This window comes from Crassostrea angulata, chromosome 2 (assembly GCF_025612915.1).
Source record: "Crassostrea angulata isolate pt1a10 chromosome 2, ASM2561291v2, whole genome shotgun sequence".
NCBI lineage: Eukaryota > Metazoa > Mollusca > Bivalvia > Ostreida > Ostreidae > Magallana > Magallana angulata.
Genome location: NC_069112.1, coordinates 35,236,629 through 35,380,807, shown reverse-complemented (window position 1 = coordinate 35,380,807; position 144,179 = coordinate 35,236,629). Strand labels below are relative to the sequence as shown.

The window sequence follows — 144,179 nt, the reverse complement described above, 5'->3', positions numbered from 1 at the left end:
ATAAAATGTACTGTATGGAGAGTTTACTGGGGTATATCGATTTACACAAATTTCGAGTTGAAGGACACAGCAAGTTATTTCTTCTTCTCGTGTACAAATTCTGCTTCATGTGAATATAAAAATAGGTTTGCTAACAATGGGACGCAATTGGTACCCATGGCAATTCCAAAAAAAATTGTTGGAAGACCCGTTATCCAGATGAGATATTGTTGCACAAGATTTACTTAGCAAATTCCCACCTTTTAACTAAAGATTCTCATCCCGTTTTCAAATAATGATTCATTAGAAGCTAAATTGGAAGTCCCGTGACAATGCTGTAGCTTCATGTAGTTATCATAACGGAAATTGTATAGAAATTGCTTAAAGAACACGTTATATAGATAGCGTATAATTGTTTTTGCTTATTAAGAAATGTAAAATGAAGTGCTGTGATGAGTTTGTTGACGCTGGGTCATAAAATAAAAATAAACGTCTATCGCTGACTACGTTGTGTCAAATCATTAGTATGGACGCATTTACTTATTAGGATGCGAATGTCCGTGCGTATAAAATGGAGGTAAGGAAAACACAGCTCTCCAGTAGTCTTTCTGTCTCCTTTTTTATACAGGAAAGACCATTGCACTTGTGCGCATTCTCACAAGTAATGTTAAGAGATCCATGGGGTTCAACTAATATTTAATTTTCAGAGATTTTTGTATTGAATATTAATGTTGATAAACTAAATTGTAATTAATATGAATATCTATTGTTAAAATGTTGTATCTGAATAAAAGATACTCAAATGGAAGCTGTCTTTCTGCTTCCTCTTTCTATACAGATTAAGACATAGGCTACTCCCCATGTAGAGGAAGATACTTTTCAGTAACACCTTGGCAAGGACACCGCCAGGTGTGGGCAAATTGGAAATGAGATCTCGGGGATCTATTTCATAAATATTATAACACTCCATATGACACACTAGCGGACTATTATGATATGGTAGTAGAAGAGTTAATATATGGCTATCAAGAGTATGTAAAAGCAAGCAGACATGTTCATGAACCTATCCTAGGACCATGCTCTTAACAAACGTCAGTCTTAGTTTCAGATCAGTTTCTCTAATCTCTCCTAAATTCAGGAACCTGCATTTCGTCGTCCTAGCTTTAGATCAGCATTAGTTTAAATCACGATTTCTCGAACTATTTGGTGTTTTTTGATGTTATTTGTAAAGATCGGTAGAATAGGGTGATCAAATCTTTATTCTCAGCACCTTACAACCCTTTTATAGATACTTTTTAAAGTTATACAGCACATTAGCTTGTACGTATATTTTTCTATATATGAATATAACAAAAAAGTACATTGACAAAAATAACAAAACATGGAACACCAACCCCCTCCCCCCCCTCCTCTCCCCCGTTGCTACGTGCCTTACTGTGAGCTCATGAATTAATCAATTTGTTTTTTTTTTTTGTTTTTTCGGTTTTTTTTTATTTTTTGTTTTGTCTTTGTTTTTTTTACAAAATATTGTCTCTGTGTGGCGAAAATGAAAATTGTTCATCTATTTAATCATAACATTGATTTATATAAATTAAATTTATTGCTTTGCAAGTTGACCAATAAATTATGAAAATATTTTTTGCTAAAGAGTTAATTTACTTTAATTAGTATAAGACATGCAAGATAATTTTCACATTTTAAAAAATAATTGGAAAACACTTGCAGCTTTGTTTGATGAATTAAGTAAAAAAAATTGTGTTTTTCAGAAACAACGACAGAGTAAAAGATAGTGAGTGGTGGCACATTGGTAATGATGTTTGAGAAATTGTAAATCAATTCACTTACTTAGGAATACTTTTCAACTTTAACAACAATTTACTAAAGCTGAAAAACAATTATCTGAACAAGGTAGAAAAGCATCGTTTGCGCTTAGAAAAAATATACGGGGAATGTTTTATTGGCGGAATTGTTAATTATTGTTCAGAAATATGGGGAAATACTATTGGTTGCATTATTGAAAAACTTCATACAGAATTTCTGTAAACAAGTTCTCGGAGTTAAGAAAAATACAATAACTGCTTATCTATATGCTGGATTAGGCCATGTGCCCCTTGTACATTATAGAATGTTTAACATTATTACGTTTTGGAAAAATGTCTAATTAGTGACAATTGTATAATTAGACATTGCTACGAAGTTAATTATATTAATTGTGAAGAACACGGTTATAAAAACTTGGTTTTCGATGTTAAGAAAATTCTCATTGACCTCGGTTTCTTTTATATGTGGACTAACCAAAAAATAAACAATGGTATTTACTACTTGTAAAACAAAGAATTTTTGATCAGGCCAAACAAGATATTTTTGCAAATGTTGAAAATTCGAAAAAGTGTTCCTTTTACAAATATCTTATCGATGATATGCATTTTCAATACTATTTAGGAAAACCTATTCCCATTTTAAATAACAGATATATATATAATTCAATAACGACTATCGTCACATCGCCTGGCTATTGAAACTGGCAGATATGATAACACAAATAGAGAAAATAGATTTTGTCCACAGTGCAAAACTAGTGTTGAAGATTAATTCCATTTATTATTTCTTTGTCCTTTAAACAGAACATTGCGCATATTAAACATGAAAGAATATTATTATAAAAAAACATTCTATGTTTAAATTAATTCAACTTTTAATACTGAAATTGTTAAAGATCTTGGCAAATTCATCTCTAAAAGAATGCTATTTGTATTATATAATTGTTAGTCTTTTGTTTTGTATTCTCAACCGGTATATATAGTATAGTATATGTTATTATTTGTACGTGCACAAGTTCTCTTGTAAATACACTACCACCTCATGTTATACATATGTTATACTGATACTAGTAAGCTATAAAGATTAAAGAAATAAAGAATAGAAATTGAATTGTGTAATGTATTTTTGAGGTAGATTAATACCAATTTTTTTTATAATCATACTTGTAACTAACATTAATATTCTATTCATTGCAAATTTAAATTAGATTTTATTACCCCCCCCCCCATGAATTCTATGAAAAGGTGCCTTCTCGTGTATTACCCGTATGGTAAGAGTGTCTAATTTCAAGAAAATTTCTTGTTAAAATAATCATTGGATTGTATTATATTCTCATGTTTTACTAGCTACTAATTTCCTTGTAAATCTCAATAGATACCTTTATTTAAAAAATGTATACAAATTGAAATATACTGGTTTTTATCGTGTTAATTAATTTTTTTCTGTCAAAATTCATAGTGATTTTCTCCATAAAAGTCTCTTAAATTAAAGTACTGAATATAATATTTTAAAATAAATTTTTTTATAAGGTTTTTCTAGGATACCGTCGATCTACATCATAAGGTATGTCATAAGCTGATCTAAGGGTTTTTCTAACCTTTTACCTAAGTCATATGTGAGTAACACTCTTAAGTCACAACTTAGGAAAGTTTTGTGAACATGTCTGCTGGTTTATCTTTTGTCTACTTAAAAAATCATATTACAGAACAATATATTACAGAAAAAATTGAACTGTAATAATGAAGAATTTATTCAGGTGCAAAAATGTGCCTTCACCTTTTTGAATAAAACAAGTTCAAAAAATCCGTTGGTCATCGATTGAAATTTTTGAATGTATCAAGATCAGGAATTGGAACTCATTTCTGGTGTTGGAAAACTCAGTAGCAACAGACTGTAGTACAAAATCAGCTTGCTTAATTTCAAGACTCATCAAGTACTTCAATCAATAGCCACACCATATGACAGGATCAACTATCTGAAATAAAATAGGGTTTTTTAAAATTAAAATTAAAAAAAAAACCACAAATCAAAATGCAAGAAACGGGAAAAAATGTTTTTAAAAATATTTAATTTTCTACATACATGATTCCCGGTATAATATTCGTACGGTATAAAAATCGTACAAAATAATTTTAATTTCTTTATTTACCAATTAAAGCCCTCAAGGGGCAACATAAAGATTGTACATACAGCATCCAATGTACATAAAACATTCAATAAACATGTACAAGAGGGAAAGAGTTGGATGATTGAAAGAGCTAGGACAGACATGAACATTTAATTAGTATATATATATATGTATGGTTCTATACACTTAATACAATTTCCTCTGTATATTTATGTTTAACACCATACATAAATATGTCAAAATACAAATGTACATACAAACATGAAATAGTTTATCATATGATTAAAAAGTAAAAACTCAATATTTGACCAGGAAATACAAATTAAGGCAATGCCTTTTGTAAAAATTTACCAAGAGAGTGAAATATATCTAATTCTTCACAGTTTAAAATCCAAAATAATTTTTGCTTATCTTGCAAACTAGTAAAATGTTTTGCTTTAGATGAAATGAAATCAGTAGTTTCTCTCTTTCCTTTGTAACTTTGCTGCATTTGATAAGAAAATGGTCTTTATCTTCAATTCTATATTAAGTGTACACTTTTTACATATTTAGCTATGTGAAGCATGGTTCATACTTTTCTTATTCAAACCCAATATGGTTTTACAAAATTTGAGATGTAACGTTTCAGCTATTAAGTTGTTATAACACTGTTGTATCAATATATCATTAGACTGTTTTATTTTTATGTTATTGACATTAAAGATTCCTCATATTTCAGAGTCATAAAGTAAAATTGGCTTTATAGTGTGGTCAAAATACATTTAATCTAGTGGATATCCCGGGGTTTAGACTCAGGAAATCTTTCCGTAGTTTGAAATAAGCTTTCAATCCCTTTTTGTGTAATTCAACCTTAGCCAGTGAGAAAGCCCCTGAAGCTGTGAAATGAATGCCTATAAGTATTTGTAACTTGGTACACATTCAATATTGGAAATTTTGAAACAAAATTTATGTTTTATTGTTCTCCCGGCTTTGTTAAATATGATAACTTTGGTTTTATTGGAATTAACTTGCATACCCCAGTCATCACAATATTTCTCTTAAGCCATTATCCTTCTGGTGACTATGGTGGTTATGGTGATGATAAACATTTAGTGAATATTGGTTTTGTGACGGCTTTTAATGTATTTGAAGTTTCCTCGCTTTTTAAAAAAAAGGAATTTGGATATTTTACTTGCCATAATAAAGAAAACCCAGAAAAAGTATGTACATGCCACATTATTTTCACCGGCCAAAACACGTGTGCTAGGAATGGTGAAGGGAAGATAATTCCCGTGTTTTGCCACTTTGTTTACAAGTTATTTTTAGACTTCGGCATTCCATTTACAAGGACTGCAACTCGTTTGTTTACATTTTAAAAACAGGAATAAAGAACATGTACTATTCCTAGTTTCTGGTTAGATTTAGTGGATATCTATACTCCGATTATAAATAATCAAACTCCGATTTTAAATAATCAAAATTAAATCAGTTATACCGAATAAAAAAAAAACTTGATTTAAAATTTTCAGCAACACCCTGCTTCAACAACAAAAAGTAAAAAAAACCCAGAATATTTTTCTCCTCTCATTGAATGAACATTTTTAGTTTTTTCAAAAAATAACCTACGTTTTTGCGTATGAAAACTTATTCTGTTAAGAACGTCATTATATTTTTGTAAAAACTGTAAATAAAGAAAAAAAGTTACATTCACCTATGTTTTAATATTAATTGAAGATATTTCTTTTACAATAAATAACATAATAAACACGTCTTGTGAGAGTATATTTATCACAAAACAATCCATTTAATGTCTTTGATCATATTGATTTCACGCAAAATGCATGTATGGAATATTTTAAATGGTTCATATTCTTGAAAATTAGACGTGAAATATTAAAAGCTTAGGGTTTATATTTCATATATTTGGCAAATTAAGACGATAGATAAATGTATGCCAAATAAAGAAAAAATTAAACCGTTCTTTGACCCTTAAAGATAATTGTCACATGAAAATGATAATTTTCTGTACCCAGGACAGTGTTTTGCATTTATCGAATAATTCTCTTGCATCTGAAATACATTCTTGTATTCAAACAAAATTGCAAAATCAGAAAATATTGATCGGCAAAAATCCTATTTTAGATCTCTTGTGTTTTGTTATATGTATGACAACTTCAACTATTTCCATTCCAATATTATGGGTAAACAAAGTATGCTATTGACACACACATCATATTTTAAGATTAATTTAACGACGCAAATCGATGTCATTCACGGTTCACAATTTCTTATTTTAATAAAGTTTTTTTTACAGCAGATTCAAATGAGGAATAGTGGCGATAAAGAGAAAATCTAACCCAGAAAAATAACTGTTACTTTCTAGCGTGTAGTTCATGTGTAAACAAAGGAGGTATTACCTACCGAAAATACGAATAATATAGCTAAAAGCATGATCACAAGAATACAATCAATGAAGATACTTACGTTAACAACACCAATGAACAAAAAGTAACCTTAAAATACTCCATTGAACTCGCAAAATTCATGAAAACAATAAAAATTCTCCTGAAGCGAACTAGCCTAGTCCGCCATTGTTTTCAAGCTAAATAAACCGCCTGACGTCACAAAATGTATATACAGTTTGAATGCCGGTTTTAGAGCCTGTTAAAATAGAAATTCCGAAGTCTTTTAAACATTACTGAAAAAATCATTGTGATATCTTCAGGTTATATCAATTCTTTACTACTTTAACGTATGCACTCATTCTTTTATTCTTATATAGTTAGAATTATTAAAAGAAAGTCAAAAAACATGCGTGTCGACATTCTCACTATGATTATCAAGGTGGCGATATATACTTCCGAGGAGGGTACCCTCCTTCCAAAGATAAAAACACGAAAGCAGATAAGTTTAAAGAAACCAAATCAGAGTTTTATTTACAACTAAATGTCAATCTTTCGAATAATAACAAGAAAAACGACATCCAGTAAGCAGATCATACCAAACCAGAAGGGTGCGGAACAATGTCAACACCGATGTGTTGACATTCTTCCGGGTCGACATTGATGCTATGTTTATCCGACGCAGTGTTGACCTTATACAGGATCCTCGTATATATATATATATATATATATATATATATATATATATATATATATATATATATATATATAAGAAGCACTAGCAAACCAACAACACTCGTTATCTAAAGTGTCGGATCAAAAGATACAAGGTTATAAGATGAGATATAAGAAGGTAAGAACCAAACTAAAGAACCCTCTGCATAATGGTGGCTTTAGAACTTGTTCTGGCACCAGATGTCTGTTGTGCAAACACAGCTCTGATGCAGACGACTTCTCTAGCCCCATTACTGGCCGTACTTACAAAATTTTTGCAAATACTTCTTGTCGTACGAACAATTGTGTATATCTCATCAATTGTAAATTTTGTCAGAAACAATACGTAGGGGAAACAGGAGACCTCCGCAGGCGCATCAATAATAATCGTTCCACCATCAAAACTAAGAAAATGAAAGAACCCGTCGGGGAACATTTTAATTTAGATGGTCACAGATGGGAGGACATGATGGTTTTGGTCATTGATCACAACCCTAACTGGACAGATGCGGAGAGAAAAAATAAAGAAAAATTTTGGATGCAAAGACTGAAGTCATTCCGCCCTGTCCCGAAAATTTGACAATATTTTACTTTATTGTTCGTGTCGTTGGTTATTTTTAGTGCTTATATATATATATATATATATATATATATATATATATATATATATATATATATATATATATATATATATATATATATATATATATATATATATATACACCTGACTTATGCATTTGGTAGACCGATTGTATTATTTTATCTTTATTAGGGAGACCAGTGGATTAGGGAGACATATTTTGGTCTCCGTATTATTTTGACCTTGTCTAAAATGTAATTGGCTTATCTTTAAATGAATGAACGGTGTGTCTTTGCCAAAATGCATCAATGTGTCTATTATTTGACATCCAATAGTTGCCTTTTGTCTATATTTTTTCGTAAAAAGGAATTCAATCTGCCTCCATCGTATAGTTAGCAATGACTATTTTTCTGCATTTAGGAGACCAACGAAAACTTGCAATATTGCAAAAAATCTAACATATATAATTTGTTTAGCCTTTAATTATTCTAAATGAACTTGTTTACAAAATACTTTTTCACTTTTTATGTATAAAGCCTAACTAGAAAAGAAGTCGTTAATTTCTTGACCATGTTTGAACATTTGGCAAGTGCTCTCCGCCATTTGCACTCTCGGAACGTCTCGGGTTAAAACAATGGACCTTTTAACGCCAGTGTGTTGCCTTTTAGGAATCAAAGCCATTTTATGGTAAGTACTTTTTATAATCCTACTACAATTGAACAAAGTAATGTTTTTATGAAGTTTTTTTTTAAATATTCAAATAAAATAGGGCGATAATGTGTGCAACTTGACTATTTTACACCAATTGTTGATTAATCTTCGAGGACATTCGAAACGAAGTTAATAATAAAAGCATGATATTCATTTCCACTGTACGTTTGATGTAATATGTAATTCAAGGATTTATCAGTACCTTCTCCGGAGCAAAAGTCGTCCCCATTCCCAATTGGAAATAAGTTCACTTCAGCAGCTGTCCAAATTATGATCCCAATTAGTATAGCAGTATTTTTCCCCAACTGGTAAATAGTTCTTATGTTTATTTCTTATCAAAAAATACTTCGTAAAATAACCAGAATGTCCATAAATGTTCAGTATTAACAAATGATTAAACCCATTTAGCAAAACTGCAGTCATAAAAGTTTCAAAACACGCAGTAAACATCGCCAACTTTAAATCCGATTTTCCTCTGTTTTTCTAAAACATCGTTATTTTGTGGTATACAGTACAGTACTGTAAATGGGACATGCTTTTTTTTTACACACACTAGACTGATACAAAAGTAAAAGGTAAATGTTATGAAATATTTCAAACAGAAAAATACATTCTCAATTTAAAAGGGGATGTTGATAAATTCTTAATAATGTAATACTTTTATGACCAGTGTTGAAGGTGTTTATTTCAGGGAAAAAGACTTGTTCTAATAACTAAATACAGGAATATTATACATATATCTATATTGTGAAGTTAATTAGATTCTATTCAATTAAAGTCTAGCTCTTTGATTTTCCATTATGATAATAAATTCAGAAATCATGATGTATGCAACATATGATTTCTCCCAACTGCATGAAATTGTCGATCCAATTTTCCCAATTCCAAAAAAAATGGCATTTTCAAAATAAAAAAAGGCTGAAAAATCCCTGTAATTATATAGCTAGTTTATTGAAAATGGACAGAAAAGTTAACCGAAGAATGTCGCTTTATGTAAATAGATCGACATGAAGAATTTTCTATATTACAGTTATATGTACCAGTAATATTGTTTTAAATTAATTATGTACGTAATGTAGATATATGTACATGTACCCCTTGTTACCTAAATGAATTAAAAGCAAATTAAGATCAGTTGCTCTTTTTCACTTGTATAGTGGAAAGATAGCCGACTATTCTATGTACGAATTGACTTATTATAGGTAGGATAGTCAGGCCTCCATGTTTACAACCGGGGTGCTCACCCCACATTTACAATTGTGACCCACATTTACAAATGTGACATATCATAGTATCACTCTCGTTTTGCTTTTCGGATATTATCAGGTTTGTAAAATTTTTGGCTTTTGATGATTAATAATAATGTAAACAATGTGTCTGCAGATTCCCGTTGGGCTGAGTGTGATCTGTTGACCAGGCAAAACATGTATGTCTTGATTACACAGCGTTGTGCACAATGTGCTCTCAAGAACATTCAATCCAGAAGCATGACCAATGTAGCAACACTTTTAAAACTACTTTTTGATACTTGTATTAATTTTAATGTTTATGCGCACCCGGGGCGCCCTTCCCCCTGTCATTGTTGATTTATTAGAATAACATGACATGTTTCATACATGATATATGGAACGCCATGGCTGCCTTATGTTAGATGATTTTATTATATGCTGTGGGTCTATAATTATATGCTGTGGTTCTATAATTATATGCTGTGGGTCTATAATTATATGTTGTGGGTCTATTATTATATGCTGTGGGTCTATTATTTTATGCTGTGGTTCTATAATTATATGCTGTGGGTCTATTATTATATGCTGTGGTTTTATAATTATATGCTGTGGTTCTATAATTATATGCTGTGGGTCTATTATTATATGCTGTGGTTTTATAATTATATGCTGTGGTTCTATAATTATATGCTGTGGTTCTATTATTATATGCTGTGGTTCTATAATTATATGCTGTGGGTCTATTATTATATGCTGTGGATCTATTATTATATGCTGTGGGTTCAATTATATGCTGTGGGTTCATAATTATATGCTGTGGGTCTATTATTATATGTTGTGGGTCTATTATTATATGCTGTGGGTTCATAATTATATGCTGTGGTTTCATTATTATATGCTGTGGTTTCATAATTATATGCTGTGGGTTCATTATTATATGCTGTGGTTTCATTATTATATGCTGTGGGTTCATAATTATATGCTGTGGTTTCATTATTATATGCTGTGGGTTCATTATTATATGCTGTGGGTTCATAATTATATGCTGTGGGTTCATTATTATATGCTGTGGGTTCATAATTATATGCTGTGGGTTCATAATTATATATGCTGTCGTTTATTCGAAACTAGCTATTCGAATTCGGATTTCTCGTTTTGGAGTTTACATTTACAAGCACTTTCAGCTGACACCAAGGACAATGGTCGTGTGACCTTGACCGAGACCCATATGCTAAAAATTGCTTTTCAGAACTTTGTTGTCGCCGGGCGCATAGTGTTTCACAAACACATCTTGTTTCAATTTATCAATATTATACTTTCAGACAAAGCAGGAAATGTGTTTGTGTTTTAATTCTTTTATACAATAAAAAATGATTAAAATACTGAGTATGCAAAATTGATTTCTTGTTTTATTTACTATTATCAACTATAATAATTTAAGCTTTAATATTAATCGTTGATGTTTTAAAAGATTCTTTAAAGGGAGTGTGCTATTAAAAATCAAGTACAAGCTTCAGAATCTATACTGTCATTTGAGAGTACGTTACTGAAAGTCCAAGTAGCTCAAAAAATTCTATGTCTCGGCATCTCTCTTAGCGCAGCCGTACGTGTTTGCTCACGAATTCTATCAGGACACATTTTTATAGTGCGTTACCTTTTCTATACATGTACGCAATGTTGAAAACACTATCTTTTATTTGTCTGAGGAACTGAAGTAGAGATGTGCATTCAGCCTCGCCCAATGCCCGGAAATCCAAAACAGATTCAATTTTGCGGTATTTTATGCCACTGTAATCGAAGATTTGGGGGTACATAGTTTTTCACAAACACATCTTGTATTTATTTTGGTTAACTTGGCTTTTTTCCCTTTGAAAAACTACTCATAATTCATTAAATGACATGAATTTAAGATCAGAATATTCTCACTCTCTTAATAAATTTATGATGGCGGATCCATAAAAGAAATACAGTAACGGTGCATTTGGGGGGCAAACAAATTATCAAATTAAAATCAGATGCGTTTGTGAAACACTATGCGCCCGGCGGCAACAAATTTCAAAAAAGCATTTTTTTAGCATATAGGTCACAGTTAAGGTCACAAACTCATTATCCTAGGTGTCATTTAAAAGCACCTAATTAGTGAAGTATGCATACTAAATACGAAGTCTCTTTCTCCTATGGTTCAAAAGTTATGGCGAAGGTTAAAGTTGACAACAGACAGACAAACAGGACAAAAACAATATACGATTCGGACGCATAAAAATGTGTCCTGATAGAATTCGTGAGCAAACACGTACGGCTGCGCTAAGAGAGATGCCGAGACATAGAATTTTTTGAGCTACTTGGACTTTCAGTAACGTACTCTCAAATGACAGTATAGATTCTGAAGCTTGTACTTGATTTTTAATAGCACACTCCCTTTAAAGAATCTTTTAAAACATCAACGATTAATAGTAAAGCTTAAATTATTATAGTTGATAATAGTAAATAAAACAAGAAATCAATTTTGCATACTCAGTATTTTAATCATTTTTTATTGTATAAAAGATTTAAAACACAAACACATTTTCTGCTTTGTCTGAAAGTATAATATTGATAAATTGAAACAAGATGTGTTTGTGAAACACTATGCGCCCGGCGACAACAAAGTTCTGAAAAGCAATTTTTAGCATATGGGTCTCGGTCAAGGTCACACGACCATTGTCCTTGGTGTCAGCTGAAAGTGCTTGTAAATGTAAACTCCAAAACGAGAAATCCGAATTCGAATAGCTAGTTTCGAATAAACGACAGCATATATAATTATGAACCCACAGCATATAATTATGAACCCACAGCATATAATAATGAACCCACAGCATATAATTATGAACCCACAGCATATAATAATGAAACCACAGCATATAATAATGAAACCACAGCATATAATTATGAACCCACAGCATATAATAATGAAACCACAGCATATAATAATGAAACCACAGCATATAATAATGAACCCACAGCATATAATTATGAAACCACAGCATATAATAATAGACCCACAGCATATAATTATGAACCCACAGCATATAATAATAGACCCACAGCATATAATAATAGACCCACAGCATATAATTATGAACCCACAGCATATAATTGAACCCACAGCATATAATAATAGACCCACAGCATATAATTATAGAACCACAGCATATAATTATAGAACCACAGCATATAATTATAAAACCACAGCATATGATAATAGACCCACAGCATATAATTATAAAACCACAGCATATAATAATAGACCCACAGCATATAATTATAGAACCACAGCATATAATAATAGACCCACAGCATATAATAATAGACCCACAGCATATAATTATAGACCCACAGCATATAATTATAGAACCACAGCATATAATAATAGACCCACAGCATATAATAAAATCATCTAACATAAGGCAGCCATGGCGTTCCATAATGATAGCATTAGAAATGGTCGATGGTTGTAAATATTTTGTTGTTTACCAATTTAATGTATGTTCTCAATAGAACATGCACATATGATATATGGTAGACTATTATCACATTCAACTCTCTCTCTCTCTCTCTCTCTCTCTCTCTCTCTCTCTCTCTCTCTCTCTCTCTCTCTCCAGCAGCGATTCATCTAATGACCTTTAAAAATCATGCACCTGCACTCTTGCGAGTATACAAAATGTTGTAAAATGTTCGTACTATATATTGTTCGTGCATTGCACTGCGATGATTTAGATCGCATTCAGTCGCGTCTGAATAGTGTGCATGTCCACTGTTTTCAAGGAGACTTGATGCAAGCACTAAAACGCATGCAACAAATGCGAGACCTCATGCAATATATGAGAGAGCTCGTGCGAATCTAAAAAATTCCGATCGCAAAGAGTTGTAAAGTGCTCGTACGCCAATTGTGAATGGGGCTTAACGTAGATGTTTATGAATCCAAAAGTTTTCTTTGCATATAAACAATGCTTTCACACAGGTGCTTGTGGTTTTAATGTAGGTTTTGGAGTTATTAGCACAACCAGTCATGTTAGTGGAGATTTTCTCCTGCAGGATAACATTAAAGGGCAGGATGGGGAGGAGAGATTGAAGACAAGCACAGAAAACAAAATATTTATCTATAAATATAATGGAAAAGAACTTTGGTAATACGATTTATACATATTTACATGAAGCTGGAGGTATGTAGCTCCTGATGTGGAAAAAAAAATTGAAGCAACGTTTATCCAATTTTTTTTTCAGACCAGGAGATACAGACCTGCAGCTAAATGTAATATTTTAACATTTATGTATGGCAGTAATGTTTCTAGAAATAACTATAAACAATTCTAATTAAGTCAAGCAAAAATACCAGTAATTATATGCTTCTTATTTAAGGTTTGATTTCTTTTTATGTTCACTGTAGTATTGATGCTGTCAGGAGTGAACAACCATACATGTATCTGCCAGTTTGTAAATGATGGCAAGGACGATGCAAACTCCACCATAAACTCAGAGTGTTTAATGGAAGGGAATACCTATGATTGTTTGCTAAGAGAGACATTGTGGTTGGGGAAGAGATACTTCATGTATATGACTATGGTTGTGATGGGAAAAGCTTGCGGTGGCGCAGCAAGGTAGGAAAATGGTTGGATTAATTATACACAAAAAATAATTATTAAGAGAGAGTTTAGTGATTTACAATCAGGCTTTGGATATCTTGTTATCTGGCTTTGGTTTTGTTTTTGCATTTTTTTCGTACATTGATTTGTTTTAAACTAATCTAAAAAATAGGTTTTTCTCAAGAATTTAAAAAGTATCAGAATAGATAATTTATATGTTTTTATTGAAAAACAAGCCTAAAACTTCTGTTAGTGTTGTTAAATAGGTTAAAAATCGTGATCAATTAATCAGCAGAATTGGTTGTCTCTTGCCAACTGATGATCGGTCAATAATCGAATCGGTAACAAATTATATTAAATTCAATAATATGGGGCACTAAATTTTATGCTATGTATAATCTAAAATATATAAGTGCTACTTTCACTTCCTTTTAAAAGCTTATAAGACTTTTGCTGTATTTTTATTAGGTAGAATGTTACACATCTTTTGAGATTGAAGAAAACCCCCAGCTCACAACAGTTTTCATTTCATTCAATACAGATTAGAAAACAAAATGATAGGTATAATATTGATGTAATAAACCCAGACTGAGTATAATTGATTATAAAATCTAAAATCGATTATGATAAATCGACAACCTTTTCAACTGATCATTGATTGAAATTCAATCATCGTGACAGCACTAGCCCCTGTTCATGTACATGTTTTTACCGGTACTAGTTTTGATTGATTTCAGAAAAGGCTGTGATCCTTTTGATTTTGGTAATGGTTTTGTTAGGTTTTATTTCACTTTATTTTGTTTATAGTTGTTTGATTTTCTTTCAATTTTAACATTATATACGGTTCTTGTGCTGACCTGAATAGATTTTTATTGTTTTCATTATCAAGCACTATTAAACTAAAAGCTTGAAAGAGGTGTCCAGTTGTGCAGTGGACAATGCACCTGCTTATCACCACTGCGACCCAAGTTTAATCCCCATGATCGACAGTTGTTGCATACGATAGGGTACATTGGTCGCCTGCTTGGACACGTGGGTTTTCTCCAGTCACCCCAACTTCTTCCCACATCATGACCCACTCGCGCTAACACCCATGCCAACAAAAAGCTATTAATATAAGTTAGTGTGCATTGTGAATCTGTCACTAATGTGGAGAGTCTCCTTTGCAGAACAAAATTGTTTTTTGTTAGATAAATTACAAAATCTGTTTCTGTAGTAAATATGTATATTTTGCAAATTGTTTACAGAATGTACTTCTTGAAAAATATACATTTACATAGAATTATCAGATTTGGTAGGTTAGTTAATTTAAGCATCAATCTGAATTGGAATTTATTTTTCACTGAATATTGGTACAGTCTTGTTTTTGTACCATGGCTGAAAATTTTGATTTAGTCAGTGGTCTGTTGTCAGATTTATAAAAAAGAAACATCAATTACCAAATGTGGTAAACTAATAATTGATGAATGTTTATGAAAGAAAATTTTCTATATTGTTTTAATTTCTTTCAGTTCTCTCTGATGTGGATTCTGACCCATTTAGTGTATCAGACTACTCGCCAAGTTCTGATTCTGAATCAGATGAAAATAAGAAGGTTTTGGGTAATGTTATTATTTAAAGAATAATTTTGCATCTGCAATCCATTTTCACTTTGCAAAAAATACCTGAAAGAACAAGAGGCTGAGAGCCCAGTCATTTTAATTCAGACTAAAGTAAATCCATTTATATTAACTAGATATACTTTGAAATGTAGTTGTGTATAACAATCTACATGTTGATCTGGTCTCCCTAATGCTGTGATAATGCATTAGATTTACATGATATGAATGGAATGTCCTGGATGTAATATATTTGTAACAGTTATATTTATTCTGTTTAATCATTAGGAATAAAATTTGCAATGATTTAAAAAAGTAAACGTAGAAGCTTGTATTTACAATACAATATATTGGTATTTTTACAGAGTCCACCCCAAATTCATTGAGAGCTAGCCGCAACACAATGGAAAAACAGGGCATCTTGACCCTCAGAGAAAACAGTGAGCATTTTGAAGCAGGTAAATGAATTTAATTCAATGTTGCAATGTTATTATGTTTTTAAGCAAGAAACATTAATACAGTCAGTGGGGTAGCTAGACCTGAAACGAAGTGCATGCTTAAAATGGCAGGGGGTGTGGTGGCCACCATGAGGCCCCCAGTGGGTCCAGGACAAAGCCCAGGGGGCGAAAGCCCCCGGAAGCTCATGGATTCTGACGATTTTTAACACCAAAAATTAAAGCAGAAATCGAAAGGAATGCTTACTATTTAAGCCTATTTTTAGGCAGTTAAAATTGTTTTGGTTATAGTTTAGGCATAAAATAAAATCACAAAACTTATTAAAAGTTAAAAGAAGAATTTTTTTTTGACATTTGCCTTTGACCCACTCAAAGCTTTTATTCTTAAGTTCATTTTCACATAGTTTATGGTAATGAATATCTCAATAAAGCTGTGATATTCTATCGGGGAAATTTAAAATGTGTAAAACTAAGTTCAACTGCAAAATAAATATTTGCCTTTTTAGGTACATGCATTGTGTACTGTTTCTTTAATATGGTACTTTAAGACCATATTGCGTGGCTATATTTGGTGCTTAATTCGTCTTTGTTTAGCATTGATTTCGGATAAAGTAGGACTGACTAACGGAAACGGGTTGATGGAATAACTAAGTATGGACCTTAATACTTGAATTCTTTTTTTATATCTTTTTTTTCTTTATTTATTTTTTTACTGATTTTTCCCCCAAATGATGTGCATGCTCAGGCATATAAGCATACATGGTAGCTACGCCACTGACAGTGTACAATTTACTACTCAATTCTAAGATTGCTCGTGATCTTGGGGCTTGGTCTCCCTAATGCTGTGATAATGCATTTGATTTCCATAATATGAGTGGAATGTAATGGATGTAATATATTTGTTATACTTATAAGTAAATGTATAAGTCATTAGGAATAAGTTTTGCAAAGAGATAAAGAAGTAAACTTAGAGGCATGTATTTATGATACAATATATTGGTACTTTTTTACAGAGCCCACCCCAGTTTCATTGAGATCTAGCTGCAACACAATGGAAAAACAGGACAGCTTGACCCTAAGGTAAAGCAGTGAGCGGAGGTTGACAATGGTTTTCGAGGGGTGTCAATGTCAATAGATACCCTCCCGAACAGGCCCTATTCATTTTGTTTTACTGAATGAATTATTTCTAAAGAAAATTTTACTGCTTTTTTTTAGAAATGAAGTAAATTCTACGACAAACCGTAGGCTCATAATTTAAGCGCATGTAACAGTTCGTTGTGTTACCAATTGCCAAGTGTGTTGCTAACGCTGAGGGTAATAGAACGGATTACCAACTGCGTCTAAACCAATCAGATTTCAGTATTTAACATTTAACATGAAAGTATAATAAAATTGTTTGTCTGGTCTCCCTAATGCTGTGATAATGCATTAGATTTCCATGATATTAGTGGAATGTAATGGATGTAATATATTTGTTATATTTATTTTTATTAATCATTAGGAATAAACTTGGCAATGATATAAAGAAGTAAACTTAGAGACTTGAAATTGCAATACAATATATTGGTACTTTTTACAGAGTCCACCCCAAATTCATTGAGATCTAGCTGCAACACAATGGGAAAACGGGACATCTTGACCCGCAGAGAAAACACTGAGTATTTTGAACAAGGTAAATGAATTAAACTAAATGTTGCAATGTTATTATGTGATCCTGGGGCTTGGTCCCCTTAGTGCTGGAATAATGTATTTGATTTCCATGATATGAGTGGAATGTAATGGATGTACCGGTAATATATTTGTAATATTTATTTTGATTAGTCATAAGGAATAAAATTTGCAATGATTTAAAAAGTAAATGTTGAAGCTTGTATTTACAATACATTATATTAGTACTTTTATACAGAGTCCACCACAGATTTATTGAGAGCTAGCCGCAACGCAATGGAAAAACAGGACATCTTGAACCTCAGAGAAAACAGTGAGCATTTTGAACAAAGTAAATGAATTAGAATCAAAGTTGCAACGTTATTATGTATAACAATTAACATGTTTGTCTGGTCTCCCTAATGCAGTGATAATGCATTTGATTTCCATGATATGAATGGAATGTAATGGATGTAATAAATTCTCCTATATGTCATAATATTCCTAAATATAAATACACTGTGTTAGAGTAAAATCCCAAGAGATCCGAATATCAACATGGTGTGTAACTTTGAAGCGAGCAAAAAAGTGTTGAACCCTTCAATAATATGAATTAAATATTTAGATGAAAAGTATTTACAGCCTCAGAATGGTTTGTTATGAATAATTTGACTGTTATTTTCAATACAACTTCATTATTTTTCTCAAAAATCGATTCGGAGCGATTCTGCAATTTTCTGCTACATTACGGGTATATGGGAGGCATTCCTGTAAGATTATTATAACTAAGCAGAGTGTAGTGAAATTAATAGCATTATTGTAGGCTTATAGCTTGGTTATGTAATTGTAAACAATACGGTGCGTCGATGTAGTAAATGTCCGATATCATATGCAATGTCAACCCGTGCACGCACGGGTCAAAGTCTAGTAAGAATAATTAATTTTGACTTGTGAAAGAAAGTAATCATTTTAAGATTGATAAAGCCACAAAAGGGGCAACTGTTTCTCTAAAAGATTTCTTGTTTTAAACTTTATTTATGCAATAACGATTCTTTGATCTTTTGCAGTTCCATACCATTGTTTTCCCTCTCTCAGTTCCTGTGATGAAAGAAGTCAACTTGATAGGTTTGTTTCAATCTATTTTGTGAATGTTTTTCTTGTTTGATAATAGGTTAGTCATACATATGTAGCTACAACAATGTAGCCCTCTCCGATTTTTTTTATAACTGATGTTTACTCCCCCCCCCCCCAAAAAAAAAAAAAAAAAACAGGCGAGGGCTACATTATTGCAGCTAGGTGTTAGGCTTCAGGCTTTTGAATGACAATGTATAGATGGAGTTATTTCCTTGTGACTTGTGACAGAGGCTGTAGTGCACAATTCCATTTGACTTTCAAGAAATGTTCAGATAGTAATGAAAATGTAAAGTGTTTAATTACATTTGCTGAGTACCACTTTCAATACTGTAAAAGGGATTATTTACATGTAAGGAAAATTTACACTTAAGCTTAAAACTGGGTAAAATACCCCCACATTTGCATATGGACAGTGCTTTAGTGTGGTAAATCACTGTGTATGTATTTCTTTTTTTTTTCTTCATTAAATAAATTTTGTATTTGTATACATTTTTGAAATTTTATCTAAAAGGGTCAGTGTCGGAGTTTCATGTGCACAATCCTAAAGGTCCAAATACAGCACCTGAATCACATGTGACTGAAGAAGATTTGTTGTCCAAACCCTGCGAGAGTGGAAATGCAAATGCATCGGATGTTACACCACAAGGTGATCAGTCTTTTTTTTTTACTTGTGTGAATGTGTGTGTGGTAGTGGTGGGGGGGGGGGGGTAATAGAAGTCATATTATTGAAATGATAAAAACTTTTCTCAATAATTTTCTTTCTTTATTTAAGATGACAATGGTACATTGATTTGCATCGTTTAATAATTAAAACCCATCCATAATGTTTTCTCTTTTCATTACGTTTTATGCATGCCTGTCCTTAGTATTTGCAAAGTAAGATATTCATGATATTGTTATTACAGAGTGCTCCTTTGAGATCGAAGATGATAATGGAACTAAAATTCTTGCAAGCCCAGTTGCAGCCAAGAAGACTAAAGCAGCTCAGGTGATATATCTTTGTTGCTTGGTCTATCTATCCACAATTTGATGAATTAGCAATTTTTAGATCACCTGAGTTTATTGCTATCCGTTTTCGTCCGTTATCGTGCATCGTGCCTTAACAATTTTACATTTTTAACTTCTTCTTAAAAACTACAGGGCTGATTATTACCATTTTTGATGTGAGGCATCTCTATGGTGAGAGGAATCTAAATTGTAAAATTCATGGCTCTACTACCCCTGGGGCGCCACATGTGGGGCCAAATTTGCAAAAAAAGAGCCAAATTTTAAAAAATATTCTTCTCTACTCCCACACATGTTAGGAAAAAACTGGTTGCATAGTTATAATGTCCATGAAGCCCTCTACATTAATTGTGAAATTCATGGCCCCTGGGTCAGGGGTTCAGGCTCTAGAATGGGGCCAGTATGGCCATATAGTATATATGTATTTAATCTTAGAAAATCTTCTTCTCTACCCCATATATATTTGTTAAAACTAAATGCATGATTATGATGTCCATATTGTGAAATTCATGACCCCTGAGTCAGGGGTTCAGGCTCTAGGGTGGGGCCAATATGGCCATATAGTAAAATGTTTTAAATCTTAAAAAATATTGTTCTCTACTCCCACGCATGTGGGCAAAAAACTCAATACATGGTTACGATGTCCACTAACTCCTCTACCTAAATTGTAAAATTCATGGCCCCTGGGTCAGGGGTTCAGGACATGAGGGGGGAGGGAGGCAATATAGTGTTAATGCATATAATGTTATAACATTTTCTTCTCTATTCTCACACATCTGTATAAAAAACTGACCTATAATTATGTTTACCAGGAAGTCCTCTACTGAAATTTTAATTTTCATGTCCCCTGGAGAATGGGTTTTAACTCTAGGGCAGGGCCAAAATGGATGTATAGGTGTTATTGCATATAATGTTAAAAAATTATCCTTTTTATTCCCACACACCTGAAAGGAAACTGAATTCATGATTTTGTAGACCCGATCTTTTAAGTTTTTTGCCAAAATTGTAGGTTTCACAGTTCTTTTTGAAAGATTTCAGGCAGGGAGGTGGCCGTCATTACTAATTTATAATTTTTCTACTCCAGAATAAAACCTAATTAATTAAATGCATATATGAGACTCCTCGACAAGTTTGTGTATGGGTTCTATGCTACTCAGGTGACCGTTACAGGAATGGAAACAAATTTTTCATGGAGATTTATAATGTGAAATGTTTACATCTTTTCACCATTCGGAACCCACTTGAAATACCTCATATAATTTTTCAATTATGTCATCCAGGCTATTTCATGGCCGATGCAATGCAAAATCCCTATAGGCTTTCTATTTTGGGTTGTGTATTGAAGCCTAAAGCGGTAGAGGGGGCATTTCAAAACAGATAATCTTGACATATAAGTGGATGAATGTAGTTCGAGCATGAATGTATTTATGAAAATCAAAATATTCAGCAAGAAGTAGTGGAAGCAAAAACCATACAGAGTATGGTATGCCTTGAATCTATACATAGGTATTATCCTTTTTACATGAATATGTAACAATATAATAATTCTGATTGTTCATATTATTTTTAAAATCTTTTCAAGGTAAAAGAGAAATCCAGGAGTTTTTGGAAAAACATGAAATGTATTCATTGGAACGGCTTGATGAGAGGACCAAATTTTTGAAGATTAGATCTAAAATCTTCAACGAGAGAAAAACAACAAGACTGAGGACATTTAAAAAATGAAATGAAATCAATGAAAAAGCAAACATGAATCTCATCATTTTACATGTAATGTAACTGTAATGTAACAACAAGACGTAGGGCATGTATGATAATTTATTTTTAGCTCACCGAGACGAAGTTCGGGGGAACTTTTGCTATACTGCTGGCGTCGGCGTCCGGACCTGGTAAAAGTTTTTGTTGCAGGTCCTGTATCTTAGTTATTTCTTGTCCTATCTTCACCAAACTTGCATGGATGATGCATCTGGACCCTTTTATGAACTTGAAAAACTTGGATGCTGAATCTGGGCAATGAATTTTAGATGCTGGAGGTTAAGGTTTTTGGAACAGGTTAACGTTTTTGGTGCAGGTGGCCTTTGATAGCAATTTCTAAATTACTACTGATCCAAACTTGCATGGATGATGCATCTTAAGATACTGATGCACCTGAAAGGCTTGTATGCTGAATCTTAGCCATAGGTTTCGGATGCTGGATGAGGTTATGTTTTTTGGAACAGGTCATATATTAAATTTATTTAGTACTATTTCAAACTTGCATAGTTGATTTAACTATAATATAAATGAATTGCAAAGGTAGCTTCAGATGCAGAGCCTGATCTTCATAATCAAGGATGCTAAAAATTATATCTTAGTAATTACTGGTCCTAACTTAACCAAACTTGAATTGATGATGCGTCTTATGATACTGATGCATCTGGCAGGCTTGAATGCCGAATCTGAGTCATAGGTTTTGGATGCTGGATGAGGTTTAGTTATTTTGGAACAGGTCACATGATTTATAGACAATAGCTTGCATAGTTAATTTAACTATAATATAAATGAATCATAGAGGTAGCTTCAGTTTCAGATCCTGATCTCTATTATCAAAGATGTTTAAAAAGAATATCCTACCTCACTCTAACCTGATTGATAGATGTGTTTGGTGTTAAATGATATAACATGATTCATATGATATAGCATTGTCAGATTTGATACACTATTGTTTTATATGATACAATGATATATCATATATTATATTATAACAAGTTATTAGGATATTGTATCAATATTGTTGTGCATTATGATATGATATTGTATCATTATATTGTAATGTAAAGTATTTTTTATTATGATGCAATGTTGTATAAAATGATAATGTATTATTATAAACTATTTTATCACATGCTATTGTTTCATATTATATTGCCATATTTAATATGGTATAATATGATACAATATTGTATTGTAATATATAATATCTTATCACATGATATGATATTGTATTAAATGATATTGGTTTATATAATATATTATTTTATCACATGAAATAGTATTATTTGATATTGGAATATATAATATTGTAACATATGATGCGATATTGTATAAAGTGATATTGTATTATATAATATATTACTGTATCACATGATATTGTATCATATGATTTGATACAATGTTGGATCAAGTTATATTGTATCTTATGATACAATATCATATTATGTATCAGATATGATATAATATCATACAATATCATACCTAAGTATACAATATAATATAATGTGTTACAAAATTGTGATGTATTATGTGATATGACATTGTATCATATATTATGATATTGTATTATGTGATCAAATGCAATAATGTATTTAACATGACACTATGTCATATCATATGTTACAATATCATATTGCATCATTATTTATTACAGTATTTTATTTTTATTATTATATGTGTGTATCTTATATTAATATATGAAATGAACATATGATTATTATACAATTTTTTAACATATGATATAGTAATATGATATTGTTTCGAAACAGTATCCATAGATATCCAAGATCATTAACTATGATTTTCAGGTAATATGATAAAGGTGGTCTCATAAAGGTGATGCTTTATAAAGGTGATGCCTCGTCTCGGTGCTTTGTAATCTGTGATTACCTTTGTTTCTTATAAGGCAAGAAAGTGGCCCCTAAACGTGATATGTATTGCAGACGACATCCTAATGTCTTTATGTTTGAAAATTTTGAAATTTTTTTAGCTGCATAATCCTGTTCGTCCTTTAATATTTTTTATGCCATGCATTTGATCAGTCATTTTTGCTCCCAGAGTAACTTTTAAACTTTGTCAATTTCTTACATGTGTACTTATTATCAATGTTATTCATTAACATTTATGAATGAATGGTTCATTCAATACGTGATCTTTGATCACCTTTTTTTATTGTTATATATGAATTATGAAGAATATTAAGTAAATAAATTTTAAAAACTTTATTTTCTTGAAATGTATGAAATTTGAAATATGAAGATTGAAAATAGATTATGAATATTTTGATTTCATAAATTTACAGATCCTTACATACATGATTTTGTTGCACAGAAAAAAACGAAACTGTTGTAATTGAACTGCAAGTTCACCAAAATTATGGACATGTTATGTACACTGAATTTTGAATGCAAATGATTGCTCTATTAATAAATTTGAAATGATTAATTGTTTAAACTTTCAAAATTGAACTAATGTTTACACCCTGGTCCATAAATTATAAATGAAATCTATTTGAAATTAGTTTTGATGATTAGTAAAGTTTGTTCATGAACTTGAAATTTTTTTTTTTCATTTATTAATGTGAAATTCTAAAACACATTAGGATACATGTAGAATGGATTGAATTGAGAAGATAATCTTTAGTAGGGAAGCAAATTTAAAATGCTACATATTTTCCCCATTTTTGCAAATTTCGTGATATGCGATAAAAAAAAAAACCGGACAGTGAAAGGGCTTGCAAATCACGAATGTTATGGTAAAAAAAAGAATGGTCTACCTAAACCCTAATTAAGTAATATTAATAAAAATGTATTATCGGTATCCCATAGCCGCATAAGACAGTAGCAAAATATTAGAGGGACAATAGAGTATATTTTTAAGGGCTAGTAGTAATGAAAAATTAAAACAGATGTGAGATTATTGCCATTCCACAGACCTCTAAATGACCATCTATGAATATTAAAAGTCCATACCATCAACTATGTGAGATATTAACAAAGCTTACATATACATGCACATGTACACAGTAACCTTGCATTATATCTTAATTCTATGTTGCGTGGTGATAAAAAATGATAGAGCACTTGCAAATTATGAAAATTATGGGAAAAAAGAATGGTCTACTTAAGCCATAAAGAATATATATGAAAATATATGCACGGTCTCCTTAAGCCTTATGAGAGAGTAACAAAATATTAAGGAGACCATTTTTGCTGTATTTTTTTAAGGACAAGATATATTGAAAAATTAAAACACATGTAAAGTTATTTGAATCTTGAAGACCTCTAAATGACTATTTGCAATAAAAAATATGCACATATAAAAATTTTGTATATTGTCTCCCTAAACTACATTTTAGGGTATGGTCTCCTCAATGCCTAAATCAGATTTATATATATATAAATATATACATATACATATATATATATATATAGTGTGCGTGTCCATTGTCAGCGCTTTAGCAAAATTCCAAGAAAAACCTCCAATTAATATTCATCAAACTTTGTACACTTCTTGAGCATGGTAAAAAGCCAAACTCTATTGATTTTCAAGTCAATTGATTCAATATTTTTTGATTATCGTAAAAAAAGCGATGTTAAAACATGAATTTTATGTACAACTTGGCAATATATATTTCCTGTAATTTTATGTACGCGGGCATGTAAAGGCTTCTCGATTGATTTTACAGCGATTTGTAGAAAGTCACTTGTCTGATATGACATCTTAATTAACTTTGACCTCACGATCTGCATTCCTGTCGATAGTTCTCAGGGAATGTATCCTAACGTTAAAAGTTAATTATATTGAACTAGTATAAAACCACATATTTTCTTTAAATATAGATGCTGCCGTTAATGCTAGACGTACATAATTTTTTCATATTAAAAACCAGTATCAAATAATCGGCAGTTTTAAAGATTCGTTTTAAGTAAAAGACTATTAAAAAACTAGTCTCTCCCTGATACGTGTAAACAACTGAATGAAGAAATTTTAATGCATGTAAAAACCAGCTTGGCGCAGGTGAAAGATCAACATAATTTTAGAACATTTTACGTAAAATTGGTAGAGAATATAAGTACCAATGTAAATCGTGCTTAAGAAACCTACGGGTTTACCTCAATTTTTGTTAAATCGCTTTTGATTAGTAAAAATGTGCATTATTTTGATGATTTTGTGGAATGTTTCAACAATATCTTCGATAAACGAAATATCTTTTTCAAGCCCAACCAAGAACTTGAAAGTATTTCTTAAGAATATTTATGATTTAATGTCATTATTCACCTCCGCAGATGCGATCTAAATATAGATCATTAGCAATATTAGGATGCGCCCGTCACGCGATTTCAGAGTACATATGACATCACAAATTAAAAATGCATCAAATATTATGTTTAACTTTGCTGTCAATAAATCTAACATATATTTTTAGAAATACTCCAGGTCAAAGTATTTTTTCGACGATTCAAATAATACCGTTTTCCAGCCGTATTTTAGCAACGGGACGCCTTAACATTGTTGCGTGCGACTTTAATTAAAGCGCTACCGTGTGCAGTTCAAATCAACTTGATATTTTTTGGGATTTTAATCTAGTAAAGGTAAATATAAAGCAAACGTTTTGTAGTATTGGAGGGTTAGAAGATTGCCCATAGGTAAAAGTTGAGGCGGGCAAGAAATTAAAGTCATTCGATTGACATCGAAACAAGCAGTCGGATTTCGGAAAAGTTTTACCGTATTACATACCATAGAACTAGTCCAAAATTCAGAGGAGACTTCGACAGAGTTCGCACATTTATAACGCGAAGATCGTTTTATATCAATAATAACTGCATATCTACTACTATGGGTTGACATACCACAAACAACTAGAATTGTCCATCAGAGCAGACTACAGATCGCTAGATCTTCAGCTACGTTTTATAATATACATGTTTACGGATCGTTTAAGTATGCTTATATAAAAATGAATGTCACTTAATTAATCAAAATTATTTAACTTTAAAGCATATGTGTACATGTTTGAGTTTAGGTAGGAATAGGAAAACTGTGCAACCACGTACATGTACCCCCTCCCCCCTCAAATGTATGAAAAAAAAATTATGAATTCAAAGTGTTTTTTTTAGAAATACTTCTGTCATACTTACTTTGGTCTGATATATTTCACTAAATCTCCCTACAAGGAGTCATGTCGCGAGGGGATGCTCAGCTTTGCGGTGCCCTTGTTAGAATAATCTAACTGTGTCTCAAGACAGGCCTTCTGGGGAAAATTAATGAAGCTGCATTGAAAATAACAGTCAAATTATTCATAATAGAACCATTTTGAGGCTGTAAATACCTAATTTAATCTAAAATTTATTCATAATAATGAAAATTGCAACACTTTTTCACCATCGTTTTTTACTTGCTTCGAATTTACACACCATGTTGACGGGTTTTTTTTTCATACTAAATGAACTGATTTAGAGTTATCTCCCGTATTTCCTTTGATGAGCAGAATACATGACACATTTTCAAAGAAAATTCACACGTATTTATATTAAAGTTTCTGAGTTGATCCATGCAAATATGATATGGTAGAAACGTAAACGAAGGAGCCTCCCGTGATTTAGTGTGAATGGAATGCGGTTTCGCGACTATAAAATTAAAAAAAAATCCAGATGATTTCCGAATTTTTAAAAAGAATTAATAGTTGATAATTGATTAGCGAAGCTTGATTGAGAAAAAATAAAAACAAATTGGTAATCTTCAAGTATCGATGATGTTTAAAATATTTAAAACTGAAGACAGTACTCTTCCGATTTCTCGGTATAAAGTCCAAAAACTCGAGTCTATTATTTTAATATAGTAGTATAGATATGTATTAACTAGTCATCATCTACTTAACAGATATCCATGGCTTAAGATTAAACGCATTCAAAGTAATATAGAATACCTCTCAATAAAGGATTCGATTTTATACACGTATACAAATTATATAAATATTGAGATTTTTAATAGACAGGAATCTGATGTCCATATGAATCTTAAAAATTATTAACAAAAATCTATTGTCAAGAAAAAAAGGCTTTTTTCTCTGTTAATTTTTGTTTACATTATTTTTAAAACATTGCAATAAAATTATTTTTTAGCCTTGAGTGTAATTGAAGCAATGAATTAATAATAAAGGGTAGAAGGGAAGTTCAATATTTCGCGGCCATAGTATTTCATAACCCATTTCCCACAATCGTGTATCCGCGCCGGTACTGACATGTTTGGATAACGTAAAAATGGCGTATCCATTGCAAAAACAATGAGTGTTGTGTCCTTTTTTTCTTTCGACAACGAGGTAAATATGAATTAAAATATCGTATTAATCATTCATATTTTTCTGAAGGTTCTAGAGTTGAAAAAAGTGTGCCTTATTTTTGTTCAGCGTTAATAAAAACGACTTATTTATAGGAGAATCAATCGTTAACGTGTCATTTAAATGCCAAAGCTAAGAACTTTTTCTAGATTACGTAGATAATATAACACATACTAAAAATCTGAAGCAGCCAAAATTAATTTTAAACGTTACATTAACCAAATAAAATCAAACCAATGTCTTTTTATTACATTATTATGTATAAAAATAGCAATAACTTCATGCATCTGCTACAGAAGTAGTACGGTTTGGATATATAAATTATTCCGGTTTGGATGCTCAAACATAAATTGTGGAAATGGTACGGTTTGAATAATTTAAATTTATAGCATTTTTTTTTATATTTTAGACATAGAGCAGTTTGCTTTTCATCGGTGTGCAACCGAAGATACATCTTTTAAATAAAATAGTGGATCATTCAATTACACAGCATGCAAAAGATGTATTTAAAGCCAGGTAAAAAGAACTTAACATGCAGACGGTGAATTTTTCTTTCCTGTCCGACATTTTTATAAACGTGATGAAACCAAACGTAGGGGACTAAAACTGGATGACTAAGTTCATTTCTTTAGACAAGCATGTTTTTTTCCTCTGATAAAATGGTATATTTAGTATATAATTGATCAGAAATTGATTATTTAACGAATAAGGAATCATTCTTTGACCGAGTATCATGAGTTGATTATTTTGGTCGGGGCGTGGTCAAATCCAATAAAGCTCGAAACGAAATTATCACCTCATAATATCCAAAGAATGATTCCTTATTACTTATATTCATTTAATTCACAGCAATTGTACGCTTTGATATTTGAATATTAATAAGCAAACATCATTTGAATTTATTGGACTGAATATGAACAAATTGATACGTAGTGTTATCACATGAAAAAACACTGAACAATGTAAATATAGTTATATCAAGTTTTTTTTTACTAACATCTCAAAAGAATACCTTCTTTAATTTTAATTTATAAATAAAATATGAGTTAAAGCTCGAGGAACACAATGAAATGTTTTAAGAAAAAGTGTTTCACCTTTAACCTGAAAAGCAATACATCATATGAACACCTTAACAGACAACTATCTACTACTTTTATGACAATTGACAATATGATGTGATTTTTTTTAAGTTACTTCACGATATCGTGAAGTAAGTTGAACGGAGAAAGTGCTTGATAATAATACTATTAACATGAGCCTCGTTTATATTCAATACAAAGCCAGTACATTGCTAAACGAGGAAAATTATACGATTATTTCACTCCCATGATATAATACAAAAAAACATAGTTGTCTGCCAAGTCATATATTTACTCTGTTGTTAGAAATAGTTAGTCCAGAAAATTCAAGTGATGACGAGACCTAAATAAACATCGCCATTTTATATGTACATTTATTCAATCATAATTCTCATCAGACAATCAAAACGATGATACAGTGTATGTATCTATGTATATCAAGAAGTTTTGGTGACCCCTGCGGGAAATGAAAGTGGCGTTACTGCAGAAAAAGTACAAAACCCGCGTTAGTATATAATGATAACGATTTCATAGTTAAAAAATTGCTAAAGCGCAGTTGTTAGGCTGTTGTAAAACTAAAAAGTTGTTTAGGAACGTTTCAATTTTTAGTTTAAAAAAATAGACAAGTATGATGTTTGATAAGTTAAATACTCTGTATCAAAAAGTGATTTTTTTTTTCATTTTCATGAAACCCATAACGGGAGACCAATAATTAAGAATATCCACGTTATCACGGTTTGTTCTGTGTAGTGTACCTATATATGATATCGTTTCAATTTTAAAAGAGAAAAAAAAAACACATTTGTATCATTAGACGATTTTACAGACTTTAAACTTGTTAAATTTGGTATAATTCTGTATTTGACTGATCTCTTTTATTTTTTCACGTTAAAAGCCGATAACGTTATAGAATCATAACTTAATTGAAACTGTCGTAAACACTTGTTTTTTGTGTCGGTAAAGATTTTTGTAAGGCTGAATCTTTCGGAATAAATATCGATAGAATGATTATACAACAGAATTAACATATCTATAAAGCACTCTGTATGCAATTTTTATAAGCCAATTGCAAGTTATTTGAAGCTTGTTTAAAATTGAAATTCAAATTAGGGTATATTTAGTTTTGTTGACTTAAATGCATAAGTCTTTAACGTGTATCTTTATGTTTTTAAACAATGTGACTTCGTATGTCTATCATATGACGATATCCATGTTTATTGAAAGCATGCTTTGCAGTGAGGGCATGTATATCGCACAATAGCGATGCTATATTCTCTTCGTGAGGGGATAATTCAAAGAACTGTTTACACTCTTATATTAACCACATCCAAACCGTAGCAGATGCGTATCCAAAGCGTTCCTATTTTGAAAAACAAGGTCATTCAAACCTGTTCCGTTGTTCACAATTATCGACATAAACTGCTTGTTTACATAACTTTAACACAAACTTCATAGAACTTTAAAGATTTTATATGCTTTTAAATAGATCTAACGATCTTTTTAATGTAAAAATAGACAATGTAAGCCTTAAATAACACGAAAACTTATCAAGAAGCAAACGGAGCCTCCTTTTTCACTTTATCCAAACACGTCACTACCGGCGCGGATACACGACAGTGTTTCCAATACAAAAAAAAAAAAATGAGGTGGTTCAATATATTGCGGCTATAACATATTAAGCTCTTTCTCTAATGTAAATGAAAAATATGAGAGAAGTTCAATAGTATGCGAACATAATGTTTTGAATATTATATTTAAACAAACAATTACACAAGTCAAGTCCAAAATCTATAGTCCATAAAAATCAACGATATATGGTAAATATCTATTTTGTTTCATTTTAGGTGTTTTTTAAACATTAATAACAAATTCTAAGGCTTTTGCGACAAGAATTCCAGATTATAGATGAATACCTCTAAATGTGTTTTGTATTTAAAAATAGAATTAACGTCTTCGAATTTTACCATGATTTTGTATCAGTGATCACAATATTTCCCTTTGATGTATTATGAAATTTGCACAAAATAGCTTTAAAACTGAAAAATACAAGACGAAGATTTCTTACTGTATTTTGATGCACTAGTCCGATAGAAAAAAATGGTGTTCTTCCAATGCCATATTCATTTAAACTCAAAGTCCACCATAGAGCTAACACAAACTTTATCTGGGATAGAACTAGCTTGATAATGTGGTGTCTTTGTTGTGTATGAATTATTCTTCACGCACGAGAGAGCAATAATGTACCCCAAGTCTATTTACTTTTCTCACTTGACGACGAACTCTTATTTAAAAGTACAAACACGCACCCTAGCACAGCATGACTGCTAAATTCCTACGTGTTAAAACTGAAATAAATGATATTTGACCTTTAACAAAGCAGCCCTAAAATATGATTGTAAAGGTGCATTCATAATTTAACAGTTTTGGCTTTCATTTTTGAGGATGTGTAAATATTTGTCATATATAAATGATGCATTTAATTGTAGATTTATAAGTAATGAATGACTGACAAGAAGTAAACATGACATCGCCAATATAATCGTTCTATTTATATATTGAAAGGGGGATTAATTTTAAAGATATGTAAATTTGAACTGCATTTGAAATTTAAAACCTTTTTAGTGCCAATATTGAGACAGATAAGGTCTTTTTGGTAGAGTTATTGTTGTGAGCTAGACATAAAGACGCCAGGCAGGCGTTGAACAAAATATTTTACTTGATAACGACAAAATAAATAATACAAGTCTATTCACGCATTAAACAATATCTATTCAAAGTATAATCAAACTCAGTCAAAATTCTGGTCCCGTTCTAGAAAAGGTCGTAAGCCATATATTTGGTCGCAAGACCAATCCTACAGTTTAAGACCATTTTATAAAGATGTGGAACTTTCGGGTTACATCGAAATTCGACCATAACGTTACGACCAACGGAAAGCTACCATACGTCCTATGTTTATCCAAATTAGACAATATCGTTCTTGCTATGAATAATAAAAATATTAAACATGATGTTTTTGTTCATTTTTTGATGTATTAAACGAAAGAGAGAAAGAGAGAGAACTCAACGAGTTTTTCGAGATAGAAACAATCCTTTAGATAACCTTAACAATAGAAAGATAATCGTAAGTTATCGACTTCCAACGAAACCTAAACGAAGTTGCCGATCTCTTAACAGACGACATGGAGAGGCCTACCAACAAAAGCAAAGCCACCTCTGCTGTAATCCAAGTAGGTATCATTTAATAACACACCGCACACCATATGCCATCTTTAAATATCCACACCACGTTGCTTACGTCGCTTCCTAATTACATTGTCATAAAAACGGTGCTTGTGGATATATATAGGCATTGATCACACGGGCACGGATCAAATACGAAATAATTATAAACATGTAGTTGCCTAAACACACAGAATGGAAACAACTTGTATCCCTACATATATCAACCTTCAAAGTACAATTACATATCAAAGGTGTTCTTCGAATGACAGTTTGTAATGAAGTGCAGAATTCAGTGGCGTTGTTGAGACCCCCCCCCCCCCCTTTTAACCGATTTTTGTTAATAAGAGGCCCATGGTCCATATCTCGCAAACGCTGTACATATACTTTAAAACATATAAATGTATAAAATCCTAAATTATGACATTATAAGCAAGAGGCCAACATACATTAACTCAGTGACTCTCATTTATTCAATTACGTTTTATTCTGATGTATGAACATTTTTTTTTATTTAGAGGTACTGTTGTGAGCTAGACATACAGACGCCAGGCAGACATTGAACAAAGATACTTTACTCGATAACGACAACATGAATAATACAAGTCTATTCACGCATTAAACAATATCTATTAAAAGGAAAATAAAACTCAGTCAAAATTCTGGACCCGTTTTACAAAAGGTCGTAAGTTATAGATTTGGTTGCAAGACCAATCCTTTAGTTAAAGGCCATTTTATAAAGATGTGGAACTTGCGGGTTACAATGAAATTCGTCCGTAAGTTTACGACCAACGGAAAGCTACCATACGTCCTATGTTTATCCAAATTAGACAGTACCGTTGTTGCTATGAATAATAAAGATATTAAACATGATGTTTTTGTTCATTTTTTTATGTATTAAACGAAAGAGAGAAAGAGAGAAAGCCCAACGAGTTTTTCGAGATAGAAACAATCCTTTAGATAACCTTAACGATAGAAAGATAATCGTAAGTAATCGTTTGTTAATTTTATTAGAGACTCATGGTCCATATCACGCATACGCTGTACATATACTGTAAATCATATACATCAGTGACTCTCATTTATTCAATTACGTTTTATTCTGATGTATGAACATTTTTTTTTATTTAGAGGTACTGTTGTGAGCTAGACATACAGACGCCAGGCAGACATTGAACAAAGATACTTTACTCGATAACGACAACATGAATAATACAAGTCTATTTACGCATTAAACAATATCTATTAAAAGGAAAATAAAACTCAGTCAAAATTCTGGACCCGTTTTACAAAAGGTCGTAAGTTATAGATTTGGTTGCAAGACCAATCCTCTAGTTAAAGGCCATTTTATAAAGATGTGGAACTTGCGGGTTACAATGAAATTCGTCCGTAAGTTTACGACCAACGGAAAGCTACCATACGTCCTATGTTTATCCAAATTAGACAGTACCGTTGTTGCTATGAATAATAAAGATATTAAACATGATGTTTTTGTTCATTTTTTTATGTATTAAACGAAAGAGAGAAAGAGAGAAAGCCCAACGAGTTTTTCGAGATAGAAACAATCCTTTAGATAACCTTAACGATAGAAAGATAATCGTAAGTAATCGTTTGTTAATTTTATTAGAGACTCATGGTCCATATCACGCATACGCTGTACATATACTGTAAATCATATACATATAAATGTATAAAATCCTAAATCATGACATCATAAACAAGAAGCCAACATACATTAACTCAGGGAATCTCATATATTCAATTACGTTTTATTCTGATGTAAGAAAACTTTTTTTTTTAATTTTAAAAATTTGTTTAAATTTCAAGATAGGGTTAAACATGAAAATATATATGTTCGTAGTTATACTAAAAAGATGGCTAGTATACTTTTTTTTTTATTAAAAACAACCTCAGCTACTTTCCCAACGGGGCATTAAAATATAAATACACCACTCCTGCTGTTTCATACACGAGACGGGAATCTTTGTATTGGAAAGGAGATTATCTCGAGTACCCCGAGTTGTGATGGAAATGTACCTGCCTGTAGCGCTGTTTTAGTGCATGAGAACTGCTGGGTACCACCAGAGAGTGACAGGATTATAATAGGTCGGGTGCAGGTACCTAGAACTGGAACTTTACGTGTTTTAAACAGTTGTGATGATGAACTTCCAAGTGGCATCCTTGTTGGATCCTGTCTGGTTAATATGGAAAGCAGGGTTCCTGTACGGGTACTTAAGGATGGATTCTTTTCATATTTCTTATATTCAGAAAATGATGAAATTAAGCATGTAGAGACTTTAAGATATGCCCATTTCAATAAAACAAAAAAAAAGTTTAGGGTAATCTTGCTTGATTTGCCTTGAAGGTCATATGAAATGTCAATGCTTAAAATAGAGTTTTTTAGTGTAATAACACAGAAATTCCATGGTGGTATCTTAAATTGATTGTTCAAGAAAATAAAATATGATTAGATGTAAAAAAAAAAAAGCAACTTAAGTCTAAGGTTCTATGTTAAAGCATGGTATTAAGTAGTAAAAAAACGAACTTTTGTGGTTAAATCTCACAAAAAATGTATTCCGAATTTCCTCTGTACACTTAAAGAATTAATATTTTGGTGTTCGTTAATCCCCATCTAATGGATTTTTTTTCGATGTATTATATATTCAGAATTTTTTTGTTTTACATTCATAGTGAAGATAAGTAGTGAGCAAATCATTTACAGTGAAGTAATTGTTAGGTATTCATGCATATAAGATTTTCAGATTAGCTCGAATTTCCTCATCTTAAAATTTTTCAATAAAAACATGAAAATATTTTATTGTAATTTATAGAACAAAAATTAATAAGGCGATACAAGCAGTTGGATAATATATTCTTTATAAAATGTGATATTATGAATTAATGCTGTTATTATCATGTTTCAAGTCAATAAAAAGTACAATTTTCCGTCCGAATTTCCTCTGATACAATATTTATAAGATTAATTGATTTTAAAAAAGTTACATCTTTTCCCTGAATCTAATAATGTTACATTGAAAAACAAAGCCACAAAATGAAGCTGTATTATGAAATTTTTAAAAATGTATGTACATTTAAATAATATGAATTAATTATGATATACACTGTAATAATTGATAGTATAACTATAACATTGATCACAAATCTCAAAAATGTACCAAGAAAATTTTATCTTCCAGTTGGCTGATATGGTTGGCAGATATCAGTGTAAAAAACGCTAAAAATACAATTTATATATGGCATCTTAGCTGTACTTAAAATATATATTGATCACAAATCTCAAAATGTACAATGAATTAAATTATATCTACCTGTTTACAATGAAATTTGGGCTGATGTGATTAACAGATATCAGTGTAAAAAATGCTAAAAATACTAAATGTATTAATATATGGCATCTAGCTTAGCTGTACATATATACATGTATAACTATATATTGATCACAAATCTAAAGATGTTGAATGAAATTATATTTTCAAGTTACAAATGAAATTTGGCTGATTTGGTTATCAGTGTAAAACATGCTAAACAAATGCTACATGTAACTATACTATTAACCATGCAGTACATGTACACTCAAAACACTAGTCTAGAATCTTAACTTTCACAACTTGATGAAAAATATTTGTTTAAAGATGAACATATCTTTAAAGACTTTGTAACACGTGGAGCTTTTTTCACATTTTCAGAAAAGAGATTGTATATTCCATCTTTGCTATCTCTGTTATAAACAAGTTGTAAAAAACTAAAACAAAGTCACTCCCTGCAATCCTGTTAGCAATGTGTCTACTAACTATCTTTTCTGAAATCAAATGTTCTAAGGAGGGCAAGTTCTTGCGTACTTCTAAACTATAAGAGTGGCTATCAACTGCATTTGAAAATGTGAATGAAGAAGACAAATACTTTGGATCACTCAAATCCACACCTACAGAGGTCACTAGTTTTTGTAACGCTAAAACATCCTCTAGCGCATCATGAGCCTTGTAAGGTTCGCACACATAGCGTTTGTACAGATTTTATAAGGAAAATGATCCAACTTTTGAATCAAAAACTTTGAACAACTGTTTTGTGTCAACAAACCCTGCAACACAGTTACCAATTTTCTGTGTTTTAACCACAATTTTGTAGAGAGTTCAGAAAAATATGGCAGTCAAAAGACTTGACATTATGTCCAACTAAAACAACTTTTGACTAGAATTTTGTGAAGAAATTCAAAAGTGCATCAATAGCAGCCACCAAGTGTACAGCATCCACTTCTTTATCGTCATGAAACATTTTCCCATCCATAACTCTTAATCCAGTGACTTTAGTAGCTTTGTCTGTGATTGGGATCTTTGGTAAAATGTACTGGGAAAATATGTCTGATCCACACACAGCAGCAATTTGTGTGATGTGTGAGCTTCTGGCTGAAAAGTTTAAACAATGGCTACAGTTGACAAAGCATATCAGATTCATGATCTACCATTACATACATGTATGTATCTTATAAAATTGGATACACCAATAAGATCTTATATTGGACTGCATGTACTTTAAATTCTTGTGTACTTGTTTTTGTTTTTATGCAAACACGCAGTACAAACCTAGCCCTGTTGTTTCAAGGTCAAAGTAGACGTGCTGGTAAATGCCTAAATTTTCAATTGGCTGAAAGGACGGTTTACTCAAAGGTGGTGGCATATCACCAATACCAGTAGGGGTCTGCAAGGCAATTTCTGAGCAATAGGTAGGACCCTCTCTAATCTCCCTTGCTGCTGTCATTTGCTTTCTATATATGAATAAAAAAAATCTATACTGTATGTGAATTCAGGTATGATCAGATTATCACTTATCATTAAGAGTATACTGTATATGTAAACTGTTCATCATATAATTGTCAGCATAAAATATCATTTCACTGTCATCATATTAAGTTTCGACACTGGTTGGCATGCATGCATTAATTACGTATCTTTACGCAACCTCTATTTGTAAAAAAAAATCAATAACATTAACATTATGGTAATGGTAAGGTACTGTGGAATCATTAAATTTCGTGGGGGCCAATTTTCGTGGATGGCTTAAATTTTACATGTTCGTGGGGATGTAATTTCGTGTATTCTCATATATTACAAAAGGAAATATGACTTTATTACCCTAATTAAAAATTCGTGGAGGATGTTATTTCGTGTATGAGAGGTAACCACGAATTCCACGAAAATTGAGCCACCACGAAATCCAATGATTCCACAGTATATTTCATTCAAACCTCTCTGCTTTCAGGTGCAGTCTTTTTCTTTTTGCTTCTTTGGTGATCGACATGGATTTTTTCCGTCTATTTATTCTATCTTTGAGAGCAGCTAGCCTCCTTGTATAAGTTCCCGGGGAAATGCCAATCTTCTTGTTGACCTATTGATAAAAACAGGGACTTTATAAAGAATGAATTGCTAAATTCATAGTTACAATTCTTGCACTAGTATATACATATATACTCACACAGAAAGTAATCAAAGCCTAATTTTAAATATAATGGAAATTTTGCTTGCCTGCACCAGATAGCCTTGACCAATATTTTTTTGTGCCACACTTGCTGCTACCCTGTAGGTTATTGTTCTGCTGAAGAGGCGATTTTTTGGAGCTTTGGATGCCACAGTTTTATTAAAACTTTCGTTTGGTTGCGTGCTTCCAAGATTGGCTAATTTCTGTGAATGCTTCTTTAACTTGTTAAAAATGCCTTCCAGGTCTTGCTGCAGAGCTTTATTCTCCAATGGTCGACCATAAGGGAGGGATGTAAACTTTTTGGTTGGGTCTCTTTTATGGTGACACCAAAGTTGATCACATTCTTTGTGATTCTCAAAGGGATGAAAGGACAAAGCAGTGAGGCCTTTTTCAATTCCACTTGGGCTACCCTGGTTCTGAGAAACCATATAGTTGAAGCACTTCTGAATGTATCTTATGATTTTAGTGGAGAGACTTTTATGCGATTTTTGAAGATTGTACAGGGAATTTGCAATGTTCTTTTTTACATGGTTCTTGTCGGACTGTTTCTGGATATTTGCATCTAATTCTTTGTTGATTCGCGTGATAGCAGTTGTGTCGTCATCCCCAACCAGTCCTTCCATCCTTACTCCTTTTTCCAGTGTCCTTCCTACCATCTCCACTATCATATCAGGCTCCATGGACTTTGAGCTTCCTGTAAATATAACATTCATTTTTAATATCAAAAAAAATTTTTTCTTAAAAAGTATAATATATCTCTTTTCCCTTAGACTTTAGAATTAAGAGAATAGGATTTAAAAGTAAAGTATTTCACACTGCTTAAATTTTTCTGCAGGTATGCTTGTAAATATTTGCATGAATTAAATTATTTTGTTGAAGTTTTCTTAGTGACATTACCTGTCCAATTTCTTGTACATTCATGTGGAGCAGGTGGTGTATTTTTCCTTTCCGCATTCTCGCAAATCTTGCATGTTTTACTACGGACACTGTAATCAATGACTTTCCCTGTTTCTACACCCATCATTGAGCAATGGCCTAGACATGAATTAAGATGAAAATCAGTGTTCTTAAATTGTGGCTATAAAAATCATATTGCGTTTTAATAACATAGATAATTCACATCTACAAGGAATAACATAATTATTTAAACTGTAAAGTTCTTTATAGTACTTGTATGTATATAACATATATGAACTTATATATAAACTTTTAAATAAATAATAAAATATTTACATAATCAAGTATAATATATTTATCAAGAAATAAATTTAAAAAATTCATACTTTAATTTTGTATGAAAAAAGCGATAATCAATTACAAATACAGGTATGATATAAATAATACATTTGACCCAGTAATTATTTTTTTTTATTTGAATATCAAACCATATGATAATCGTTAAGACTCCATAATTGTATAATATTACCTGTAAGGCTATCATATGACCAGCCACTTCCGCGCTTTTGCCAAGCCCCATCTACACTGACACTTATGCTGGATGACTGTTTCTTTCTGTGGGAAGATATAATATATGTAATAAACATTTCTTAATAATTCAACAGCCATATATATATAATATCATTTTATGTTTTTGTGAGATGTATCTCTGTTAAAACTCAGAATTTATATCATGCTCTTGTAGTTTTAAAAGGGTACATGGGGGTGGGGTGGGGGGGGGGGCAATTCAGACTTATTTCAAATTACTTATGACCATATGCCTATATAATATCAATTTTAAGTGTATGAATTATAAAAATTTACATGTTTGTTGCCATAACTTCTTCTTCTAGAGCTTCTTGCATCGATAAGGAAGCAATACATTCTGTAGCTTTTCCAATCTCTACTTGTCTGCTGCTAAGTAGTGTTCTGCTGATGGGTGGCATGTTTAGCTCAGCCAGTATTCCACTTATCTGGTCAAAGCCTATCCCAGTGTGTTGTACAGCTGTCAGAACATGAAAAGAAAAATAATCCAATAATAAAATACATACCATCAATTATTTAATATAATATTCATTTGAATACGATTTTATTTATTTTAAACTTAGTTATCATTATTGTTTTGAATGTTTGTCAATTTTTATTCATCCAATGTACATTGAATATACTGACCTGCTGCTAACTTTGTATTGGCATCCCAAATTTTATTATGCCTTTTTCCAGTTGGAACATTGTCGATCATTTTGCAAGCAGAATTCATGCAAGGTATTTTGAGCATAGCTGAAAGACCAAAGTTGGTTATTCCTTGGCAGTGGGAAAGTTGTAAGGGTAAGCCACATTTCTTGCAGGCAGACAAGCCATCAGCAAGTACCCCAAGCTCAATCAACCTACGGCCACATCTCCAGTCCTTTTCAAGACGAGGGGAGTCTATTACCTTAATTGAAAAAAGAAAATTCTTGTTCTGAGATTTCTTTATGCAAAAACTCTGATCTTGGTTAAAATTCATTTTTTTCCATGTTGTATTTTGTCATTTTTTTTCCTTCGAATTCTTTAATTTTAATGAAATAATACTTATAGGTATAATGATATATATGAATTTTAAAAAATACAGACTTATGATATCCATCTTTATTTTGTATTAGTGAAGGTTTAAACTTTTAAAATCCATATTGCTATACCTTAAAAAATAAACTTATGCGACCTGACTTAAATTTGAAAAAAAAAAATGAAAAAGATTTTAAAGACAATTTTAATAGTAAATAAACAATTCAAATTTATCTAATTTTTTTTTACTTCATCTTAATACAGATCTCTTATTAACTTAAGGTAATTCTATATAAAAAAGGTTCTACTGTGCTTGTTAAAGTTTTGTGACCATAAAATTTGAAAAAGGGGGTTATAACAAACAAGGAATAAATTTATAAAGAGTTAAATTAAATATTTTAATATTACTAATCTCATCATAAAAATTGTAAATGATTTTTTTTGTATCTCTGTGACTTTGAAATATACACCTAAGACGTTTAATAGATACAAAGTATTGTATGATTTATGGGGGGGGGGGGGGGGTTATAATGCCATATTTTTTATCCGTATGAGCCGCCATATTTCATGATTGAGTGTAAACAGTGGGAAATTATTCTCTGATTGTTTTCTCTTGGAATAATTTGGATAACTATTACCTTTTTACAAATTTAACAGAGAGAAATAAACATGGTATGTGTTACATATTGCAATCTATTTAGAGAACAACAAAAATGACGCTATCTCTGTCGTCTGCCTGTGCAGTGGCGATATACCGGTATACAACAAATACAGTATGAGCGATGTTAGAGTTTGCAATGTGTATGTTATGATACTATTGAACATAGAATGCGTAAATATCATTTTTCTCATATATATTTAATATATAAGCAGTTAGAACTTACATTTTCAGTGTAAACAATCTCAACCTCTTCGAGATCTACTGGAACATTGTCAACGGAGTGACAGTCGTCTGACTCAATTGTTTCATTGGTGGAAGCGATTTTTGAATAGCTATGTGTCTCGGCTATTTTTGTGTTCTCCCATCTCTGTCGAATCCCCCTTTTTATGGAGTCGTATTTGCGTTCCCGTCGTTTTGACACAAAACGACCCTTCAATCTCGGCCTCCCCCTCTCCATTTGTTTTTGTTGTTATTCGCGCCGACTACGGCATGTCGTAAACGACATAATTTTTACTTTTTCCTTGGTCTCAACACATTTAATAAGTTATTATTTTGTGAAATGAAATATATTCATAATTATTAATGTTGTTTCATTGTGAATTGCAACAGTTTGAATTTTACGACATGTTCATATATGGAGACCCACTTGAGGTAAAAAATGATGAAAAGAATCCATCCTTAATATCATTGTATTATTCATTTAGTTTCGATGTCAAATTAATGCTTTTTATACAAAATCCTAATTAATATATTGTAGTGACAAATGTAGGAACAACAAGCACGGAGTAATTGATTTGACAAACAGTACTCTTAGATACAGTGAGTATATTAAGATCGTTGATTAGTTGGAGAAAAGCAGCGAGTAAAAATATATGAAATTACTCGAATCTATAAGTATATGATACATTTTTTCTCTTTTTTTTGGTAGCCTCTTCAAACACAATGCTGAATTTATCCACATTTGATAAAAATAAGGAAACTGAAGATCACGAAGATTTATCCGAATTGATAAACACACCACATAGTAAACTTCAAAATCAGCCGGATATGTTGAGAGAGAATGAAAAATTAACATGTAGCGATGTTGATATGAATGGGTATATCATAATGCACGAAAACCAATTGGATCGAAAAGAAACTACTTTAGAAAACAGATTAGAAAAAATGATTAAAGAAAAATCGGAAAACGAAGACGATGGTTTTAAAAAAGAATATCATGTATGTAAAATGTATACAATTACTGTGTATTTCTCTTTTATATTTTTGCTACCTAGAACATTTTGAATAATGCATGAAACAAGATATATAAATATTAGATGAAGGAAATATAATTAATAGGTTATATAAACGTAGGCAGGAATTTGCCAGCCTATTTTTGGAAATGCTACTTTAGGGGCAAAGGGGATGGTGTTGTCATTAATTCGATGATATTTGGGAAAATAAATGTTGCATACACATGTACATCATGATTAAGATTATATTCGACATAGACTTCTGAATTAGGAAAACAAAACAACAAGACTTTTACATATGATCTAGCTTTATCATACATATCATTTATGAATAATATAAAGTAGTGGTATATATGAAAACAAGAGACATAACAGAAAATAGTGTGTATAATAATTAAATCATGTTAAATCATTTGTGATTAGTTAAAAATATTTGCTACTAATTGGTTACAATTTACAATAGACCTTGTTGTGCGGACCAAGATATCCGTGTGAGATAGGAAAACGCCCGGAAAATATCAAGAAGAACAGATTCAAATCCACTGTTGCTTGTATGTATAAAATTCACAAACAACTTATATCATGAAGAAAACAAATTTCAATTACACAGATACCTTGGTTGTTTTCTCATTTCATAAAAAATACAAAGCAATTTTCATTTGATTGATAAATGTATATTATGAGTTACTGAACCATTAAATATGGATGAACTAATGTTTAAAGTACCATATATGAAAATGCAACTTGTTGGATGTTATTTTCATTACATGATTTTTTTTAGATGATCACTCAAGAGTTATACTGGTTGCCAAATGTCCAGACTACATTAACGCTAATTATATTGATGTGAGTATAGTACTCCAAAGCACATAAGTCGAAAAAAAATATATTAATATTAATAAAACACGCATTTCAAATCAAATTGTATTTGATTTGTTTTCTTCATTTCAAAGGGAGTTAGACAAGAGAATGTGTACATCGCAACGCAAGGTAACATGTTTTAAGATGGTTGGATTGTCAACAAATTGCATGTATCCATCAATTGTACCTAAGTTTTATAAAAAAATGATTTGTTAAGCTAAAACTTTTATTTAGTGAAGGAAAATGCGATAAATTTTAGAGTTTAAAGATGAGCATTTTCCAACACATTCATACAATGCTCCTCTACTAAAGGAGAACAATAAAGTCTAGATATGTCCACAGACCCTACGTATAGTTTTATTGCAACATTTTTGCTTTTTCCACAAACCTGTAAATTAAAGAAACAAAATTAGTTTTCTTTTTTTCATTTTTAAGGCCCTCGAAAAAACACAGTATCAGACTTTTGGTCCATGGTTTGGCAAGAAAGGGTGAAGCAGGTCGTTATGTTAACCAATCTCATGGAAGGAGCTAAGGTGTTTTATATATGTTGTTTCACTTGACTTACTTACCTGTACATTTTCTCCAGTTTTCAATCATACTTTTGTCGTAGGAAAAGTGTTTTCAGTATTGGCCAGAATTAGAGGCAGACGCAAAGTTTGACACATTCAAAATAAAAACCATTGATGAAAGGCATTATGCATACTACGTCACACGGAAGCTGAATGTTACACACACAACTGTCAGTAGATTTTGTTTGTTTGTTTGTTTTTTTCATATAAAATCCTATAAATTTATCATCTTTTTTATTTTGTGCAATTTATGTCAACATTGTATAGTTTGTATATTTGATGTTGGAAATATCATTTAAAAGATTAAGGGTGTATTCTTGTCATCAATTTTTACCCCAAGTGGGTCTCCATATATGAACATGTCGTAAAATTCAAACTATTACAATTTTCAACAAAACTTCTAAAATAAATAAAATGAATCATATTTTACACAATAAACCCTTATTAAATGCATAAGTGACAAAGGAATAGGTAAAATTATGTCATTTACGACATACCATAGTCGGCGCGAACAACAATATGGAGAGGGAAATCCGAAAGGAGAAAGGGTCGCTTCGTTTCAAAGCGATGTGAACAGCAGTACAAGTCCTCCGAAAATGACAAGTGGGAGATGAGGAAAGATGGGGGAAAATTCAAACAAAATAATCGCCAACACAGTTATTTTAGAACTGCAACTAACGAGCGAAATGAGTCGGAGGAAATTCCAGTAGAGAAAATCGAGATAGTTTACAGCAAAAATGTAAGTAGTCAGTGCTTTTAGACTTAGTATAGTTAAAATGGCAACGTTTATGTTACACTATGCCCATCATATAATTTCTTTTTCAAACTCAAGTATCGCATTTATATGATATTAGGCTATAGATCAAATTATCACCATTACAACAAGCAGGCGATACATGTGTATATGGCGGCCCATGCGGTTACCGAAATGACAATTTTATGAGAAACACAACATTTGAATGTTTATATAGTAACTATTTTCATTTATTTTAATTGTCGGCAAGTCTACAATAGAAATAATCCTTGCTAATAAACAGGAAACCATAGCTGGCAAGTTATTCTTCAGTTTTATCATTTTTAATAGTGTCAAGTCAAATGCAGTTAAAAAATATGAAAGGGGACAGCTTATCTACAAATCAGTATTGATTTATTGAGGTTTTTTAAAGATGATCCTCTAAATATATTCTAGATAGTCAATAGTTTAAAATAAATCACTGGTCAATATTTTTTTCTGAGTATCTTACATTTAAATTATAATTGACTGTCTATTTTCATGTTGAGCTACATTTGTATATATATTTATAGTAAAGAGATACAACAGAGTCTAAAAAATTAAAGCATTGTGTGTATGCACTATACTTTTTGCAGCACTAATACAATATAAGTCACAATAAATATTAAATGTGACAATGGTTAATTTGTTACACAATGGCATGGACTTTTAACCTTTAAAATGTAATTTTTTCTGCATATCTAGTCTAAAGCGGAAAACAAGCAAGTTAGCCATAATTTTGCTTATTATGTATTAATTTTTGTTTAACAGGTGGTAATTGCCACATTATCCAGATAGCTGCAGCATGATGAGAAGATCACTGGCACTGTTTTGTCCAAACAAAATTTCAAATTTCTTCCTCTGCATCTGAAGTGACAGTCATAACTGTGAAAGGTGGTCAATGTTCCACAGAGGCAAACCTGTTCAATCCAGCAAATTTCCTCTGCTTTAGAGTACTTCGTTGACTTTATTGACAAGGAAATTGAGCCATCCTTACTGGGCATAGCATCAAGTCTTACTGGGCATAGCATGAAGTCTTAAGACAGCCATGTTTTAGTCAACACCATGTAAGCAGTTGGAAAGATGGATGCTTTTAAAAACATGTTGCAGGATTTGTTGATACAAAGCTTTTTATTGAGGTCACAATTCCCAAGGTTGCCATCCTAAACCCAACAGACTTTAGTTTCATCTTCGAATTGAATTGAACATATTTTATTGAATAAATCAAAAGGATAAGACACAAGTTCTAAAACTTAGATAGTCCTCTCCTAGTAATGAAATTTTATAAATATTGCCATACATTAAATATATTGAAATATTGAATACACATAAATATACATGGATAAACATAATATACATGAATAAACAATCTACTGCATATATAATATCACCTTATAAATTCAAACATTTTTTGAAAAACGACCACAGTCACTCAAAAAAATTTGTACTGTCTTGAAAATTTCAGTGTTTTGTATATTTGTCAACGAATCATCCCCCCATAATAATAAATGTGCATCTATAATGTGTACGTAACTTAATGTCAATACCTTATTCATTAGAGAATTCCGAGCTCTTGTATACTTTTTACAGACAAAAAACAAATGGTATGCATCTTCTGATAAACCACACGAACAGTTTGGACTGGCTATCAAGTTACAGCGGAATAAGTCAGAATTTAAAATACAGTTGTGTCTCAAACGTGTATGTGTTATGTTTGAAAATCTTTTTCCAAATGAAAGATGTTTCTCTGGCTTTACCGTATCATTGTATAAACATTTTTTGAATATTTCAATAGAGGTTGCCTCCTTTGTATTAAGACTTAGGGCATTCCATCTTCTGACAGTATCAGGAATAAATGATTTATTAAATAGTTCTAATCTAAATTTTGGAACAGAATAATCAAGAGAGTTTCTAGTTGTGTACCTTGAAACACTGCCTCTTGTATATGGTACAATGTTTTGTATGTAAGTAGGTACTAAGTTATTGTGCATTTTGTACATAGTTATTAATTTAGCTCTATTTCTTCTGTGTTCCAAAGGTTCCCAACCTGTTTCAAAATAAATTGAGTTTCTTGAAGCAAAACTTGTGAGCCCAGTTACTATTCTTGCGGCATTTAATTGAACCTTTTCATTGACCAGATGAATTTCGTCCGACTTATTCAATCAAGCTGTTTTTGTAATCGCTTTACGAATGTATCGCGAGGCCTTATTGTCTTCGTACACTGTAACTATGCTGCTGATGATGCTTTACAAGATGTCATATCCCTTCAAAGACTTGATCAGTCAATTTTGATTCACAGAATAGTTAGAAGGCATCATTCTATTTGCTAAGTGCAACTTTTTCACAGGAACATTTGTCAATGAAGAGATTTACTAAGTGTATGGATAGAAAAATAGCTGCCAGTGACTTGAACTATGCAGTTCTAAAGCTAGCATTTAGTAGAGGAAGAGGGCACACAACAAATTTTGTCAAAAGAGTGTGGAAGTTGACCAAGAGTAACAAAGTCATCAAAGATCAGTACATTCGCTTGCTGAACATTTTGGATATACTTTTATAAGTGATAGTTAAAGCTCATTATATCAGAAGTGATAGTTAAAGTTCATTATATCAGAAGTGTATATACTTCATAATTCCTGAACTAGCTATTAGTTCCAGTACATGTATGTACTGTATGATGTAACACAACACACCCCCCCCCCCCCTCAAAAAACAAAAAATACTTGATAAAGAAAATTTGATAAATTCTACTGATAGTATACTTTGAATCACTAATTGCTATGAAGTGTTCAATTTATGTCTATATTCTAGCTACCTGAATAGAATGATTTTGTCATTCAGGGAATTTTCATAAAACAAATGTTTTTCAACTGATCAGATGAAGTTATGTACGTGCAACTTCTTATATCAATAGACAAGACAGTATTGTATTGCAACCATATATTGATGTGTGTTCATTTACAATATAACCTAACAGTTTATTAGAATATATCATACCTGTAATTGTATGTATATGAACTATCAATATATGCTCTGACCTAGAACGCATATATACTGGTTAAAACTTATTGATCAGACATCAATCCATTTTGAAGTTGCAGTTTTTTCATTCCATGTCATTGCTTGCATTCATTGAGAATTTAACACTGTCAATCAAAATCTATGCATCTAGGAGGTTTTTTTTTAAAAGAAAAATATCAAATGAATTTTTAATTTCATAATTATTACATTATTTTAAAAACTTTGATGAATTAGAACATATAATTAGCAAGAAATACCTAATCTCATTCCATGTTATTCACACCAAGGTCAAGGTCACACCCAGAAGATGGTTTATACCCACTATTTTTAGGATTATTTTGAAGTTTATTTTTTTGTATGTCTACTATATATTCTTGAAATACTTTTCTTTACTTAATTACAATTGTTATTGAAAATAAATACACCAATTTAAAAATTTTGGTTAATAAAAGTTTATGTTTTGCTGCATATATGGCGTATTTTGTTACCATAAAATGCTTCAATGGAAAAAGGGGGTGGGGATGTAACCAACAATATTTTTTTCTGATATGCACACTAACCCCCACTTTTTATGCCTTCAATTGGAACCATAATATGTAAAGAAAGTATACAAATACTTTCATAAGAAGTTAAATTCTAGAAACCTGTCTAACTTGGGTTTATTTACCAAATTTGCAACGAAAAACATGCTCCAATTTTACTTGGGGAACACACATTTTTGGGCATAACTTATCAAAAAAGTTATTTCATAGTTTTAGATTTGTCTAAAAATAAACTCCGAGATGTTTTTAAGTAAGCAAAACTGAAAAATGTCTGATATCTGCTTTTATTTTATTAAATTAGAGGGAATTTCTGGTCAAATTGCACTTTCTATGAAAATTTCAATGCACCATTTTTGGCCAATGTTCTGGGGGTCGGATCTCTCTTAAATGAAAACGAACATACACTTTTCTTGTTTTCAATTTATTCCTTAGGAATAGTACTTTTAAACAATCATAAGCATCTAAAAAGTTTAATGTAGGTTTTTTTTCATGAATGAGCAGAATACACCCTTAACTGATCCATCATATATTGTTCTCGAAACACATGTAAGGATCAACTTTTAACTATTCAGAGTAAATAAGCAAATCGGTTCATTGATAATATATTTCAAGATATCTTATAAAATACAACACTAAAAATCATCAAATTTATATTCAGATAAATGAGAATAGAGTGGTCGCCCAGTATCATTACACCACCTGGCCGGATCACGATACACCCGATCCGCTTTGTCTTTTATTGTTCCATAACCACGTGACGAGAACAAAAGTTGCCCGCCATAAGGTTCCAACTTTAGTTCACTGCAGGTAAAACCTTATTGTCAGTGAAACTGAAATAGGAATTCGACACATTGCAGGTTAAATATTAAAAGGCTTTATTAATTCTTTATTTGATTTCACTTATAATAAAACGAAACATAAAAGAATATTGCATGACATATGGATACAGAGAAAGGCAACTTTATTTATCATTGATGTCCAGAAAAGCAAACTACTTGTTTCTGTCCTCAGACTTCCTGATAACATCGTTTTTGTAATAATCTTAGTGCTGGAATAGGAAGAACAGGAACATATATAGCAATCGATGCCTTATACGAAGAAGGTCAATGCCAATCCAAAATTAACATTGCAGAATATGTGAGGAAAATGAGAGAAAAGAGAATAAATATGGTCCAGACTTATGTAAACATACCTTTTTTATTATTTGCTTGTTTTCTACGCAAATCAATTTATGCCCTGCATATTCGCGATAAAAGTTTGTTAATATATATATATATATATGTGTGTGTGTGTGTGTGTGTGTGTGTGTGTGTGTGTGTGTGTGTGTGTGTGTGTGTGTTATATATTAAGGTATTATAATCAATTTCAGTAAACAAATGTTTCTATTTTGATAAAATTTAAAGGTTATTACAATTGGATATTTTTTTTTACAGGAACAATACAAGACAATATTTTTGACTTTGAACGAAACGTCTAAAGCCCCAGTTGGCGTCCAGACAGCAATTGATTATCAAAAATCTTTACAATTAGCTAAACGTGATCATCATACGTTTGTCTCAACAGTCAAAAAAGAATTTCAGGTTTGTAAATGATTGAATTGTATCCGGTATGTTCCGGTATATTCGTTAATGAAATTCTGATAACTTTCAAGAACAATCATGAAAAATAGACATCAACGATACACATTTCTTTGTTCAGCAATGATTTTAAAGATGTGCATATTTAGAAGTGTTCTGGTTTGATATTTTTAGAAGCTTCTTTCAATTCGACACTGTTACTCAGAAAACGATTACAAAATGGCACTAACTCCAGCATCTACGTCAATTCGCGCTCGTAAGTAAAATCTTTCCATTTTGCCTTATAATTATTATCGAATGAATTGCACCAAGACTTTAATATGCTTGTATGCTTAGCTTGATGCGTGAAACTTAAATTTTAAAAAGTTCAATCATTTTTTCTTTCCCTTTGTCTCGTAGTTGGTCCTTCAACTGATTCAAACAAAAATGACGTTTTCATTTGGAGTTATCTTTCTTTTGTTTGAAAAATTCAGCTAAGAGCCAAAGAGAGAAAAAGTTATAATGTTAATTCAAGCCCGACTGCACAGGATATATATGTAGTAATTTCATGCTATATGACTTGATGATAAATGTGGTGTAAATGTTAATAATCATGTTGTAGATATTTAGCATGTTTCCTGACCGTGAAAGAGTGAGGCCTTTTCATATGCATATCAGTACTATTTTCGGTATTGATAACTCGTATTTTGATATAACTATATGCAACCCCTGTCAAGATTTGTCGCATATCTAAAGTATTAGGCGCAGATTAAGAGGATATTAATTATTGTATTATTTAAGTCTCAAGACAAACATCCATGTTTTGATTGAAAGTCTATAGTGTAAAGGACAACGTTTCAGGTTTCAAGCAAACATTCAGCTATAATATTTGTTCTAGAAAAACAGTCAAGCTTACCGCGATTTTTAACCTTTTGTATTGTGTTGTTTTTTTCATGTGTCTAATTTTGATTTTAAGAAAAATATGTATCATAAGATGCATGGGTATCTAAATTTATATCTGTTTCTATAATGTATTCACTTTTTTACTCGATATTGCTTTGATATTTTATGTACATGTACATGAATATTTTCTTTTTTTTTTAATATACAACTGAGTAAAAAAAATCATGCAAATTATGAGATTTCATTTATATGTTTTAGTTGACCAATACGCTTTGTTCCTGACATCAAGTGTTCCAGAACGTGAAAACTACATCAATGCCATATCCTTACCGGTAATTTTACTAAGAACAAGGTACGGTATATGCCAAAAATGGCCCTATCTCTAAATCAAACGATATTTTACTAAAAGGTAGACATTAATATGTAACTTCATTAAATAGAACAGTTTTGATAATTTCTTCATAATTTTTGTGTGTGCCACTGCTTAAATAGTGTGTCATTTTTGTCACGTTATAATGACGTCGCATTTAGCATCGTAACGTTATACACGTAAGCAATGAAATTCATATGAATCACATTATAATGGTAACTTTATATACGACGGTAAGTTGTATAATGGCCATTATTATATACACATAATTGTAAACATATCTATTCACAGTAAATAAAAAGTCCAATATCTCGTGTGTTTCTGGAAAGTTAAAATTAAAGTGCTCCATTTTTAAATCAATGTTAACACATCTGCCTTTACAATTCCGTTACATCATGTATACTGTCTCTTTTGAAAGGGTTGATATTTAAAAAAAATAAAATAATAAATATTGTAAATTATTAAAGTCTTTAACAATTAAACATAATCTGATTAATTTACTTATTTCAATTTGCATCCAAACTAGTTTCGTTAGGATTTAGGCTCGCAGTGTAGTTTAAAAATACGAAATCGGGATTTTCTTGAAAAAGGTAACAGCTTGTTTTTGTTATTGGGTGTTTGCGTCTTCACATTCTCTAGCATCAACGATGAGTTTTGTTTGAGATATGCATGCCTAAAATCGTTGAGTATAAATGCATTTATGCCATAAACAATCCGTTTGTATTTTTTCATCGTGCACTTTTCGCTCGTATTCAGAATTGTTGTGCCCCCTGTAATGAGACATGGAAAGAGAAAATAAAAAGCGTCGCAGTTGATAATCCGTTCTATTACCCTCAGCGTTAGCAACACACTTGGCAACGGGTAACACAACGAATTGTAACATGCGCGTAAATTATGTGCGTACGGTTCGCCGTAGAATTCATGTCATTTCTGTTATAAAAGTAGTAAAATTTTCTCTAAAATGAAAACTATCAGTATATTAAAATAAAAAGTGCCTGTTTGGGAGGGTAACAGTTGAAACTGACACCCCTTGAACACCATTGTCAACCTCGTTTTGCGTTGACAATAGTTTTCTCGGGTGTCAATTTCAACTGTTACCCTCACAAACAGGCACTTTTTGTATAACGTTCCTAATGAAACTCGAGGAATTAATTTTTGCGTAAAATCACAATAAGCACATATTGCGGGTTTTAAAATATCGCTTTTAATTTTTCGGACAGATGTAAACTAATTGAATCTATGATAAAAGTTTGGTGTTCGCGATTTTATATTCTTGCGATTTGATTCAAAACAGTTGGGTCGCGGAATGAAGTACTCACGTAAAATAAGGAATATACAGTATGTGACATAAAATGTACGGGAAAACGGTCCAAAACATACTCTTGATTTATAAAAGTAGTATATTCAGTTTATTTATTCAATGAATTAATTGTATCGAACTTTAATAGCATGCGGATTGGTCGGTTATAACAGCGAGTACATACATGTAGCATGTAGAATCATAACGAAAGACATACATATAGCTTACCCTTTTTATAACATTTACCGTTATCAAAACTATATAAAGACATGATTACAGACATTTGTTTTTTATACAAGAGAATAATATAAAGTTTCATATATTTAGAATGAGTTTAAATATTTTCTTTCTTTATTACTTACATGTGATGTACAATTTTTACTGCGCGCCGTATGATATTTTAGGTATCATTTGTTCCAAGAAAGAAACAAACTATTGCATTAGTTTTTGATAAATGATAGTCATTTTACTCTCAAATGTGCAATACATCGATATGAAATACTTTTAAATCTTGATAATTAACCATAAATAATGCACACTGTGGTTTAATCAATCCATCCAACTAAACAGTATCACTTGTCAATCAAATCAGTCTGCGAGCTCCACCATGTGCTCTTCCATTTTCGTTCAATTGTTTTTCATTTCAAGAAAAATGCGTCTTACAATGACGACGTCTTTTGTAGTATTTGTGATGGTTGATGTCATGATTGCACTGCCTCTATGAAGTTTAATTCTTACTTATACTAAGTTGTTTAAAAGAAACTCTCTCTCTCTCTCTCTCTCTCTCTCATGTTTGTATGCTTGTACAAACAATACAGAAGTAATAAAGTCTTGTTTGCATGGATTTTATGTATTTTAAATACTAATGATAAGTATAACGCTTTCAACACATGAGTATACGTTTGTAGACTATCATCGGCTTCATCGGTACAAATATTATTTTTACAGCGCACATACAAGAACATAAAGTAAATGAACATGTGCTTGCAAAAATTATATTCACTGATGCAAAAAATAGTAAAAATGACAAAAAAAAGAAAATATTTGACTAAATTTAACGCATGACGTGATCGCGGCAAGGTGTGAATGTCAGACTGTAGGCCTATAAGACCTTTATATGATTATCATCAATTACTTGTCAGCTGAATTAATATATCCCTGAATACCCAAACTCCGTCACCATAAGCAGAAAACCTTCCGCGTTTCTCTGTAAATTATTTTTTGTGGTTTTTATCATTTGCAATCACTAAATATAATCTGTAACAATATAATTTATAAAATTATTAACAAAAGTATTTTTATTTTTATTCAAATAGCTCTCTGAATACGACGTTTATCACGCGTGCTTATTATATCTTATGAACCTAACTCCGTCACCCACATGCTCTATGATATGGCAGGGAATGAAGACACATTGACAATTTTGTTAAAACTCCATTTGTATCTAGGCCAAGTTATAATAAGTAAAAATGGTGCATGCAATTTAAATTGTATTTAATTTCATCAAAATGAAATGATCGCCAGAATAAAAAATGGGTCCATGTAACAACAATCACAATGGCCTTTTCAGAATGTATGGATGCCGTTTGATTTATGTCCTTACATATTTCAAATATTTTATATCATTAATTAATATATTACTTATTATATTATTTATTTATTACATTTTTAGAAATGTAGCATATTCTAAATAGCGATAAACCGGAGATATCTATATACCCTGTATAAGGCAAAAGTATCGGCATGAGCCATTTGACGTTATCATCAAGAGTAGTGCATAAAGGCTATTGCGGACTGAAAAAAATGTATTAATTACCTTAATAAAAAATGTATTGCATGTGAAATGTTTTATCTTGACCTCTCTAAAAATGGCTGACCACCGTAAATGGTCGAATGGGCCCGCATGTCAGAAATATCGATTTTTAAGTGCACCCGTGAAAAAGTTTTAGCTGATTTCACACAATTAATGGTGCATAAAATTAACAAGGTTTAATTCTGTTATTTTTTTACACATTCTTAAATTTAACCGTTGCAAATTGTTGACAAATATTGTTAAGATTTTTGACATGTAAAAAATGACGTCATAATCGTACTTGATTTCAAACGGCGAGGAGTTTCCCGAAAGTGACGGAGTTAGGGTAGTGACGGAGTTAGGGGGCTATGCGATAAGCATTGAAGATGTGTCATATAAACCTATTTTAAATATCTTATTGTATACCACAGTCTACATCAGCAACCTTTTGTTTGATGAAGTCGGAGTCCACTCACAATGTCGAGTAAAAAAAATCGCTAAGCCTAATTTCTTTCACTTACGACCCGCCTTATTAAAAGAATGTGACGTCATGTAAACAAACTTGTTCTGTAAATGCGTTTGAAATGCTTCAAATGAAATTTACTGATATTTTCTGAGTGAATGGATCATTCACCGAACATTTCTATAAAAATACGGGACTTATTGTTGAAGTAATGATGTTTTCTTGTGATGTTTAAACAAATAGGAATATTATGCGGTGGAAAAAAGTGTGCTAAGGCCTTTCGAGAGCTCGATAGCTTCACTATCGATATACTTCATATGGCGAATATATATCTTGTTTTTAATAATTTGCCATATCGAAGAATCGTTTCAAGAAGCTCAAAGTATGTAGTGTAAATGAGGAAAATTATACAAAAGTTACAAGTACGGGGAAAACAAAAGGAAAACATCAGTCAACAGTATACGGTAGGCCTAAATATAGTTGACGGTAGACCTATAGTGAAAACAAAAATGATCACGTCCTATATATTCATTATCAGGATAATAATTTATCAGAACTTATTAAAGATATTATTTTTTGTAATGAAAGTTACTGGAGATAAATTTATCTTATCTTGTCTGATTGTCGTTATCGATAATTAATTATACGGCGTATATAACCGCGTCTACCCGACTGAAACCACCACTAAAACTCGTCACAAAACGGGAAGTTTAACTATCAGCGCAGGCCTCGAGCAAAATGTAATTATGTTTAAATCTTTTCTCTTTTTAATTATATTTCAATGAATCGTGTTTCGTTTTGCTCGAGGCCTGCGCTCTATATACATTTTCAAATTTTATAGTAAAAATTGCCTTGAATATGTTAATTTCCGGTAAACATCGTGCATTTAGCGGATGCTGGTGTTGCTTAGCAACGCTTTGAACGATTATTTTTGATGGATTTATAGCTTACACTTGACATCATATTCGTAATTATGCATATATTTACTTTTCACAAACAACTTGAAAAATGTTGGAATTTTAGGCATTTATACCATTACAACCGTACCTAGTTCTTTGTTTTAAACGATAAAAGTTGCTAAGATTATTTCATACAGATCGATTTTCTACAAAACTCATTTTCTCTTACATGTTAAGGCATTAACCCATTTGAATGCTTTTGATTTTGAATAGTGTTTGTCATCACCACATGTCATATACATTATTCATAATGTATTTACTTTTTAGTCAATATTCTGTTTACATTTTATGTACATTTTTCTTTAGTCTTTTACCCATTCGAACGCTTTTATCATCACCCATTATCAAACAACAGGAAATTCTGTAGACTTTATACGACTTATTACTGATTACGAATCCGATATAGTTGTCTGTATGGAACCCCTCTGCAATGTTGAATTCGTAAGTGTTTTGGGGGGAATTTCAAATTTATTTTAGACCGGATGAAATGCATGTACTTACTGTTGGTTGATTTTTCTATGAAACAGGCATATGAATGGCTACCGACGGCAACACAACATAGAACTTTGACACCCTACACGATTCAATTATATCAAGAACGTATAACGGAAATTAAACGCAGCGAAATTGAGACTGTCAAAGAAGAGGTGAATAAGTATTTTTGTTCTATGAAATCTAATGTTAGACATATTCTTTGAAAATTCTTAACAGTCCATTCTTTATTTTTTCTAGTGTTCTGATAGACCATGGTCTATTGAAATAGTTGAGCCAATGTGCACCCTCACAAAGGATTATTCCCAAACAGCTTCACAAATTCTTAGTTTAGTGTCTTTTGTACAAAGCGTAAAAACACAAAACCCCATCACCGTTGTCAGCAGGTAATGCATATAACGTATCTTAAATTAGTAGAGTTATCCATAACCATACATAATTGAAAGTGTGTCAATAACATCCTTTTCAAATCTTAATGCCTAACATGCATTTCTTTTAAGCATGAAGACACGATGAATCATTATATAAATAGTGCCTGTTTGTGAGAGTAATTGTTGAAATTGACACCCCGAGAAAACCATTGTCACCTACGCGAAGCGGAGGTTGACAATGGTTTTCGAGGGGTTTCAATTTCAACAGTTGCCCTCACAAACAGGCACTATTTATTGTATTATACTGAGTGTCTTATTTTAATGAAAATTTTACTGCGTTTATATAGAAATGAACTGAATTCTACGGCGAACCGTACGCGCATAATTTACGAGCATGTAACAATTCGTTGTGTTACCTGTTGCCAAGTGTGTTGCTAACGCTGAGGGTAATAGAACGGATTACCAACTGCGCCTAAACCAATCTGATTTCAGTATTTAACATAAAAGTATAATAATATAATTTGTTAATCTGTTTAGCCTTTGTTACAAAGGCGACAAACGATCTAGACGATGCGTTTATTTTAGTCATGTCAACTTTTTATATCTTAATTGATGGTTCCGATGCATTCAGTATTCTTTAAAGGCGATTCTGACTACTATACAAATCTTTGGTCTCATGAATATTGAAAAAAATAACCTTAAATTTGCAATGTTCTATTTTTGGTATTGCTAGAGATGGGGTTGCTCTGTGCGGTGTGTTCTGTGCTGTATACAACCTGATACAACAACTGACAATGGACGAGGAGATGGACGTGTTCTCTGTGGTCAGACTCCTACAAACACGACGTCCTGAACTGTGCTCAACCTTTGTAAACAATATTAACATACATTTTTTTTTCTGTAAACAAATGTTGATGTTGTAGATGTAAGATAAAAACAATCGTTTATATCTATTCAATTTAATTATAATGTTTTGTTATAAAATATTCTTTTTGTCATACTCGGAGCAAACTGATAAAAACCTGTGAATTCTGTACACCAACTCTTATGCACGGCAGTTATTTAGCGTTTAACCCCAAAAACTGCCTCGCAACGGCAAATCTTCACATCAAAGCCATATCTAGACCCGTGTTGTTATACAACAATACAACAAGGACTGGTTTGCAGCGAGAAATATTCGCGACGATGAGACTATCACAAACATCGCAAAAATTTACAGCACGCGAATAAAAGCTGGTTAACAATAAATGTTTGAAAAGAAAAATGTGGTTGAATTAGTTTTTGTTTTCAATATGTTTAATCCTGACAACATATATTTTTCTATTATTCTTCACTTTGAAAACAATCTGTATTTCTTGTGGACCTACGAATTCAATATTGTTCAATTATTTGCTTTAATTCTGTAATCTTTGACGATATATTCTTTAACAAAAATAGGTATATAAACAGTTAAAAGTAACCAAGAGCTAAAATCGAGCATAAATGAACTAAAATAGTTTGTTTTTATTTGCAAGGTAATAAACCAGGTAAATCGTATCATATGTATTTTAATTACAGGAAGAATATGCAATGATACATGACGCTTTGATGACATACATAGAGTCAAATGCTAGCGGAAATACCTACTACAATAGTGAACGTTGGACTGGTGTGCTTAGATAAGCTAAATGCAAGTGACAGCACGTATTTAAAACCACACATACAACGTGTGTTGAGAGTCTCTTGAAACACGTAGTTCAAACGTACCAGTACGGTCCTGCATGTGAAAGTCTTGCATTTGATAAATGATTCATCATTATTAGATATAGTGTGGAATCATTTAATTTCGTTGGGGCCAATTTTCGTGGATTGTGAGATTTTCCTTATTCGTGGGGATGTAATTTCGTGGATGCGTCAGATTTCAGTTTCAGTATGAAAACTAAAAGTAGTTTTTGTGGAGGATGTAAATATGTGGGTGAGGGCTACCCACGAATACCACGAAAAGTGAGCCACCTCGAAGTCTAATGATTCCACAGTAACTATGACAGATGAATAAAACGTCTTTATTTTTCCCATTAAAAGCTTTGTACATGTATACACATAAACATTATATCTGTGTGTTATTAAGCACTAAAATGACCTAGTATAAGTCTGTCAACAAGTTTTGATAAAACAAAAAAAACAAAAAACAAAAAAAACCCTGAAACATCATCCTTTTAGTGTTGTTTTTTAAAATTCTTTTTAGAGTTGCTTTAGTTTTAAAATTATGCTTTAGAAATGTATGAAGGGTAAACATGTGCATTCATCTGAGTCATTTCAAGTCCTTATATATCACTTTACTACAATTTTTCATAAAAATTCCGTTAATCATTTCCAGTCAACACGCATATCATATTCATTTGCCAGTGGCTGTTGAAATGGTTTGTTAATATGATATATCTTTTTATAATTGATAAACAAAAAATAATTTAAAAAAAAACCCGATGATAACTGAGAACCAAAATAAATCTGAAATATGAAGTTCTGAATAATGTAAACGAAATCTATAAAAAAACAAAAAAATAGAAGAATCGTAAGATTTACCTCAAAAAAGTGTATTATGCCTTTATGATAATATCCGTATACATGAATCTCTGAAAATTTAAGGTTGCAGTATTGTTAGTGTAGAAAACTATGTTTGTCTCGTTTGTCTCGTTGTGGCATTACAGACATTAAAAAAAATGTTTTTATGGCATTCAGAAGTTGGAGACCTATTTGCTTTTCGCTATTCACTATTCAAATAGCAAATAGAATTGTGGTTGGTTCGCTATTCAAATTTCCGTAAGATGCTAAAAAAAGTAAATTCAAAATTCCATATAAACTTCCCTTTTTAATTGATGAAAAACAGTTATATAGTAAAAATTATAACTTGTTCACCTTACCAAACATTGACATAATTTTTCACGACCAGTAAGAGGCTTTGCTAGCCTGGCGAAAATGCGACATTTCGTCAAAAACAGTTATAATGGGATTTCTTTCAAAGGGCTGGCTAACACACTATATCTCATATTTGTGCCTTCATATTTGGTGAGAATTGGGGCCTCGGGTTAGTCCAGTCGACCTTTAAGGTGCCTCACTACACCTTGAAATATTCTTTCAAATCGGCAGAAAATTACAGGATTATGATAGATGGCATGATGGATAAGAAGTATATGTGTCAAATAGGCGAAAAAATGTGCAATTTTAGATAAAAAGTGATATTTTCAAAAACATGAACAAAAGCCGCAGGCAGATTCGAACTCATGACCTGCGGTTAACAAGCCAGATACTTTAACCACTGAGCTATAACGATATACATCTGAATCGATTGATACAAACAGTTTAACAAAACATTTCAATCGCCATCTTGTGACGTAGTGTCTTAAAAAGTATAAGTCTCGGTGTAGTGAAGTACCTTAAAAAGAGTTTGGTTTACATGACCAGAAAGAGGCTTAGCTAGCCTGGCGAAAACGTGACAATTCATCTATTACAGTTATAATGGGATTTCTTTCAAGGGGCTGGCTAACACCCTGTATCACATATTTGGGCCTTCATATTTGGTGCTGAAACAGTAACCGACGCATCCACGAAATTACGTCCCCACAAATGAGCAAAAAGGTCATAATCCACGAAAATTTGGCCCCACGAATTTAAATGATTCCACAGTATATGTGTAGATCTTGAGGGAAGGCCCCCCCCCATCAACAAAATTATTGAATAATTATACCAACGCATTAACCATGGATACACATGTGTGAAATGCCCACTTACTGTACGGGATGATGCCCGCTTTCAGAAAATTATCCGTAGGGGAGGTGGCTCTGAGAAAAAAAAAATTGTTTGGCAGAGGTGGTGACTCTCTCCTCTAAATCCATGCATGGACATGCTACAATGTAGTAGGTTTTATGTATGTTAATTATACGCTACGTCCGCTTTTGTCACTTTTCCCCACTCTTTATCAACTCGCAAAATTGTGATAGATTAGGAGAACTTAACGTAAGTTCCGGCAGCAAAATGTCTGATATTGTATAACTAAATCAATGCTCAGTACATGTATGCATTTATGTGTATATAACAATTTACAATTTTGTGTTTGAAGGAAATAGACAATCCATGAAAGGTGTGGTTTGATTTCATCCACCCCCCCCCCCCCCCGGCTGTACTTACCAAAGTATACTGTTTTTTAAGAAAAAAAATGGTGTGCAAATATTTTTTTTTTTTTTTATCTTAATTAATGTTGCATTATTTGTTTGAATCAATATCGATGTTATAAAGCTGTGTCTCTTCTACAACGCATATGTTCAAGAGTCGGTGTGTGATTCCACTAGCAACCTGTGAAAATTTACTTATAATGTTTAACTGGTATTTTACCATCAATATCAAAAACATCAAGAGGTAATATTGTCCATGCATTTTGTTCATAACGATAGCACGCTTTTAAGAGTCAATGGGTTCATTATAGATATCTATTAATTGAAAGTCATTTTCGAAACAAAACATTTTATGTACAACAAGAAATGCTTTCATGTACAATCTCACACGACTCTGGCAAATATTTAAATAGAAGATTTGTATAGCTTATAAAGAGTAGAGAACTAAAGTACACGCACTAATTATGATACAGACCACGGCAAATAAGTATTTTACCACGACACATTCTCCATTATTACATGGCAAATGTACTTTTAAACTTTATTAAAATGAGATTAAAGTCCGCAATACAATATCAGTTCTTTATACACTTACAATTTTGTTAACTTCGATGCACATTATAGTTTGAGATTATATTTTCGGATGAATTAATTCAAACACCCAGAAACAAGTTGCCATTTTAATTCAAGTTAAAACTTTTTTAACCATGACAAATAAAATGATATGTTTTTAACCATGCTTAAAAATACACATTAGTATTGATGTTTAAACCAAAAATAAAAAAAAAAATAAAAACCATACAAGCATTGATATATGAAGTTACAATGTCATGACCAATATTACCGTATTAGCGTTTAAATGACATCGCTGCTTTATATGTTTTCAAATATCAAGGTGGTTTAACTTATTTCCATTGCGTCCGGTTCAAAATGCACATTTCTAAACATTGGCTAATTTGCATGATTGGTTCTGCTGTTAGTAAAAGAAAGTTATTGATTCATATAGACCATTCACCGTGCCTGCATTTGATCCACTTTAAGACTAGGCAATTATTCATCCAGAAAGCGGGCGCTCTCTTATGATACTTGAGTGCATAATTGTAATGAAGCTTTAAGAAACACAAGACTAGTGTATAACTACTCTCCTTTAATATCCCATTTTAGATAAGCAATTAAGATAAGTACATTTACTTGAGCGATCCGATGTATTTATATTATTTCATAGTTAATATTATTAGATTAAAATGGGCGTTTACCTACATAGAAAAACAATTGAAAGACGGTTGAACTTTGAGGTACAATTACTTTTTACTTTCTTAGGTCAAACACTAGCACTCTCAAAGCAGGCAGCTTACATTTACAAATTAAAAAGCTCATTTTCTTGAACACTTAACAAATATTTTTGATAACTTGAAAATTATTGAACTAAGTAAATAACTGATTATCATGAATTAAACTTAATCCGACCTACGATGAATATTTTTGAAATTCAATTTACATTGTTTAAGTATTGCAATAAATAGAGTTAATTAGAACGTAGCCCGTTTTACACTTAATTAGCAGCCGCTTAATACTCTGTTAACATATCTTTATAATTGTTAAGTTCACAGCGACGACACATTCCAATTGTCAGGTAAGATAACCGTAAGCAAAAGATATAATATTCGATTCTCGCGGACGTTTTGATCAGCCAATAAAAATGGGTTATGTTCTTAGTAAGTAAAATTATATTAAGAAAAAAAATACGCGATTAAAAAGGAACTTGGTCGCTTTGCTCCATCCACCCTTCTTAATTGCATAACTTTACATTATACAATCCACTTATTACTTAAAACACAAACTATTATAGCCTTTTATCAGATACATTTGTAATTTGTATGCGTTTTACTTGGTTTAAATAACGCAAGGTTAAGAACACCCACTGGAAAGGATTCTCGCTAACATAAGATATATAAAATTTTAAGTTATGAATCTATATTTAATAAATAATCCGAAAGAGACTTTTTTATCGATGTAAATTTAATTATCATCCTTTAGTTGTATAAATTGTGGAATTTTATAGATGTAGATTTATGTTTGTCACGTGATTATTGTATATATAAGTGCTGAATATTTTTATTTTAGAATTTCGTTGCTTTGCTCAGCTCTGAATAAGAGCTAAAATTTCCTGAATAAAGAACGCTGAATTCAATCCTAAATAAGGCAAGGTCAATTAGCCTGAAAACCCCTTCGTCTATTAACTTAAAACTTCTTAGCCTGAAAAAGGCTTCAGCTATTTTTATACCTTTCAATTAAACCTACGCTGACGCTTTTTGCCATTTTGATAGACGTTCAATATTTTTCATAACATTTCCTTCAAACCAAACGAATCCCATACCAGTACTTTTCTTTATACATTCAGCATAATAGGTGGTGTTTTTGTAAAGATATGCGTAATAAAACAACAATCTGATATAAGTTGGTCGTTTGTTGTTCTAGAATAATATTATATTCGCTCATGAAAAAATAACAACACTTTTTTTTTAAAACAAAGTATTGCCTTTTTTTTATTTCTTAAGGAGATAAACAGTCTAAGTGTTACATGTAGCAGATGTCACTCCTCAAAATTACTTCCCGTTGCTGCAATGAAAAAGTGTTCAGACAAGTTGTCTTATTTGTTAACTTGGAATCTCATATTCTTTGGTAAGATCTTAATATATTATGTTACGGTTAAATTATATATATTTCTGGTTAGTATAAACGTATTACATTTGGCTGTGTATTCTATTTAGCGCTTTTTGTGGAATGCGGTTTCCGCTTAATCAAGTACATCGCTAAATGTATATTTGTATATAGATAGTTACATCCAGGAATACGCTATTTCAAATCCACGCAAACTTGAACAAAATCTAATTGCCGCCAAATATCATACACGCCATATATAGTACGTTTACAGAATATATATATGTTTGGTGATAAACCATACATGTATGAGTATAGACAAAAATGTAAATGATTCCCAAACCCAGAATTGATGATGTATTGTCGTCTACATTTTCAAATGACCCTTATGTATAACAAGCTGTTTGTTTGGAGAATATATCTGGTGGAGACATATTATAATAATATTCTGAATTTATCTCTTGCATATTTAAGTTATACAAAAAATGAAAGAGTTGAATATTATGTTACGTGTACAGACGCTTCTTGCTTCTATATGAAAGTTCATGCTTTTAAAACAATGCTTATTTTTTTCTTTAAAAAATGAAGTCAAAATACTGTTCTCTGATTAACCATTCATTTATGTAAACAACAAAACAGTTTTTTGGATAATACGTAATCGTAAAATTGGTGAATATAGTTCATAGAACTTCTTAGTACGCAGTACGCGCCATTTTTATGAATGGTAATGCAGTCTGTATGAACCACCAATAAAAGCAGTTTAATATATTTCAATATGCTTTGATCAAATGCACGTACATTATTCTTTACTGTCAATCGCTAACTTGACCCAACGGAGGAACACCAACTTTATACATGTACGTAGTAGTGTACTCGATATATTGATATTTTGGTCTAACCATGTCTCCTTTAATGATTAAAAAGAAGGAATCTACCAAGGTCCCCCAAATGACAAAAAGTGAATTATTTGTAAGACTAACGTATGAATCAGCAATATTTCTTTGTAAGATAAAAACTCATATCTTCTTTTCTGGTTTCTTTTTTGCGTTTTTTTTTTAATTTTTTTTTAAATTTTTTCTCCTTTTAGGTTTATTCGATTATCGTTCATGATGGTTATCAAAGATGATTTTAGGCAAAGCTTCCTACTTACAATTACTAACTTTAACTTCTTTTGATTAGTTAAGTTAATATATTTAAAAGAGGTTTCATTCATTGGTTCGTAGGTAGTACTTAGTTTACCAGACGATAGAAACCAGTTATTAAGATACAACCCCTACACGTATAAGATCAGGAAGTTTGTTTCCCGCATCTACGTAGTATTATACAGAACATTACACTTATTCATAAGAAGTACATGCACTTAGGGAACATTAAAAAATGAAAGGATTTCTTTTTTTTTCTATTTATATTTTAATGTGGTGTTTGATATTCTGCACATAAAAGGATCAAGCGGGAGTTCTATAGGAGTAATCCAATGTCCAGATAAATAAAAATGATTTTATTACGATTTTCTTATTTGCTAAAAATAAAGTGTTTTTGAAAATCCAAAAATAAACCTGTATACGAAGCTTTTTAAATTGGGTTTTTGACAATAACATGTGGGTTGAATAAAATGAATCTTGGGAATAGAACAAAACATTAAAAAATCACTATAATAAGTGTTCAACCTAAATGCATGTAAAAGAATGATCAGGTAATTAGACCAGATTTGTTTTCTTCAAAATCTTAAATACAAAAACATTTCCATTCTCTGAATGAAATCTGGAAAACCAAACAATTATTCATTGGAACCCCCCCCACTCCCCCCCCCCCCCCCCCCGAAAAGAAAATTATAGATCGGTGCATGAGCATTAGTCTAAAAATATTAGTGTATAAACTATCCGTAGAAATTTAAACATAAAGGTTGTCAAAAACACACAAAGAATTTTATTATAAATAAAATATATTTGTTTTCAGACTCAAGATGTATTAGAATGTACTTCCTGATCGCCCTAGTGTTGCTGCTCGTTACACGCGCTTTTGGTTCTGGTAAGTAGATAGATACATGTAAAAAGATGCAAAACAGTGTGCGTAAATACATTGTGCCTGATTTAGTTTATCATTAAGGACGACGGACCCAATACAAGATTTTGCACCTCTGCGCAGAAATCTGCACATATGCTATGAATATGACTGTCGTAATTACGTTTTTTCATTTTACTGAATAGTATTTGTGATGACGAAATATTTTTAGAGGAGAAAAAATAAGAAAAAAAAATCCGAATGTTCTCATTTTGCGATATATTAGTCCGTTATATTTCCACGGTTTATAAATCCTAAAATGCCCAAAAGGCAGTTTATAGTGTTATTATCTGGTAGATTTTGAATTTAGATCTTAACCTAACAATATTTATGTATATACAATGTAGCAGTTAATGTAACGTCAAGCAATAATTAATTTTGTCCTTTTTCAATGATATTTCTAAAAACAAATGGACCATGCAGTGAACTTTGACACAACCCTTCGAAAAATTTAGCTCGATGACCTTCATTTTTTCTGTTCATCGGTAAGCTAATTGACCCCTTAATATTACAATTTAATTAGAATGAAAATAATACTGCAGAATTTTCAAAATATCAGTTTTTATACAACCCCCAAGAAACTTCCCATTACTTTCTATTATATCTGAGGATTTTCGTACCCAAACACTTATTTTCTATTATTATTTTTTTCGTACTATAATGTCTTTTAATTTATATATTTTTGTGATGAAATAATTTTATTATTGAAACGCCCCCAATAAATAAGGAAGTCGATGATGATGTAATTTTTGGGGTGTCCAAGTAGCGTAGTGGACAATGCACTCGCTTTTCACCGCTGCTCACCCGAGTTCGATCCCCGTGATCGACAGTGGTTGTATGTGATAGGGTATGGCGGTCGCCTGCTTGAACACATGGGTTCTCTCCGGGTAATCCGGCTTCTTCCCACAGCAATGACCCCTCGGGCTAGCATTTGTGCCAACGCGAGATATTAATATAAGTTGTAGAACTTGCTTATCAATCGTTGTCATTATATCAACATTTGAATAAACAATTTATTGTGGAAATGAATTGGGTCCACCTCTTTAAGCTCAAAAATTTATAAAAGAAAACTTAAAACATAATGATTAAAAATGAATTTTATGTACCATGAACTAAGACGAAAGTTAACTAACAAAACGAAGATACATCTTGTTTATCTTAATTTTAATAGTTGGTTTGTCTTAAACATGATACTATATATTGCTGACTCACATGTTAAGTGTAATTATATAAGTAACGATATTAATTCAATACAGAATGAGACTTGGTTTATAAGCCAAAAAATATAACGACACATTGAAAAAAGAGTTATTGTTTTTAGAGTCCGCAAAGTGTCCATTATAATACGCTTTTTCTTAAAAGAAAATATAGCACTTGGTAAGCCAACCTGGCAAGAACATCCCTGGCCAGATCCTCGATACTATAGTGGAGATAATGCAGTGGATGGTTTACACACTGATCGTTCACTTGGTGGAGGTCAATGTTCAATGTCAGCAAATTATCAATATACAGCTACGTGGAGAGTGGACCTGGGGAATGTGTTCAGCATCAGCCATATCGACATCTACTATAGAACTGATAATCAGCCAAGTATGAATAAATCTTTATATTAGAAAAAAAATATATATCTTTATTAATCAAGGTCTATTTGGTGGCTTCAATAAGTTTAAACCATAATGTAATTCAATACATTATTGTTATGTTTCCTTTATTCTAGATAATTTTATTTTTTAAACGAACATACCTTTTTATTTTATGATTACAGGTAAGAGTATTTAACCTTTCGCTTACTATGTTAACTTCTTATTTTAACCTTTATATATTTTTTTGAATATGTAATTCAAATATTGGATAGAAACTGTGTCCATGTGTGCGTGCGTAATAATCGAACAAAAAGTATTTTGTAAAACAAAAATATCTGTAGGGTTTAAATAATTTCAAACAGAAAGCTAAAAAGCATAAAAAAGTAAATATTTCAAATGGATTTCATTTTTTTTGGTCATTTGTTAACGATTTTTTTGTATTTGAACGGACATATTTTTTTATGAAGTTCCAACGGTATATGCTAGAAGGATGGCTGAATTTTATTTGTACGTTTCCAATACAACTTCAAAAGAAACCGGACATATTTGTTTCCATGAAAATCAAACAAAACACGAAATGATATTGGAGGACATAAGCATCAACTGTTCTGTTTCCGGACGCTACGTCATCTACTACAATGAACGTAGACGGAATGTTAAGTATCCTTGGTTCTATTCAACCTATGCCTACAACGAACTGTGTGAAGTAGAGGTTTATGGTGAGTTTAATGAATGAATGTTAAATCTTGTTTCATTGATAACGTCAGTACGTCATTTTTCGGGTTTAACTCGCTTATTACCACTGCTGTGACAGGAACTGAATAACATGATTTTGTTTACATTCTGCTTCTGTGCGTTAGGTTGCAAAGTGTCTATACTCAATGAAGAGATCTCCACACATATGTGTCCAAGAAACTGTCAGCAGGGAAAATGTGACATTAACACAGGTCACTGCCTCAAATGTATTCTCGGATATCAGGGACCACTTTGTGACCAGGGTAAGTAAACGGAGTTGATGCACTATTCTACTACAGTAAGATACCACGGCCATTACTCTCCAAAATTTGAAGAATGTCTTCAGTAATTAATTGATCAGCAATACTTTTCTCTCAATTTGATCAGGAAAGTATAAATTTAAGGTACCTCGCGGGTTTACTGATTGTGAGAAAAACCTATCCTGAAAATTTGTCTGCGTAATCCATAGGTTTCAAAAGTATATTTCTTAAATTAATTTGAGATTCGTATTCGTCGTTATAATGTTATCGTGTTCCAAACACAGTGTCGCTGATAGAATCAAGCAAAGCAATATCAATGAAATATATAGCAAATTGCATATCTTAATCGGAAAACGCATTTCAGAACTATGATTCAAACTTTTAAACGATTTAAACAACTTAATTTTACTCAACACACCAGAATAGATAATTTTGAATCAATTAATAAAAAGTAATCAATATGTGTTCTCGGCCAATTGTTTGCAAAACAAATATAAAGATTGAAATAATTTCGCTAAACCTTATATTTTCATTATAACGTTAACACGACGTCATCATTTTGTTACGGCTGAAAACAAAAAAAAATAAAAATGCGATGATTCACGAGACTTATGTTTTACTCATCATTAGAACATATAAATACCAATTAGACACTATTATGATTTTGTCGAATGCACAATTATTGTCACAATAAGTTTGTAATCGTATACACTAATTAGCTTAAGCCAAATTAATTTTAATATTTAGATCGGTGGTTGAAATACAGAAGTCATAACTGTAAAGAAACGAAGCTTATGCGTACAATTCAATTTATTTCTTGTCTTAACATGATTTTAAAAAGAAGAGTTCCAACGCTCAATCGTACCGTATTAAACAAAATGTAACAATGTATGTCACCTCTTTAAATTGTTAGCACTTGATACTTACACATGTTTATATTAACGACATGTAAGCTTTCTGAAATACTTCCTTTTATGTTTCTAGAGATCATTTGTCATTTTAAAAAAGTGTATGGGTTTGTTATGACCAATTGACGGTCAACACTTTACTTTAAATTTTATTGTGACGTCATCAAACCAATGAGCTACGCTAATCCTCAAAAAGTGTTAAATCCTAGCCATTTTCACGTCTTTGTATTAGTCAAAACGATGTGTATTGTCTCAAATGTTTATTTCTAAGAGCTTGATTCGGCTGTTTCCAGGACATCTTTAGGCCTCCCAACACAGCGCGTTGATATATGAAAAAGATAAAAAATATTATTATTAATTGTTTCAAATTACTTTAAAAATTAAAGTTTGATCGGAGCCTGAGATTGATGCGCATACAGTAAAACTTGTTTAGAACGAACACGGATATACATTGTATCGAATTCTCGGACATAGCGACGGGTTTTTTTTTTGTCTCCAGTATAATATTTCAGAAATTTTTACAAAATTTTACAGTTATAATGAATTCGGATATCACGAATTTACGGACATAGCAAACTGATTTTGAATCCCGGAGAGATGAATAATAACGAAATTTAACACTTTTAAAACGAATTCCTTTACAGTTAAAAAAGTTTGCACAACCATTAAACGTAAAGTTTAGATAATATTTTTCCAGATGAATTCTTACAATCCGATAGAAACATGCATATAGTGAATTCGCTACAGTTATTATTACGAATTCGTTTTTTGGATATAATGAATTAAGGATATAACGAAGTAAATCCATTGGTCCCTAGGATTTCGCTATAACCGAGTTTTACTGTATTAGCAAAGCCGTTGTTTAAAAAAAAATATTAAATCTAAAGTTAACTGGTTAAAAATAACAACCTGTGTATCTAAAAATTACGTTTTAAAACCATTTCTCTATGTTACTCATTTATGGCAGCTTGTAAAGACAATGACTGCACAGATCCATGCGATACAAACTGTGTAAACCAGTCCTGTCATCAAAGAACCGGAAACTGCTTTTCAAAAATCAATATAACCAATAAATCGATCATGGTAATTTGATTTTATGTAATTGTTTATTTAAACTATTTTGTTTGATTTATTTATTTATTTATTTATTAATTTATTCATAACTTTATTTAAGCTGGAAGGAATTATTTGATTGCCGAAAAATCTAACGTGCAAATAGTTGACAGAAATTAAATTGAGACACAAATAAGTGTGAAAAAAGATAGATTTTTTAAACTTCAAAAAATCAAGCCAAAAGCAGCGAATTTCAGACTGTATTTATGTTTTAAGGTTAATTTATGTTATGCCGTGAACCGATTTAAAGTTATCAGTCATATAGAGTAAACAATGATCTGAATGTGGTTTAAATTCATCTGAATTACATAATGAAATAAAAGAAGTACAGTTACTATATATAGTTTTATTTTTGTTCATGTCTACATTGATTTAATTGTGCTATAGTAAACAACAATTTTACTCCCTATTTTTCAATCATCACAGACAACTAGCGATGCTGAGAAAATTGGGCCTACCATTATTTTTATAGCTTGTGGTATCGTAGCGGCAGTTATCGTAATAATAATCGCCATTGTTGCAATAGTTCTGTACAAGAGGTATGATTTTTAGAGGTATTAATATCTCATGCTATATTACAACTTAACTGATTTGTAAATTATTTATAATCCCCCTCCCCCATTTTTTTAAAATCTGTTTCCTTGTACATTGTGAAGGAATTGTTTTTTATTGAGCCATATTTAGAATCGACTTATTTAACCATACTCTTTACTTTTCTATATTCGGAATTCAATAAATATCTTTCTTTTTTTGTAATTGAGTTTAACCGCTAGAATCTCGGGTATAAAAGCAAATATTTTACAATTGGCGAACGTTTAAGATTTATCGATGATTCATTATGTCTGTTTATCAGAACAAAAACTACTAATGAAGAGCAGGAAGAAACAAATCGAAGAAAAGAAAATAAAACCGAGTCAACAACGAAGAATAGTAAGCGGGTTTTTTTGTTGGAGAATAATTTATATAATGAAAATGAAATTTGGTTTCAAAAATTTCGTTTGGTATTTTTGGCCCTACACTTCCTTGCACCTCACCAATTCCAACAAAAGACGATAAAATGCGATATCATACGCAATCAATATATAAACCGTACTACGATCAGAATGTCTCTATTCAACTTTACCTAGTTTAAATCATAAAACAAAGTAATGATTGTGCCTAATGTGCAAATTCAGTTAAAATGATACACTTGTGACTTTGATGTCAGTGTTAGATTAGATAAGAATCTGATTTTTGTACGCTTGTTTTCCTTCGGACGAAAATAGCACACTTATGTTGATTTAAAAAAACAGGAGTCTGCCAAATATATTTTTATGTCCGGCTGGAGAAATGTTATATTTCCTAATATGGCGAACGTTTCACATACCTTTCTCAACATTGTACGTTTTTAAAATACGAAACCGCGTTTCGTATACGTTTCTTTTGTTTGGAGTATTTACGCATATTTCCATAGGAGTGACTTTTAAATTAGGGTAGTTGGCTTTTAAAAATACATCATTTACTTGTTTCTCGAGCAAAATAGAATGACAGCGTCAGAAACTTGCCAAACCTCTACGGAAGAAAACGAGACAACTTTTAAAATCAGTACGAAAAAGACATTGAAATGGAATAGAGAGTGCTTCGAATATTATAAAAGTAAAAGGGAAAATAAAAGTTTTGAATGGTTCGACTCTTTAAATTTGACGAGATGTACATGTATGGCCAATCTACATAAAATTGATCAATCCAATATATTTTCGTAGTCAGTCAGTAACAAGCCAAATAGGTAGTAATGGTATGATTACAATACGAACAAACCATTAACAAGGTAACAATATATTTCCTTTAAAAAAAACCTTAATGTATTTGTTTGCAGTTTTGAACTGATAATGAATAAATTCTGTGTAGTAGCGAAACAGTTAGCATATTAATGAACAAATGCTTTTTCAAATACGCTAAACATATCTTGTCTTCTCGTTTTGTCAAACGTTCTATTTAATTTTTTTAAGCGTTTCCAAACTCCAGGTTATATTCGTCTCACACATGTGTAAACATTGACATAGAAAATAGTCTTGCTCAGCCTGAGTTTTCAAAATCACCTAGTACACACGGTGAAGACACAAAGAACTTTAGCCAGAGCATTGAACTAAGTGGTGAAGATGTTGATATTGATGAACAAATACACGATGAAAACCCGTATGGAGATTTTTATATGAATGAGAAATCAATACCTGATATTGCAGTAGATAACTTGGGAAATGTCATTGAGGAAAGGTCAAGGAATGAAGACGACTGTTTTAAAAAGAATTATTCGGTATGTAATTGTGTAAGAATAGTGGACTTCTATAAGGAATTTAACTCAAAAGAACCGCACAAATGCAGAAAATATATGAAATTTCAAATCAACAAAGAATTGTGTATAATGAGTATCCAGTATGTAATGAAACATAATCTCACAATAAAGTATCTTAAAAATGATACCAACATTCAGTGTTTATGTTGATACTACTAGCTATGGCTTTTTAGTAAACTTGGTTGCATGTTATTTCGTTTGAATATCATGAATTAGATTTATATTTAAAGACTTCGAGTAATTTGTTTTCTCAATTTTTATATTTATACAAATCACACATATATAGATCAAACTTGTTTTCTATTTTCTTTATATATACCTATAGACTTTATTATATGGCGAGAGGTATCCCTGTGAGATAGGAAAACTCCCTGAAAATATCACAAAAAACAGATTCAAAACGACATTTCCCTGTAAGTATCAATTGTATTTTAAATAGATAACATTAACTATACTGATGTTAAAATGTTTAAAAAGTAAACAAAAATAATACTAGAGGAAAAAAAATTATTTATTTAATAATGAAACTTGCAGATGATCTTTCAAGGATAAAATTGGCAAACAAAGAGTCAGACTACATCAATGCTAACTATATTGATGTAAGTATAATCTAAAAATGAAATTCATAAACTACTTGTATTATTGCTGAAAACTGCTATGTATGTTTATAAATGTTTCATAATCACTTCTTTATCAGGGTGTTCGCCAGGAAAATCGCTACATCGCAACACAAGGTGAACGTTTATTCCTGATACTAATGTAATATTTAACATAGAATGAACATTTTCTCTTGTGAAATATAAAGTTATCTTTATTAAAAGGCCCAACTCAAAACACTGTTGGAGACTTTTGGTTAATGGTTTGGCAAGAACATGTTGAACAAATTATCATGCTTACAAATCTGATGGAAGGACCAAAGGTAAATAGTTACTATTCATTTTTATGCCTTTTTCTGTTAAGTATCAACTATGAAAGTGATGTGTTGTTTTACAATTGTCTTTTATTTTCAAAGTCGAAATGTGTCCAATATTGGCCAGATTTAGAAGAAACCATGGTCTGTAACATGTTCACATTACATACAGATACAGAGCTACACTACGCTTGTTACAGCATCCGTAAACTGCGATTGACGTATAACGAGGAGGTTCGTTTACCAGCTTCCTTATAACTTTGACTTGAACTACCTAAATATCTCAAAATGGAAACTCTTTCATTGTATAGAAACTAAAGAGAAACTGATAAACTTCTTTATAGTATGGCATAGGTTCGTCGAAGTTTTATAATAATTGTTGTTTATGCAATTTAAACAGTTATTCCCAAATTGTAGAGATAAATATGTAGACGTTTTGTTGAATGAAAGTAGAGATAGTTTCTCATTCTAGATACATGCAATCTTTTGCTAAACCTTCAACGTATAATGAATAATAAGATCAGGTGTAAATGTTGAACCATTCATTATGAATCTATATATATATATATATATATATATATATATATATATATATATATATATATATATATATATATATATATATGAAAAATTCAAAATACAAACAACTACTTTCAGAAATAGTTTTAATGTAAGATTTATTGAATATAGCGGAAATTTTTCAAAACATTTCCTAAGAAGGCGATGAGTCTGTGTATGTTTTAATTACATGTACTAGTTTATATGTGTCTTAATTGATATATTTAGCAGAATGAGAGTAGAACAATTACACAGTATCATTACACAGCCTGGCCGGATCACGGTACACCCGATCCGCTTTGTCTCTTGATGTTCCACAACCACGTAACAAGAACAAAATTAGGCCAGTTAAAAGTTCCAACTTTAGTCCACTGCAGGTAATTCCCGATTTTATTTATTTCGAACATATCTTTTCAGCACATGTGCTTAATTGCTTGACATTTTTAAATGCGTCCTAGTTCTAACTTAATTTAATTTAAAGTTTTCTTTGGAAAACGCCCCCTTCTTGCTTTTGTTACTTTGATTTGGGTAAAAAATAATCTGTCTCTGACAAAATATTGCAAGTTTTCTCCTTAATCGATTTCAATAGAACCCATTCATTGGGTTTGTGTAGTTTTGTTTAAAATTGCCCAAATATGACGAATACAATAACTTAGCATATACTATATTCAATCTTATCCTCAAAATTGACAAGGGTCTGTATTAAAAGTGTTTGAGGGAAACCTATTTTCTTTATATACATATTCAATAGAATAATGTGAGAGGGCGAATTAAGTTTTTATAACTTGTGCTCAATCCCATTGCAATATACAATGCAATAAAATTATTCAAATCAATAACCTTATGACATACCTAAATTCTGTGCTTGACGTGTGTGCACCAAATGTACTTCTATCGAATATTTTTTTTTATCAATGTAGTGCTGGAATTGGAAGAACAGGAACCTATATAGCGATTGATGCTTTATACGAAGAGGGCCAACAAAAATCCAAAATTAACATTGCAGAATACGTGAGGAAAATGCGAGAAAAGAGAATGAATATGGTCCAAACTTATGTAAACATAACCTTTTCATTGTTGTATATATCATTTAAAACATTTGTTCTGTTCTACATCTTCGCGCATAGAAGCGTTATAAATCTTCTTAAGTATATTGTGTATGTGTGAAATTATGAGCATATTAAACATTATCTAAAAACCTATTTTCTTGGATCTTTAAAAAATAATCCATGAAACTTTTTTCTAATTATTTTTTTTAAAATCAGTATACTATGCTTACAGGAACAATATAAGACAATATTTCTGACTCTGCACGAAATGTTTAAAGCCCCTGTTGGCGTTCATACAACAAATGACTACCTAAAATCACAATCGGCAAAAAGTAATCATCCTGCATATGTGTCATCATTACGAAAAGAGTTTCAGGTGGGTGAATAAATACGCTTTTTGTTATTTTGCAAAAAAAAAACAATTCGACAAACAATCATACTTAGTTTTTTTAAATCATTCGAAAATGACAACATCTATCTATTGAAACAATAAGGGTTTTTTAAAAGCAATACATCTTAAACGAGTTTCTGTAAGGTTTTATAGAGGCTTCTGTCGATTCGACATCAGTACTCAGAAAACGATTTCAAAATGGCATTGCAGTACAAATCAGTTTCAACGTCGATTCTCCCTCGTAAGTAAAATTGTTTTGCAAAAAGAAACTGATTATTTTATTTTGATGTAATAAAAAAAAGAGTATTCACATTATTTATAAATAATTACTCTTTTGTTTAATTATCGCTTTAAAACAATTTACACTTGATACCATTTTTATGGTTTAGTTGACAAGTACGTTGTGTTCTTGACTTCAAGTGTTCCAAAACGTGGAAACTACATTAACGCAATATTCTTGCCCGTAAGTTTTTTAACAAACCTTTAAAATAAAATTAGCAAACTTATATTCTTACATGATATGAAATAATTATTTTTTCTTGTAGTCATTTACAAGTCAGAACGCGTTTATCGCCACCCATTATCAATCCACGGGAGATCCTGTTGACTTTTTACGACTAATCACCGATTATGAATCTAAAGTAGTTGTTTATATGGATCCTCTCTGTCATGTGGAGTTCGTAAGAACATTTTATAACATCAGTTATCTAATTTTGTTTCCCTGTTCGTTTACCTAAAAGTTACATCTGCCCAGAAATGAAATAATCATACTCGGTTTTATGGTGAAATGTCGATTTATCTGCTGTGTTTATTAGGCAAATGATTGGCTACCGACTGCAACAGAATCTAAAACTGTGTCACCTTACACAATTAAACAACAACAAGAATTGTCAACGGGATTTAAATGCAGGAAACTTGAGATTTCCAAAGAAAAGGTTACATAAAACTTTTTCTTTCTTTTTGTAACATTTGTAAGACGGCCTTATTTATACATTTTCTGAAGAAGAACATATCTGTGTCATAGAGGAAGATATTTAAATAAATTGCATTGTTAATATATTAGTAATTTCATTTACTAACTAAAATATTGAAGCTAAACATATCATAGCAAAAATTGAAGGGTATATATGATGGGTAATTCGGGGCTCCTTCAGCCTTCTCGGTGTGGGTATTTTCAGTTATTTTATATTATTACCCGATTTTTCTTTTACCAGTCCAGTGATGGAGTTTGGGTGGTTGAAATAATTGAGCCAATTAGCGTCCTTTCACAGGACAATCCTCAGACGACATCACAAATTCTTGGTTTAGTATCCTTTGTACAGAACGTTAAAGCAGACAACCCGGTTACTGTCGTCAGCAGGTAATGCACGATATATGATGTATAAGGTATTGATGAGTGTTATCTACATCCCTAATTGAGTAAATTGTATACCAATGGCGCAACATTAACTTTTTTTCTGTATTCACTAAAAATGCCAAATCTGTATAAATCTAATAAGAAAGGTATGTTTTACAATTGATTATTCCACAAAGTGTCTGATGAACAGGTTTTCCGCATTGTTACAAATGCAAACATAATCAAATCGACGTGACTTTTTATTTGTACAGTAATTTATTGGTATCTTATCACTATAGCTTCTGTCACAATATCCGGTTCATTGCTGACCTTATGAAATAAAAACTATTATTACAATTACATTTTCTCTTTAATTCTAAGGGATGGTGCCGCTCTGTGTGGTGTGTTCTGTGCTGTATACAACCTGATACAACAACTGACAATGGACGAGGAGATAGACGTGTTCTCTGTGGTTAGACTCCTACAAACACGACGTCCGGAATTGTGCTCAACCATGGTATATAAGAATGTTACAAGTTGTATTTTTATTCACTGTTTTCCTATAATTTGTTACAGGTGATAAAGATTTCATTAAAAACAATGTCAATACATGTATCTACACACTTTATTACTTTATGATGAATTATGATTACCATTAAAAAAGAGTCAACGTTTCTGTCATAAATTCATTACTTAAAAAAAAATCATTACTTGCAGGAGGAGTACATCATGGTACACGACGCTTTGATGAAGTTTTTAGATAAAAACGAGTGAACATACCATACACAACCAGTAATGTGCTTCTGATACAAGTAGTTACATGTACTCAGAGACCAAGAGCTACTGTTTGTTTCAAAACATTGTTTAGACAAACATTTAAGTCAAAAGAACTTCTAATATATGTGGTAAACAGTTCGATTTCACTTTGTTCGTTTTCATAATAAATGCATGTGAGGTTTTTTTTTGTTTTTGTTTTTTGTTTTTTGGGTTTTTTTGGTAATGATTTATTATTAATAGATTGCCTACCTTAGTGTTATTGCAATCAAGCCATGCATGTTATTTTATTATTGTAATGAACTCTTTTTATGCAATTATTTATATTAACTCGAGAGAGATGTTAATTTGTGTTTAGAATGAGTTTGATATATTTTTATGAACTTTTTTTTGTGTCTTTGTTTGTGGCTTCATGTACAAACAGAACAAATACTAAATACTATGCCATTCCTGCTTCTTTAATCTGTTTCTTCGAGTTACATAAAATCAAAAAAATTCATAACAACATTCTAACACATGCATTTATATACTTGTAGTATATACTTAATGTTTTATTTTTCTTTTGTCTTGTTATTATTTTTTTTAGTCAATGCTATTTTTATTGATAATAAAAGAAGAAAGAAAACCTTTTTTAATTGCAAATTTAAGGATATTTGTTCAATGCTATTTGTAGTACGGCACTCTTCCGGGAAAAACAGTTCCGGTAACATTCTGCAAATGACCACAACACCAACGTTAAGTCACAATTTTAATTATATCCAATTATTTAGGAAGTTAGTAAAAAAAAACAAACTTCCTTATCATACCTAATAAATAGTTATTTAACAAACATTTTATTCTCATACTTTACTTGTCTAAAAAACGAATAGAATTAGCCATTTAAATATTTTTTTAAAAAAAGTATCATATTAAATAGTTCAAATGGTTCGAATCTGTTTCCGTGCACTAGTGCTTGCAAATGGTTTTGCCTATACTCGATACATATTTTGCGTAAAAAAAAATGTTCCTTGTTCATCGGAGTTCCTGGAAGAATCGATAAATTTAGAGATTTTATAAACCCTCATTATATTATGTGTTTTAGAAAAACGTAGATCATAGATGATCATTAAGCGAGCATGCTCATTCATTCTGGGTATATTCTGTGGTATCTTTACATCTTTACTGTGTGTTGCTGTCAGTTTGCAGTGGCACAATCTTATGGTAAGTTCAATTGCAAATTTCAAGTTGAAATGCAATACTCACATATTTTGCATGTTTTTATTTTTTAAAAATAGTTTTGCATTTTCGATCACATTCTGAGTATTTTCTCATGAAATATTAGTTGGACCAGCTAGTTACATGTACATAAATAATGGGTCACGATGCAACGTTTAAAAATAAGCGATGTATATGATTAAATAACATTCAAAGTTCATGTTTAGGATGACTAACATGAATCCCCCAAACCTCAGAATCCAAAGAAAGGGGGGTTCATAAAATATATGTCACTCTAATTTCAACTGTAGTCGGCTGAAATGATTTCTGAAATATATCTCTGCAACGTTAGAAAAAATTTTAAAGACAGTTGTTAAAAAAAAAATTAATATGATGAATAAGCAGTTGGTCTGAATTTTGTTTTTGAAACGTCTTACAAGTTGAGTTTTCAGTGTTTTCCTTATTTTTATGTACAGTGTTATATTTTACAAGATATTTTTTTTAACTTACTGCAGTAAATCTTGAATTTAAAAATTATTAGGGTCTTCCGTCTCCAGCGGAAGACCCTTCTATTATTCTTCGGTTTCTTTTTCAATTCTATTATTAAGGTCTTCCGTTGGAAACGGAAGACCTTATTGTTATTGCTTTGTTTCTTTTTCCCTATTCTTCTTCTTCTTATTATTTTTTTTCTTCCTATTTTTGTGCACGCGATTTCTCAGAAACGGCTCGGCCGATCTCAATGAAAGTTTCAGATACGATAGATATTGGTCTGAACCTGATTAATTTTTTTTTGTGTTGATGACGTCACATCCGTTTTTGAGATATTGAGATTTTTCTAATTTTTATATGGGTATTTTGTCTTCTGTCGTTCTCCTAAAGTATAAGAGATATTAAGCTCAAATTTCTACGGTTGGTAAAGGAAAGATTGAAGTTTTGCATGGTTGTTGTTTTGTAAGTTTAGCACTTCTGGCGCCAAAGCTCGCTAGGGCTCGAAAATTGACATTAAAAAAACGTCGTAAATTTTTGTGCTTTTCTCTCTTTATCTTTTTTCTGGAAAATATTTTAATAAAACATGTAATGTAAAAAAGGCTCATATTTACAAGACCTTACGGCTGATATCAGGAAAAAGGGGCTGGCCCCTAAAATTAGGGACCTAGAAGGCTCTAAAGTCTTTTACCCATAGCTCTTCACCAAGGGATATTTTTTTAATAGATTTTAGAAGCAAATATGTTTATCTCACAGTTATGTATTCAAGCAATGTAATGATTTTATGATGTGTTACGTAATTAAGGGTTTTTAGGGGCCAAAAGTCCAAAATTTCGATCACCCTTATCTCACAAAGGAAAAATATTTTGTAATGCAGTACATAAGAAAAGTTGTTCAAAATGATGTACTTTACAACATGCAAAAGTCAAAATTTCGTTAAACGGCCCCAAAAAGGAGATAAGGGACCGGCCCCTAAAACCTTCTTTCTCATATATCTCCAAAACGGTAACGAATTTCTAAACACTTGTTGAACAAAATTTGTGTAGAATTAAATGACCTTTTATTTGAAATCAAGAAAAAAGGGCTGGCCCCTCAAATTAGGGGACCAAAGGGCTCTAAAATCTTTAATCTGTAGCCCTTTACTGAGAGATATTTTGTGAAATATTATAAGAGCAAATGTGTTTATCTTATAGTTCTGTATTCAAGCAATATAATGATTTAATCATGTGTTACGTAATTAAGGGTTTTTAGGGGCCAAAAGTCAAAAAATTTGATCACCCATATCTCAGAAAGGAAAAATATTTTAAAATGCAGTATAAAAGAAAAGTTGTTCAAAATGATGTTCTCAACAAATTGCAACCGTCAAAATTTCGTTGAACGGCCCCTAAAAGGAGATAAGGGACCGGCCCCTAAAACCTTCTTTCTCATCTATCTCCAAAACGGTAACGAATTACTAAACATGTGTTGAACAAAATTTGTTTAGAATTTAATGACATTTCATTCCATATCAAGAAAAAGGGGCTGGCCCCTAATAAAAGGGGACCAAAGGGCTCTCAAGTCTTTAATCTGTAGCCCTTTACTGAGAAATATTTTGTGAAATATTATAGAAGCAAATGTGTTTATCTTATAGTTATATATTCAAGCAATGTATTGATTTTATCATGTGTTACGTAATTAAGGGTTTTTAGGGGCCAACAATTTTCTAAACACTTGCTGACAAAATGTGTTCAGAATTAAATGTCCTTTCATTTGAATCCAAGAAAAAGGGACTTGCCCATTAAATTAGGGGATCAAAGAGCTCTAAAATCTTTTATCTATAGCCCTATAATGAGAGCCATTTTGTGAAAGGTTATTATAGCCAGATTAGGTTAAAAAAGCAAGAGAACTTATACAAAAACAATACAATAAATCATTAGTACTCTACTCCTTTTCCATAACATGTTTGCTGTCGAAAATCAAAGTCGATGATGTCATATTTCATTCTAAAAATCGAACGGAAGACCTCCTCGTTGCTCGCAACGAGATTGTGTCTAGTTATTAGGGTTTTCCGTTTTTCAACGGAAAACCCTTCTGTTATTCTACTGTTTCTTATTATTATTTTTTTTTTTCCCGCAAATTTTGTGCACGAGATTTCTCGAACATTTTTTGTCTGATTGCTATGAAACTTTCAGGGTATGTAGATGATATTAATATCTCTAGACGTTTTTTTCAAATTTTCAAAATTCACTTCCGGTTATGAGTTATTGCCCTTTAATTGAAAATTGGGGGGTCTTTTGTCCAGAGTTGATCTCGGGAACTACAGATGATATATGCATGAAATTTGGCGAAATTGTCGGTAACATTTTATAATTTTGCTGGCATGAAAATTTTGGTAATTTCTTTGTTAGTTTTTGAGCTATTTGTCGCCAAAGTTTAAGATTTTTTCGGGGCTGAAATTTTGTTGCTTTTTGTATTATAACCTTTAAACTAAAAATATTTTGTTAATACATATAGAACAAAAGTTGTTTAGAATAACGAGAGCTTTCATTTAAAATTAAGAAAAAAGGGCTGGCCCCTATAATTAGGGGTCAGCAGCTCATACACGTATTTTTCTGATAGCAAAAATCGTTATCATTTTATGAAAAAAAATTAATTTAATTATTGTTAATATATTAAATAATGTCATTTGGTATCAAATTAAACAAGTTCTGTCCTATATTTTTTTTCAAATTTCATAAAACAAATATGTGAGAATCGTACATGAACGAGTTAATATGTCTACATAGACACACAAGCGAACAAATGCCACATTAAGGCCCAGGCATTTACTGCATTACGTTGTGTTGCGTCTTAGATAAATTGTTGTGATTCAATTTCATTTTTTTCATCTATATCATTTATGAATTCAATGAACACACATTATTTAAACGTTCTATGTGCAACTATTTGTCGGGGCGCCCCTGTTTGTGACCCCCGCGCGCGCGCGCCGAATGTAAACAGTAACGAACGGCATTGTAGAAAAGAGAGAGCCGTAATGCAGAAGAGAAGTTGTGTATTCTTTCGGTGTACACATGCATTTTCAATTTGCTGTGAAACATATGAACATGCACCGGGAACAATACTACATATTTGTTTAAGGAGGATATTTTTCTCGTGTGAATCGTTTACGAGGAAATTCTGACAGCCACACTTCTGTCGACGATCAGCCGTTGATAAGCTACGAGTAATAAAGGAGAAAAGATGGACATTAAAGTGTGTGATTTATGTGGATGTTACTGAAGAAGGTGAGGCTTTTACTCCTTTTAAAGTTTCTTGTTAACTGGTTAAAATTTAGTATATGGTATAGATGTACATGTAAGTACGTGCACACTGTTAGATGTTTTTGTTATGGTGTGGGTGTTTGTTTACTAACGTGTAATTTTTACATGTTTCATGGGTGTTTAGACTCGCTCGAGGTTCATGGGGGACTGGAAAGGGTAACTGAATTTATCTATTTAAAAAAATAACAGATTGTGAATTTTCAACTCAAAATTCAAAGCAGGGTCTAATTAGAAACATATCATATATTCTTGTGCAGAGGACTCCAAATGTAGTCATGAATACCCTGTAGACATAACTTCAAGTAAATAAAATTGTATACTTCAGACTTCAGAGTTAAAACATGACTTTAATATCTTTATGATGCCGATCATTGTATCATTAAAGAGGTATAGCAGACCAACGGGTACCCGGTACATGTACTTGTACATGTAGGTTACAAGTTAGAACTATGCCTACCATTCTACCAGTTCACATAATTTTTCTTGTTTAGCAGTTATGATGTGTACTTCAATTGTCCTTGTTAATGTTTTAAATGTAATTTTTTATTCTCTTTTTTTAATCTGACTACTGGCAGTACTGGCAGTACTGGCGTGCGAGCAGTTCTCGCCGAGGACCATTTCTCGCTGGTGCACTGTTACATCATATTTTCGTATATAATTTTATGTGTTGATAAAATGACGTAACAATGCACTGGTGAGAAATGGTACCTGGCGAGAACTGATCGCACGCCGATATTGATTAATTACAGACAAAAACTGAAGGTTGCGAGTGTTATTTTTAATTGAACAACATTGTTTAAAATAATTCTTTATATATGTGACGATCAGACCGGTTTGAATACCAGTGCCAGATAGCTCAGTTGGTAGAGCACCTGACTAGAGATTCAGGGGGCCCAGGTTCAAATCCCTTCATTATTTCTCCCATCCTGTTACAATATTGGTGTTGTGACCAACCCCTGGAACTAACAGGTTAACTCGATCCTGCCAGGGATGATCTTCGAGGGTGAAGATCATTTAAGGGGGAGGAATGTGACGGTCAGACTGGTTTGAATACCGGTGCCAGATACATGTAGCTCAGTTGGTTGAGCACTTGACTAGAGATTCAGAGGGCCAGGTTCGAATCCCACTTTGTTCCGTCGTTATTTCTCCCATCTTTTACATATACATGTATATCAGATATATGACAGATGATTAAGGTCATCACATGTTTTGCAAGATGCAATAAGTGTTAAAAACCTTTACTTTACAACACAATACATTTAAGTGAATATTTATGTTTCTTGTTATTATTTGGTGTGGTTTTCTTGACAGTGTCGCATAAACAATTTACCCGCTCCTAAAACACAACCTTTCTTTTTGTGGATTCAGCTTACCGCTGATTGGCTGCTGTTGCAGCAGACAAATAAGATATGCACGCACAAAACACAATGAACTTATCAGAGAATGAGTTGAGTTTATTTAAACTGTTGGAATTTGGGTATTTTTTTTTAAAATGTATACTTGTGACAAAACATATATGTGGTACATACAGCTGTAGCTTTATGAAGAAAATTTTGGTTAGACCATATATACCTATCATGCAAGTAAATGATATTTACAAAAAACTTGCAATTTATGGCGCACGAAATATACGCTAGTTTTATAAAGATTGACATACATGTAATGTACCACATTCTTTGAAAAATAATCTATTAAAAATTCTTCATTAAGTTTACTCATACATGTTTTATGCTTATTACACGTAGTATTGTTTTTAAAACATGTAATTTATAAGAAAATAAACAAAAACCCTCGCTAAATGTATTTGCAAACAAAAAATACACAGTAGAATTGATAAAAAATGGTATACCAGAAGCTAATACCAGTACATGTACTTTGACGCTGTTCGGTGGGTAATATTCGTTTGTAATTTACGAATTGAAATATTGACTGTTGCACTACAAGTATGGTAATAAACTCTCTCTCTCTCAAACTCTCTCTCTTTCTCAATTTGATAAGTGTTTATACCTATGAAAATTTTTTAATATTATATTATGACTTGATATGCAAATTTTTGATCTTGTACTGCCTAAATGTTATGTCATGTATTGGGATATGTCATACTTATTACACTGCATGGTCAGTGTATTTTTTACAGAAATACTATGCATATGTTAATGTAAACACAGCTATTACTAGTACATGTATGTAAACACAGCTAATTATTTTTTTTATTTATTTCAGCTCAAAACAGACTCTTGTTACCACATGGCTTTTACCGGTACCTGTTGATTCTTGTGGGTCAGCTCCTGAGATTAACCTGTCACCTCTATCCACATGCATATTCCTTGTGTTCTACAGACTATTTACTGGTACTTCAAATTAAATCCGATAATGCATGAACAATAATGGAACTTGAAGAAAGCATCATGCCATGTTGTGGTTTGTGTTTGATAAGAAATTATGAAAACAAAATTAAGGCTGTTTAAAGAAATTCATAATTGCTGTGAAAATTTGTTTTTCAATAAAAGTATACGATTATGTTTCCTTTATTTTTTATTTCATAAAGATATTTAGATGTGTTTACATAATTGAACCCCCCCCCCTCTATTTAATTGTCTGCATTAAGATTACATGAAGGATATGTAAATGTACATTTGACTTTGAAATAACATCTGCTATGATAATTACTTTTGAAATGAACAAGAAACAACCTATTTCTACCTTTCTAAGGTATATATGCATAAAAAAGTAGAAAAACATGTCAAATTTGAACATTTTTCATTGAAATCAACTCTGTCTCCAGCTACCTGGGTGTTTTTGAATTTAATTCTAATTTAAGGCAGATGTCTAACTTGTAGGTTGTAACTTACTGTTTTAGCATGGCTAGAAGAAGACTAGAAATCAGAATAGATTAGATATTCACTAAATATGATTGTTAGCTTACTTTTTTCATGAAAACAAGAAATCACAAGCAGGACAGCTGTCTATTTGTTAATTTTAAAAATGGTACAAATCATGCAATAAACAAATAAAGATCACATTTTAGAATCATTGATGATTGTTTTCAAATATGTGTGAGAAATGACTCAAGGAAATTGCCACATGTTTCATAAAATTAGGTAAAACATTTCAAACCATGACTTTTTATGAAAATCAAAAGATTGGGGGGTGGGGGGTATACATGTAAGGGTATTTCTAAGTGATGTGAAGCTTTTATCATGATTATATCATGTAGGCATATGTTGTATTGAATAAGGTTTCTTTTTAAAGGTGGTTGAACAACAATTGACCTCTAAAAGGTCAGATAAAGATGTTTTACTATGGAGAACCCTGTAAATCTGTGTTTACTAAAGGAAATTGGAAATGGTGGGTTCACTTAAATGGCCATATTTTTATTAAACCTCAATGGAATTGGCAATATGTGGTATTCTTTTTCTCAGAATTGCAGTAGCTTTCTTATTCTAAGACAAACCGTCTTTTCATAAAAATGTTAGTGTACTAAGTTAAAGATACAAGGAACAGTTTCGGATAAAGTACCGTCAATATTTTTTGTAAAATTGAGAGTGACTGTACTTGAAGGTTTATCATTGTTGCGTAGATTCATGAATTATCAATAGTTAGAGGGATGTCTCTTGTTGGAATTGGTAAGCAATATTAAGGCCCCTAATTTTAAGTACATGAGAAGCAGAAATAAATTGTGAAACTTGCGGCTATGACAGATATGTTGACTTTACAGTGAAATTGAAGGTTACAAACGGGAGGTTATATAACATGAAATGTAGGTGGATGGGATATTATATGCCTATTTAGTATTTACTGGGTATGAGGACAATAGCAAGTTTATTGTCCCCCAAGACAGCAAATATTTAATGAGGCAAAGCCAAGGGAAATAGTAGCTGTTGAATGGGACAATAAACTTGCTATTGTCCGAATAGTCAGTTAATTGGTATTTCATTATACAGAAGAAAACTTTATTTGTCAGCGATGCAGAATTTCTTGATGATAAACAAATTAGAGTTAAATCAAACTTTGTATTTAATGCGGCGATCTTATTAGGTCAGATGTGTTCCGAGTTTAAGGTGATATGGGACACTTCCATGTTGTGACGTATTGTTTATCGAAATAAACAATAAAATAAAGTGTAATTATATAAGTACATGTAGTTTCTTCTCAAAAATGGTCACCTAACTCCTTAGCATGCACAGTGGGTTAGGGGGTTTACTAGGAACCTGTAAGTCATGAGTTCGAATCCCGCTGGGGTTTTTACAATTTTTACCTTTTCAAATATTTTTAAAAGCTATTTTTTGGTTAAATATTGTAAAATTTGAAAATTCTAAACCGGTGAAAAGTTTTCAATTATATAGTACTTTAATCCACATTAATATCGACAGATGTCCCATACCACCTTAAAAAGGAGGGAAATCAAATTCTGCTAATGAATGGTTTTGATGACTATTCACCATGGGCAGATAGCATGGATACTATTTTGGATAAAAAGGCATGTTTATGCGGGCGCCTTCTAGTGATCAATTTGTCGGTCTGTCCATCCGAGATGGCTTGACAGGAGCATAGCTACTCTCCCCTTGGCCCAATCTGGCTCATACCTCATCCACAGGGTTCCTTTGGTTGAAGGATGTGCAGTGACCTTGAACCATGTTTTTAGGTATAAGGTTAAGGTCATAGCAGAATTATATATATAAAATCCTTGTCCGGGGCATATCTTTTTTCCCTTTGGTCCAATCTGGCTAATACTCACAGAGTGTCTCTATGGTTAAACGATGTGCAGTGACCTTGCATGAAATTTCTAGGTAACGGGTGAAGATCATATCGGATCATGCAAAAATCCTTTTTTGAGAGCATATATAATTTCTACTAACCCCTATTTGGCTCAGACTTCACATAAGCAGAGCTTTTGAGTAAAGGGTGAAAGGGTGTGTAGTGACCTTGAACCTATTTTCAGTGAAAAGAAACTGTGAAGGTCATATCAGAATTATATTTTTAAAAATCCTTGTCCGGAGTATATCTTCTCTCCCTTTGCTCCATTCAGCCTCATACTTTACCCACACGATGCCTTTATTCAAAATATATGCAATGACCTCGAATGATATTTGTAGATGAAGAGTCAAGGTCATATCAGATCACACAAAAATCCATATTTTAAGAGCATAGATATACTCTCCTTTTAGCCCCTATTTGGCTAATATTTTACCTTTACAGAGTTTATTGGTTAATGGCGTGCAGTGACCTTGAACCAAGTCTGTCAATGTGAAGGTCATAGCAGATCTTTTTAAAATTAGTTTTAAATAGTAGATTATTTTCCAAATATGCTTAATCTTGGTCAGATTGAACAAAAATGCATGTATGTTAGGGGGAATGAAATTGAATTAAAAGTTCTATGCCAGCTGGAAAAATTTCAAGTTATAGGTCAAGGTCAAAGCAGAATTCTCTGAAATAACATAAGCGGGGCCCTTTGAAATGTTCACCATTTCAATGTTGTCTGGTTCACAGTAATTTTACATAGAAAATATTCACAGAAGTACAGTAAAGTAAACTTAACATCGATAAGTTTCTGACAATTAATGACGCAACGAGCACACAGTACGAAAGGTCAACCTTTTGAAAAGCAGTGAAGAGGAAAAGTTGCTCAGAATTATGTTTTAAACAAAATTGATTTTTTACATAAATTTTAATTTTGCATTCTGGGTTAAGAAAAAAGATGTTAGTTCAAGGTAAAGTAAACTTGTACCTAAAATGAAGTCAAATTTGTTAAGTCGTACTTAAACACATTGGTTTTTTTTTGTTAAGTCGTTCTTGAAATGGTTAAGGGTTTTTGGTTAAGTCGTACTTAAAAAAATTCGGATCATGTTAAGTTGTACCAAGAATCATTCGATTTTTTTTTTATCTTTTTGTACTTAGGTTTCTTTGTTACTAGATTAAGAACTCTGCTTCTTAGACGTACTTCTAGCGTTGCTTTCGACATTAGCGGAAAACCCACTCGTTGCTTTGCAACGAGCTTTGCTCTAGTTATTATTATTATTCTTTTTTTCCTTACACATTTTGTGCAGAAGATTTCACGGCGATTACTCGTTCGATTTCTTTCAAATTTTCAGTAAAGATGCCCCGCCGTCTGAAGTTTGTACCGCCGGAAAATTTTTGAGAAATTCACTTCCGTTCGGAAGTTATCGTCATTTTACGATTTTTAAAAGTCAATTTTGTCTGACAGGTTTTTCAAAAATGGGTAAAGATATAAGGCTGAAATTTTCAGAGATGATAGACCTACTGTTTTTCTGGCGCAACACACTCAAGAAAGTGTCCGCCGTCACTTCTTTTTGTCATAGGAAAAAAAATTGAAAAATTGAATTTTTCGACTTTTTTATTTTTTAATATTTCTTTTTTATATTTTAACAGTTGATAGTGACTCTCTTACTAATTCAGAATATGTAATTTTTTTTAAAATCGATCAAGGTGTTCTCGAGGAATTAAGCGTCAAAGTCCTGAAGCGAGAGCCCGAGTAGCTCAGTTGATATAGTCGTGGACATGGCCCAGGCGACCCGGGTTCAATCCCGGACTGCCGAAAAAAAAAATTCCTATTTTTTTGGATTGAATAACAATTTCGTGTTAAAAGTCGTCTTCTCTACTCAAAAATCTCACGGAAGACCCACTCGTTGCTCGCAACGAGATCGAATCTAGTTTCTTATTCTATTTGCATCGAATAAATGTAAGAGATCAATTTTGCAGCATATGTATTTCATATATATTCTTAGTTTAACCCAAGTATACAATACTTATTTGTCATTAGATGTAATATTTTTCGAAAATTAGTTAACACTTTGGAATAATAGCGCTTTGAGTATGTAATGTCTTGACAGTTAATGTAGCGCTCAACAAACCAGCATACCAAAAGTCCCCTTACATATCGAAAAACGGCACAGACGACAAATTCCACGCCAGAAACGCTGTTGATGGTCGAAGATCAGACCTGAGTTGGGATGGTGGTCAGTGTTCATTTTCAAATGGCAATCAAACCGCCACCTGGTGGGTGAACCTAACAAGTGTTCACAGCATTCATCACATCACCATCTATTTTATGACAGATAATAGAACATGGGGTAAAATTAGTGTTTTACTGTAAGGTTGATTAATTGATTATAATCAAATTAAAAATGAAATGACATATTAAATGTTTAAAACTTTGTTTTTCTCTTTTTTATGACTATATCTACTAAATAAGATAAAAAAGAAATCGATGAAGGAATATGTAAAATAAAGAAACCGCAAATAGAAAAGACATAAGAAACAAAAAAAAAATGTGTCATTTAGCTCTGTGTAAGAATCATAGGTCCATAAGTTTGATATTTAAAAAAATTCACAGATATGCCTGAATTTTTTAAAGGTTTTTTTAGCTCATAAATTTCGTCAGAGAGATTATAATTTAGTTGTTTGGATGTTTTTTTTTCTTTTTGTCTTACTTTTGTTTTCATTTTGTAATCTTTTTACTTTTTTTTTAATATTTCAAAATTCCAAACTTCATTTATTAGTAGTGAAAATATCATTTTTTTTTTCTGATATAGGTTCTTCAAATACCTTCACAAACCATTTTCTGGGATTCTCTGTGTATGTGTCTAATACAACAGATAGATTGCAGGGGATCTTATGCTTTAAGGACACTAGCTTTACGGAAGATACAATACCTTCTGTGTTCACCACAACCTGCCCTGTGTATGGACAATATGTCATTTACTACAACGACATACTGTTAGAAGGCAGTAATTCACGTCTTGCTTACAGCGATTTGTGTGAGGTTGAGGTATATGGTGAGTGTTCCCTTCGTTTCATTAAGAAAATGCATCATAAAGGGTATTCTTTTAAACGTCATTTGGTTCCTACTTAAATTCATTTCAGGTATTTATGATCATTATGTGGATGGTGTCTGTTCCTCATATTAAATTTAAGTCTTCCAAAGATTCTTTGAGCTGTTAAACAGACAAATACACTAAGAAATGCAGATGTTTAAACAGAAAGACAGACATTAGAAAATTAATAGGTACATGTAAATAGATGGACAGATAGATAGATAGATAGATAGATAGATAGATAGATAGATAGATAGATAGATAGATAGATAGATAGATAGATAGATAGATTAATCGACTTTAATCGACCTTGATCGACTTTCATCGAATTGTACAACCCTTTCAAAACACAATCTGAACCTTTTAAATAAGATCTCATTACGTATATAAACAGTGTATGTACTTCTATTTTTTTTTCTTCTACATCATTTAATTATTGTGGTACATGTAATTATCTCAGGGAACAATGATGAACACTGTACCGGAAATTGCTTATTCGAAATGTCTAAATACGATTATAGTTTCCACTACTTCCGCATTATATTCGCGTATATATATAAACTCCATAGCGCGCGTTACTTGCAATGTGATTTTTACCTTAAAATGAATGTATTATCATGTGGGTATGTTCAAATGAATAGAAGAGCCAGTGTAAAAGCCATAGAATTATGACGTTACACTTTAACAGCGTTCATCGTTTGTGACGTCATAATACAACTCATCATTTAACGTTAAATTACTCTAAGTGTATTACGGTGTTGTAAATGCAGTAGATTTTTAGACACTTTACATGCAAAATAGATATTAAATTGAAATATATTGGAATGGTAAGGCATATTTAATAGATAATAAAATCCTTAAAATATCTCATAAGAAATATTTACCAATACAGCTGTCAACTCTGTCAGTATACATCATCAACATTATTGTATCGAATATTTATTTCCATGTTTGCAGTTTGCAGGAAAACTTTCTATGGAATCAATTGCACACAAAAATGTGATGAAAGTTGCGTTAATCAAATCTGTCATCCGGAAACTGGAAAATGTATTTCCTACCGAACGGTACTTTTTTTAATATTGTGCGCTATTTTTGAATGAAAAAATATGTGATTTTTTTTTCAATGAAGTTATCTGGTAATATATAAATTTGGCATACAATTAAATATACTCTTTGAAAAATTTAACAATGATATTGTTGTTTACATAAACATGCTTAATTTAAAAAAAATTGCAATTCTGGGCGGAAACACAGCAAATGGTTCCATTATCCGTTGGAATAACTACGGTTGCCGTTCTTCTAAGCATTGGTTTTGTCGTCTTAATGCTCTTTAGAAGGTACATTTTTTTGCTTATTAATCATGTTTTGTTAGGCAAAGATAATAAATCAAATTCAAAGTTTAATATCATTGTATTATTCATTTAGTTTCGATGTCAAATTAATGCTTTTTATACAAAATCCTAATTAATATATTGTAGTGACAAATGTAGGAACAACAAGCACGGAGTAATTGATTTGACAAACAGTACTCTTAGATACAGTGAGTATATTAAGATCGTTGATTAGTTGGAGAAAAGCAGCGAGTAAAAATATATGAAAATACTCGAATCTATAAGTATATGATACATTTTTTCTCTCTTTTTTTGGTAGCCTCTTCAAACACAATGCTGAATTTATCCACATTTGATAAAAATAAGGAAACTGAAGATCACGAAGATTTATCCGAATTGATAAACACACCACATAGTAAACTTCAAAATCAGCCGGATATGTTGAGAGAGAATAAAAAATTAACATGTAGCGATGTTGATATAAATGGGTATATCATAATGCACGAAAACCAATTGGATCGAAAAGAAACTACTTTAGAAAACAGATTAGAAAACATGATTAAAGAAAAATCGGAAAACGAAGACGATGGTTTTAAAAAAGAATATCATGTATGTAAAATGTATACAATTACTGTGTATTTCTCTTTTATATTTTTGCTACCTAGAACATTTTGAATAATGCATGAAACAAGATATATAAATATTAGATGAAGGAAATATAATTAATAGGTTATATAAACGTAGGCAGGAATTTGCCAGCCTATTTTTGGAAATGCTACTTTAGGGGCAAAGGGGATGATGTTGTCATTAATTCGATGATATTTGGGAAAATAAATGTTGCATACACATGTACATCATGATTCAGATTATATTCGACATAGACTTCTGAATTTGGAAAACAAAACAACAAGACTTTTACATATGATCTAGCTTAATCAAACATATCATTTATGAATAATATAAAGTAGTGGTATATACGAAAACAAGAGACATAACAGAAAATAGTGTGTATAATAATTAAATCATGTTAAAGCATTTATGATTGGTTGAAAATATTTGCTACTAATTGGTTACAATTTACAATAGACCTTGTTGTGCGGACCAAGATATCCGTGTGAGATAGGAAAACGCCCGGAAAATATCAAGAAGAACAGATTCAAATCCACTGTTGCTTGTATGTATAAAATTCACAAACAACTTATATCATGAAGAAAACAAATTTCAATTACACAGATACCTTGGTTGTTTTCTCATTTCATAAAAAATACAAAGCAATTTTCATTTGATTGATAAATGTATATTATGAGTTACTGAACCATTAAATATGGATGAACTAATGTTTAAAGAACCATATATGAAAATGCAACTTGTTGGATGTTATTATCATTACATGATTTTTTTTTAGATGATCACTCAAGAGTTATACTGGTTGCCAAATGTCCAGACTACATTAACGCTAATTATATTGATGTGAGTATAGTACTCCAAAGCACATAAGTCGAAAAAAAATATATTAATATTAATAAAACACGCATTTCAAATCAAATTGTATTTGATTTGTTTTCTTCATTTCAAAGGGTGTTAGACAAGAGAATGTGTACATCGCAACGCAAGGTAACATGTTTTAAGATGGTTGGATTGTCAACAAATTGCATGTATCCATCAATTGTACCTAAGTTTTATAAAAAATGATTTGTTAAGCTAAAACTTTTATTTAGTGAAGGAAAATTCGATAAATTTTAGAGTTTAAAGATGAGCATTTTCCAACACATTCATACAATGCTCCTGTACTAAAGGAGAACAATAAAGTCTAGATATGTCCACAAACCCTACGTATAGTTTTATTGCAACATTTTTGCTTTTTCCACAAACCTGTAAATTATAGAAACAAAATTAGTTTTCTTTTTTTCATTTTTAAGGCCCTCGAAAAAACACAGTATCAGACTTTTGGTCCATGCTTTGGCAAGAAAGGGTGAAGCAGGTCGTTATGTTAACCAATCTCATGGAAGGAGCTAAGGTGATAAATGTTTTATATATGTTATTTCACTTGACTTACATACCTGTACATTTTCTCCAGTTTTCAATCATACTTTTGTCGTAGGAAAAGTGTTTTCAGTATTGGCCAGAATTAGAGGGAGACGCAAAGTTTGACATATTCAAAATAAAAACCATTGATGAAAGGCATTATGCATACTACGTCACACGGAAGCTGAATGTTACACACACAACGGTCAGTAGATTTTGTTTGTTTGTTTTTTTCATATAAAATCCTATAAATTTATCATCTTTTTTATTTTGTGCAATTTATGTCAACATTGTATAGTTTGTATATTTGATGTTGGAAATATCATTTAAAAGATTAACTGATCCATCATATATTGTTCTCGAAACACATGTAAGGATCAACTTTTAACTATTCAGAGTGAATAAGCAAATCGGTTCATTGATAATATATTTTAAGATATCTTATAAAATACAACACTAGAAATCATCAAATTTATATTCAGATAAATGAGAATAGAGTTGTCACCCAGTATCATTACACCGCCTGGCCGGATCACGATACACCCGATCCGCTTTGTCTTTTATTGTTCCATAACCACGTGACGAGAACAAAAGTTGCCCGCCATAAGGTTCCAACTTTAGTTCACTGCAGGTAAAACCTTACTGTCAGTGAAACTAAAATAGTAATATGACACATTGCAGGTTAAATATTAAAAGGCTTTATTAATTCTTTATTTGATTTCACTTATAATAAAACGAAACATAAAAGAATATTGCATGACATATAGATACAGAGAAAGGCAACTTCATTTATCATTGATGTCCAGAAAAGCAAACTACTTGTTTCTGTCCTCAGACTTCCTGTTAACATCGTTTTTGTAATAATCTTAGTGCTGGAATAGGAAGAACAGGAACATATATAGCAATCGATGCCTTACAGGAAGAAGGTCAATGCAAATCCAAAATTAACATTGCAGAATACGTGAGGAAAATGAGAGAAAAGAGAATAAATATGGTCCAGACTTATGTAAACATACCTTTTTTTATTATTTGCATGTTGTCTACGCAAATCAATGTATGCCCTGCATAAATACGATAAAAGTTTGTGTGTATATATATATATATATATATATATATATATATATATATATATATATATATATATATATATATATATATATATATATATATATTTGTTATATATTAAGGTATTATAATCCATTTCAGCAAACAAATTCTTCTATTTTGATAAAAATTTAAAGGTTATTACAATTGGATTTTTTTTTTTACAGGAACAATACATGACAATATTTTTGACTTTAAACGAAATGTTTAAAGCCCCAGTTGGCGTCCAAACAGCAATCGATTATCAAAAGTCTTTACAATTACCTAAACGTGATCATCATGCGTTTGTCTCAAGAGTGAAAAAAGAGTTTCAGGTTTGTAAATGATTAAATTGTATCCGGTATGTTCCGGTATATTCGTAAATCAAATTCTGATAACTTTCAAGAACAATCATGAAAAATAGACATCAACGATACACGTTTCTTTGTTTAGCAATGATTTTAAAGATTTGTATGTTTAGAGTAATTCTGGTTTGATATTTTTAGAAGCTTCTTTCAATTCGACACTGTTACTCAGAAAACGATTACAAAATGGCACTAACTCCAGCATCTATGTCAATTCGCGCTCGTAAGTAAAATCTTTATATTTCGCATTATAATTATTATCGAATGGATTGTACCAAGACTTTAATATGCTTGTATGCTTAGCTTGATGCCTGAAACTTAATTTTAAAAAGTTAAATCATTTTTTTCTTTCCCTTTGTCTCGTAGTTGGTCCTTCAACTGATTCAACTAAAATGACGTTTTTATTTGGAGTTCTCTTTCTTTTGCTTGAACAATTCAGCAAAGAGCTAAAGAGAGGAAAAGTTATAATGTTAATTCAAGCCCGACTGCACAGGATATATAGATGTAGTAATTTGATATTACATGACTTGGTGATAAACGTGGTGTAAATGTTAATTATTCTGCTATAGATATTTAGCAAGTTTCCTGGCCGTTAAAATGTGAGGCCTTTTCAATATGCATATCAGTACTATTTTCGGTATTGATAACCCGAATTTGCTATAACTATATGCAACCCCCCGTCCAGATTTGTCGCATATCTAAAGCATTAGGCGCAGATTAAGAGGATATAATTATTGTATTATTTATGTCTAATAACAGATACATACATCCATGTTTTGATTGAAAGTCTATAGTTTAAAGGACAGAGTTTCAGGTTTCAAGCAAAAATGCAGCTATAATATTTGTTCTAGAAAAAAAGTCAAGCTTACCTCGAGTTGTAACATTTTGTATTTTGAAGTCTTTTCATGTGTCTAATTTTGATTTTAAGAAAAATATGTATCATAAGATGCATGTGTATCTAAATTTATATCTGTTTCTATAATGTATTCACTTTTTTACTCGATATTGCGTTGATATTTTATGTGCATGTACAGGAATATCTTTTTTTTAAATACACAATTGAGTAAAAAAATCATGCAAATTAAGAGATATCATTTATATGTTTTAGTTGACCAATATGCTTTGTTCCTGACGTCAAGTGTTCCAGAACGTCAAAACTACATCAATGCCATATCCTTACCGGTAAGTTTACTAATTTGATTTAAACGATACAAGTTGCTAAGATTATTTCATACAGATCGATTTCTTACAAAACTCATCTTCCCTTACATGTTAAGGCATTAACCCATTTGAATGCTTTCGATTTTGAACAGTGTTTTTTATCACAATATGTCATGTACATTATTCATATTGTATTTACTTTATAGTCGATATTCTGTTTACATTTTATGTACATTTTTCTTTAGTCTTTTATCCATTCGAACGCTTTTATCATCACCCATTATCAAACAACAGGACATTCTGTAGACTTTATACGACTTATTACTGATTACGAATCCGATATAGTTGTCTGTATGGAACCCCTCTGCAATGTTGAATTCGTAAGTGTTTTGGGGGGAATTTCAAATTTATTTTAGACCGGATGAAATGCATGTACTAACTTTAGGTTGATTTTTCTATGAAACAGGCATATGAATGGCTACCTACGGCAACAAAACATAGAACTTTGGCACCCTACACAAATCAACTATATCAAGAACGTATAACGGAAATTAAACGCAGCGAAATTGAGATTGTCAAAGAAGAGGTAAATAAGTATTTTTGTTTTATGAAATCTAATGTTTACACATATATTCTTTGAAAATTCTTAACAGTCCATTCTACATTTTTTCTAGTGTTCTGATGGACCATGGTCTATTGAAATAGTTGAGCCGATGTTGACCCTCACAAAGGATTATTCCAAAACAGCTTCACAAATTCTTAGTTTAGTGTCTTTTGTACAAAGTGTTAAAACCCACAACCCTATCACCGTTGTCAGCAGGTAATGCATGTAACGTGTCTTAAATTAGTAGAGTTATCCATATCATATATTCATATATCGTCATACATATTTGAAAGTGTGTCAATAAAATGCTTTTCAAATCGTAATGCCTAACTTGCATTTCTTTCAAGCATGAAAACACCATGATTCATTATAATTTGTTAATCTGTTTAGCCTTTGTTACAAATGCGACAAACGATTTAAACGATGTGTTTATTTTAGTCATGTCAACTGTCTAAATCTTAAATGAAGGTTCTGATGCATTCAGTATTCTTTAAAGGCAATTCTGACTAATATACAAATATTTGGTCTTGTGAATATTATAAAAAAACCTTAAATTTGCAATGTTCTATTTTTTTATTGCCAGAGATGGGGCTGCTCTGTGTGGTGTTTTCTGTGCTGTATACAGCCTGATACAACAACTGACAATGGACGAGGAGATAGACGTGTTCTCTGTGGTCAGACTCCTACAGACTAGACGTCCTGAACTGTGCTCAACCTTGGTAAACAACATTTTTTTCTGTAAAAAAATGATGATGTTGTAGATGTAAGATAAAAACAATCGTTTATATCTATTAAATTTAATTATAATGTAATGTTACAAAATAATCTTTTTATCATACTCGGAGCAAACTGATAAAACCCCGTGAATTCTGTACTCCAACTGTTGTTCACGGCAACTTTATTCAGCGTTTAACCCGAACAACTGCCTCGCGACTGCAAATTTTCGCAACCAAGCCTTATCTAGACCCGTGTTGTTATAACAACCATAAAACCATACAACAAGGATTGGTTTGCAGCGAGAAATATTTGCGACGATGAGGCTATCACAAACATCGCAAAAATTAACAGCACGCGAATTAAAGCTGGTTAACAATGTTTGAAAAAAATGTCATTGAATTAGTTTTTGTTTTCAGTATGTTTAATACTGACAACCTATATTTTTTTTTATTATTCTTCACTTTGAAAACAATCTCTATTTCTTGTGGACCTATGAATTCAATTTTGTTTTATTATTTGCTTGAATTCTGTTACCTTTGACCATATATTCTTTAACAAAAATAGATATGAACAATTATAAGTAACACAGAGCTTAAATCGAGCATAAAATGAAATAAAATAGTTTGGATTTTATTTGAAAGGTTAAAAAAAAAGGTAAATCTTATCATATGTATTTTAATTACAGGAAGAATATGCTATGATACATGACGCCCTGATGACATACATAGAGTCAAATACTAGCGGAAATACCTACTACAATAGTGAACGTTGGACTGGTGTGATTAGATAGGCTAAATGCAAGTGACGGCACATGTTTTAAACCGCATATACAAAGTGTGTTTAGAATTCACAACAAGCGGAGAAACTCTTGGAACACGTAGTTCAGACGTACCAGTACGACCTACGGTCCTGCATAAAAAAGTCTTGCATGTGAAAAATGATTCATCATTATTAACTATAGTGTGGAATCATTTAATTTCGCGAGGGGTCAATTTCCGTAGATTGTGAGATTTTCCTTATTCGTGGGGATGTAATTTCGTAGATGCGTCAGTTTTCAGTTTCAGTAGAAAAACTAATTCTTCTAAAATTAGTTCTTTGTGGAGGATGTAAATTTGTGGGTGAGGGCTACCCACGAATCTCACGAAAATTGAGCCACCTCGAATTCTAACGATTCCACAGTAACTATGAAATATGATATAAATTAAACGTCTTTATTTTTCCCATTAAAATCTTTGTATGCACATAAACATTATATATGTATGTAATTAAAGGCACTGACATGACTCAGTATCAATCTGTCATCAAGCTGTAATAAAAAACGAAATATAACTGTTAGCAGTTTTATCAGGAAACATCATCTTTTTAGTGTTTTTTTTTCTTTTTAGAGTTGCTTTAGCAATGCTTTTAAAATGTATGAGGGGCAAAGATGTGCATTCGTCATAAATCTGAGTCATTCCAAGTCCTTATATATCACTTAACTACATTTTTCCATAAAAATTCCGTTAATTGTCTCCAGCCATCACACATATCATATTCATTTGCCAGTGGCTGTTGACATGGTTTGTTAATATGATATATCTTTTTATAATTCATGAACAACAATAATTAAAAAAAAACGATAATAACTGAGACCTAAAAAATAAATATGAAATATGTTTTTTTCTGAATAATAATATAAAAAAGAAACAAACAAAAAGAATAATCATAAAATTTACCTCCAAAAGTGTACCGTGCCTTTTTGATAATATTCGTATACATAAATCTCTGTAGTTTCAATATTGCAGTATTGTTATTGTAGAAAAATATGTTTGTCTTGTTTTACTTTATGGCATTACAGAAATTAAAAAACGTTTTTTTATGGCATTCAAAAGTTGGAGATCTATTTGCTTTTCGCTATTTAATATTCAAATAGCGAATAGAATTTTGTGGTTGGTTCGCTATTAAAAATTCCGTAAACATGCTCATAAACGTTAATTCAAAATTTCATATAAACTTCCCTTTTTACTTGATGAAAAACAGTTACATAGTAAAAAAAAATTTTCTTGCTGACCTTACCTAAACATTGACATAATTTTCACGACCAGTAAGAGGCTTTGCAAGCCTGGCGAAAATGCGACATTTCGTCTAACACACTGTATCTTATATTTGGGCCTTCATATTTTGTGAGGATTGGGCCCCGGGACAGTCCTGTCTTTTAGGGATGAAACGATTAATAATAGATCTAAAATTAGTAATATACACCTTATTTAACATGTGGCATTGTAATTTAAAATTCATTAACTTCAGAGTTATGTCTAATTATATCTTCACTCTTTAATAAAATATTTATTCATATTAAACAAAGTTGAAAATGAAAATGTTTCTATCCGTAAAGGAAAGGTAAAGCAGATACTGGTTGCATTTCTGATTTTTTGTTTGTTTTATGTGGATTTTTAAAAAAAATTTCAACTCGTTTACATGTAGGGGAGACATTATCAGGACTCAATACAGACTTTGTGGAATAAAAAATGTACAACTTACATAAAACATTTATAAGAATAGCCAGGATCGATCCTAAAAATTTTGGAAGACTTGTCTCTTATTTTTTATATATATATATATATATGTAGGTCCAATTATACTCTCTAATCCCGGGCGACTCCGATACACTACGAAAAGATTTGCAGCCTAATGTTTATTCATGCACATATTTAAAAAATGTTTTGAAATCATTCACCCTCCATTCGAGTGAGATTCCATGTTCTGACACCGTCCCTTTCATTTTGCATTTTAAAATCGAAAGTGAAAATTGAGGGCAGAGTTTCGCACCTAAAGTGGTATATGTCAATTATATAGAAATAAGCCCCTTTATCCACAAAATATAGAAATAAATACTCTAGGAATGTTTACCCCTCAAATAACTACCCAAACCTCATTTGGTATCCCTTTTTGTAAAACTTGACCGGGTCTTTTCTGTGAAACCGCGCGCCCTATGCAACCAACCTAATAAACACAACAAGAAAGCGTATCAGTTTATTGACATGAAAGTCAAGGTCGCCTTCAACATTTAGAAAAAAAAAATGCACAAGAGACAAAAATGCTTAATCTTTTTTTTATTTCTTTATCAACACTATGCATCGGATACAATTCATTTTAAGCACCAATGACCCCAACCCCACCCTACCAAAAGCACCTTGAATATGCCTCTGCTTTGCCCAATAACTCAATGGTTTACAACATTTTATGTTCAGGAGGCGGTGTGTATATGACATTTAGTATATTAGCATTACATATATTTTTATAGATACCAAAGAAAACCCCAATGTACCTAGAATTGGCAATTATATGTGTAGATCTAGAGGGAGGGGGTCGGACCCCCCCCCCCCTTCTCAACAAAATTATTTTTCAGCACCCTCTATTTGGGTGAATTTTTTTGGATGTTGAAGGCATCCGCAAATAATAATATACCAACACATTAACCATGAATACACATGTGTGGAATGCCCACTTACTGTACGGGACGATGCCCGGATTCAGAAAATTTTCCGTGGGGGAGGGGGGTCTGAAAACAAATTGTTTGGCAGGGGTGTGCGACTCTTTCCTCTAAATCCATGCATGGACATGCTACAATGTAGTAGGTTTTATCTATGTTAAATATACGCTACGTCCGCTCTTTTCTCTTTTTTCCAATCTTTATCGACTTGCAAAATTGTGATAGATTAAGAGAACTTAACGTAAGTTGCGGCAGCTATTGTATAACTATCAATACTCAGTACATGTATGCATTTATGTGTATATAACACATCCAGGAAAGGTGTGGCTTGATTACACCCCCCCCCCAACGCTGTACATACCAAAGTATATTTTTTTAAGAAAAAAAATGGTGTGCAAATATTTATTTCTTGATCTTAATTAATGTTGCATTATTTGTTTGAATCAATATCGATGTTATAAATCTGTGTCTCTTCTACAACCACTACCACCTTGCTTAGGAATCCAAAGCGTTTGCGTGCATTTGAGGAAATACTGGAGTGCTGTCCTCGCTATATTCCTAGTCTTCATGTATTCTAAATTGTTTATACATGCATCAGGCACGTACGATCTGTTTTGAAACTGAATGCAAAAAATTATCCGACATCTTGAAAAGTAATTACTTTTTTTCTATAAATTATAAAAAGTCTTCAAAATTATTACTTATCATAAAAACACAATAGTTCTTTAAAGCTGCAAAATTCAAATCGAATTCACTATTGATCATTAAAGGTCCTCAAAGGAGTAACAATGAGATTGTATAATTTACATTCATAATGTCCAACTTACACATCCAAAAGATTGTATGATTGAAAGGTTACAGATATAAACATTAGCATTCAAGTACAACTATATGCTTAATACACGTTCGTATATTTACATGAATTTAACGCCCATATATAGAAATTTTGAATTACATACAAAATTAAATGATTTATCACATAATGAAAAATGTATCATTGACTCAGAAATACACACTGCTCTTGTGGCAATGTCAATTAAATGCATTTTATGTTAAGGAAAAGCTTAGGTCTCGGTAACTACCAGGTTTCATTTCATCCTCGTACAAATTCCGTTTTTAAGCCGTATTCTTTTTATAGCTTATTAGTAAATAATTATTTTTAACTTGGAAAGAAATATATTAGTTACAGATCTATGATATCTAAAACAAAAGAAAGTTTTTCCCGATTCAGCGGTATGAAAGCACAATCGAAGCATTTTATGTTCTGTTAAGAGATGAGAAAGCTTGTTGGAAGTAGTTGCATTAATAATAATAATTTCATTCTTTCTCCAACTAATGTTGGTCATTATTTTATGTTACAATTGACGTTTGATACAAAGTGAAGAACATTACATTCAAACGACAACTTTTACCATTTCAATGCACTTCATTGTAAAAGCCGAGGCTTTTATATTTCAAACAACATTTAGAGACCTAAAGTTCTTGTTATCCTGCAACATTCAAGATAACAAGAACTTTAGTTATATTCTACTAACAGCCCGGTATATCTAAAGATCGTTTCTCTTATAGAGAGACGATCTATGTCCTTCTGACGGCTGTTCCGTGTAACCCCAATGATTTTATAGTAATGTTTGTATGACTGTGTATCGATCAAAGGAATCACATGCAGACAACATAATTTGTCTTGGGATTATAATACTCTTCACTTATTCATAAACTATCTTTGAATCATATTCCTAATATTTCAAGGGCAATTTAATACGATTACAAAAACTACACGTTATACATTTTATTTAAAAACACGCAGTGAAAATGTGCTAGGGGGGTCCTAGAAACAGCCGCATTGATCTCTTAAAAATAAACATTAGAAGCAATACAAATCGTTTTGACTAGAACTAACACGTGGAAATGACATGGTTTTAAACTTTTTACGGTTTGAAGTTGTACTTTCATGACCAGTGCGAGACAAATAGGTATTTCTGATCTGATAATTTACTGATGACGTTTGTGGTATATTGGAGAATATTGTCCGCGGCATCTCTTTGATCTCTGCAATAACTGTTACAGTAGTAGAATTTTAAGTTTAGTCGACGTTAACTTGGAAATTGCTTTTGAGGTTAACTGTACGCACTGAAGTGTGAATTAGACCTGACTTTTATCTTAACGTCTTACTGCCTCTAATTACTGCCCCTTCTTGGCATTTGAAATACATATATTATTTTTTAATAATGTGATACATGTAAAACAATCAGAACACGTTCTTGGTTTATTTTATGCAGACACCGCCGTTTATTTTCTTACTATGGAAAATTCTGTTTGTATTCCTTATGTTCTAAAAAGATTCTTAGAAGCCCCTCAAGAGCCCACGTGACCAATCGAATTCAAAATCCGGTGAACTTTCTAGTATTGACGTTTATGAGATATATAAATAAACTAGTAGTATGTACATAAACAATCGTATAGTTCTTAATAAAGTTTGGAAGAATTTGATTTATTTATAACTTTATTAATTTTCATATTGTCAATGTAACATTTACAATATGACATTTGTAAAATCTAAAAGATGTATCGAACTGATGATAAACAGATATCAGTATTGATTTCTCGCGTGCGCCAGGCACGTCAATGTTGAAGCTTATTATCGTTTCATAATTATTTCTACAAAATTTCAGATCTCTTAGGGTATAGCAAGCCCCTGACCCCTAACAAACCACTACAGCCCTCATATCTACTACACCCCTCTCTTCCACAACCAGTACTTTCTGGAACAGGCCCCTTAATTGAATTTTGCAGTTCAAGTGACAGAATGCATTTTAAGACGACAACTTAATTGATTTTGATGACAATATTCTTGGACGCGTTGGAGAATTTGTATAGAAAATGATGTACATCTACACACACCAAACCAAGTGCGTGCATATTTTCATGACTGATCAAGACAGAAAGGGTAAATCAATAAAAGAAGGTCATTATTAATCCATAGAAAAACTGATATACAGATCGTTTGTTATTTCACAAATGAAACAGCATTTTTGTTATTTTGACGAGTGCAGGGCAAAAATATCCTGTCTCATAAGTGAAATGACTTCCAAATCAAACTACAAAACGTTGATTCTTCCGTTTATTACATTTTCCCCTGTTTTTGTCATCCCCGTATTATTGTGCTAAATTTCCGGCTATAATAGTGGCGCACAACGAATGGTTTAGAATAGTAATGGCTCGATCGAAAAGTTGGTAAAATATCGCATCTCCGTCGTTAAGAGGGATTGAAGAAAGCAAGGAAAGCAGCGAAATGTAAACATGGTAAATGTGTTTGTAATATAATTGTATGTATTGTATGCATTCTCCTCCATCAATTACACTGCGTGTATGTACACTACCGATCAGACCCAACCTAACAGAAAGTAAACCCGAACTAAACCATGGGTTTACTATCTGGGTGTACTCTGGCCTTACTCCGGTTTTACTAGAGTGGACCAAGAGTATACCCAAAGTAAACCCAGAGTGGACACAGAAAGTAAAAACACCGATCAGAAGTTTCCCCATAAAAACAGACGCTGCATGTGTATTCAGAGTATACAAGGGGCAGTAAGATGGTAAGATAAAAGACGGGTCTGTTTCACACTTCAGTGCGTCCAGTTGATCCCGAAAAAAAATCCCGATTAAACCCAAAGTAAACCCCGCGTAAACCCCAAAGTAAACCCATAGTTTAGTTGTTGCTTTTCTTTAAGAATTTTCAAAAATAATCATTGTATATATGATTAATAATATAAGTAAATAAATATTTAAAAAAAAACGAATTGCCTTTATATTACCTGAACCATTATCAAGGTTGTTTTTAGCATTCTCTTTTAAATGACGAAGCCTTAATTTTGTTTATGATACGAAATTGTAAAATATGTAGTTCCAGTCATAACGTTTTAGTGGGTTGAAAATCTCGGGTAAAAGGCTAGAACAATTGTTTATAGGTTAGAATATCCTCAGAGGTTGCAGTATAGTTAGCAGTCAAAAATTCCACAATACCTATATACAAAAAATGGTTTTAAAAAGGATATAAACAATTTGTCAAACATTGGCTAAAATAAAGATAGCTAATTGTTCAGTAAGTCTCTGTATTTGTTTTCTTATTAAAAAAACCCACACCTAAATATGTTTAAGTAAAACTGCTGATGTAAACTGTTTATGTAGATTGTCGGAGTGAAAAGAAAGACGCCAATATCAATAAAAATCAGACCAAATGTAATAAAAATTGACAAATTCAAATAAAACTGAAGGGTAATGCTACAATGGGTTTTAATATTTTCTACGAACCAGATGATTTCTAACCTGATCACCGATAAGAGTTAAATGACACGCCAAAAATGTTTAGTTGACACTAATATACTATCATCTTTTCAATATATGTTGCAATCAGACCGGAACGGAAAAGTACATTGAGATAACACAAATTTAGAATATTGACAGAATTCTAAATTGCTTTAAAAATTGCTTAAATTTCAGTATGTCTGAGAAGAAATATAACATAGAAAGACTTTTTTAAAAATAATATTTTGCAATGCACTGATTTTTGTCTCATTGAAATATATTAAAATAACGAATATACGCCCCACGCCCATAATTCAACGTAATTGTAAAATAAAAACAATTATACTCTGTCCCTTCTTTGATTAGATCTTAGTACATTTTAATCACGCATGGGAATCTTCAATAACATTATCTTTAACACAATGCAAATCTTCAGCTTGGTCATCATAAGTCAGGAATAGTACCACGTTCACACAGCCACTCCTTGATGGTAGGAACTACGCTAATATTGAGCATGTACAAACACAATTCCTAGATTGTTATGATATGTTGTCAACCCTACGTTAGTTGGTAGAGAATGTTATTAGTTAACAAAAAAGATATTTAAAAGAAATGAGGTGGTATCTTTACATTGAAATAATACAAAATCTGGCATTGTTTTAAACATCACAACTAATGATTTGTTGATAATGTAACACAATATCTGGGTGTATAATATTTGTGCCGCAAACAATACTAGCCTCTCTTGACGGTTTTTGTATGTTCCATTTGAGAAATTTTAAAATGAAGCGAAGAGATTATAAGTCAAATAAAATGAGTGCACTAAGACAAACAATTGCATGTCCTTCACAGAAATAAAAGAACAGTCATTGAGTGTATAAAATCTAATTGTTTAAACCATTTCTTTTTCTTATTCCTTTTTTTTTACGCGAGTACGTACTTCCGCAATTCCGATGTGTTATATCAAATCGCGAAAATATAAAATTGCGAGTAACATTTCTTTGTTATAATTTAATATAGTTCAAGACTGTCTGGGAAAAAAACCCGGAGAATTTAAACTGTACGAGAGTTTTCCAATCGCTATATTACGCGGATATTAATTCCTCGTTTGTAATAAAAAATCTACAGTAATTGACAATTTTACACAGTTCTGAAAAAAAGACACTTTAATGTGACTGAATCAACATATATGTATAAATCAAAGTACTGAAGAACTTACGGGAGTTGATTTTGTCGATGTTTATTTATTGCGTGGACCCTGAGGTCCACGCAGAAAATATATAAGCGAGGTTAAAGCGGATGCTATGGGGAAAATTCAGCCTGCGCATGAGCTAGCCTGGTTCCTGTGCGTAATGGGTAGCTCAAGGAACCAGGCAAGCACAGGTTTATCTGAATCGGGACCGGGATTCCATGCCATATTCACATCTCACAGGGGCTTGGTTGTTGGATAGTGAAGTTCTTAATTATTTGTTCCCGAAGAAAAAATTTGATTAAGATTGGTAATCTTAGATGGATTTCTGGATTACATTAAATAAATACACTGAAAACCCCCTTTTCAGTCATGTTAAAAAAGTGTATTCAATGTACATTAAAAAAGTACTTTTTTTAATAAATCCATCTAAGATTACCAATCTTAATCAATTTTTTTCTTCGGGAACAAATAATTAAGAACTTCACTATATATAATTATTTTAGAAGTATGAACCCTTTAAATTTTGAGATGAAAAGTAAACTATACATATATATATATATACGTAATACAACGTACAAATTTAGTGGTTAAAAGCAGGGGGCTAGAGCCGGTGGAATCTGTGATAATTTTAAGGCTTTCACGTTTTCGCTGGAAACACATGCAAATGGTCCACGTATTGCAGTTCTTTTTTAAAGGACAACAACTTGTTTTAAAATCAATGAAATGTTATTTTGCATGACAAGTACATGTAGTTTCTAATTTGAATTATTAAGCACATTTTTGATAGTATGAATTTTTTGGACTTTATCGACAAGAATGTCGAGAGACTTTCATATGAATTATGTTAAGTAATATTTAAATATAAAATTAATTCAATCAAACTATGTATCAGTTATAGAAATATTTTTCGAAAATTATATGGATCCAAGCAATATTGAACGTTAGTCTCGCTCTAGCTGCTGGTCTGTAGCTCCCGGTCTGAAACAATTCGGATGGACGACCTGGGAGCTACAGTGCCTCTCATAATAAAAACTGCAATTTACGGCGCACAAAAATGCGATAGTTTTGGACCTATTTACCTTTTCTTCACACAAACCCTGCAGAAACGATTAGTACCATTAAATTCTTCATGCATTTTACTACTGATATCGTCACTTTACTTGCCTCACAATCTCTCTTGGACATAATAACCGAGCTTGGAAAATGAAGTATGTTAATTCACGTCGAGATCGAGAGTCTCCATTTTCAAATGTAAGCAAACTGCACCACTTCAATTTACAGGGCTGGTAATGGTGTTTAAAAGATTATCAGAGGCAAGTAAAGAAACGATATCTGTAGTAAAATGTCAGTTGATTTTGTTTTACAAAATATTTGTACAGAATGTGTTCATAAATGAGATTAATCAGTCCAAAACTAGCGCATTTTTTCTAAGCCGTAAATTGCATATTTTTTATAATGGGAGGCACAGTAGCGCCCAGGTCGTCCATCCGAATTTTTTTTCAGAATGGGAGCTACATACCTTAATAATTAAATGACACGGCAAAAAATGTTGGGTTGATTCAAATATAGTATCATATTTTTAATATCTGTTGCAATCAGACCGGAACGGAAAAGTACATTCAAGAAACACAATTTGAGAATATTGATAGAATTGTAAATTGCTTTAAAAATCGCTTAAATTTCAGTATGTTGACAATAAATCTATGTCTGAGAAGAAATATAATATACAAAGATTTTTTGAAATAGTATCTTGCATTGCCCTAGTTTTGTTTCTCATTGAATTATAGTAAAATGACGAATATATGCTGCCACACCAATGATACTCTGTCCCTACTCTGAGGAGATCTTCGTACATTTTAATCACGCAAGGGAAATTTAATTAACATCATCTTCCACAGAATTTATATCAGCATCGCCAAGAATAGTACCACAATTATACAGCGACTCCTTGATGGTGGGAACTACGCTAATATTGAGCATGTACAAAAATAATTCCTAAATTGTTATGATAAATTTACAATCCTACGTTAATTCATAGAAAATGCCACACCGGAGATTTCCACCTCTGCAAGAGTTTTCTACTTTCTATATTACGCGGATCTTAATTCTTTGCGTGTAATAAGGAATCCACAATGTTTGACTAATTTAACCAGTTCTTAAGAAACACACTTTGATGTGACTGAATTTCCTAAGAAATGTATTTATAGTGAACATATGAGTGTGACAATAATGTTATTGATGAACATAAACATACACACTCTGATGAACATAAGAAAACACAACGACATCGTATATCTATATAAATTATATTTAAAAAATGCCTTTTTTTTTTTACATGATCTTGTATCAAAATTGTTTTTAGTATTCTCTTTTAAATGACCCCAAGTAAGGACGAAGTCCTAATTGTGTTTAAGATACAAAATCATTAAATATGACGTTTGATGCACAACTTATAGTGGGTTGAAAATTTCTGGTAAAAGGCTAGAACAATTGTTTATAAGAAAGAACACCCTCAGAGGTTGTAGTGTATGTTCAGTCAAAAATGCCACTACGTACATACATAAAGCATTGTTTTAAAAAAGGGAATAAACAATTTGTCACACATTGCTTAAACTAAAGATTGATAATTGTTCAAAAAGTCAATCTAAAACTTACTTATTTAAAAAAGAGAAAAATCCTTATTCTGTTTTAGTAAAAATATAAATATGACTCGTTATGTAAACTGTTTATGTAGATTGTCAGAGTGAAACGAAAGACGCCATATCAATAAACATCAGACAACAATTAATCCAAATTGTCACATCCAATTAAAACTGAAGGGTTATGCTACAGTAGGTTTTAATATTTTCTAGGAACCAGATTATTTCTAACCGGATCACAGATAAACAATTTTATTAAGAGTTAAATGACACGGCAAGAATTTTGGGTTAACACTAATATGATGTCATCTTTTCAATATCTGTTGCAATCAGACCGGAACGGAAAAGAAATTGAAGAAATAAAAATAAATAAGAATACTGCCAGATCTAGAACTCTACATTGCTTTGAAAATCATTTAAATATGAATATGTTGACTATGAAGTTACGTCTGAAAAAGAATTAAATATACAAATATTTTTATTGGGAATTGTATCTGGCTTTGCACTGTTTTTTTTTTCTTGTTTTTTTTTCTCATGGAATTATATTAATATCACGAATATATGATGCCAAACCGATAATTCGACGTAATTTTCAAATGAAAACAATGAAACTCTGTCTATAGTTTTTGCTTTCACCACTTTTCGCTTGATATTTCGATAATGTTCCGAATGGAGAAAAGATGTAAACATTTCCCATTATAAATCTCAGTAAGATATTTGTTATTGTTCCTGCAAACTTTAGTGAGTGTAAAATTAGCCATGTTGATAATGTAACACAGTATCTGGTAGTGTATTGTTTGTGCCGCAACCAATACTGACCTATTTAGACGATTTAAGTATGTTCCGTTAAAGAAATTCTAAAATGAAGCGAAAAAATGATGTCCAAAAAAATGAGTGCACTAAAACAAAAAACAAAAACATCCTGTAAGAAAAACAAAGTAAACAATCATTAAATGTATAAACACATTTTTTTAAACCATTTATTTTGCTTATTCCTTATTTTACACAAGTACGTACTTCCACGATTCTTTAGACGATTCTAGTCTGTTCCATTTGAGAAAGTGTAAAATGAAGCAAAGAAATGAGTAAAAAAAATATGAGTGCAGTAAGACAAAAATTACATTTCCTTTAATGAAAAAAATAAACCTTCATTAAATGTATTAACACGTATTTTTTAGAACATTTATTTCGCAATTGCAAATTACAAACTCAAAATTCTTGTATTTAACAATGACACCATGAGTTAACAATTAAGTTTTTTTTTAAGTTATTAAACAATGTCCATGCTTTTTAGAGATACTTCCAAATATAAATTTATTTTAATAAGAAATAAATATCTACAATACCAATTATTGTTTTGAGTAACTAGATGTATGACGAGCATTGCAAAGTAAGGCTTCAATATTCGAATTTTACTGTAATTTATGTATACGTGTAATTACAAAATAAAGTATAACATTTGTTGTACTAAAACAATTAGGAAATTTGAAATGAGGTTAAAAAAAATAATGTACATTTTTGGTATGTATATATTATATACTGCAGCACCTTTTGTCGTTACAATGTTGTATGTGATGAAATTTGTCTGTACTTTTGCGTCAGAAACAGGTGAAGTGTATTTTGTAACATTATTTTTTAAGTAACCCTCATACGTTTACGAAAAATATCTTTGGTGTTGAATGATTTTGATTGGCGAACAAACTCCGTCCAAGTGACATATTACGATTTGATTGAAAGACAGTTTCTTTATAAAAGATGGTATGGAATATTTATAAACTAGTTCGATTCGTTATTCGACCGATTACCAGCCACTATGTTGTTCTTACATTTGATGACGGTAATATATGTTTCATTTTATTTTCTAAGATGGATATAATTATGTCTATTAGTGTTAATTGTTTTCTTATGATTTTTTTTGGCTAAGAAACTCTCTATATTGAATGTTTAATATGTATGTATGTTTGTTACAGTGTACATCTTATTTAAGGAACGTGGACATGTTCGTGGCATTTTTTAGGGAAATATATATATATATATATATATATATATATATATATATATATATATATATATATATATATATATATATATAACCTACTTAATCCTAAATATTATTGTCTAAATATTATTGTTTATTCATCTTATTTTTAGTAGATAGGCAATCTTTTGATAATCTGTCTCTAAAATATTGTTTTTATTGACATATCCTTACGTCAAAATATAATATTACAAACGTTAGTTCTAAATACATGCTATATTGTTATATTAATGGGTTTTAATTGCAATGTCAAAATTATCAAACCATTAAACTGGTTGCATCCGATGTGGTGTTTCACGATTCTTAAGATAAAAATTATCATGTACTGTTCTTTTTTTTGGCGTAAATACCCAAGTCCAGAATAATTAGTATTTATCACGAGAAAAATGCAACAAATTAAAAATACCTATTCGAATATTTTTGCTGTATTTAAAATAAGTAGAAAAAAATGTTAAATCCTTTTTCATCTAATAACTTATGAAACAAATAAAGTAATATTGTTAAAAGCATCCCCAAAAATGTTTTGAAGTCGATAAAAGGTAAAAAAAAAAAGAGACATATTTACTGATGTAAAACATAATTGTAAACAAACTATGAAAAAAGAAATAATAGTTTGTCTCGATAAGATTAAATATCATTCTGAAATTTGGTACTCCTGCTTGATATGTGTCAATCGAGGGCGTTTTTAAATTGATCATCTGTTATTTACAATAGGTTAGCTACGAGGGTTGTCCCAAAATAACGTAGACAAGCGGTATTTTTCCGTAAATTAAAGTCACAGAGAAATGAAACTTCTACACATTAAAAAGGACAATATTTTAAAGAAAAATATAATATTTTAACAAAATCGGTTAACTTTAAATACTGTAAGTGAGCGCTTTTCATGTAAAAATATTGAGAGGCGGCGCAACGCCAAAATGACAAAATTAAATTCTTCCTATGAAAAGAATGATCGTTTATAAAAGTAAGAACTAAACGTCTTTTTAAACTTAAAATATATAAGAATAATTCTAAAATCGTGGTTAAACTTCCCATAAAATTTCGTAATTACGACGTAATTTTTAAAGATTTTATGACGTATTTTGCGACGGTTCGATAAATTTTGTTGAAGAGAAATGTCGGCGTCAACGTCAGAGGCGGCGCACCGGAACGTGATAAATTTTTGTAAAGAGCTCGGAATGACACCAACAGAGACCCACAAAAAGTTAAAACTAACAGAAGCTCACAGAAATGTTTCTCGTGCTCTGGTGTTTAAGTGGCATAAGAGATACACGGATGGGTATGAAGAAACTAAGCAGGAAAAGAGAGGCCGACCGAAGGAAATCGACGACAACGTAATGGAAATAATAAATGACACTATTCGTGATGACCGACGTCAAACAGTGCGGGAGATGGAAGAAATTTTGGGGATCGGTAAATCATCCATTCATCGCATTCTATCTGATAATTTAAGGATGCAAAGGGTTTGCGCACGCTGGGTTCCTCGACTTTTGAAAGAAGAAGAAAAGCAACGGAGAGTTTTGTGTTCCCGGGAATTCCTTCGCCGTGTTCGATCAGGCCGGGAAAATTTCTTGGATCGTATCATAACGACAGACGAAACCTGGCTTCATTACTATGACCCAGAGGGAAAGCGAGCGTCAAGTGTTTGGAAAACACCGGGAACACCACCACCAAACAAGGCAAAAGTCTCAAAATCTGTCGGTAAGAGTATGTTCATCATGTTTATGGACAGACATGGCATGATTCTCACCCATGCCGTTCCCGCTGGACAAACTGTTAATGCCGCCTATTTCTCTAAGGTTGTGCGACGGGATCTTATGCATGCACTAAGAAAAAAAAAGACCAATATTGGCTGCAAATAAGGAAATATAATTTACCATCAGGATAATGCACCGAGTCATACTGCTGAACAGACAAAGCTAGAACTCGACTTACTCGGATTCAGCAGAATAAGTCACCCACCATACAGTCCAGACTTGGCATCGATGGATTTTGCTCTGTTCCCTTATCTGAAGGCTAAGCTAAGGGGTCAACGATTTTCAGATTTGGAGGAATTGAAACAGGAGACATTACGAATTCTCGCTCGATTAGATCAGGCATGGTTTCAAATGTGTATCAAAAATGGATCGACATATTAAGTGTATTGAGCACAACGGAGAATATTTTAAACTGTGTCCTTTGAATTACTTTCGGGTTAAAGGTCTAAAAAGGATAATTCTTTGTATACCAACATTAATTTTGTTTACTGATTAATGACAACAATTAGACCTTTTTAGCATTCTAATAATGTTCTCTTTTATCCAATCACATTTCAAAATTGCACTGAAAACCTTAGTAAAATGTTATTAACCCACAAATACTTTGATTATATTTCAATCACGTGCTAATTCAACAAAGACGTTGCGGATGTAATTTTTTACGTCGTACGTTGCGCCGCCGGGTGCAGCATTAAGGTACTAAAAATTAGTTTAAAAAAAAATAAGCAAGGTACACAGCTGTAATTTGAGATATTAATCAACAATAGCACTACCAAGTGACAGAAAAAGTTTAGTGTATTTGCGATGAATAGTTTTAAAGTTATGAGCTCAGTCTACGGTATTTTAAGACAACCCTCGTACATTGTCAACATTATGTCTACCAAATTTGACTTAGTTTTGACATGATATCTTTAGCCATTTATTATCTTAAGTGAAAAAAAATAACTTTAATTAAGCTAAAAAATGTATTATCCTATATCTTTATATAGAATTCTCCTTCTCAAGGGGATTTGTTTAGTCAAAATATGGTCACGCAATTGATCCTTTTTATTATTCAGAACCATTTAAATAATTTTCTGCAAACTATTTTAACAGATGCTTGATGTTTAAAAGTTAATACTTGTGCTACAATAACAAGAAGACATTCATCAAGTTTACATCGCTAATGCATGATAGATCACAAGAAATTATGTATAATATATTCATCGTTGAGCATTTAAAAGGAAATTTCCCAAGCTAAATATTGCCATTTACACAGGATGTTATCTTTTTTTTTTAATTTGGCCATCAAGCAGTATATGGGACATGACTTTTAACAGAGCATGGCATTGTCTGTACTTAAGAGTAGGATATGCTTTGATTTTCATGTTTTTCTGTTCCCTAAGTCAACATCATTGTAGGTCGAAGAACAAGTTCATACTCTTGACATGCTCTAAAATTGGACACACAGTTGTTGTATTATTTATCTTATAATCATTAATAAGTTCTCCATCATTTGACCTTATGACTAAAGGTCACATTCTGGAAACGCCTTACAAAAATCAACTTTTCCGAATTATTTGGTTATTTGACGATTTTCATCAATCAAAGTCTTAAATCAAAATGATTTAGTTTTAAAACGTCACAAAAATATACCTCTTAAAGAGGTTCGTTCCTCTGTTTTCGGATAGTCATTGTGGGCCATCAGAAATTATGCATCATATATTGATTCTACCCATCAATTCAAATTTTAAAATGCCAATTAACCTATCTTAAACAAAAAAAGACGGGAAAATTGAATTTTTACGGAGATTAATGTGTGACTATATTTTGTGACGGAATGTTTTTAAAGGGACTTGGACACGATTTGAGATCAAAAATTTTATTTTCCTTTTTTATGTATAAAATGGTTAACTGGTGCATTTTAAATGATTGACCAAAATATTGAATGTAAAAGTTAAGTTACTAGCGAGATACAGGGGTAAGAATTGATTGTTATGTAAACAAAGTTCGAGTCTTATAGTTGTTTACAAAAGTGTAATGTAGAGAATTACCATTTCTTTGAACAAAATGACATGTAAAAACATTTTAAACTTGTTCAATATCTTCATAAATACTATTATCAACAAAGGAAAGATACATTTGATTGAAAGTTACACAAAAACAACACTTATGTAAAAATGACAATATTCGAGCTTTGTTTACGAACTCTGTATCTTGCTTATGACTTGATATTTGACTTAAAATTTTTGACATAGGATTATAAACTTTTATATTTATCATTATAAACGTTGAAAATGGAAAAATAAAATTTGAAAATTTTAAGTCAAATCGTGTCCAAGTCCCTTTAAGAAGAACATTTAACATATTTCATAACTCAGTTGTTTAATAATGCTGTCACTTAAGCTTCCTTATTTTCAGTGAAAACGAAATTTCCAGATATTTTTTGCATTAGGTTATTTTCATTTTTTTTCCCTAAAATCAGCTTTTGTCATGCCATATCTAAAATTTTACATAATAGACCCACACGCTTTGTTTTATTTTCTGAAATGTTCAGATTTTTCTGACAAGTGTATCATAATTTGAGAAAAAGTTTGATACTTTTACATAATTTCATTACATGTTGAATTGGTAATGGATAAAAATAGCGTGTTGTCAGTGCAAAAAGGTCAAAATATCTATTAGATGAAGATATTCTAACAATTTTCTTTTATATGATAATTTTAATTTTATTTATTTTAAATAGTTTAAATCTGTATTTGGTGCCCTGGTACTTTCCGATAATAAAATATAGAGGGACAAGCGATGTACAACGTAAGTGCAATCTACACTTTCGATGCAGAAAGGTCATATTAAATACACTGTACTGCCAAATGAAGCATATAGACCCCAAATTTTGTTTTGAAGTTTGGTTAAGCTATGTGTGTAGACTTTTAAGAAAATACTTAAACAAATTAAAAGTTTTGATCTCATGATCTAACACCCTTAAATGCTTCCAGGATATTTAGGTTTATTTTCTTGTTTAATGGTTTATAACATTTGAGAATGTTGTGTTATATGTTTACGTTTAGTCTGAAATTTCAATTCTGTTTTATATTTCAAACATTTGGATAAGCTTCATTGAAAAAAAGCCCTAGTATCAGACGGTTAGAATATATACATGGCAGGGTTAACAATATATTTTTCAATATATATTTGATATAATTTGACTGAAATACACCTAAGAAAAAAAACTCGAAGCCTTAAAGAACTACACAGATATATGCAAACTGAGTCCATTATGTATATTAAAGTATCGTTCGATGAAAATAAATACACACGATACTTTTTAAAAGAGAAGTGAGGAAAATACATTTGGAAACATAACATGAAGCACCTTTCAACGTGATGTGTGAACTGATTATCAACAGTAACGTAAAGGCTATTGGTTGACACCGTTCTGGCAATCGGTTATCATTCCAAACATTTCTGTAAACATTCATTATCCTGATTGACGGTATTTCATCATTTGGGGTACAATTTAAATGATATAAATACACAGTCAAACCTCGTTATCTCGAACTAGATGGGACTAGTTAAAAACTTCGAGATATCCTAGTATTCGAGATATTAAGTATAAAATACTTAAAGTTTAAGTGTTTGGGACCTACAAATCACTTCGCAAATCCATTGTATTCGAGATATCGGTGTTCGAGATAACGAAGTTCAACTGTAGCATATATACTTTTTTTAGTCTGTACAATTTCTAACATCTCAGGTGTGATATCGTGTTTATTTTTGTTTTGTTTTTTATTTAGGTTGTGTTGTTCATATCAACAGCAATTGAAGCCAAACCAAATAATGAGCAGCAGAATAATGGGATAGGTAATTTATAAGCATGTGTTATGTGTATACTGTTTATCCTTGTATGTCTGTCTGTGCGAAACAACATTTTCTGTCGTATTTTTCGCTGCAAATATACAATGCAGGTGGTTGAAATTTTAACACATTCATTGTTAAGGTATGCCATATATTTGGATACATTTGAGTTCCAAATGGACGTCAACTTCCTGTTAAGTGATGACTTTGATAATTAAATTTACCATATATGTATATATATATATATATATATATATATATATATATATATATATATATATATATATATATATATATATATATATATATAAACGATGGAAATTGCTAAACGGTTAACCGAATAATCGGTTGGAACGATGGTAATTGGTTACAAATTTTGTATTAGGTTAATTGAATTAACAAATTAGATCAGACAAAAGTAAAATTAAAACTTTACACTAAGAACTACGAACGTTCATAATTTTACATTTTCAAACATCGCTATGAGCTTTAATTTTGAATAACTGATTTCCTAATAGCTTGATTAAAAGGAAGTGTACTGGAGTAAAAGGTGCTATTTACTGTTTAAACACCTTAAAACTGTCGTTACCGCCCACTGGTTTTTTTTAAATAATTCGTGAATGATCATAAAATCGCTACTTGGTACTATACACATTTTTTCTGTCGCCGTTTTAATGGGTAATTCAATGCTTTTGTGTATAGTAATGTTAGAAATGTGAGTGCTACTTTCTTAAAGTCGTCATAATATAGACCACACAATATCAATACGTGTGAAAGGAGCATTAGATTTACCACAAGTTTCAAAATTACATTCCCGTTTCTGCTTGACGATTTACCATTGATAAAATGCGCTCAAATCGAGACCATTAGCGCAGAGCAACCCCCCCCCCCCCCCGAAAAAAAGGGGAACAAAGTAAAGCTAAACAATCGTTCAGCTTTTTAACAGTTTTTCAAGACAATGCTTCGTTGCTAACAAACTTTAAAGCCGATAATAATCTGTCGTTATAGAAAAGATAGTGTTTTAAACAAAACCTGAGACGAAAGGACTGATTTACATGATGATAGTGACAATGCGGTGTAACTATCGAAATAAAAAAAACTGTCCATGCTATTTAATGCATGTTCATTCTACATGTTTGTGTTACTAAATTCTCATTTTAAAAAATGAAATGTTCTCATTAAACATGACCATACTAACAAATCATATTCGTACTTTGAGTCTTCTGGTACGTAAAACTAAAGTTTATATGAGAATATTTACACTTGCAAATGTTTCCCTTATATAACACAATGAAAACATAATTTAGGCATAAAAAGTAACGTATCTGTATTTTGTTATACGAAGTTTTTATCATTCATTTTCTTAACAAATAAGGGGGATAAATGAGTCATGTTAGATAACGCGTTAGGCCTGTAAACAGAATAATGTTTATGGATCGACATCGTAACGAGCCGTTCTTGAAAATTAAAATCGCAATTTGTCAAAGGAGTTCATTCAGTTAAAATTCATTTCTGACTTTATTGCAAGCCTCGATCAAAATTGCAAATGCATCATTACGGAGTTTTCGTGTTTAGTTCATTCACGGATCACGGAATTGCTTTCCTTTATAATGTCGAAGGATATCATTTTGCTCTTGAATCTAAATCTGCGATAGAGTTTCCCCTGAAAATGACAAAGTAGACTCTAACTCAACTTTTCAATCGCTTTGTTTTCAAATTTCTAACAGCTCTGCGACTTCAACAGAAGTGGTATTATTCCGCCAAGCGTCAATTGGGTTTTTTTTCAATTGTTCAAGTGAAGTTTCTTTTCTTTTCCCCTTTATTACAATAAAAAAGTGTTGTCTTATCAAATGTACTGCCATGTTTCTTTATCATTATAATCAATTGCTTGTAACTATTTTTTGGTTATGTCATCTTTATTGAAGCGGCTTTCTAGGTCATCACAGTAGAGAAGTATGGAACATTGTTATTGTCATAATTTGTAATAAATGAAAATATAAGAAATAAGGTACCATTTTTTGATGTATATTTGGATATTATTACGGGTTAACAGATTTTACAGCGACGTGGTTTTGCTAATTGTCATTTGGACATCAGGTCAACTGTCAGAGGTAAAGATTTGCGGCACCAAACAATGGTCACCATTGAAAATATCTAAATAAAACATTTTTCATTAAAAGAAAAATTCTTCTCAATTGACAGTGTAAAGAACTTTTGGCAGTATAGGGTGGTCAGAATTAGAAATATCAAAATAAAGATAGCTTCATAAAAAATCGTTGCCTTGATCTCTTTAATTAAGGTCTTCCGTTTCCAACGGAAGACCTTACTATTATTCTGAAAAATTTTCAAATTTCTTATTATTTTTTTTTTTCTTCTAGACGCCAACTTTGATCCTTAATATCTCGCTCGTTTGTTCACCGATTGTTTTGAAATTTTCAGGACTGATAACATGCCGCGTGATGTTGTCGTTGCATATTTTAGTTGAGGAAAATCCCCATCCGGTTTTGAGTTATTCCCCTTTTAGTAAAAGTTAACGACTTCTTTTGTCCAGGGGGGATTAGCTATAACGATGACTGGCAGAGTCTCAAAGATGGGCTGGTTTGGAAGCTAATACATTGAATTTGTGCGAGATATATTTTATTTATTATTTAAATGCAAATAAAAGGAGTGGTATAGATGTTGAAACAAAGGTACGAAAAAAATTCAAAAAAATTCGCGTATTTTCCGTGTTAGTTTTCTACCTGATAAAAATTTGTTATAACATGTAATTTAAAAGATCTTGGTCTTACCAAGACCTTTCATTCGGTATACAGAAAAAGGGGCTAGCCCTTAAAATTAGGGAGTTAGATGCGTCAAAAGTTTCTTGTCAATAACTTGTAAAGGAATAAAAATTTCTAATGCATTATTGAAGCAAAGTTGTAAAGAAATTAATTTTGAATCCTTCCGTGGTATTCAATTTAATGTTTTCGTAATTTATAGCCAGTATTTGCAGAAACAATTGTTGTCAGTTCGGTCCATTTTTGTGGGGGTGCGCACGTTTAGGAGGTTATGAAAGGGCTTTTTGTAATGCACTAACTGATACATGCAGCGCGCAAAAATAATTCTACATAAAATTCCCAAATGTTTTATTCATATGTACATATTCATTTCATAAAGATGAACGTCTTTGACCTTATTTTTGTTGTTTGTTTCATAACTGTGCCCCTTTCTATATTTAGATGCATTACGAGACTCAGGTAACTGATCGATAGAAGAGTCGCTAGCTGTATTCAGGCCGTCGCCTTGACGACAGTGCATATGCTTGTAGAGCTGGACGTACACATGTTTAACGCCCCACTGTGTTACTGTAACAGAGACATTTTGAATTGTTTCAGTACTGGGAGATGTGTTAATAAAATGGTTCGAATGCATGGTAATTAAACTCAACTTTTCTACAGTACGTATACACGGCCGTCATATAAAGCACAATGTGTATTACTGACAGGACAAATGTACGCTGGCAATTTAAACGAACGCGGGATTGCTCCCGATAGAACATTTCTTTTAAAGCAAAACAAAATACTGATTTCCGATGGATATAATATTATCATCGTGGAGATGATTTTAAAAAGTGAACTTAATATTCGTATACGATAATATTTGAATCCAAAGCCGCTATTTTTAAGTAACGGTTATTAGGGATATTAATTATGACTTGCCCCGCGTTTCACGTTTTTTACTTGCAATGCATCTACAAACGAAAATACCAAACAACCTTCGGCAGCAATTTATAAATTATTTATTACATACTAGTACACAATATTAAAGAGATAATTAAATAAATTGTGCTTTATAATTGTACTCGCTATCTTCCGTGGAAATAATGGCATGGAAAAAATGTTGTTCAATGTTCATCAAAAACGATGTAGCCTTAGCAATCGAAAAAAAATTAACAAACTGTATATTGATAGATTGACACATTAACAAACATTCAGACCCGCAATGTATTTTTTGCAAGTTCTATAAAATGTAGACTCAATAAGTGAATTTTTCCGTTTGTGGTATTTTGAATCACATGTGAACGCTATGTGTACATGTACATATAGATTAATAGCCATATAGATAAACACTTTCAGTGTTGAATTTTTAAAAGATATTTTGTACATGCAAAGCAATGCAATGCAAGGGCTATTAAATTCGAACAATGTACATACGGTATGGATCGAACTGATACTGGTTCTGCTTGTTCTACAAACAGCGAATAAAATGCGAAGTATTAGGGTGTTATTTTTTAAACAAATAAGTATTGCTCTCTTAAAACCTTGCATAACTAAACAAAGTATTTCATCGGAAGCATTATTAGTTACCTTAGCTGCATATATGTAGCTCTCCGTCTGGAAAAATTGAGTACCATCCGAAATTTTTCATACAAGGGCTGTACAGACTTGCAGCTAACATTACCTTAGAATTTCCCGCTGTTCATAAATTCATTAAAAGACGTGCAGATTCAAGTTGTTATATGTCGTTTGATATGGGATTTATGATGTCTATTTATATTATTTTAATTAAGGACAGACGAGACGTTCCTCAATTTTATATAATTTTCCTTGATATTTCATTCCTTATTTATTAACATTTAAACCTGTTAATTCCAAAAAATTTAGAGTACATTACCAGGCTCGTTTTGGAGCTAGAATATTTCGAACTTTCCTTAAAATAGCACGCAAAATGCATTTGAATGCTTATAAGTTAAGTCATACTATATATTTTAATTTAAACACATTATATCCAAACCAAAAAAATCATATTACCTAAAAATTTAATTATGTAATAACAAAATGGAAATCTTAATTCACATTGTGGAGATAGGAAAAAATGGAAGATACATGAAGGTCGCGTCTGACCTTAATATTATACAAGCAATAGCTTTCCTAAAAGCTTGCCTGACTACCCAAATTTATTCAATGGAAGCATGCATGTATCAATTAGCCTATCTTATAAGAAATTAAATTTAATTATCGCTGCGGATCATAAATTATTAAAATGAACGTGCAGAGTTTAGAAGCAATTTCAATCTTTTTCTTCGATCGAGTGCATGTACCTATATATCACTGGAAATTAAATCATTTCATTATTTTAAATCATTTTAGGAATGTACATGTATCGAATAATCTCAAACAGCCAAATTGAAAATTGAATTTGTTATATATTAGATGCAAAATCAAAGACATTTTGTTATTTCTAACCATATAGGAAAGGATATTCAAACACGTACATGTAGCATCGTTATTTGAAAGTGTGTGTGTGTGGAGGGGGGGGGGGGGGAGGGGGGGGTAGGGGGTAGGTGGGCAGCTTTATCCAAAAAAAATCGTGACAAGGAATTTTGAAAATCCTAATCCGTAGGTGGGAGGGGGTATTTACATTTTAACTTCAATTTAATTCAATTAGAATTACTTTATTTTTTGGTTCCATTTATTACATGCTCCGACAAAAGTGAAAGATCCATGATATCTCTATTTATTATATGACCAGTTAAGAAAATAGAGTGGGTAAGACCATCTACACATCATGTGCTCTTGCCTTACTTGGACTCGCCCACTAATCGGCGAGCCAAAATTATGAATGAGACGTATTATGGCGCGAAGTCTTTCTTTACCATTCACGCAACAGCTGAGATCTCAGATAGATCCATCGGCATAGATCCATTGGGAGGATGTCAACTAATAACTACATATATTATACTTTGGATTGAATGTTTTAGAAGAAATCTATCGAATTAACATACACACTTAATTGACTAGCAATTGTTTGATGTACATTTACATTTGTACACGCGAGTGAAACCCTTTTCCAGATGAATGAAATCGCCTAATTGATCGAAAATCGGGTCACACGTACCCCACTTCGGCGAATTACTTGTACGTAGCCCCTCCAGTAAATATTCCAATTATATGAATTTATATTTGTTTTAATTAATCCAAACTGATGATTCTTTGTTAATGATGATAATCCAACACCAACTATTACTTACATTGTACTACTTAGACAATGTGTATCATCTTGTTGCAATGACACCTCCCTCTTTTTTTTTGACCTTTCAAATATGGCAATCTATTTTTAAATCAGGATTACACACGTGCAATGTGAAAAGCCCTTTTAATTGAACAATCTTGCTCATTGTTGCTTATTACATCCCATATAACGTTTTCATCAATTATGAATATAAATGTTGACACAATAAAGATGCATCGTCAGGCAATTATTAATTCAAGCTTGTGGGTGCCCCCCCCCCCCCCCCCCCCCCCACACACACTTTTTCTCACAGCAACTAATTTTTCCGGATTAGGATTTTGAAGATTTTGGGAAAGTCTTTTTTTTTTTCTTTTTTTTTTTGCTTGTCAAGATTTTTTGGATGAGTCTGCCCCCCCCCCCCCCCCCCCCCCCACTTTCAAAAAGGATGCTACGTGCCTGCATAAAGATAACAACATTCAAGGGCCTTCCGTCATTTTCAAGCCATGATAAACATGATAAAAAGGACTCTCAAAATAAAAAAAATAGACGCAAAGTAAACTGCATTCACGGCATATGTTCACATGGTATTCCTATTCTATTCCTATTTTGGACTCGTCCACTTTAACTACGAAAAAATTAATGAATGAGACATTCTGATTCTGGCGCGGAGTCTTGTAAATGAAATTTCCATTGATCTGAATGGATTTTTCCGTGAGGGTCGGGGTAGGTATAAAAACAAATTTAATCGTTCAAAGTTTTGAATTGTTAACAACGAAATATCAGATCGAATGTTTTAGAACGATTTATAAATCCAAAATACAGTCATTTTTAATCGGTTGACGCGTGAGCATATATGTATTAAGTAGGCGGGCATCCTTACACCCTATTAATTGAAGACAAATGAAATCGCGTCCAGCAGAACTCCCTGGCATTTTAGTGTATGTTATTATAAATTTATGATTTTGTTTGTTAATAACAATTCAACATCAATCATTAATTAACAATGTACACTCTAGTACGCTAATACACAATTTTGTTGCGATGACCCCCCCCCCCCCCGGCCATTATACCTATTTTTAAATCAGGATTACACACGTGCTTGCATGTGCAGAAGACAATCTGGAACTTAACTGATAACTATATCATCTCTTTGGAAATTTATTTCTCCGTAAGCAAAAACGTGTAGTAACTGATACATGCAATTGTGAAAACCATAGAGGAATGCATGATCTGCGCATAATAACTAACTGCTTGATACAATATTTCTTTTTTCCAACATGTTTTAAGTCAATAATAATATGAAAATATATGCTTGACTTCATAACGGAAATTGATCCAGATAAATATAATTATCAAAAATAAACCTAAAAAACAAACTACACTTTCATCTTCACCCACAATATTGCCTTTTCGATATTTGTCATCGTGGTAGATCCGTGTAACAATCTATTAAGTAGGTGCTTGCACGACATAGAACCGGCCCTTGCTGACCAACGTTTTCATTAACACATATAAAGGAAAAAAAATATTTAGATTTTTTCTTGGATTTATTTTGATGTAAATAAAAAAGAGAAATAATTAGTTCTACAATATATATGCGATGTAAATCTTTTTTCCATGCAATATTTCGTATAAAACAACGAAGAGTAGTATCTTGAAACTTCATTCAAAATTTTATTAGACCTTTAAATTGTAAAATGCTAACATTGAAAATTGTGCCCGATTCCTTTTGTTTTTAAGGTAAATCTTTATTGTTTAAAAAAAACTGATTCTTTGAGACAAAATAAATTGACATAATCAGTTTGACATTCTCTAAGTGCAGTTCTGTAGCTCTTAGTCTGAAAAAGAATCGGATGGACGACCTAGGACCCAGATCGTCCATCCAAATTTCTTGAATGTTGCCATTTCTTTCGTACGCGGACGCATGTTGGCCGAATACTCACCGAGACTAAATGGTTCGTATTTTAAGTTTTAACTGCGTTTAAAGGTAATATTGGAATTCCGATAATTTTGAAAATGATTAATTAAATAAAAAGGGTTAAAATTACCGTTAAATTACCGGCATCGGTCTTCCCCATGCGCGAATCTAGAAGAGTAGGGTGAGGGTTCCAGATCCAACCCTAACCCCCGCAAAATTTCTTTCCATTACATGTACAATATAAAATTACAAAAATATGCCTCGGACATCCCCAGGCAAACTCAAATAACCGTCAGACACTCAACCCCCACCCCAGGAAAATTTTTCTTATCCGCGCGTGCCCCCCCCCCCCCCTCAAAAAACAAAATTATTCTTCAGAACCCCCTGTAAAATTTCGAGGATCTCCGCATACATTCTAAAAGATTCATTGGCCCTTGCTTTCGATTAAAAATGCGAGTAAAATGTTTGGTCTTTTTACGTTCATACCGGGCATACCCACTGTGTGATTATAATCGTCGTCCATATTCTGTGTATATTGAGTCAATTATGATGATTAGATAAGTTTCTCAAAATAAAATGCACATGCAAAAAAACAACATGCGGCGAATCAAACTTCAGACAACTTTGAAAGATCTGTATTTGCTTATATACATGTACTTTGTTTCTTTTACACAGTGTTTACACATCTAATATTGCACCATGGTCAGGTATCAATTTTTGTATTACGTCACAAGTATGACGCAGCTACGACGGAAGACCTAATCGTTGCTTGCAACGAGCTCGTCTCTAGTTGTAAAATATTCTCCTCAAATTTTAGGACACATTTGTGAAAAAAGCAACCCTTGTGAAAACGGCGCACCATGTGGATACACACGTGGAGGTTATATTTGTAAGTGTCCTGCCGGCTGGAAAGGTGACGATTGTGATGAAGGTTAGTCATATACATAAATATTATATAAGCAATTTATACATGTATAACAAATAGTGTATACCTATTTTCTGGCGCTGAGGATGATAATAATTTGGTTTTCTTTCAAGATAGCAACATATATATTTTAGATCGAAGTGGACAAATAGCTATGTTGCGAAAAGGCAGTAAAAGGGTATTCCATTATACAAATAAAAGCATTACTTGTCGGATAGGAAGAGTTTGTTGATGTTGAATAGTTTTGAGTTACCGAACATTGAATTCGTCTGATCGACTCAAATAACACTACTGGTGTGCGACCAGGTCTCGCCGAGTACCATTTCTCGTAGGTGCATAGTTACGTCATTTTAACAACATTTAAAAAAAACAGCAAATTAAAAAAGTTCTCCGGGATATGAAGTTGGTTGGTCACGAGATCAAGTCTTGTGAAGCCCGAAGGGCTTCTCAGTAAAGTTGATCACGCACCAATGGACGTCATATCCCGTTGAATTTTTTAACACTGCTGTTCATTACTTATATTTACGTTTGAAAAAGACAAATCATTCAGAACTGTTAAAATTACAGAGCTTTTGTGTTTATGTTTATAATATTTCAAGCGACAAGCGATAAGCGCATGCTTTGATGAATGTGACGTCATGAAAAGGGTCACACAGAATTGAACGTTTTCGCTATTCTATAGTTTCATATAAGGAACGATATTTGAAAATGTAAATATATGAAATTATAAATGAAAAATTGCGTAACAATGCACTCGCGAGAAAAGGAACTTGGAGAGAACTTGTCGCAAGCCAGTAGAGAAATACTGATATATTTAGCGTGGAACTGAATTGTTTCGAAAATTTCTGAACATTACCCAATGACACGGAAACTTTTCAACAGTAAACGTTGTGTAGATGAATTAACAAATGCATTCGTCAAAATTTTGCTTTAAAAAAAAGTATCATAAAAAAGACAGTTCGTTTACTTTTTACAAGTACTTGTAATTAGTAGATATGCTAACAAATCAAAAGTAAAAAATTAGGAATTATTAGGAATAATAAACCCATATATACATAGATTATATTTTTTTTTTCAAATGCGCTAAGTCAGTATAGAAGCAATGCGAATTTTCAGAAACCAAATTGCAACTAAAATATTAAAATCGTAAAAAAAAAAAATCTCCAGAAAAACATCAAATATCTCAAACTAAATCTATCTGTCGTTTTTCCCGATCTACATATATATTTGTTTAAATATATAATAAAAACATTATGCATGTTTATTTTAGTTCTGACGTACAGGTGTTTATATTTAAGAATTCTACAACAATAAATTCGGAAGTACGACAGATAGCCAATATAGAAAACAAAATCGGACCAGGTCCTCATTGTGTGATGTAAATTAATATATATTTGATATACAATTTTAGACATTAATTTACAGATATTTTTAGTTTCAAAAACCAAGTGTTTTAGAGTCACTATTTTTTATTTTATTATTATTTTTTTTTTTTTTGAAATGTTATTACATACAGTCCCGTGCAATACATTTTACGATCTGTTGAAATGTGAGTTAGACTTCATTAAGTCAATAATATACCCTAAAATATACCACAGAAGCGACATACAAGGCTGTCTAGCCGATACTTGTTTAAGTGGGAAGCGACTCCATTTTGTATAAAATTCTAACATCCAGTGATGTTAATAAATTCGAGGTGTTTTTCCGAGTTTGCCGAGCATAATAAACATGTTATTAACCTTTGTTTTGGCAGATATAGACGAATGCGTCAATTCACCTTGAGGGTTAGGTTCCTGCACGAACACGGATGGTTCGTACAAGTGCACATGTCCAGCAGGATTAACAGGCACTTACTGTGAACAGGGTAAGTTAAGCTTATCACATGTACTAATGGATGATAAAGTTAAAAAAATTACAAGTTTTTTCTTGGTATATGCAATTTTTATATTACACAACAATAAGTCATCTAACATAACAAACTCGGCAAGCAGAGAAAATCATCTAAAATTCATAAATGAATAAAATACGATTGATAACAAAACGTGTTATTTTAAACAGAATAATTATCTCACAAATATACAAGTTGTTCATGGTACATGTACTGTCTTTATTTAAAGATGTTGACGAATGCAAGCCAAATCCATGCAAGAACGGAGCTACATGTACCAACACACGTGGATCATTTACCTGTACATGTAATCCGGGATGGACAGGTTCTCTCTGTGATCAAGGTACATGAAAATGAGCTTGAACTGAAAATGCCTCTTTTTTTAAGGTCGGTCGCGGGTTTAAAATGTTGCGACTTTTGCGCAGAATGTTGCGCGTTACTGTCGTTTGACGAAAATGCAGAGTGAAATGATCAAATAAATAGGTTATTATGTTACGTTTTGATTAAATAAAATTACTTATCATAAGAACTATTTGTAGTGAAATGAATCCTAAAAAGTAATGTATCGAAGTATTTTAATAATTTCGCAGCTTCTTCAAAATCGACGTTATCCATGTCGGAGTCAACGTCTAACGATGACGTCAGTTGAGACTCTGACGTAACAATTAACAAAAATAAAAGTCGTCCATTTTTTATTGCAGCGTCAATAATGAAAATTGAAAATATAATTTGCAAAATAAAAACATTTGCGCGATCTTTTCATGTTCTGTGTAAGTGGAAAATTATTTTTTTGTCTATTACAAATAATTAAAATTTGATTACTAAACATCCTTAAATTCTATACAATTCTGTCTGTAAAATGGCTGACAATACACGTTTATAGGTCCAAATTATGAGGGCGGATTGCATAAACACTATCCGGTCAATTTCCTTTTTAATTTGGCAAAAAAGTTTACGTATACCTGAACCCTCCATCACTAAAAAAATCAAAAGAAAATTGCATGTTTGTTATTTTTTACACATGAAATTGAATATGAAAAACCCCCTTTTTCCTATATAATCCTATATAAAAAAATCGGGGATTATACGGACGTACGACTTGAATCTAAGCGCGGTAAACAGATAAACTATCCGGTCAATTAACTTGTTTTATTTGGCACATAGTTTACTCATAAATTGAGTTTTCTCTGGAATTTTTTTTAAAGGAAACCGTAAGTTTGAAACATTTTCCCCGAGACTCCTTAATGTAAACTTTTTTTATTATGTTTATGAACGATCGATAAAGTTAAAGTGTGTCAAACTATTTTTCTATATATTCAATTGTATGCATGAATGTCTTTTAAAGGAAGGTGTGCATATATAAAAGATTTATTGTTCAAAGTTATATTTTTGAAGTGTTTAATATAAGGCAGGTTTTGTTATCATTTCTACCCCCTTCCCCCCAAAAAGGTTCTTCAGAAATAAATCGAAACGGATTGTTGTTGCTTTTTTTTTTTTTACCAAGTATAACTTTCTTTTAAACTGCAAGCATGTCGATTTCGTATATTAATTCTAAGCAATCCAAAAACTTTTTTTTTTCCTTTTGAATGTATTCTTTTGACGGAAAGCAGTAACAATGTTTTCTGTATGACAATATCAATATCTTTTACAAAAATATATCAGTTTTATAACATTTTTTTTTTCTCTAACCTTTTTCTTTTAAATTGTTTTACCTTTAAGATATCATCGAATGTGATACTAATCCATGTAAAAACGGAGGTAGTTGCAATAACAATGACGGATCTTTCACTTGTTCGTGTAATGTTGGATGGACAGGGACGTTGTGCGATGTCGGTAAGTCGTTGTTTAAAAGGAATTGATTTTCGTTGCTAAATAAACACTATATTGATCTCAGTTAGAAGGAGAACTCTGTAAGACTGCAGTAAATAGTATTTTCCTTTGATATCAATTCATGACACTTTGTTTCACATTAAATCAACATTTTTCAATTGGTCTGGAGGGAGTTTATACACGTATAATGCATAATTACATGTACTTGTATACACTGATATTGGACTGGTGCGTTTATTGTCCGTTATATTAATATATAATCAAACAAAATTGGTGGCCCTGAAAGGATACACTATTTATATTATATTTTATAACCTTATGATTTGTTTGTGTTTTTTTTTTTTTTTTATAGAGAACATAAGTTGATTTCAATTAGGATTTCAATTTTTATTTTATTTTTTTCGGAAAAGAAATTTAAGGGGGTAGTTATTATTAGGTTTTTATTACATGTAGGTGTTTAGATCATAAAAAAGGGCCGATCTTTTTTTTTCAAATACATATTCATATTCATCAATTCATTTCACATATATATATTAGGTGGAAATTTGATTTCAGTATCAAAATGTCCGACCAACCACTGTAAGAATCGACGATTAATACTAAACCAAAGCAATGGAGAAATTGAAATGAAACCAGTGAACTAAGATGATAAAACATATGTCTCTCGGCACCCTGTTTAATATTAAGTGGTCGAACATCCTATGAATAGGAAGTAATAGGACATAATATATGTCTAGCTAATATCGGAAAAGTAAAAAAAATCACATCATGATTTAACCAATTATAACATTTCAGATGTCGCCATAATCCATAGTTCTGTCACACAAACAAATTACTTTTTTTTAAATTAGTGTCATATTCCAACATTTCTATATTTATTTTCCTGATGTATAAATTATAAATCAGCTTCATTTAGAATCTAAAACTTGACACTAGCTAAACAAAACTATTAGGCCACATTGCAATTATTTTTTTTTAGAGAAAATGAAAAGTTTTAAAATTGGAATTGGCTTGTGAAGTTACAAAACGGAATAAATAACAATATGAAGTAACTTTATTAAATTGTTTTCTCTTAAAGATATCTAAGTTCAAAATCAGAATATATTCCTGTCGAGTTCTACTACACATAAAAATAAATTATCGTAAGGATTTAGAGAAATAAAATTGTAAAAGGTTGCCATAATAGAACGGAATGATGTACACTATTGGAATGTTATTCTCAACAAATAGATTTGTTTCTCTAAAGTGTTAAATTTGAAGACGAGTAAAACATTTATTTCGTAGATATTTAGAGTAAACCTTTTGTAATCAAGCTACTTTTTTATGAACTAGTCCAGATAAGGTCATTATTGTTTTATGGTAAGCATTAAAAAACAATAGCCATTTATTTACCAAAAATAGGAGTATAAATAGAAAACAAAATGTGTTTAAGTCTATGGTTGAGTCCTTTTCCTTTTTTTAGTAATTGAAACTGTCATCGTGTGTCGGCTAGGAAGGATGGAACTGCGTTGCCCAGCTGGTGTAATTAAAATCGAGAAAGCCCTCTGGGGCAGAACAGAAGGCAGCGCTATTTGTCCTGATTCAGAACGGAAAACAAAGCCACCGTGCATATCCACACAGTCAGATGCGGTTGTCAGGGGTAAATGTGATGGAAACGCAAGATGCAGTATAGCAGTTAATAGCAATGCCCTCGGTGGAAATCCTTGTCCTGGCACGGCTAAGTATCTAGAAGTGAGGTTTACATGCGTTGTAGTATAGCAGTGGAACATCTGATACAGGCCAATAATATAGACTCTTTTTAAAAGCAATATAAACTGTAATTTCTAGGTCGGAAATGTCAATTGTGACATTATATTAACTAAAACGACAAAAATGATTTGATAACTTTTTTTTTATCATATTTCTGTTGAAAAGCTATTAAGAGGCCCTCATGTAAGCAAAACTACATGTACATTAATGTCGTCTTGTGAAACAATTGGTTAACAATGTATTTCTTTCTTATTATATGATTAAATGATTCATTCAAATCGGATTAATAAAAAAACAAAATATCCTAAAGCCAGATTTAAGAGCAAAAATAAAAATCTAGAAATTAAGCTTTTATTGCTTTAAAAATCCTTATCTGTACATCATTTTCAGATTTCAAAAGTAGTTGTAGCAATAATATGCGACTATGTAAGTGATATCATAGAAAAATAATCCAAACTATATTGTAACCTATTTTAAATTAATAACCTTTGCAGTATGTGTTGTTGTGTTTTTGATTAATATCTTTAAAAAAAATCGGCTCCTCCATAGCATTGTATTATAAATCATTTTATTTAATTAATAAAACGATGTAGTTTATGATAATATTTTACATACACCAGCGGTCCCTTATTATGCAAAAAAAAATGATTGAAAATCTAACATAATTTTGATCATTTAAAATTGAGAGTGAAGAAAAATGTTTAGAGATTAGATCGTGTTTTATTGCAATAATTGACACATTATCGATAATTGTGTAGATCCTGTAGCAGTAAAATTAATTAGTTCTGGTTTGCGACCAAGTCCTTTCAATGTATGAACAGAATGGATGGACTTGGAATCTCGGTACAATACAGGATATGCATATGAATAAAATAAGCAGATCGGACATAACTCGTTAACGTCATGTGGCGTTGTTTATCGCCAAATTCAGATGGTTCAGGGAAAAAACTAAACAACAAATAAGGTCCCGTTGAAAAGCATGTATTCGCTCTAATAAAAGTTTATGTTATACTTCCTTTGAATTGTGTTCAGTGTGCCACAGGTGGTACATGGTACATGGTAACATTATGAAATACTTAGCAAGTTCACAGAATGTAAACAACATCAGTTTATAATGGGAAAGGCCAACTGAACGTTTACATATTTCAAAAGTTACATTTGAAAGCAAATTAGGCACATTTTTCCACCTTTTATTTCGAGATTGATTTGTACAGAAATAGTTGACTAGCTGAGAGAGAAAAAAAATCTACCTAATTGCTCTAGTGTATTTTAAAGGTTTTCAGATTTTGGGCAAAGCTAAAAGTCTACAGGGATTAAATTTAACACTTTACCCCTTCCATTATTAATTATGATCTATGTATCCCATGTTATTTTTACTTGAATTGGAAAGGAATTTCATACATCAAAGTTTAATTACATGCAAAATCAAAAAAGTCCAATTTTTTTTTTTTTGCAACTAATTTACTAGAGGTCGCATTTCACATAATCATTTTTAAAATGGTGCATTGCTTACTCTATTTTGGGCATCAAAAATGTCAGAATATGTGTTCTGTAGATACTTAGGTACGTACATTATAAGAATGGTGATATAGGGACGTACAGGAGGAGAAAAAAGATAGGAGAAAGAAAACGAAAGGAGAAGAGAATGGCCAATTTTAATTTGTATCTTTTTTTCTTGAATGCTATTACCCAGAATTAAATACAAATATTTTGCGAAAAATTGAGTATTTTCAAGATAAGCCAGATTTAAAAAAAACATGTTTATTACAATTGGCTATATCTGCACGTTAACCAGGTCAAAAAGTACAACAATTGCTTTAACATGTCTTATGTTAAACAATAATTGCACGCGTTCATAATGAATGAAACAAAGTAAAAAAAAAGTCAAGTTACCAAGATATTGTAAATTTCAGAATCATTAAATTATATCCCACCTATACATGATTTATGATCAGTTCAGTGTTAAACTCCTGAATCAATTGCTTCTTATTTCAAGTATCATTATTCTCGGGTTTAAACTATAGAATAATCCTGTTTCCATATATACATGGTTATAGACTGTGTGTAGTCTTTGCTTTATTGAAATATAATACATTTTCAATGTTGTTATTTGAACCTGATGGTTAAAGAATCGTACTTAAAAGATGCATCATTATCTCTCAGAACCTTTCCAGGTAAACACGTTGAAGACAATTAATTCGCATGTAACAAATGTTGAAAATTAGCATATGTCAAGGTAGATTCATTCATACTGTTATAAACAATATACACGTGTATGGCAAGTTTTTGCTAGATGTAATGGGTACTATTTAACAACATATGGAACAGGATATCGAGCCTACTCTATGCCGATATTCTTAAGAATGTTTTAACAATGCACTACAATCTTGTTAATTCTAAATGCTATTTGTACTCTTATAAACAAATTTTTGTGGTAATAAAACTGTTCTTGTCTGCTCTAATGTTTTTTTTTCATTTTAATTTTTTTAGCGCAACATTTTCTAATAACTTACAGGATAAAACTCTTACAACAATTTAGTCTATAAAATGTTACTGAATGGCAACCTTTAGGATTCCAGACCATTCAATTATCATTTAAGTTCGCTCAGGTTTACCTTGTGATTTTCACTCAGATATATTTCTGTTCATCCAAAACGATCTGAAGTTTAATGCGACAAAAAGTATATCATCAGTTTTCTTATTTTCAATGAAGGCAAAACATCATGTACTGTTAAAGTTCTTAATTTCGCTTTGCAACTTTTACTAAAATGATCTGCAATAAATAGTATAACATTTGCACAAAATAATAAGATAAAATCAGCCTTCCTATATATTGATTGTTTCTTACGTTCCTTTTCAAAAAACATTATAACCAGCTTAAACAATTAGGTTGTCCTTTCGGATGTTATGTCTATATACATACATCCCATTGTTGTTATGAGATCCGACTCTAAGAAGGTGGGAGTTGCAATCATAACCTGGTCCCCAAGGTGTAAACATCCCGTCTGATTATGTCAGAAGAAAATACATAAACGAACCGTTTTAGTCAATCTATATTGTTTGGATGATGACGAAAAAAAGGTTGAAGAACGTCCTCATAATGTTATGTGAATGATTCTAGAAAACCAACGTGCAATGTGAGATGAATATTGTATTCGAACATTTGCTAGACAAGAGATCATGCATATTTTAAAGTAGAATAAAAATGAATTGATGTACAAATTATTATGTACACTTTATTGTCAGCGATTAGCGAATCCCGAGGAGGAGCAGACCTTAGCGTTTCGTAAGGCCCATTTTCCGTACCAATGGCCGATATTGTTAACATTGTAAAGGATGCTACGTGCGTGTCTCAATACATGCACATAAGAACACTTCAGCCGGTTAAAAAATGAGTGTGTATATTAATTTAATTTAAAAAGTTTTTAAAACAATCTGTTCTTAAAACAATACCATTTCACTACGTTAATGAGTTGACTAAATGCATAAAGAACAAATTATATTATTTACCAAAATCGACCTAGTTCCGAAAAGTTTTCCCAGCTTTAAATCAGTTTCTATTTTTTAAATATCTCAAACGAGTTTCCCTATACAACTCTCTTGAAATACAAAGTCTGATGAAGAAAACAACGCTCACGACGTCATGTCGTTAACTTGACGTTATCAGATTTCAATGTAATGATAGGTCAAAATTGCAAATGGAAAACATCTACCTGTACACGTATAGCAAAAGTTGTTCTTCTTCTCCATTTTCCTGATACTAAATTTATCGACACTCAATTCATTTATGTAATACAATACCTGATTATCTTTTACTTCATAATACTTATGTATTAAGTATATACGTGTGTGTAAATACATGTACAGTTTATATATAAATGTACATACATAATACCTGAGATCGTACGTGACTTCAGTGAATTTATAAAACAATATGATTTTTGTATAATTAAAATGATAATTTTTAATTTTCTATGTAACTACCTTATTGGTAAGAGTAACAACATGAAAATTACCATCTCCTTCTTTCTCACCCACCATATTTAAACATATTGTCTAGGAAACACCTTACCAAGCTCGTCGTTATCCTTCACACTCTCTCTGTTTTACGTATAACTTCTCAAATACTATAGTACTTATTCTCTCTCTCTCTCTCTCTCTCTCTCTCTCTCTCTCTCTCTCTCTCGTCATTATATATTCAACCAAAAAAAAACCCACAATATTTTTTTAAAATATTATTCCTCTTTATTTCCGACAAGACTGTCTTCTTCACTGTCAGAATTATCCACAGGCAACGCTGCAGCATCATCCACGTAGCTGCGCCAATTACGTTCACTAAGGTTTTGGATGTCTTTGTACATTGCGAATGACAAAAATCATTTTACACTTTTGATGTGGGCGCGCATAACTATGACTCTATACCCTACTTTGCATTTGCAGAACCATGGCTTGATGCTCATCTCATTAAAACCAATACAGAACATATATTTCTTTGCCGAGACATGTCTGCTTTGAAGTTTGGCGCATATGAAACCGGTCATTGTTTATTAACGTGTTCTTGGGCATAAGACTAAGCTAGCTTTATCTGATAATACCACCATCGTTAACTCTCGTATTTCTTCTTCTGAAAGTTGAGGAAATGCAATACTTGTTTTAAGATTTGCTTATGAACCTCTTTCTGGCTTTAAGAGCAATAAGATGGTTCAACTATATCTAACAATGATATCTCTTTAAAAGGTAGACAGGACACGTATCTCGTGACATTTGTTAATAACGTGATACTTTTATTTAAAAAAAATGTAAATAAAAATGGCACACGTCGACGTTTACGTCATAGGAAATCAGAACAAATGCGAATTGTAAACTCTGAAAACAGTATAGTAAGAAAATATTAGAATTGTGCGACCATATATACAATAGACTGAAACGTTGTGATCAAGCAAGCACCCAAGTTATGGCTCTCTTTATGGTAAAATTGGTTTTAATTCAGTACATGCTCTGGGAAAAAAGACTTTTGATATGTACATGTAAGTGCCTTCAATAAAATATATTAATTTTGAGAACATTTCCCTAGACGTTTGTTCATAAGGAGACTGGGTGGTCAATATTTTAACCAATCGTATCTACCTTTAGTTATTACATGCTATATCTTTGGCCATTAACTTTTTATTGATAAATTAAAAGTCCTAATTTTTGATATTTAAAGATTAAATTTGTTTTAATTATATGATTGATTAATTCCTAGCTCTATGATTGGCTCATATCCAACTATCTAGAAAAACAGAACGATATACTGAAAACGTATTATATTTGGCGTGTACAATATTTGGCGGAAATTAGTTTTTGGGAGTTGATTTTAATCAACTGTCCTATTCAGTTACTCAGACAAACCGAAAGTGAAACAGTGTTTGGACCTCAGCACAAATCATTGCTGCTGACAAGACTTAGTTCTTGAAAATAATCGATAAATTCGATGTAATGTATGCTAAAGCATTGTTTTTCAAGGAAACTTATTTATAAATGCCTTGAAAATATTAAGATTTTAAATGGTACGAACAATTCAAATATTTTTTGTAGTCGTATGTATTCCTAAGCCAGAGTTTAATATAGTCTCGTTCAACTCGACGCTTGGCTGTCTCCGTAAATCCTTGTTTTCCCTTGGACTGAAATATCACATTTTCATCGGTGTAAACATAACACGTGATTGCCTCATATATATCTCTTTATTTGTTCTGTGAAAATAATATTACGCAATATGGCTGTCATTGGTCGACGCTTTGCTAACTAATTTCGACATTTCATAGTATTTTATACATAAACTGCATGCCTTAAGTTCTTAAAGTATTTGGAGTAGTTGCACTTTGAAATTCTTTAAAATTAGAGTAGTTGCCCTTAGAATATTGACGTCACATTGTTTTGTCTGGAGCAGAACAAAATGGCAGCGTCGAAATTGCTCAAATCTCTGCAGAGGAAAGGGAGAAAACATTTAAAATTGAATAGCATCAAAACATTGTAAGTAAACATGGGTGAAGCAAAGGTTTTTAAAGAGTATTTGATAGGTGAGATTGAAAGTTTTGAAGAGTTTCAATGAGTTAAATTGGACGAGATGTGAGGCATCTTGTACATGGCTTTGTGTAGATCATCGCTATTTGTGAATAAATATGTCGTTTGATAGTCCTCAAGAAAACAAAATAATTATTAGGTTAGTTAGCTTCGCCTCGCCATCTATGAGATTGATCAACCCAATATATTTCCGTAGTGAGTCCGTAGCTAACCTAATAAGTAACAGTTATATATACACCTGTTTTATGTTATATATGTATACCTGTTAACGCCTGTCTGTTCTTTATATCACTAGTTGGATACTTGGATACTAAGAGGTAGGGGAGGTTTTTTATTTTTTAAAAGACATTTCTCTTTATATATTTATGAATTTATGCATGTACTTTATGGCCAACAAATCATATCTAAAAAAAATTGGGTCGATCTTGATAAGTATTCTGCTGACCATCCAGCCTCCTTTAAATTTTGATTTTTTTTTTTTTTGGGGGGGGGGTTATTTGGTACTTTCGATTGCCTGGGTAATTTGGTTGTGTTCTAATCATAGATTTGTTAAATAAAAGGCTTAAACTAAAGTTCTGAAAATTATCATATTAGTATAGGATAAATGAATTAGGTTTAAGAGAAGTCCTAGCAAGATCTCTTATGTTAAAACAGCGGGACAGACAACTTCGGAATGGATATTTTTCCGGCGTTGCACACCCCTTTCCATTCACAATATCGACCAAAGTTTAGTACCAAATGGTGGGTTTTTTTATTCTAAATAAGTTTATGGAAAATAAATTGAAACATTTTTAAATAGTTTTTTAGATATATGAACCTAAAAGTTCCAACCCGATGGGATTTTAGCTTGGAAACAATAACCGACAGAAAACCACATGCAAACCCCATGGGGTTTTGCAATAAACCCCATGAAAATAATGTGGGGTTTAAAAACCATTTTTTCTTAAATAACAGTTTAGGGTTTTTAATCCCATTAAATAGATGTGATGGGATTTATTATCCCACATATGCATGGGGTATTTTATCCCATTTGTTCATAATATAAAATTACTGTTATGATATTTTACCAATCTATTAAAAACAGTACTCACAGTACAGACAGTATGAGGTGTTGTTAACTAAACCAATCCAAGCAAATAAATCAGATTTTCAACTAGAGCAGAGCTCGTGGCAAAGCCCCGAGTAGGTCTTCCGTTGTTGCTGCGAGTTGAAAATATATGTTATATGGTGTCAAACGATTATAATGACTAAACTTTCAGTTCTGCTTTTGTTATAAAAACGTGTTGTGATTGAAAGCCTGTATATAAAACGTGTTTTGAAACAAGGAAAGGAAGAAAATATTTTAGGAAAACTATTTGTCGAGGAGAGTTTATGTAATCGTTTCAAACATTCTTTAAAAAGTGAGATGTTTAATGGCGAGTTAAATTTTCAAGGGTAGCAAGCATTGTTATAAACAGTATGTACTCATGATTCATGTCAGGAATTGTATTTCTTTTTTAAACTGAACCCGCCTACAAAACACGTAAACCTTTCTCAAAGATAACTTCTATATTAAAATATTTCTAAATTTTTGAAGACTATGTGCAAGTTTAGAATTGCGTGCTGACAAAATTTACAGACCCTAAAACGTACTACTACACCAAAAAAGCGTGCGGCCTACGTGCGAGAAACGTTTCGTGTAAACCTTTTAGAGTTTCATGTAAACCGTTTAGCGTTTCGGGCAAAGCGTGTAAATCGTTTCGAGCAAAGCGTGCGAGAACCGTGTGAAACATTCGGCATGCGCGGATCCAGAAATTTTTTCCAGGGGGGGTCCGAAGGATAATTGTGTTTGCCAGGGGGGGTCCGAGGCATATTTTCGCGATAATTTTACTATGTAAATTTAATAAATTTTCATTTTCCAGGGGGGTCGGGACCCCCCCGACCCCCCCCTCTAGATCCGCGCATGTTCGGAACTCTCTGACAAGTTAATTGTTTCAAAATGGCGCCCGTGTTTTACATTACTTTAACAAAATTGAGCGAATTTTTAACAAACAAAAGAAAGGTATATATATTAAAAGACGACTAGTAACAGATAATTACATGTATATTTAACGTTTTCATGCGATGTTTCAGTACTGAAACAATATTAAAAGTCGCTATACATAAGAAATATTAAATACAGTTAGCGAAATATGATTTCTATTGGAACAAACGTAAATCAACTTTAACTTGCACGATCATGTTTTGATAAGCATGTATTTTTATTATTTATTTACATCGATAACTCTTACTGAGACCATTCGGCTGTGTACAAGCAGCACACATAACCTCGGACATCGGGTGAGACCTGCACCTGGCTAAACCTGTCAATCAAACTCTGTGTATTTGTTTTCATTGGATGGTCAGGCGTCTCTCTTTTGTCAAAAGCCAATGGAAAATTAATGACTTCAAGGTAATCGGAATACGTATTTGATGAAGCACACAATTTAAATGATAGAAAATTTATTAATTATTTGAACAAAATTAAATGTAAACATAGAAAGGTAATAAATAAATTAATTATTATGGGAATCTATACGCATTGTACTCAATTCAAATAGATTATATTATGATTTTGTTATTTTATGTAGTAAAATCACCCTTCCAACTGTTACTCAATTACATAACAATTGATGACCTGGGGCTATAAATGTTCTGAGCTGTGTGCGCTGAAGCGACACAAGATTCTCGGTCGCATGCGGCAATTGATTTAACACAGACTGGCCGAATAAACAAAGGGGTGGGAAAGTGAAACAAAATGTTACACATAAGAAACCACCAAAAATGATTTTCGACAGATCTTGCTATCTTTTCTCCAATTAAAAAAAAAATCCAGCGCGAGCACCTGTCAGCGGGGCGGGAGGAGGGGGGGGGGGGGGGGGCAGCAATGAGTTCGCTTCCACAATGAAACTACAGTAGTGATTAATATGTGACCGATAGAATCTAATCTAAAGTTGTTTAAACTCATGTGAATATTTTTTAAAATAATCATCGAATGCCTCAATTCAGGGCATTCCTTTATCGTGCTAGCACCTACCGCAAACATGTAACATGGAACTTTGATTATAATTTGATTTGATTTTTAAACTACCTTATACGCTATCGTATAAATCAATGCTTAATCAACTGTACAAGTAAAATAAATTTATCTTTTCATCTTAAACCAATATAATAGTTGAAAACATAATAAAATATAGTTGTGTCCGTGCAAAATATGAAACATAAACGCGTCATAAGGTACATGTAGAAGAACACGAACCGACCGCGGATCACTTATCCACTCGCGCCGGATCTCCTCAGCCATGTGCGAGGGATGATCATCATTTAGATGTTTAATATTTGAGGGGGGGGGGGTGTTGATTTAAAACATTAATTGTACAGTTTTTAAAGTAGTTTACATAAACAAACCAACCATTAGTTTATGTCTAACGATTTTTCCGATTTGGAGTAATATCGTTCATTAATATTCATTTACACTCAAATATTTAATTAAATATATACAAGTAGGACAAACTTTTATAACAAAAAATTAAAACAGTTCTTGTATATACGGCTATATTAACTCAAACACGTTCATATGCATGTAAGTGTAAGTCGCGGTGTGCGAATCTTGTGTATTAAATAACCGCTTACCGCTAGGTAATGCAGCCGTCGCTGATCTCCTCGGCCGTGGGCAAAGAATATATTTCGTAAAGGTACAACGCACAGAAACGCACAGCTCACAACCAAGGAAGATTTGAAAAGTTTGCAATATAATGACCTTACTCTATCAAATAGAAGTTATATATTTTAAACTTAAACCCCACAATTGATCTATGTCTATTATTGCTTTAGAGAATGACATTGCTATTATTTATTAAATGAACTATTTCTTACTTGACATCCAATCGTTTAATCCACAAAAGATTTTGTGTAATCAAAACTAAAACAATTCTTGAGTTCGCGGCTAAATAAACTCATATATGAGAGACGCAACTCTCGTGTATTAGATAACCGCTGACCGCTAGCTAGTCCAGCCGCGAGCATGGTGACCGATTTTCTCGGCCGCGGGCGAGGGAGAGCTTACGTAATGGTACACACACACACAGCTCTGATTCAAGGTAGATTTTAAATGCATGGAGTTAATAAATAAACTGTAATGCATAGAGTTTTTTAATTCCATATTTTGTGGTTAAAAAGAAAAGAAAAAGAATGTTTTGTTTTCCAATTGCCGTTTTTAATGATTGTGCACTATAAGAACTTAACAACAATGACTTAAACTCCAAAAAAAAAGCATGTACTCCAACAAAAAAAAAATTCTTATAAATTAATGCCTCCTGTATAAACCAGCATACTTTCTGCGGCAACTTTATGCCAGTTGTACGCACAAAGACTTTCGTTAACTTGTCAAATGAAAACAGGTACATGTCAACATGTAAAGCTTTTTACACTCATACTACACAAATCACTTACAAAATAATATTGTTACGACCTTTATGAGATCCCAACAAACAACTTTTCCAGCAACATCCATATCAAAATCCAAACCGTTTTTGAGTTATTAAGCAAAAACTTTTAGGGGCTATTGGCCCTTAATTTAAGGGGCCAGCCCTTTTTTATTGGTGTCAAATGAAAGCCCTTGATATTCTGCACAACTTTTATTCTGCATGTCTTAACAAAATATTTTTCGTTAAAAAGATATAAAGGAAAATATGTCTAATTTTTTGCACTTTTTTGAATCCTGTTTTTTGACCCCCTACCTTTTCCTAAATAAGGAACGTAATCCAAAAACAAAAACCGATGTATACAACTTCAATGTCTTTGTTATTCAAATTCGTTGGATTCCCATTCCCTGCTATCATAGTCTCGGAGCCTTTGTCTGGAAACCAAAGGCCCTAAAAATTTTTAAAAGGGGAATAACTCGTTAACGGAAAGGGAATTCTAACATTTATGAATTGATGAAGATAGTGTTTTGTAAAGTCCATTAGCCCTGAAAATTTGAGCAAAATCCATTCAGAAATGAGCACGATATGAAGCCTCAAAGTTCGCGTCTAGGAAGAAAAAAAAAAAAAAGAAAAATAAGAATAATCTTAACCCGCACAATAATAGAAAGGTCTTCCGTTGGAAACGGAAGACCTTAATGATAAGTTTCTCGAAACTGATTTATTCATGTTTGCATTAGTTTAATGACTCTAGATTTTCTCTTGCATTGAATTATAATCCACAGATGTTGGTATTGTCTTCCAAAATGCCTTTTTTCAAATGACAAGTGTCAGCATCAGAGGTATGCTCTGTCATCAGAGGCATGCTCTGTCATCCTTTAATGTGCCTAAAAATATGTCATGAAAACTATGTAAATTATGTTTAAAAATTATAACTAATTCAAAATAAGTATTGCCCCGTTTATTGTAAAACTCTTTTAAATCTGACAGGTTGTAAATATTTATCAATACTGAACTGTATAAAAAAAAACAAGTTATAATATCATTGTATGTACCAACGTTATATGATCCAACAATTAAGGCATAGATTTACGGTTTATGCAACACAAAGATTCCATATAATATTTAAACTTCTGTTAAATATCACAGCATATTAAAACAGTCTTAAATCTAGGGTCTCACTATTTCGAAAAAATTCGGTCCAAGAATAAATGTTTTTTTTCCATGATCTGTCTTTTCACTTGGAAGTTATCAAAACAATATACATGTATAGACATATAAATTTAAAATGAAACTGATTTGCAGTCAATAAAATTACTTTTGAAAATGGACAGAAGAAACACAAACTTAGCAACACTAGCCCTACCAAACCAAGTACCAAGTGATGGAGTTGAAAACCGGATGTCGAAATAGTTACAAACAAATCGGGACACATATATTTCGATTAAAGCAGTCGATCTTTCGTGAACTTATAAGTATAATGCCGTTAAATGAACTCGAAAATCCTATTAGATATTTAACATCCTAAACACCGTAATATTATATAGATTATTAACCTAACTATAAACATGATGAATTTAGTGTCAATTGGGGGGTGGGGGGTTACAACATTATTAAATGCCCCCCCCCCCTCCTTTGTTGCATAAGATCATATATCAGTCTAGTATTTTCACCGATATATCTTCCTGGTATGAAACCTGTTTGATCGGGACTAATAATTATATCAAGCATTTTTTTAATTCTCTGAACATTACACTCATAACTTATTTAATAAGCAATGTTTTGTAGTGTTAATGGTCTCCAATTTAAAAAAAAATTACTTCTACCATCTTTTGGGATTCCTTGTTTCTGTGTGACAGAGAGTTCTCGAACTTTGCATGTACCCATAATTTAATGATCGAACCACAAAATGTCCTATCTTGTTCCAAAAAACTTCATAGAATTCTGTTGTTATTCCATCACTGCCTGGACTCTTCTTATTTGCCATATTTTTTTACAACTGTTGTAGCTTCTTTAAAGGAAATTTCACCTTCTAAGGAGTCTCTTTGTTTATTATTATTAGGTGTTTTATTTCAATGTATGTTAAAAATGTATTTCGATTATAGATAATGTTTTCATTTTTATTTCATAAATTCTTATAAACACTTTTTAATTTCATTCATTCAGAATTTCCCTTTGGTTTGTAATTTCTTACAAATTCTCAAGTTCTCATGTGTTGTGTGTATATAGTACTTTTCTCTGTTGATTGTAGCATTAGGAGAACAATAGGGTGGTTTATAGGTATACACAGAATGTGCCCATTACACAGACACGTAAGATTTCTAAGTTAATTGCAAGGTCTGTGAAAGAACAATAGGTGCTAATGAGGTATACATTGTGTGTCTCCTTGGTTCATCCTGGGACAGCCCAGCACTCTCATCTTATAAGTTACAAAAACACACAGGGCTACATTATTCATTCAAACACAATATTAGAAGACAAATGCAAAATTGTTAAATCACACATGCTGCATTTTCCTTAATTTTGGAAGGGTTTATGGATTTTTCTTTTAACTTTCATTCTCTAATTTAGACATAATATATGTACAAACACCAAATTGCGCAGATTAATTTCACCTATGTTCACTTTTCAATGATATAAATCTTACAGTATTAGATTAGACTATTCAATCTCTAATTGAATATATAATGTATCTATACATGCATATATTCTGGGTAGATACATGTGTTTACATGGATGTCAAGTTTCATTTATATCAATATCATCCTGTTCTCAATCAATTTAATTCAATTCTATACATCCTGAAAAAATTATCATGATATGCAAACAAATTACATTGTTTTTTCAATGAAGTGTTTCTAAAAATACGCAAACCCATTGTGCATTTCTTGAATCTCCTAGAACAATGATAAGTCTTATTTGGGTCACACAAAATTGTAGATCATAATTAACACATACTTTTTGCAATAAAACAAACACTGCTAT

General features: G+C 31.8%; 4 protein-coding genes and 2 pseudogenes across 4 annotated transcripts; 5 read left to right on the top strand and 1 right to left on the bottom strand.

The window, feature by feature from the left end:
• The first annotated feature begins 14,012 nt into the window (after nt 1-14,012).
• LOC128173787 (uncharacterized) lies at nt 14,013-19,977 on the top strand (annotated as a pseudogene).
• Nucleotides 19,978-37,898: 17,921 nt separating this feature from the next.
• Nucleotides 37,899-41,536, bottom strand: LOC128173791 (uncharacterized). The gene is made up of 6 exons (XM_052839461.1): nt 41,256-41,536; nt 40,000-40,261; nt 39,652-39,832; nt 39,317-39,402; nt 38,788-38,925; nt 37,899-38,584 (listed from the first exon to the last, which is right to left on the bottom strand). Exons 1-6 carry the CDS (start codon nt 41,487-41,489, stop codon nt 37,899-37,901), a joined length of 1,587 nt encoding a protein of 528 aa, XP_052695421.1. The 5' UTR covers nt 41,490-41,536.
• A 257-nt stretch (nt 41,537-41,793) lies between these two features.
• On the top strand, nt 41,794-57,161 carry LOC128174259 (receptor-type tyrosine-protein phosphatase mu-like). The gene is made up of 17 exons (XM_052839853.1): nt 41,794-41,851; nt 41,961-42,250; nt 42,728-42,815; nt 43,046-43,110; nt 43,218-43,254; nt 43,561-43,658; nt 43,736-43,864; nt 48,685-48,833; nt 49,073-49,208; nt 49,460-49,606; nt 49,778-49,859; nt 50,744-50,817; nt 55,676-55,810; nt 55,897-56,016; nt 56,102-56,247; nt 56,966-57,056; nt 57,156-57,161. The coding sequence occupies exons 2-17, from the start codon at nt 41,975-41,977 to the stop codon at nt 57,159-57,161; spliced, it is 1,779 nt and encodes a 592-aa protein (XP_052695813.1). The 5' UTR covers nt 41,794-41,851; nt 41,961-41,974.
• A 5,606-nt stretch (nt 57,162-62,767) lies between these two features.
• Nucleotides 62,768-77,455, top strand: LOC128173789 (receptor-type tyrosine-protein phosphatase epsilon-like). Its single transcript, XM_052839460.1, has 24 exons — nt 62,768-63,062; nt 64,998-65,069; nt 66,465-66,692; nt 67,153-67,404; nt 67,546-67,683; nt 69,556-69,671; nt 70,128-70,240; nt 70,555-70,631; nt 71,690-71,994; nt 72,359-72,446; nt 72,568-72,632; nt 72,731-72,767; nt 72,855-72,952; nt 73,046-73,177; nt 73,730-73,878; nt 74,422-74,557; nt 74,783-74,926; nt 75,095-75,182; nt 75,331-75,404; nt 75,487-75,621; nt 75,757-75,876; nt 76,156-76,301; nt 76,659-76,794; nt 76,995-77,455. The coding sequence occupies exons 1-24, from the start codon at nt 63,005-63,007 to the stop codon at nt 77,049-77,051; spliced, it is 2,964 nt and encodes a 987-aa protein (XP_052695420.1). The 5' UTR covers nt 62,768-63,004; the 3' UTR covers nt 77,052-77,455.
• A 284-nt stretch (nt 77,456-77,739) lies between these two features.
• On the top strand, nt 77,740-98,503 carry LOC128173773 (receptor-type tyrosine-protein phosphatase mu-like). Its single transcript, XM_052839440.1, has 22 exons — nt 77,740-78,251; nt 88,882-89,121; nt 89,584-89,826; nt 90,823-90,929; nt 91,120-91,202; nt 91,344-91,405; nt 91,516-91,805; nt 92,283-92,370; nt 92,602-92,666; nt 92,774-92,810; nt 93,116-93,213; nt 93,298-93,426; nt 93,704-93,852; nt 94,092-94,227; nt 94,493-94,639; nt 94,811-94,892; nt 95,778-95,851; nt 96,076-96,210; nt 96,297-96,416; nt 96,505-96,650; nt 97,018-97,153; nt 97,837-98,503. Exons 1-22 carry the CDS (start codon nt 78,167-78,169, stop codon nt 97,939-97,941), a joined length of 2,757 nt encoding a protein of 918 aa, XP_052695400.1. The 5' UTR covers nt 77,740-78,166; the 3' UTR covers nt 97,942-98,503.
• Nucleotides 98,504-110,572: 12,069 nt separating this feature from the next.
• On the top strand, nt 110,573-131,139 carry LOC128173785 (neurogenic locus notch homolog protein 1-like; annotated as a pseudogene).
• The last annotated feature ends 13,040 nt before the right edge of the window (nt 131,140-144,179 follow it).

What these genes read in the sequence shown, in the direction of transcription:
- LOC128173791 (XM_052839461.1), bottom strand. Translation starts at nt 41,489, where the DNA reads ATGGAGAGGGGGAGGCCGAGATTGAAGGGTCGTTTTGTGTCAAAACGA. An exon ending in GAAGTTATGGCAACAAACAT is followed by an intron (nt 39,403 to 39,651) that starts GTAAATTTTTAT and finishes ATCTTCCCACAG; the next exon opens with AAAGAAACAGTCATCCAGCA. An exon ending in GTCATATGATAGCCTTACAG is followed by an intron (nt 38,926 to 39,316) that starts GTAATATTATAC and finishes ATTCATGTCTAG; the next exon opens with GCCATTGCTCAATGATGGGT.
- LOC128174259 (XM_052839853.1), top strand. Translation starts at nt 41,975, where the DNA reads ATGCTGAATTTATCCACATTTGATAAAAATAAGGAAACTGAAGATCAC. An exon ending in GTTTTAAAAAAGAATATCAT is followed by an intron (nt 42,251 to 42,727) that starts GTATGTAAAATG and finishes AATTTACAATAG; the next exon opens with ACCTTGTTGTGCGGACCAAG. An exon ending in CCAACTTTAGTTCACTGCAG is followed by an intron (nt 48,834 to 49,072) that starts GTAAAACCTTAT and finishes TAATAATCTTAG; the next exon opens with TGCTGGAATAGGAAGAACAG.
- LOC128173789 (XM_052839460.1), top strand. Translation starts at nt 63,005, where the DNA reads ATGAAAAAGTGTTCAGACAAGTTGTCTTATTTGTTAACTTGGAATCTC. An exon ending in GTGTGAAGTAGAGGTTTATG is followed by an intron (nt 67,405 to 67,545) that starts GTGAGTTTAATG and finishes TCTGTGCGTTAG; the next exon opens with GTTGCAAAGTGTCTATACTC. An exon ending in GTTTTAAAAAGAATTATTCG is followed by an intron (nt 71,995 to 72,358) that starts GTATGTAATTGT and finishes ATATACCTATAG; the next exon opens with ACTTTATTATATGGCGAGAG.
- LOC128173773 (XM_052839440.1), top strand. Translation starts at nt 78,167, where the DNA reads ATGCTCATTCATTCTGGGTATATTCTGTGGTATCTTTACATCTTTACT. An exon ending in AATGTATTTCCTACCGAACG is followed by an intron (nt 90,930 to 91,119) that starts GTACTTTTTTTA and finishes GCGGAAACACAG; the next exon opens with CAAATGGTTCCATTATCCGT. An exon ending in TGTGTACATCGCAACGCAAG is followed by an intron (nt 92,811 to 93,115) that starts GTAACATGTTTT and finishes TTCATTTTTAAG; the next exon opens with GCCCTCGAAAAAACACAGTA.